Source organism: Arachis stenosperma, chromosome 5 (genome assembly GCF_014773155.1).
Source record: "Arachis stenosperma cultivar V10309 chromosome 5, arast.V10309.gnm1.PFL2, whole genome shotgun sequence".
In the NCBI taxonomy this organism is placed as follows: domain Eukaryota; kingdom Viridiplantae; phylum Streptophyta; class Magnoliopsida; order Fabales; family Fabaceae; genus Arachis; species Arachis stenosperma.
This window is the reverse complement of record NC_080381.1, coordinates 133,773,794-133,917,972: the sequence shown is the minus strand read 5'-3', so window position 1 is coordinate 133,917,972 and position 144,179 is coordinate 133,773,794. Positions and strand designations below refer to the sequence as shown.

Below are 144,179 nucleotides of genomic sequence, written 5' to 3'. Positions count from 1 at the left end.
TTGGTGGCATTTCAGGATCTCGGGAGCTCGGTCCCGTCTAGCCTTTCGAGCATGTAGGCTCCTTTTTTTATTATCGTCTTGATTCAGTAGGGACTTTTCCAGTTGAGCATGAGCTTCCCTTATCCAGAAGTGGGGGATTGACGTTGTTTCGTCGTAACACGATGTGTCTTAGTCTGAAGTCTCGTTGTACCGTGCTGCGATTGTACCTTTGGCTTATTCTCTGTTTTTAGGGCTAGCTCCCGTAGGTGTGCAATGCTTCTGACCTCGTCTGCGAGGTCCCTCTCTGCTTCTTCGTCGTTTCCTCCCATGGTTCTACGTGGGCTGGGGTCTTGGCGTGCATCGAGGTCGATGAGAAAGATGCCGGCCGCGTCTCGGGATCTTTTGTGGATGGCTAGGCTGGTATTGTCACATTTGACAGCGACTCCTCGGTCCCCGTATATCGTTTTGATGGTGCCGTTATCGACTTGAAACTTTATGATGAGGAACTTGGTGAAGATGACAGCGGATAGGTCGTTGATTGTCTTCCTTCTGAGGATGATGTTATAGGTGGTAGAGTCTTTGAGAACCACGAACTCGGAGAGGATGATTTTTCTCTAGCTTCCAGTTCTGATTGTTAGCGGTAGTACTATGGAACCATCTGGTTTGAGAAAGTTATCTTCATGTCCGGTTACTCCGTTATGGTGGGTTTGCAGATTTTTCTTTCGGAGACCCATCTTGTCGAAGGCTCCTCTAAAGAAGATGTTAGAAACAGCTCCGGTGTTGACTAGTATTCTTTTCACAAGTCCGGTTCTGATTTTTGCCGAGATGACGAATAGGGCGTCCTCCGCCGATGTGCCGTGTTGACAGTCATCCGAGGAAAATGTGATCGCCGCTAGAACCGAGGAGATTGGTGCTTGGTTTCTTACGGTAGGACTTTGAGATCCTTTTTTAGTGCTGATTTTGACTTTTCCGGTGCGTCTTTCTGTTGATGACATTTATGATTATGGTGGGGTCGGTTTTCAAATTTTTTTAGGGTGCCTGTCGTATCATCCTCGGGTTACATCCTTTACATTTTGGTGATCGTTCTCTTTCATTTCTCCTAGGTTCTAGGATGATTTTGGCGAATTCAGTGAATTTGCCGTCTCGGATGGCTTGTTTAAGAGCGTCTTTTAGGTCGAACCAATCTTGAATTTTATGTCTTTATCCTCGGTGGTAACCGCAGTATAAGCTCTTGTTGCCACCTATCTGTTCCTTTAATTGTCGCGCCTTCGGAAGGATGCCTCGCGCTGATGTTTAGTGGTAGATTTCTATAATGGGAGTGGGTAGGGGGTGTAGCTTTTTAACTTTCCTACCCTAGGTGGTCGGTTGGGGGTAGTGAGTCTGGGCTGTTCTTTCGCGGTACCTTTCGGTGGTGGGTTACTACGGGGTGCCGTGTTGTCGTGGTGCCGTTTATTGGCAGCCACAACTTGGCTTACCTCTTCGTTGTTTATGTATTCTCTCCCGACGCTTTAGATTTCGTGCATGGTCTAGACTGGCTTGTTGGTGAGGTGCTTTCGGAAGTCTTCGTTCATAAGGTCATTGGTCAGACTAAGATTGGCGACTGAGTCCGTGAATCTGTTAATTGTTTGGCACTCATCGTTGAACCTATCGAGATATTTCCTTATGGATTTATCTTGCCTTTGGGTGATTTTAAGTAGGCTGATTGGGTACTTTGCTTTGATAATCCTGGTGTGAACTGGGCCATAAATATTTTGGAGACATCGTCAAAACTAGCCATCGAACCATTCAGAAGGTCGTTGAACCATTTGATATCAGGGCCGGCTAAGGTTACTGGAAAGGCCCTGCATCGGACTGCATCGGCGAATCCTTCCAGGTTCATCTTGGCCTCGAAGGCCATTAGGTGTTCTTGGGGATCCTTGGTGTCGTCATACTTCATGTTGGTGGATTTGTGAAAACCTTTAGAGAGTTTGGCCTATAGGATTTTCTCGGTGAATGGGATAGCTCCCATAATCACGTGCTCGCTTCTTGTTCGTTTGGCCTCTCGATGGTGCCTTTGGTCATCCTCGTTGCGTCAGCATTCCGGATCTCTGGATTTGCTCCAATCGCGTCGTTTCCCGTGTCATTTTTCAGGTGACTGTTCGTGTTTGGACTATCGATACTGCCGAGTTCTGGAGGTTGCTTGGCTTGCGTGTTTGAGATGGTATCGCTCTTTGGAAGTAACTCGACCCTCGAGGTTTTGCACTCTAAGGCAGAGCTCTTGGATTATCTGGATTGTTTTTCTCCTAGGCTATCGGAGGCTCGGGCTTCAGTGGGCGGCCGATTGTCTTTCTTTGGTTGCATTCGGACTGAGGTCGGTTGGCGGTGCACGATGCTTGTTATCCTCCCGTGGGTGGGAGGAATGCTATCCCAGAGTTCAGGTGTTGGACTTTGCGGGTCTGAGTCATGGTGATGGCTTGAGGATTGCTTTTCGAGATTCTCTGTCATACTGCCACATTTGGCAGTCCCCACAGATGGTACCAATGTACTAAAGTCTTCGGTATGGGTTGTGAGATGGATCAGAGACTTACGGGTCGAGGTAGTTGCCGGATCATCTGACCGAAGCAATGGAGGGTGGTACCTGCAAAGACACTCTGACGCTCAAATTAGAGTGGATCTAAAAGGTATAAGGTGTGAGGAATGAATGAGTACCTGAGGGGGTCTCTAACTCCCCTTATATAGCTAGTGGTAGTTATCTCATCTTATTTTATTTGGCTAAGATAAGGAGGTATATGAATTTGAATGTTAGTTAAAAATTGTAGGACTAGTTCGATCCGTCATCATCTTATCTTTTTTGGCTAAGATAAGAGAAGTATTTGAATTTGAATATTAGATAGAAATTATAAAACTAGTTTGAAAAGTCAAAAAGAGGCCAACCCCAGATAATCAGATTGGAGGTCGTTTTAGTATGGAACCCGAAAATGAGATCCGTAACAATTTCTAATAATTTTTATTAGTAAATTTCTGTAACGAACCAGTAATGAAAGACAAACATCAAAGGCTAATGGCTTTATTTGGATTTTAACCTTTTTTAAAATAAATAAATAAGAGAAAGAAAAGAGAGGGTGGTTGAAAAAAAAAGTAGGAAATAAAAAAAAAGCGGGTTAATTTGGAATGTGAATTGAGTAGATTTATGAGGTTTACTAATTACTCTCCAATACGAATAAATTTTTATTTTATCCATGAATTACATTACATGGGATATTACATAAATGGAAAATCAAATTAACGTGCAAAATAAAAGAAAGAAAATGAGACTTTAAAACGTGTACGGTTATAAATTGATCCTTAGATTATAATAGGATAAATAAATTAGACCTTACTTTTTCCAAAAAATAGTTTAAGAAAAGGATTATAATGTCTGACATTTTTAAAGGTTAAGATAATAGTATTTTCTTTTATTTTATTAGGGATTAGTTTTTCTAATATTTTAAAATAGACTGAAATAATATTCATTTTGATCTCGAAAAGTATACTATGAATCGATATGATTTTTTTGACTTTGAAAATAACCAAACTAACTTTCACACTTTCAAATACGTAGTTGTCATTAATACCCTATTTTACAACCGCTAATGTAACGCTTATGTGTATACCATCTTATAGCACTATAACGATTGTTATTTAATGTTGATGCCTTTTAATTGTGATTAATATATTTGAAGTTAGTTTATGGGGCTTAATTATAATTATTGTCTACCACTTTTGATTTAATTAAGTCCTATGAATAAATTTTGAACGTTCTGTTACCACAAACATATGTTAAAATTGAATCGATGATTGAACTGGTCAAATTATTAGTTTATTAATTTATTAATTCAATCAATAAATTATTGGTTGAACTAATAAAATCGATTTCATGTAAATATAAAATATAAAATAGTTAAAAATTTAAAATTAAAATTTGAAATACATATCTTCATTAATATTTTATGAAACCTATCATCTAACTATAATATCAGTAGATTTTAACACTAATATCAAAACAAATAACTTTAATCACAATACTAGCAATAAAATAAATCAAGTAAATTAATAATTTTTTAGTAAAATTTATATTTATATTAATAATAGTATTTAATTAAAATATAATTAATTTGAAAAATAAAAAAAATAAAAATTAAATTAAATTTGATATTTATGTATACTATATAATTAATATTTGTCAAATATAATACTTAGAAGTGTAATGACTGAGTGACAAGTAGAGATTGTTTTTGTTCTAAGGTTCTTAATTTGAGATCTGATGGAGATATTTTAAAATTTTTTTCAAGCAGATCAATTCGGTTAGACCGGTTTGCACCAGTTCTCGCCAGGTTGATCCGATTCTTACCGATTCACATCAGTTTTTTTTTAAACAGTTCAAAGAGTAAATCGAACCAATCTAAAATTTGATTTATCATTTTTTTAATCGAACCGACCAATCCAACTCAATTTTTACAACTATGACCACAAATAAAGATATTGACATCAAGTAAGTATCAAAATACTTAAAAATTAACTACTCACATTAATATTACACTAATAGATGTGAGAACATTTTGCCTAGAGATTAATATGAGTTGCATTTTTTAAAATGAAAAACGTAGTTGATCATTTTAAAATATTGGGATCGAATTGACTAATAATTAATTTAATTTTAAAGATCAAAATAAATATTAGCTTAGAGATTAAATTGTTAAATTTGATTTTGGAAGTTTTATTATTTGAGTGTTGTCAAGTAATGTAAAAAGGAAAAGAATCGCGTTTGCTTTGTGTCCGGCAAAAAGAACAAAAAAATGATAAATTAGTATTAAGGTTCTCGTTGTTGCCTTAGCCTTGACACTCATAGCACTCCATTTTTCTCTTCCCTCAAAATTGTCCTCTTTCTTTTTTCTCTCCTCCCTTATTTTTTCTCTCATTCTCTGATGGTTCTCACCCTTTTTCTCTCAATGCTTTCGTTTCTTACCCTTTTTCTTCATACTTTTTTATGTTTTTTTTTTTTGCAATATCTAATTTGCAGCTTTTTGTTTATTTTTCTTACAACAAAAATATTAACTCACTTAATTAATAGAATATATCCACAATAAAAATTTATATATTATATATAAAAATTTGTGTTATATATAAATATTTATAAATTATGTGTAAAAATTTTTGTACTATATCAATAAATTTGTATTACATGATAAATTTTTGTGATATATCAATAGATTTTTAAGTTTTTTAATAAAAATTTATGTGCTATAGAAATACGAAAAAAATAATAATATATGCTTGTATTTTTTTTGTTGGACTTATACTAATTTAATTGAATTTAATTACAAAAATACTTATACATATAATATTACTGTTCTATATAATTAAGGTTGATATTGAAGTTTAATAACATAGTAGAGTCAAATTTAATTATATAATGAGCGCAAATAAATTTTATTACTTTGTATTGGTAAAAAAAATTTATAATTTATTGGAAGCACTTGCTCCAACATCTATAAATATGAATTTGTCTTTGTTATCTGTTATTGTAAATTTTGGATAGTTATTCATGAATAAACTTTTTTTTTCTTTAGAAAAAATTGCCATGATTAAGGATTAATTTATCTAAAACAAAATATTAATTGACAAATATAGATATTTACTCAATTTTTATTTGGCTTAAATATTTTCACTTAACCTATTACATTAAACCTTTTTCAATTTTTCACCGTTATACTCCAAAGTAATTAAAATTAAGAGTTATGTAAAATCGGAGTAAATTAAAAATACAAAACATGATTTAAATTGTGGAATTGTATAATCTAATAGAATTTATTAGAATCGATTAAATTATTCAAAATCATAATATAAATTAGAATTAAATCAATATTTTTACTGCTTATTTTATCCGACATTTAATGTGCATTAGGATTGTCGTTTGTTAACCTGGAGTTTGAATGGAAGTAATTTTAGAGAATTTATTTTGGATAAAAGTAAATTTGTGTTAACACAATTTATATTTGGCAATTCTATACTAAAATTGATTTTGATAAAATAAACATTGTTTAGATAATATTAGTTAAAATCATTTTTAGATAGATAATTATTAAATAGGGTTAAGTACGATTTTGGTCCCTAAGATAGGGGCTGAAAATTTATTTTGTCTCGGCCTATTCTTCGCTACAAAATGGTCCCAAAAGTTTAACTTAGTTTTAAAATCATTATTCAGACTAAAATACCCTTCCCATTTCCCTTCCCTTTCCCCCTTTCTTTCTCCTTCTTCTTTAAATTCAACCATAAACAAAACAGAAGCAGCAGCAATAATGAAGCAACAACAACTAGAAGCAGTAGAATAACAACACCACCAACAGTAACAATAATAAAATTAGAAGTAAAATCAACGTAATAAAAAACATAAACAGAAGCAAAAACACAAAGAAGATATGAAACAGAAGCATAAACACAAAGAAATGCCCAATGTAATCAGAAGTATAAACAGAAGCAAAATCGAATGACTATCTGGTGGTACACAGTAGCAAAAGTAGCTCCAACCCAAAAAATTCACTGCAATAAAAAAAGGAGATATGAAATTCAGGAAGAAATGAATAAGAAAAAAAAGCCAGAAATGAAGAAGATATATCTGATCACTCCATGCATGGTCTCTGTTGAAGATGATGACAACACCAAGGTTCCTAGCTGGGTTAATCCCAATTCCAGTGATAGGAATGGTTACCAAGTAGACCAAGAAGATAGCAAACCCGATCGAAAGCAGCGACGACCGGCGAGAAGCAACGACGACCGATGATCGAACGAGGAGGAGAAGCAGAAACGGCTAGCGGCGCACGACGTTCACCCTCCCGGATCTATTGGCGTCGACGTCGAGGAGCAGCGGTGAGGACCAAATGACGAGAAACAGCAGCGAGATCTAGCGACTGAACAACGAAGTGTAGCAGCGGCGACTGACTCCCTTCCCCACTTTTTCTTCCCCCTCTTCTTCCATTAAAAACTCACTTCCCCTAGTGTGATTACCCCTTTCCCTGTTCCCCAGCCTTTAACCCGTTTTTCTTTTTTTTTTCTTTTTTTTAATTAAGGGTAATTTGCTAATAAAAATTAAAATTTTGTTTAAAAGGACAATTTTAAAATTAAGTTAAACCTTTGGGACTATTTTGTAGCAAAAAAAAGGCTGGGGACGAAATAAATTTTCAGCCTCTACCTTAGAAATCAAAATCGTACTTAACCCTTATTAAAAAAGACATGACATTAAATTAGGTTAAATTACACAGTTGGTTCCTACACTTTCAGTGAAATTGCAAATTGGTCCCTACACTTTAAAAGTTTGCAATTGGATCCCTAAAGAAAGTTAAAATTTGTAATTTAGTCCCAGCCGTTCAAAAAGTGTTTGATTTAACAGAATATTCTCAGTATATTCTCTATTTTAACAGAATATTCTCAGATATTCTCAGCACATGCTGAGAATATTCTGTTAAATCAACACTTTTTGAACGATAAGGACTAAATTACAAATTTTAATTCTCTTTAGGGATCCAATTGCAAACTTTTAAAGTGTAGGGACCAATTTGTAATTTTACTAAAAGTGTAGGGACCAACTGTGTAAAAAAGGTTGGGGACGAAATAAATTTTCAGCCTCTACCTTAAGAATCAAAATCGTACTTAACCCTTATTAAAAAAGACATGACATTAAATTATAATGTTATTTTTTTATGTATGTTTAATTTTAAACTTTTTTCTTATATATTTTTTATATAGTATATTTTTAGTATGCTATCATTTTTTATTATTATTATTATTATTATTATTATTATTATTATTATTATTATTTATAGTTAATTTTTTTGTTTAATTTATTTATTTTTTACTAAAAATAGGAAGATTCAAACTTTGCAACCTCTAGGTAAGTATGAGAAGATTATGTCATTTGAGTTATAGCTCATTAGCTTTGTTTAATTTACTTCATTTAGTGGGATCAATAAATCATATTATATGAAAGATAATAATAAATATAATACACAAAAATTACAATTATAAAAGTGTATAATGTCAAATAAAAAGTAAAAAAAATAAAAATAATAAATAATAAAAAAAAGAGCTCATACGAAGAAAAATGATAAAAATTCTGTAAATAATATAATAATATGGATAAAGAATAAAATTGGTGAAAATGAAATAAATATTAAATATCAATAGCTAAAAGTTCGTTAATAAACGTAAAAACTAAGTATTGTTACTTTTTATAAACGTAATTTTAAATACAAAATCACGTTTATAAAAAGAAAAATTAAAAGATACTTTTTCCCTTCCAACAAATTTGCCCAACACACCCTTACTCCTTGAAACAACATTATCAGGTGGGGCGTGGCGGATTAAACTATCCTAGGTTGTTTTTTCTTACAACTCTATATATAAGACCAAATAGTGGAAGCTATGCCGCTATGTGCCAGCAAGAATCAACAAAGTATAAACTGTTTTTAACTTTTAACGGAAATTGACGAAACTTGTACACATGCCAAAATTTGGACATGACTTATGGTATAATTCCTACAGGTTTTAATTCTAGTAAACTCCGATACACAAAGTTCTTAGTAAATAATTATTTCTAAAACTTGCAGATCCTGAGAAACTCCGAAGTTACTTTACACAATTTCCACGGCAAAGCAGAGGTTAAAATTACAAAGTCTCACCGTAATGTGCCAAACAATGAATTCGTATACTAGTACAATTGGAAAACATTGTATATGTATCTGACTTTGATAAAATATGCAATGTCGTAGTCTAATTAGTTTGAATGTTTCATCAGTCACCACTTCCACTATGTTCATATGAAGTCACAACTTCAGATTCATGTACACTTGTCATTCAAATGCATGGGGTTTGCCTACCAAGAGTGTAATATTTGTTCAACAACTTAAAGCCAGAAGCAGGGGACAATTGAATAATTCGGCTTATTATAGAGACATCTTTCAAATAACAATATATTTAAATTGGTGTAATACGCAAGAAAGCACAATAATTAAAGGAAAAATGCTACTTAGCCTTTAGCGTTTCTTTTTAATCTAATAAAATAATTTAATTTTTTATTAAGTTAAATTTTTATTTTTTAGATAAACATATTTTCAATCAAATGAATTTAATATTTGGACTTAAAATTTCTCTAACTTCCTTCCTTTAAAATCAAACAGCTTTTCTTTAAATAAACAAAAAAAAATATAATTTTAAGTTAAAAATTTAAAATTTTTACCATTTTAGACATTATTTTTTTATTTTGCAGTTAGGTACTATAACACAGTTGAAGGCTCTGCAATTGAAAAAGAGCATTATAGCACATTCACTAGTATAATAATACGAGTAATTATTTTTGTTGAATTGAATTCATTCGTTAATTTAAATTATATTAATCTGAATTTTAAATTAAAAATTTTATAATTTTAAATTATTTGAATAAAATTGAATGAATGAAAAATAAAAATAAACTAACATAACATTATCCAAAATATTATATCAACATATCAAAAGATTTTGCATATTTTGAAAAATTTTAAAATATTAAATTATTAATTTTTTTAGTTTAAGAAATTTAAATCATTAATTTTTTTCAAATGGAATATTTAATTAACCATACGAGTGCGTAATATTATAGTTAAATCGTTACAATAATACAAGTATTCTGAGTACACTGACATTAAACTTATTATCACACTATTACACTACTAGCAACTGCGCTATTGATCTAATGTGTTGGTAGTGGCTGCGTTATAGTTTTTAACTTATTTCGCGGTCAACGCTTGCACTATAACTGCCTACGATATAGTTATAGAATGTTCAAATCTGTTAAAAATTGAAAAATTGATTAAAAAAGTAAATATAATTATTTTTTAGAGTAAAAGACAAATAGATTTATGACCTCTTCAAAAAGAATTAAAAAAATATATTTAAATCTTTCACATTTTGAAACGCGTGATAGTTATACCCCTCCATAGAGTTAGGATTAAATAACATAACGAATAATATTGATCTGAAAGGGAGAATGAAGACGTGTCCACTACGGTGATGATATAGATGGTTGACAAAAAGTTGAGGGACAAATAAGTCCCCTATGCATTAAAACGACGCCGTTGCAATTCTCCACCTCAGTTAATCTCTTCATAATCCCATAACACCCATAACCCACACCAACAATTACATCAAATCCTACGAAAAGACAACTAATGTCTTTCTCCCTTCAAAAAAATCGCCTTCTAGTTTAAAGTGGTGCTGTGCTAGATTGAAGTTGTGATTGGCAAAGGTAACACAAAGTATCGTTGGTGAAGAAGCTAGCATCTTTTACAGAAATAAGAAAAATATTCGATGCTACGTGCGTTGGTGTTTAAATGACTGTGGCAATGCATGATGTTGGATTTAGTTAATATTGCATGTTTTCATTTCGGTACAAGAAGGAAAAATTGTGTCATATTTAATGATTTCAAAATTTCTATCACTTGAGCTACGATTTGAATATGATTTGTTAGGTTTAATATGTGATTGTGTATCTTTATAAGGGGGCTTATGTTAAGATAATTGTAGTGATGATATTGATTAACTGTATTTGTGTAATAATGATGTGTTTCCTGATTTATTTAAGTTTGTGTTGATAATGTAGATGAATGATATATATGTTGTTCCTCCTTTTATCATGGAGGTCATTTTAGTAGAATACCCAGTGAAACTATAACAATCTAATTTTTGACACGTCATGACCAATGCAAAACGTTTAGGTGTTACTTGTCATATAGACCTAATCAGCTCAAAACTCAGAATTTCATTATCTGGTGTTAATATAAACCTTTGTCGGATTAGCGTTATTAAGCTATTTTTTGTAAAATTCATTTATTTTTTCGCAAGTTAATACTTAAAGCAATATCACAGATAGATACATAATAACAAAAATACACACACACACACACACACACACACACACACACACATATATATATATATATATATATACACAAAATAAAAAAGATAGTCCCAACCTTAGATATGGGTCTCCTAAACTAGAACCGGTCTACTGAAAGGTCCTATCCCTCTAAGTTTGATTTTACATTATGTATTTTTTCTTCTTCTTCTTTCTATTGATTTTACAACATTATGTATTTTTTTCTTTTTAGTTTGATTTTTTCTCCCAAAAAGAATTATAAGAAAACGAAATAAGAAGATGAAAAAAAAAAGCAGCAGAAGATGATGAAGATGAAGAAGAGGAAAAGTTTTGAATTATGCAAAACTTATCAGAATAAAAATTAAATACATAGAAATATTTCTAAAATACACAAAAAATTTATAAAATACACCGAAATATTTGCAAAATACACCAAAATGAGAATGTAACATATTCATCAAAATAATAATTCAGATTCAGAACTCCTACATCAAAATTTTGCTACAAATGCACAACAATATTTTCTTTAATGCATTTTTTTCTTTTTTTTTAATTTCTTTCTTTCTTTTAATTGAATGAATGTAGGTTTATCATCTTTCATGTAATTTTGCAGCATTATGTGTTTCTTTTTCTTCTTTATTTGATTTTTTTATTTTTATTCTTGTTAAGAGAGTAAAACAAGAAAAAATTTGAGAATGTAAAACAAGAAGGAAAATATGAATAAGAAAAAATGATGATGATGATGATGATGGTAAAAAAGAAGAAGAAGCAACAACAAAAGATGAGGAGGAGGAAGAAGAAGAGTTTTGAACTATGCAAAACATATCAGAATAAAAATATATTGAAAATTTTTTACAATACATCGAAAGATTTTCAAAATACACTAAAAATTTTCTAAAACACACTGAAACAAGAATAAAATTGATTCATCATAATAATAATAATTCAGATTCATAACTCCAACACCGAATTTTTATATTGATTGCTACATACAGACTCAGTTTGAAAACAACACACAAAAATGACTAAATTATCAACAAAAACACATCCATATCAATTTTGGATCAAGCAACGTCATCAATATGGCAAAAATTCTACAATAACCATAACAATAATGACGACAACGATAACAACAATACGTATAAGAAGAAGACGACGATGACTATAACGATGATGATCATAATGATGAAGATGATGGAGGAGAAGGAGAAAAAGGAAGGAGGACGAAGATGATGGAGAAGAAAGAGAGAAAGGAGAAAAAATTCCAATGAGAAAAGAAGGAGGAAGAGGAGGAAATGATGATATTGGTGACATCGATAACGAAGTATTAGGGGTGGAGAAGAAGAAAAAGGAAGGAGTAGAAATTCCAATGAGAAAAGAAGGAGGAAAAGAAGGAAATGATGGTATTGGTGACAGCGATAACGAAGTATCAAGGGTGAAGAAGAAGAAGAAGTATCAGCGCGTGAGGTAAAATGTAACACCCTACCATACAGAGCCTTATGCTTAAGTTATAATTCAGAGATGGCAAGGTATTACGACCTCTAAAATAAAAATTTAGTACGTATAGTAGTATGAATGATTGATTATAACTAGGAGCCTTTGTAGAAAAAAAGGGGTAAACAAAAATCATAACTCAAAAGCGCAACACTCCGATCGATAACGTAACGAACAAGGATAACCAACGCGAGATTATATATATACAAAGGAGTGTCAAAAACGGGAATATCAAGACTCAAGATCCGGCTGCAAAGATAACCGGTCCGAGCATAGCTATATATACATATGATAAAAATAAGAAAAACCCCAAAGGAAACCCAAAGGGACACCAATACATAAAACCTATTCTCCAAAATCTCCCATAAGAGGAGTCATCACAGTTTGTATTATTTAATGGAGATAAAAGTATCTAAGCAAAATATATAAACCAAAACATAGTCCCGAGAACAAAGGATCTTCGCAAATCTAGAAGTCTCCAGCATGCCTCAACGGGAAACCTCACGTCCTGCATCTGAAAACCACAAAATCCGCATGGGTGAGAACCAGAGGTCCCCAGCATGGTAATAGCTTCCACATATATAATACATAATAATAGAGGAAAGCCAAAGGCAATCCTAGTACTTCCTCCAGATAATATCAAAGCTTATAAACAAGCTAAACCATATAAGGGCATCTGACTAAAGATTCTTCAGTCTAACTAATACTTCCCTTTCCAATTCCTTCAAACCTCCCAACCACCAGCAGGATATAATGTAGCAAACACAGTTATATCAAACAAGAAATATACAAATAGGAACAATTAAGGCAGTTAGACAATTAGCAAATAGTATGCAGTCAAGTAGGCAATCTCAAACAATTCACATAGTATGCATATGATGAATGCCTGTCCCTAGTGGCTGATGATATCATCTTGTCGGTTATAGAGCCAACCCGACAAGTCCTGGTCGCTAACCATTGGACTGTCCCTCTGTCACGCATCCCCAACTCGAGTTATACTCGTTATACACTTGATCATAATCATGATCTATATCCATCACCCTCACTGGTGAATATTTACGGGGGCGAGCTCATCCGGGTCTTTCACAGTGCCCGGCCACACTTACGACATAGGGTCAACAGAGTATCAATTCTCAACCTAGAGCACGTGGTGGCTAGCCACTGCTACTACCCAGGGAAGCTCGTATCTCAGATAGTGGAAGTGCAAATCACAATTATCAATAATTCAGCATAAACATGCATGAATTCTCATCCATGGATCAACATCCATATCAGCCATCCGGCTCACGGTTCAGTCTAGAACCAGCCAATATTCATATCATACACAGCCATTCCGGCTCACGGTTAAATCCATAACCAGCCACTTCATTAACAATTACAGCCTTTCGGCCCATGGCATAACAAGCACTTCCACCACCATCCTCTGCATCTCACATAATTATCTTTGATCCTCATTGATCATTCATTTTTCCCTTGCTTCACTCGCAAGTTACCTCATTCACTAGCCCCTTTTTGATAGCTAGGCATGTCATAATGATTTAAGACAAAAGTGGTGAGATCGGAGGCTTAGAAGTATGAAATTTGGCTTTTAAAACTCAAAAATCAACTTTGGGATGAAAACAGGGCCACGCGTACGCGCACTCCACGCGCACGCGTGGATGGCCTCAAAAACTCATCGACGCGCAAGCGTCATGCACGCTAACGCGTGGATTAAAAATTTGGCAATCGACACGCACGCGTCAACCATGCGTATGCGTGGGTGTTCTCGTGCCCCAAGCACAACACTGGCACAGTTCTGGCATAACTCTCTGGAAAATGGACCATTCGATACGCTACTGGTCCAATCCTCTCCAGGATCTGAAATGGACCAATGTATCTAGGATTCAAATTCTTTGCCTTAATCGCCCTACCTACTCCCGTAGTCGGAGTAACCTTAAGGAAGACATGGTCTTCTTCCTCAAATTCTAAGGGCTTTCGCCTCTGATCGGCGTAACTCTTTTGACGACTCTGCGCCGTAAGCATCCTATCTCAGATTTTCTTGTCTTGTTCAGTGGTCTCAGCTATCATTTCCGGTCCCAACAAGCTTTTCTCTCCAGCTTCATACCAACATAGCGGAGATTGACATTTCCTCCCATACAAGGCCTCATACGGAGCCATTCCGATGCTCGCATGATAACTATTATTGTATGCAAACTCCACTAATGGCATATACCGATCCCAACTCACCGGTTGGTCCAAAACACAAGCTCTCAACATATCCTCTAGTGTTTGGATCGTCCTCTCGGATTGACCATCTGTTTGAGGATGGTAAGCCGTGCTCAAGCTTAATCGGGTTCCAAAAGCTTTCTGAAATGCACCCCAAAATCTTGAAGTGAAACGAGGATCCCTATCAGAGATTATAGTAGCAGGTACACCATGGAGTCTCACAACCTCCTTTATGTATAACCGTGCAAGCTCCTCAAGGGTGTAAGTCATACGAATGGGCAAAAAGTGGGCTGACTTCGTCAGTCGGTCCACAATCACCCAGATAGCGTCAAAACCAGCCCTAGTCCTTGGCAAACCTAACACAAAGTCCATTGCAATACTTTCCCACTTCCATTGTGGAATCTCTAAAGGTTACAACATCCCGGAAGGTCTTTGATGTTCAATCTTTACCTTTTGACAAGTTAAGCACTTTGAAACATATTCTGCCACATCATTCTTCATACCCGGCCACCAAAACATCGCCTTTAAATCATGGTACATCTTAGTACTCCCCGGGTGAATGGAGAATGCGCTTTTGTGTGCCTCCTTTAAAATATCTTGCCTCAAAGTGCCAACATCCGGCATAATGATCCTACCCTTGAATCTCCATAACCCATCTTTTTCTTCCGACACTCTCCACTATTTTCCTTGCTCAATAGCCGGTAACACCTTCCATAACGCTTCATCATTTTGATGAGCCTTTAGGAGTTCGGACTTAAAGTCACTTGAGATTTCTAATCTGCTCAAACACAAAGTTCCGGATACTTCTTGAGTACCAATTTTCAGACTCTCGAATCCATTGAGCAACTTCTCCTCTTGAAGCATCATCCAAGCCGCATATAATGACTTCCGACTTAACGCATCCGCCACTACATTCGCCTTTCCCGGATGGTAATGCAACTCAAAGTCGTAGTCCTTCAACAATTCCATCCACCTTCTCTGCCTCATATTAAGCTCTTTCTGATCAAAGAGGTACTTCAAGCTCTTATGATCGGAGAAAACTTGGAACTTAACCCCATAGAGATAATGCCTCCACACCTTCAAGGCAAACACAACCGCAGCGAGTTCCAAATCGTGCGTAGGGTAATTAACTTCATGAGGTCTCAACTGTCATGAGGCATACGCCACCACATTACGATGCTGCATCAGCACGCACCCTAGACCCTTCAATGAGGCATCACAATACACCTCAAACGGCTCATTCAACTCGGGTAACACTAACACAGGTGCAGTGGTCAACTTTTTCTTCAATGTCTGAAAGCTCTCCTCGCACTCAGGAGTCCAAACAAACGGAGTGTCTTTGCGGGTTAACTTTGTCATTGGCAAGGCTATCTGTGAAAAGCCCTTGATAAACCTTCGGTAATAGCCAGCTAAACCCAGAAAACTCCTTATCTCTGTTACGGTGGTTGGTTGCTTCCAATCCATCACAGCCTCCACCTTAGTTGGATCTACGGCTATTCCCTTCTTACTCACCACATGCCCCAAAAACTTCACCTCACTCTTCCAAAACTCACACTTAGACAGTTTTGCATAAATTTTCTTCTCCTTTAGAATCTGCAACACGGTCCTCAAGTGTTCCGCATGCTCTTTTTCAGTCTTGGAGTAAATCAGTATGTCATCAATGAAGACAACAACGAATTTATCCAGAAACGGACGAAAAACTCTATTCATGTAATCCATGAATACCGCAGGAGCGTTCGTCAACCCAAAGGACATCACAGTGTACTCGTAATGACCATAACGAGTCCTGAAAGCGGTCTTAGGGATATCCTCACCCCTCACCCTTATCTGGTGATAACCGGATCGCAAATCGATCTTGGAGAAAACTCCAGCTCCTTGTAACTGATCCATGAGATCATCAATTCTCGGCAATGGGTACTTATTCTTTATTGTAACCTTGTTCAGCTGCCTGTAATCCACACAGAGCCGCATACTCCCATCCTTCTTCTTCACCAGTAACACTGGAGCACCCCACGGAGAGACACTTGGCCGTATAAAATTCTTTCCCAACAAATCCTCTAACTGAGACTTTAGCTCGTTCATCTCTAATGGTGACATCCTATAAGGGGCGCTTGAGATTGGTCCCGCCCCGGGCACCAACTCAATAGCAAACTCAACCTCTCGGTTAGGTGGAAACTCATCAATATCATCGGGAAACACTTCCGGAAACTCACACACAACCAGAATCTATTCCAACCTTTGATCATCTCCCGAAACGCCCGCAGTTAACAACAGGATACCCTGACATACGATTCCAGAACAGTTCACCATCATCGAATTCAAGTAATAATTATTCACCACGACCGGCCCTTCTGTATCTTTCGGCATAAAGTACACCGACTTTGTAGAACAATCTAGCAGAACATGGTTCTTAGATAGCCAGTCCAATCCCAAGATAAGATCAAGACCGATCATTGGCAAGCAGACTAAATTATGAACAAAATCACGCTGCTTGAACCTAAAGGAAACTTCCGAGCATCCCAGCCTAGTTACCGTGGCTTCATGGGTAGCATTGTACACTCTTAGATCATAACCTAAGGTTACAATCTTCAATCCTAACTCATGGGCTTTCTCAAATGCAATGAATTAATGTGATGCTCCCGAATCAAATAAAGCATTTAAAGTTTGTCCAGCCATTTCACAGTTACCTCGAATAAGTGTCTCGGATCCCTCGGCACCTATAGCTGAAGTGGTTAACACCCGACCAGTCTGTTGTGCCTTCCCAGCACCTTGTTTCTGCCTCTCCGGACAACTTGCGGCTTTATGCCCCGCCTTTCCACAATTGTAGCACAAACCCCATCCGGCCTTGCATGGTGCTCCCGGATGGTGACTTCCACACCTAGTACAAGCTTGATCATTCTGAGGTTGCTTCCCAAATTTCTTCCCTTGGGAGTTGTTGTTGTTGTTGGGCCTCCTGAAAGAGCTTCCCCTCTTGAAAGATGGACCTCTAGGTGCAAAGCTCTTCCATCGGTTCTGTGGGAATGATCCTTTGTGACTTCCTTTCTCAGCGGTTGCCCTTTTCACACACTCTTCAGCAACCCTACACTTGTTCACCAATTCGGAGAAGGTCCTAATCTCCATTGGTCCCACTGAACTGAAAATATCACTCCGGAGTCCTCCTTCATACTTAACACACTTCCATTCCTCATATTCCACCGGAGTCCCTTGGCACATACGAGAGAATCTGAACAGCTCCTCAAATTTGTCAGTATACTCTGATACGGACATCGAACCCTGCTTCAGCTGTAACAATTCAAGCTCCTTGGCCGTCCTAGCAGAAGTCGAAAAGTACTTCTTATAGAACTCTTCTTGAAAGACATTCCAGGTGATATAGTCATCACCCTGCTGCAGAAGACGTCGGATGCCTTGCCACCAATGCGACGCTTCACCTGTGAGCATATAGGTAGCAAACTCGACACGCTGTCCTTCAGGTACCACTTGTGCTTGCAGTGCTCGCTCTATAGCCTGAAACCATGTATCAGCCTCAGTCGGGCTAGTAGTTCCCTTGAACTTTGGTGGATTAACCTTCAAAAAGTTTGCTAATGTCATCGGGCCCTGAACTCCACCTCCATCATTACCATGGTTGTTCATCTGTTGACCAAGAGCCTCAGCAGTGGCTTGCATAGCAGCAGCCATGTTCTCCAACGTAGCCATAAAGTTCACCGGGTCATTAGGGTTATTCTCTGGTGCACGAGCATTTGTACGACCTCTCGCACTACCTCTACCGCGTCCACAAGGTGCCATCTGGTTCCTATACGCACCAAACAATCGATATTAAGTTGATCAGTCTCAATATCGGAAGTCTAGTGCTTCGAAGTCCCAAATACATGCTCATGAACGTTTATGCCAATTATATCAAGCAGATATACTAATAGCACATAACACACATACGAGAATGCACAGAAGCATAGTCAGTCCATCCCTCAGGCTCTACAGGAATGAACTGCTTTGATACCATAATGTAACACCCTACCATACAGAGCCTTATGCTTAACTCATAATTCAGAGATGGCAAGGTATTACAACCTCTAAAATAAAAATTTAGTACGTATAGTAGTATGAATGATTGATTATAACTAGGAGCCTTTGTAGAAAAAAAAGGGGTAAACAAATATCGCAACTCAAAAGCGCAACACTCCGATCGATAACGTAACGAACAAGGATAACCAACGCGAGATTATATATATACAAAGGAGTGACAAAAACAGGAATATCAAGACTCAAGATCCGGCTGCGAAGATAACCGGTCCGAGCATAGCTATATATACATATGATAAAAATAAGGAAAACCCCAAAGGAAACCCAAAGGGACACCAATACATAAAACCTATTCTCCAAAATCTCCCATAAGAGGAGTCATCACAGTTTGTATTATTTAATGGAGATAAAAGTATCTAAGCAAAATATATAAACCAAAACATAGTCCCGAAAACAAAGGATCTTCGCAAATCTAGAAGTCTTCAGCATGCCTCAACGGAAAACCTCACGTCCTGCATCTGAAAACCACAAAATCCGCATGGGTGAGAACCAGAGGTTCCCAGCATGGTAACAGCTTCCACATATATAATACATAATAATAGAGGAAAGCCAAAGGCAATCCTAGTACTTCCTCCAGATAATATCAAAGCTTATAAACAAGCTAAACCATATAAGGGCATCTGACAAAAGATTCTTCAATCTAACTAATACTTCCCTTTCCAATTCCTTCAAACCTCCCAACCACCAGCAGGATATAATGTAGCAAACACAGTTATATCAAACAAGAAATATACAAATAGGAACAATTAAGGCAGTTAGACAATTAGCAAATAGTATGCAGTCAAGTAGGCAATCTCAAACAATTCACATAGTATGCATATGATGAATGCCTGTCCCTAGTGGCTGATGATATCATCTTGTCGGTTATAGAGCCAACCCAACAAGTCCTGGTCGCTAACCATTGGACTGTCCCTCTGTCACGCATCCCCAACTCGAGTTATACTCGTTATACACTTGATCATAATCATGATCTATATCCATCACCCTCACTGGTGAATATTTACGGGGGCGAGCTCATCCGGGTCTTTCACAGTGCCCGGCCACACTTACGACATAGGGTCAACAGAGTATCAAGTCTCAACCTGGAGCACGTGGTGGCTAGCCACTGCTACTACCCAGGAAAACTCGTATCTCAGATAGTGGAAGTGCAAATCACAATTATCAATAATTCAGCATAAACATGCATGAATTCTCATCCATGGATCAACATCCATATCAGCCATCCGGCTCACGGTTCAGTCTAGAACCAGCCAATATTCATATCATACACAGCCATTCCGGCTCACGGTTAAATCCATAACCAGCCACTTCATTAACAATTACAGCCTTTCGGCCCATGGCATAACAAGCACTTCCACCACCATCCTCCGCATCTCACATAATTATCTTTGATCCTCATTGATCATTCATTTTTCCCTTGCTTCACTCGCAAGTTACCTCATTCACTAGCCCCTTTTTGATAGCTAGGCATGTCATAATGATTTAAGACAAAAGTGGTGAGATCAGAGGCTTAGAAGTATGAAATTTGGCTTTTAAAACTCAAAAATCAACTTTGGGATGAAAACAGGGCCACGCGTACGCGCACTCCACGCGCACGCGTGGACGGCCTCAAAAACTCATCGACGCGCAAGCGTCATGCACGCTAACGCGTGGATTAAAAATTTGGCAATCGACGCGCACGCGTCAACCACGCGTATGCGTGGGTGTTCTCGTGCCCCAAGCACAATACTGGCACAGTTCTGGCATAACTCTTTGGAAAATGGCTGGGCATTGGGTGCAGCAAAATCGGCGCGCCCGCGCACATCACGCGCACGCGTGGATGGCGCTTTCTGGAAGATCGACGCGTACGCGCCAGGTGCGCCCACGCGCAAGGAGTCATTCTGCTAAAAATTTTTCTAAGTTAAAAGCTGCAGAATTCACACATTCAACCCCCAATCTTCCGACGGACATAACTTCCTCATTTTAAATCGTTTTTCACCCGTTCTTCGAACGGCATGGACATCCCGGATCCAATTTCATTTCTAAATAGATTTGGCACAAAACTGAGATCCGTAGTCCAAGTTATGTCCCATCAAAGTATGCCCAAAAACCATATTTTTCATACAAAACCACAAAGTGTCATTCTCAAAACAAGCCATTTTCAACTCTTTTCAAAATCAATCAAAACATGCCAATTTCATCCCTTTTCTTTTTGAAATCAATCAAAATATATCAAATTCAACATCAAGCCTCCTCAACTCACACATTGACACTTTACCACAATTTACAAAATCACTATCTCATCATTTTAACCCACTTCACCCAAGTGGCTCAAACTCAAACATATTGACATATCATATACTATTCCTCATGCCAATTCTCAACAACACAAATTCCAATAAATCATTATTGTACACGATCAACATCATACTCACCATCAACATGGTTCAACCCACAATTCAACCATAACCATTCATCAAGCATATATCACAACATGCATATTTCTCATACATCACACCACCAAGGCATCAATAATCATCATCACATATATGACCACATCATATATCTCAATCATTCAACAACATCAACAATTCAATGCCTATCTTAGGGCCTCTAGCCTAAGTATTTCCTACCACATTACATATTAGATACGGAAAACCGAAACCATACCTTAGCCGATTTTTCAAGCTCAACCGGAGCACTTCCAAATCACTTATCCACAAGCTCTCAAGGCCTCAAAACCTCCAAGAACAGATTTTTCACCACCAAACCATTTTCAAGCTTTTCAAAATCACCAATCAAGCTCCAATATTCACATATACATAACCTAAGCCACAATCATCATACCCATACACAACATCTCAATACCCAAACATCATAGAACAACAAAATTACACTAGGGTTGAGAATCTTACCACACCCAAGGTCCAAGGAGACAAGATTAACATTCTCCTTCAAGAGAGTTGGGTCCTATAACATCAAAGAGCCCAAAATCTCAATATTTTTGCTCATAAAACTCGAAAACAAGGCTGGAATTTCGAAGAGCAAAACGTGGCTTACCTCAAGATTAATTGTATGGGTTTTGTAGAGCTCTCCGCGGTGAACGCTTGGCCGCAAACGGAGCGGCAATCGGAGCTCTAAATCAAAAGTTATGGTAGTTTGAAGATCAAGTGAGAGAAAGAACTTGAGAGAGTGTTCTTCCCTCCATGGCCTCCATTTTCAGCATGTGAGTGTGTTTAGTGAGGAGAGAGAATGCTGAAAACTAGGGTTTTGGTTTAGTTATGTTGGGCCAAGGGCCCACTTTGGGTCCGGTTGGCCCGGTTTGGCCCGTTAGGTCCAATCTTGGTCCGAATCCTATAAAATTGGTACCGAAATTCTCGTCTCAGTCTCCTTTATCACATTTAGCCATAAAAATTCACATTTAGGGTTTTCTAGAATAAATTCTCATTTATGGGTTAATTAGCCGTTAATTAACTGGGTTTTACATAAATTAAGTTAAAATAACTTGTATGGACTTGTATGTGAAGAATATTTATTAATTTTTATATTCTTTTATATCCTAAATTAACTTTTTTTTATTAAAATTTTCATAGAAATTAGAATTTTGAATTTGATTTAAAAAATTAAAATACCTTTTTAATTAATTTTAAAATGACTAAAATAAATATTAATAAAACACATATTGAAAAATTAATTTAAATAAATAATTTATTTAAATAATAATTGAATTATATTATAAATATGAATAGAATAATAATTATTTAGTAACAAAAACTTAAATGAGTTTTTAAACAAATAATTATACTAAATAATAAATAATTTGTAATATATGAAAATAAAATTTATAATTAAAATATCTCAATTTAATATTAATAAAATTTGTCATACCAATATTTTACTTTTTTTTCAATTAACTTTATATCTTTTTTTAAAGTTTTGATGTTATTTATGTTGGCCGAAAGTTAGTTTAACGTAGAAAAAAAAATAAGGAGGTACTACATATCCAAACACTAAAATATACAGGAAACAAAACTACATACAAATTCTAAAAACAAGGCCCATTTGCACTAAAGAGGCAACTTCAAATAACGGGACCCAACGTATTGTCAATGCTCGTTGATCCTAGATACCAAACTAGCCATCAGAAGCTTTGAAACAATCTGCCAAGCTGCCTTCTTTCTACCAACAAAAGTGTACGTGTTAATAGTAAATAGATCTAAAAGGAATATTTTTATATCTGTATGAATTAATATCTATCGATTATAAAAATCTATAATAAATTCATGAGGATAATTTTGGTGAGATCTCTATTCTCGATTTAAAACAAAACATTTTGTTCTAAATTTAAAAAAATAATGAAAAGTAGAAAAATTTCCTTTCCATAGCTCATAAGTGTATTTTTCAAAAAATTTCTAATAATAGTTTGATTCAAAATATAGCATAGTGTTAACCATTTTAGCCTATAAAGATTTAGAAATTTTATTCTCATATAACATGGCTTTAACCATCTTTTTGAAACTCTTATTGTTCTTGTCCACAACACCATTTTATTGAGATGTTTAGAAAGAGAAATCGTATGAAATCATATTTTGATCACAAAATCTTTTAAAAAATTGATTTTCAAAATTTTTTTTGAGATAACTTCTAATAGAAATAATTTTATAAATTTTTTAACTCTTTTGCTGATTTTTTTAAAAATATTAAAAGTGGCATTTTTATGAATAAGAAAGAAAATCTAACCATATCTAGTGTAGTTATCTATAATAACTAAGTCATAGAATTTTTCATCTAAACTTTGAGTTTTAGTTGGACCGAAAAGATTAATATATAAAAGTTCCAAAATTCTTTTAGTTGAGACATCTTCCTTAATTTTAAAAGAGAATTTTGCTTATTTACCTGTTTGACAAACATTACAAATAATATCTTTGCAAACTTAATGTTAGAAAGACCTCTAACTAAATTTTTTTTGATCAATTTTAAAATTTGAAATATGTTTACATGTCATAATTTTTTATGCCAAATTCATTTTTCATAATAAAAAAATATTTTATATTTTAATTTTTCAAATTATCTAGGGTGAGATCATACACATTATCACACCTTTTGACTATAAATAAAATAGATTTAGTTTTTTCATTAACAATTTTGTATTCAAAATGATTGAAAGAGATTAAATAGCCAAGATCACATAATTGATTAGTACTAATTAAATTATGTTTTAAACTATTCACTAAAAGAATATTGTTTACAAAAGTTGAGAAATCTTACCAACTTTTTTTATGGCAGTTATCTTACCATTATGATCATTTCCAATCATCATTTCCAATAATAATGAAGCCACCATCATATTCTCTGTCATGTGTCGAGCATCTGCTATTCATGTAGCAAATGTTTTTCCTTTTTTTGGATGCTAGGTAAACTTGTATAAGCTTAAGAAATCTTAGGTATTTAAATTAATTTGAATTCTTTGATGTGAATTTTTTTTATTACACAAGGTCATTATAATTCATTAGTATATACTTTATCATTATATTTCTTTAAGGAAATAAAGCATTGTTTATGAGTGTGTCCAGGTTTATTATATCTATAGCAAATTTTTTTTGTTGATTTTGTAAAATTATATGATGATTTTTTGCTTTGATTATATGAAATAGAAATTTTATGAGAATGAGTTTGAAAATAGTAGTACTTCCTTTTTAATATTTTAAATCCTAAACCCTCAACCCTAAATCCTATTTTATGAGAATGGGTTTGAAAATAGTAGTGCTTCCTTTTTAATATCTTAAACCAATTTTTTGCGATATAAATCTTTGAATAAATAAGATTTTATCCAACTTATTAGATTCTTAAACAAACTTATCGTTCAAAGACTTTATAGTTTTATGCAATTTTTTTATTTTTAACAACAATATCAACAAGATTAGATGCAAATAATTTCTCTTTCAACCTCTTAATTTCAATTTTTAAACATCATTTTCATTTTTTAAATTAACAATAAAAGTATTATTATACACATATAATTTTGCTTGTAAAGAAAACATATCATATTTCAATGTTTCGTTTTTCTTTTCATACTTAGTATATTTAGATAAGATCTTAATAGAGTTATGAGATAAATCATTAATAATAGCATATAATTCTTCAGTAGTGTAGTCAAAATAATTTATCTCTTGAATAGGTTTTTTGTCCTTAGCCATAACATAGATGTGTGCTCTTTGTTCTTTGTTATCATTTTTAGATGAGTCATTTTTTAAATCTTTTCCGTCTTTAAATGAGTCATTTTTTAAATCTTTTCAGAAGACTATCAGAACTTTTTTCTTTTTCCTTTTGAATTTTTCTTTTCTTTTTAGCAAGAGACATTTTGATTTAAAGTGTCTAAGTTCATTGCAATAGTAACAGTTTAATTTGTTATTTTTCTTTTTGTCCTTTTTGGATTATGAAGAACTTATTTTTCCTACTTTATATCTCAAGATCATTCTCATCCTCTTTACAAAGAATATGATCTCATCATCACTAAAAAGTTCATTATTAGATTTGCCTCAATCTTTAACTTTAGAACAGCACTGTTTTTTTTTTGTTTTTTTTCTCTAAATGAATAGGATCATACGCTAATAGCTTTCTTTTTAACTCATTATAAGTGATTTTATTAAGATTGTTTCTAGCTTTAATCTCCCACTAGTTGGTTTTAGAATTTTTCTGACTAACTCCTTTTCAGTGAATTATTTTCTCAATGCATCAAAGCTATTGATTATAATTAAGAATATCTTAAATATCTCGTCTTTGGACTCTTCTTATTTCATGAAAAATAATTCACAATCATTCATTAGCATATCAGTTTAGGTTTTTCTCGTCTATTTTCTTCCTTCATGAGTTATTTAAAATTTCTCTTATATTTTTTTTGTTATTTTACATCAGGAGACTCTATTGTACTCCTCAAATCTTATGGCGTAATGCATCATATTCACTATCTTAGCATTTGATTTCACTTTTTTTCTTCTCATTTTCTGTCCATTATTTGTTTTTATTGAGAACAACCTATTTTTTGGGTATTAATTTTATTGAAATATCAGATCCGTTCATGATAATCTTCTAAAAATTATAATCTATTATTTGAATGAAGATCCGCATTTTAATGGTAAAATTTTACTATATCAATCATCAAGATTATAAGTATCAATTTTAAGACTAAAACAAAGATAAACAAACCAAAGTGATTCTACACCAATGTAACTACAATTTGGAGCTTCTCAAACAAATGCTAAGACAAACCAAAAATTTCAAAATCAAACAAATGACAAACTCAAACTATTTTAGCTTTTCTTTTTAACTTATACCTTTTCACTCATATATATATATATATATATATATATATAAAATCTCTCAAAATCATAAGCCTTTTTCAATTTACTAAGAAGACTCAAAACAAAAAATAAATATACCAAATTGAGGTCCAAACGAGGAAGAATGACGCTCAAACGTGTGAAGTATATATTATGAAATTTCTCCTTATCTTTTCTTGAGAATTGATCTTCTTATAGCAAATAAAATCATAGCTTACTAGCTTTTACTTGTCAAAACATTCTTCATCATTGTCATGACAATTTTTTTTTTTCTATTGGCAATAGGAATCTTTTATATTATGCTCATATCTTACTCTTAATGGTTAATTCATTTTAGATATAGTTAAATTAGCATTAAATTACATAACAATCGTACAATTTTATTACACAATTAATCATAAAATAAATTAGAATTAATTCCCAATCAACTTAACCAAATATTTGTCATCACAATAAATGATAAGATCTTTCAAAACTCAACAAATAAGATAAATTTTTTTATTTTTTAAAAGTATTTTTGGCTAATGACAAAAAATTACAAAAAACTATTTAGTGTAAAATTATCAAATTTTAAGGAAAAAAAATCACTTTCTGCAATTATACTTACAAAAAACTATATTAAAATCTGATTTTTATAACACTTTTTTGAGAAAAGTTAAATATTGTTGTCGCGTTTTAAAACATTGAATATTTTTATTGTTAACAAAAGTAAAAGGTATTGTTATCAGTATCTTAAAAAAATTGGAGACGATTTTAGTAATTTATTTTTAATTATTAATCTTTCATAATTTTAAAAAAATTAATCTCCAATAATTATAAAAAAATGATAAATTAGTCTTTAATTTTTCTTAAAAATAACATATTTTTATAATATTAAATGAAAAATAACCAAGTTGCTCATTTATCTCATCAGGTATTTACTTATCTAATATTCTAATGAGCAAGAATCAATTTGTCTAAAAAAAAAACTAATTTGTGTGATACAAATTTATTGGAATCAATTTGAAGGTGCACACTTGCACTCTAAAAATAAATAAATAAATAAAAAAACGAAACAATTTAATCTAAACCTAATTTAAATACAAATAAAAAAATACGAAAAAATGAAATAACTTTTACTCAAGTTGGCAAATGAAATTTGGTGTCACGATAAATTTTAAAAAGTTAGATTTAATGATGTTTGTATAATTTTTTTGGAGTATTTGAGAATGTTCTAGATAATTTCAGAACGTTCTTGAATGTTTTAAAAGGTTTCGAAATGTAGAAAGTTATAGAATATTCTAAAAAAATGTGAATGTATATAAAAATATGAAGAGTAATATAGAATAATTTAAAAGTATTTAAAAAAATGTGGTAAGATAGATATTTATAATGAAGATTTTAAATGATTAATATGAATCTTTAATTATTTTTAATCCTAACTATTTATTAATGAAGTGGATAGTTATAAATAGAAGTGAGAATTAAAATTTAGATGTGCGAGTTATTTGTATCAAATATTTAAGTAATAAAATATTTTTTTACTAATTTTTTTATACTCTTTTATATTTTTAGTTTTCTTATAAAATATTAAAGATTAGACTAGACTAATTTAATCTTAACTTAAAAAATTAAATAAGTTCAAGCAGTAATCTTAGAATATGTCCAAAATGGTGACATTGGATATTCAACTTAAGTACTTAATAAGGGTTCAGTAGTTCACCAAAGGTAGAGGGGACATAGGGGTGCAATTAAATTGCCAAACTCGTCAATTAAATTGCCTCGTAATTATACTCATAGGTGGATCTAGAGAAGAGCAAAATAAAAGCGTTGTTGCTTGTCGGTAGTCCTAGCACTCACTCCTCCCAAGTCTTAATAATGGCTTCACTACTGTGTCCCGCACTTGTCTTGTTTGCTGCAAGACTTTCAGGATTTGCAGTTGGACTCCTTGTTCTTTTCTGGGTCCTTACCTTCAAATCCACCTTTCTCTCTTCTTCTCTTTCCCAACAAGACTTCATCTATGCTGTATGCAGTGCACACACTCACACTACTACTCTCTTTTCTCTTTACTTTCTGCTTCCCTTTTTTACACTTTCCATTCCAAAAACTCACTTTTTTTCTTAAATGCTCTAATGATTGCAGGTTCTTCATCCTTTGCTGATGGTCATTGGGTTTATTCTCTTAAGTGGAGAAGGTAACTTGGGTTTAATTAGCTTTAGAATTGTTTGAAAGAAATCATGATGTAAAATTTAATTTATTTATTTATTTTGTTAATTAGTATATAGTTTTTGCAGCAATTTTGGTGCACAGATGGTTGCCTGGTTCTATGGGATTGAAAAAATCAGTGCATTTAGGGCTTCAAGGTGTGGCACTAGCTTCTGGAATATTTGGAATTTGGACTAAATTTCAGGGGAAGGATGGGATTGTGGCCAATTTCTATAGTCTTCATTCATGGATGGGTTTGATTTGCATTTCCCTCTTTGGAATTCAGGTACTAATACACTTTCACATGGTGATTGTTTTCTTTATCTATTTCGTCTTGGTTCTTTATTTTTTCCCCCTTAATTATCATGAAATTGTGTTTCTTACTATAGTTCAACTTTTTATCAAGTGCAACGTGCAAGCAACCTTCAGTCATATTTATTAACTGGCTAACAAAAATAATTGCTTCCTAAACTAGATAAGACTCTAGCTTGGGAAATGTGTGGGCCATCTTTTGTCATGCGACCAATAATTATATATAGGAAAAATGATTGCATTCCCCAGGTGTTGCTCCAAGAGGATCCCATGGTCTCTATATTATATGGAGAGAAGCCCAATGGGCTTTTGCTTCATTGATTATGGTTTTGGTCTATATTCTTGTGTTGGAGGTTGGCAATTTCACTAAAATTGTTCCTATTCGTGTTAGAATAGAGGGGTAAACTTTTAAATAGAACAATTCGTGACAAATTAGTTTTTAGGTTATTAAATTAAAAAATACCCAGGAAAAAAAGGATATGTGCCCTATGGCAAAAAAGAAGAGAAGGATATATACCCCTTCGAAAGTAAAATATCTATATATTTAGTATTCTTAGATGCAGGAAGAATATATCTTTATTCTGAAGTGAAAATCAAAAGCAATATTTAATCTCAATATGCATTTATGATAGAATTTACGTAAGTTTATTAAAAAAAAAAGTGTGGGATTAAAATTAAGTTTACATTTTAATTTGGGTTAATACGTTATAAAAAATAAATACTAAAATTATTTGGATCAAATTATAAAAAATAATTGTTATGACTAAAAACTATTGAATCTATATTATATTCCCTTTGTCTAACTAATAATTTGTTTGTACTTTGTACACTAATGTTAGTACAAAACAATGAAACCCCAAAGAATTGTCTATTCTTAAAATATTGTTAAGATTTTGAAAAGGTAAGACGTTATTTGGTTTTTGACAATATTTTATTTTTATTTTATTATTATTTAAAAGGGTTAACTATCAATTTGGTATCCGAAAAATTTAGTTGATATAAAAAAAGTCTTTGAAAATGATTTGAAAATACAACAAAAAGATTCAATAAATATTATCATTTTTGTAAGCATAAAAAAGACTTTCATATTTAGCAAACGATTTATCTATTAGATCTAAATTTTTGTGGTAAGATTTGAATAAATATTTAGGTGTACGAAAAAATTCGGAACAAAATTTTATCTTTAGATTGTTTTTTTCAAAAAAAATATAGTCGTTCACAATAATTTTTTTTTAAATAATGATCGTAAAAATTTGCATCAAAATTTAATTTATAAAGTCATTTTTTAGAACATGTATTTAATATTTAATTTTTTTGTCGTATTTTTAAATCTTTCAAGAATTTATTTGTCATTAATATCTTTTCAAGTATTATTTTAGTAGTTTATTTTATTTTAAAGTAATTAGAACAATAAAATAATTTTTTTTAATTGTACTCTTGTTGGGAATGGATCCGTAAAACTCCCGTTTGAGGGAGAGGGAGATCAGAAGATCGGATGGGGTGTCCGAGTTAGTGCGTGTCGAATTCTCCTCTCTTTGTGATTGATAGATACCAAAAAGAGGAGAATCAATTAGAGTTATTAAATCAACTAATAGACACCCAACAAACATGTTAATCATCTAAGAAGTGGATATTTAGTTGGAATTATACTAGTTAATGAGAAATACTAACATCATCAGAATTTATTATTTTTAAAATTAATTAATGACTAAAAATAATAAATTTTGATAGTTGTCTAATATTCTTCTTAATTAATAAGGTCTTAATAAGTTAACTAATTAGATTATAGAAAGTTAGTTGGAGTGATGTTTTAATTAACAAGGTCCTAACTTATCAATCAACTAGGAAGAGAAAAGTTAGTTGAAGACTTAAAGTTGTATTAATTGGCTCAACTCAATTCAACTTGAATTATCAAGAGGACTCAACTCAATGTCAAGAGGACTCAAGAGTTACTCAAAAACTTTTCCTTAGCCAAAATCCCAGATTCTACTCCTTATTGAAAATAATTTCAACAAACAGTGTAAAAAAAACAATCCTAAAAATTCATTGCTCAAGAATAAAGTCGCAAATCTACTAAATTACAAGAAACATAACAGTTGTACAATTGAATTTAAATTCCAAATTCATTTGATTCAACAAAGACTTCAAAATAAAGAGTCCATTAACATAAAACAAGAGTAAAAAGGGTAAAGAGATACAAACCAACAAGTAGATGTTCCTCATTAATTACAAATTCAAATTCAACATTGGATTCCATTACTTAAAATTGCTAATCATTCATTGGAAAAGGAAAGTGTTGCAGAGATTTAAAAAGACTATGTAGATGTTTTACTTGATTTTTTGTAACTTCGACAGGGTGTCGAATCAAGCTTATATCATAATTTCAATTTGGAGAGTAGATACAATTCATAATTTCAATTTGGAGAGTAGATACAATTTGGAAAGTGTTGCAGAGATTTAAAAAGACTATGTAGATGTTTCACTTGATTTTTTGTAACTTCGACAGGGTGTCGAATCAAGTTTATATCATAATTTCAATTTGGAGAGTAGATATAATTCTTCTGAAAAAGAGTGAGCTCGACCTAAAAATTATTTAGCGTAAGTATTGAATCTATATATGTTGAAACATTTGTGATAAATTGTAAACTAAGAAAATAGATAAAGCAAAGTAAAAACTTGAAAATAAAATGATTGAAAGAGAAAAAAAGCAAAATAAACAACGTAAAGACAAAAATAACAAGATGGAAAAGAAATGAAATAAATAAAAATTGTAAATAACAAGTAAATTGAAGCTTAAAATAAATTAACAAAATAAATAAAAATATCCGAAAAGAAATGAAAAACAATAAAATGAAATAAAAGGTAAAGATAACATGAATAAAAGAAAATTGACTCCAAACACTCATAGGCACTTGTATTTTATAGATCTCCTTGGCATAAGTGTGATTTTAGATTTTGTAGAGTTTTATGTGATGGTGAGGTATTCAGATTGAAGTTTTCTTTTTATTTTTGTATTTCTTTTATTTATAGACCACAAGGATAGATTTGCAGAGTATCTTTCTCTTTCTACGATCTAGCTTCTTCCTATTTATCAGGTCATGACACTATCTTGATCATAAAGAATCTTGACTCTCAAGTTTGACGTGACACGTCTTCTTTTACCTTGATCTTCAAGCCCCACATTCCATAAAGTGCTTTTGGATAAAGTCTCGTGTGATTATCTCATTTCGATTTTTAGAAGTCACCAACTCGACTCCTTAATTATTTTCTTTTCACTTTCTATGATAAGTCGAACCCTTATGCTAACGCTTTTATGGAACAACCCATGTGATATGATACTTTGACCTACATTCTCATAGAACAAACCACGTGCTATGATACTTCGACTTACATATTATCAACACACCTTTAGGTCAAACGATCATGGTCGAGTTATCTGTAATGTCAAATTTTTGTGCTAACATATTGCTCCTTGAAACTTGTCTTTTCAGAAAATAAAATGAGAAGTTTCACTTGATTAGGTGCCTTGCACGTGCCATTTTTTTCAAATTTCAAAATTTTGAAAAGTCAGTTATGCATAAATGAAATAGTTCACGCATTTTTTTCTGGGAATATATAACGTTCCCAATGGGCTTTAATAGACCTCTTCTTTTTAAACCTTTTCACATTTTCAGGGTTTACTTATTCATTCAATTCCACCGATCTCATCATTCTTCATTCTTGCGAAAATCCTTATCCTTTTCTTTGAAATCCCTCGTTGTCTTTTTCACGAATTCTTAATCTAGTTCTTATTCTAGCAGTACTTTCGCTATTACTGCCACTTCTTCTTCTACTACCATTGCTGCCACAACATCTACCACTGTTCCTATCACTACCTCAACCATCGGAGCCACCACATCATCTTCTCTTCCTACTTCCGCTACTGCCGCTTCTGCTCCTAGCGGAGCTTTTGCTGCTCACATTTCTCCTTCGCAAGAAGAGGATGACGAGGATATTCAGGTTATAGAACCTCCTCCTTTGGTTGTCGATGTGCCATAGTTCTATAATGATGATGGTACTCTACGGCCTCCCAATCCTGACGTTGAGACTATCGAACTCTGGAGAGCTAGGTATTGCTTCCATTCAAGGTCACAAATGTCTATATCTTCTTTCTTTCCATCTCCCCATGAACATCTTCTATTGATTTTTTGCCAAAATGTTAAGGCTACCTACTTTGCTAGTCGAGTTTTTAGAACAGTACCCCTTAAGGAATCTAACTCTTTATTCTTGATTTGAATGTCGAGGCTTTCTTCGACTTACAAGTCTATATAGAAGTCTTTAGGCATTGCTTCTGATATTAAATTAGCCACTTTTGACTTGTCCTATACTGCACCTCTCTTAGGAGCTAGTTTGGACTTTTGGTGCCCAGCTACAAATAACTTCCATTTTTCTTATGGAATGATGGGCCCGACCTTGATGGAAAATTTTTCTTTGATTGGCAATGCTCCTAAGGGGGGAAGATGCATGTTGGGCCACTACATACCCTAATGATGTCTTCAACATCAACTTCGACTTGACCTCTGTGTCGGATTTTATTCAAAACTACATGCGTTCTAAGGTTGATCCTGTGACTAACAGTGAGCACATAACTTTCTTACTCTTATGGCTAAATACTTTTATTTTTTGTCCAAAATCGATTTAGATTCAGAGAAGCAATTATTTGTCAGTAGCTATCATGTTTCACTGTAAAAAATATGTTAACCTCCCTTCTCTAATTCTAGCTCAACTGTCTGAAACACTTTCTTTAGTAGTTAGTGAGATTCGATGAGGCGAATCTTCGATCAACCCCTTTGGTCCTACCTGGGTTGTAAACCTATGGTTGAACGTTAAACTCGAACCTCGATTCACTGCTTCCTCTGCTGAAGTTCCAAAAGCTTAGCTTGACGGTATCCAACTTTCTTTCCTTTCTTAGTCAAAACCAAAAAGCATGTCATCTATCGATGCTTTTTGTTACTTCATCACTCTCCTTCTCACGTCAAGACTAATGATGACTCTTATTACTACCCAAATCTATTTACTTGTAAAAAAAAGTGATGTTGGGTATCTCCATTCTTTAACTAGCTGCAAAACTGAAAATCAAGAGACTGTCGATGAACTATGGTCGAAAACCTTAACTCCTCAAATTCTTCCTGTGGGTCTCCCTCATGAGTCAACTGTGGCTCTAAAAAAGAAAATGGTCACCTATTCCCCCCAATATGTGTCGAGGAAGTTTGGTCTTGCACAATCGTTGCCTTCTCCTCTTTCTCTCGACCTTGGAGCAAAAAATGATCCATTATGAGGTGTCGAGTTTGGAAGAGTTTGATCAAATTTTGGACCTCAATCACCAAAGGGTGACTTCTCAATATGACATCAAGTTTTGCTTTCTCTCGACACCTGCATTCCACAAGTGGTGGTCGACCTTTTATGTTTCTCATTGCCCAGCATCTAAACAAGCACTCTCTAGTTTAGTTTTCCCTACTGCACAGACTGTCGCAACATCGAAGAAAACTAAGGGTGAGCATGTTAAAGAAATCCCTAAATTGAAAAAATATTATAAAGTAAAATGACATTTCAGGAAGATAAAGTATGTTTTCAACGAGTCCTTAGAGGTATGTGAAAAGAAGTAAACACATTTTCATAGATGTCTCGACCGTTACTTCCTGACTTAGGCTCGAGATCCTTATGCTAAAAAAAGACACTTTATGCGAAAATTCAATTCCCTTTCTTTTTCCAATTCTCCTTTTGGTCTTGCTGATCGACTACTTAATCCTCCTAAAGGAGCCTTAGGAGTGAATTACCTACTCCAAAAGAAAGATCCTCAAACTCTGGCATCAACACGACTGGTGTCGTTTATTACCAGGGCTTTTGGAATAAGATTCATGGTCAAACAAGGATCGCTGGATACTCTCCAAGTACTATATTTTCTTAAAACTTTATCCTTTGAGTCTTTACTTATCTTATATTCTCTATATTTTTCAGCTGCTTGACCTATAGAGATGACTGTTATTGCTGCCGAGCCCAAACCAGTCAAGGAGAATTGGGAGTCAGAAGAGGATGCTGCTCCAAAGAAGACCAAATCCAAATGAGGTCGGGGTAGAGGATGGTCAAGTGAGGCCACACTTTGCTAAAAAAAGCGTAGTGCTATCGACATCCTTCTTGGAGCTAACCCCAAGAAAGTTCAAAAAACAAATCCCACCATTTCTTTTAAGGTATTTTTATAACACCTTAAAGCTTATGTCCGAAGTTTGTTTTGCATAAATACTTAATAACTCTTTCCTATTCTGTCAAAATAGTCAAAACAAAGCTCCAAATCTTGGGTCCAGAAAGTCGCTCTGAACTAGAGGTTGACCTATCCGGTATCGAGACTGAAGTGGCTCAACCTACTCCTCCCGTAGTTCCTCGACCGGTGGCTATACCACCATTTCCGTTTTAAGTCCAGTACAGCTTAATACGTCGACTGCTGCCTCTCAAGCCTCAACTGATTCTCCAATGGAAAATTTTCTCACCATTTCCATATTTCATTTTGTTTGTTCATATTCACATACTTATCTTTTGCAGGCGAGCTATATGCCTTTGCCAAGTTATGCGAAAACACATCGAGAATCGGGTCCTATTTTGACAACTGTTGCAGCCACTTCTACACTTACTCTGGACATATATTAGAGTGCTGTCAAACAAAATTTAGAGCTCCTATTCCATGTTCTTGCACCAGAGGCTGGGGATTTAGATTTTGAGATTTTGACTTTGATTTGCGAACATTCTGTTAGAAGCTCAATAAGTATACTCTTCAGAAGGAACAAGAGTTTTCTCCTCTTCTGGTTCAGAACCAGAGGTTGTTCCTTCTGTTCAAGAGTTAGAACCAATTGTTTTATTCCGTGAAGAGGAGGTTACTTCTCTTGAGCCTCAAATGCCACCGGGTCTTGATCCTCTGGTTGTCGAGATGGTGAACATAATTCTCGACTGCCTCAACCATCCTTTAGAGGAGATCAACAACAACGCTAACCTGAAGGTTCGACTCTTCGAAGCTCTTGGTTTTTTGGACCAAAAGATTCCAACTAGGATCCATACAGTTCTAGGTGTCTTTATTGAAGACATTTACAATTATACTTCCAAGTCTGAAATAGTCGAGGAAAAGTTGAGAAAGTCGATTGAGGCATTGGCTAACCATGACGCCCAGCTAAAGAAATGTGAAATGTCTAAGTCTCAAATCGAAGAAGTCTTATCAGAGGGTCGAGCTAAAGAGCAAACCCTGGTATTGAGAATTGAAACTCTTGAAAAGGGATTAGCTGAGTTGAAGGCTAGTAAAGAAAAAATTGCAACAGCTAACTTGACACTCCCCAGCTTAAAAAAATTAAAAAGGTACATTCCTTCAAAGTCTGAGTTGACCTGCTTTAGTAGAAGCCATCACTCAAGCCAACAGGGTTAAAGATGAGGTTTCTGAAGTCGCTACCACCTTGGGTCGAAAATAATAGGACTTGAAGCTTAAATTTAGGACTTTGTTTGAATCTTCATTGTTTGTATCATGGTTGACTCTTTGTACATGGTCGACGTTTTATTATGAACTCTCATATTTAATGATAATTATATGTTTTGAGATATTTTCCATTTATATGTCCAATCTTTCGATTATATCTTATATCTCTTAACTCATATGCATTACCATCAAATATCTTTTCGACTTTAAAAAGTCCTTCCCATAATGGTGACCATTTTTCTTTAATTTGTTATGTAAGAAGAACTAATTTTAAAACCAAGTCACCAACTGCAAATTGCTTCTTCTTTACTTTTTTGTTGTGTGACTTAGCTATAAATTCTTTCTATCAAATTATTCTATTTAAAGCCATCAGTCAAGTTTGATCTAATTCATTTGGTTCATCTATCATACTTAACATGTACTGTTCAACAGAAAAATCATTTTGTTTAGTCACTCTAATAGTATGCAAATTTATTTCAAGTGGCAAGACAGCCTTGTGGCCATATACAAGCTCATAAGGTGTCGATTCTGTAGCTTCCTTAGGTGAGCATCTATATGCCCATAACACCTGGCTCAAGGTGTTATGCTAGTTTTGAGGCAGTCTTCCGATATTTTTTAATCAAATTTATTAGAGACTTATTAACAGCTTTGACTTGATCATTAACTTGTGCATAATACAGAGTCGAATGTATTATTCTAATACCTCGTGATTCAATAAACCCCTTTATTTATCGACCTGTAAACATGGTCCCTTGGTCTGTAGTTAAAGTATGAAAAATGCTAAATCTATGAGTGATTAATTTCTCAATGAAGTCAATTATCTTGGCTTGGGTAACTTCTTTTATGAACACAGTTTTCACGTACTTTATAAAGTAGTCGACTACCACTAAAATAAATTTATGCTCCTTAGTCAAAGGAGGGTGAATTATGTTAATTCTAAAATACTTAAGATGAAATGTTTTTAATATATTTCAACTATATCATATAATAAAATTAATAAATGTCAAATTCTTAATATTAAATGAAATATACAATGTAATTTTAAAAATAAAAAATATTATAAATGTTGAACAATTCCTATTTGAAGTACATTCTAATCTTTAAATATTATCTTTTTTATCAAAGTTGTAAGAACCGAATCAGTAAATAAATCAATAAGATGACTAGTTTATTGATTCAATGGTCCGACCGAGATTTAACAGGGATAACCGATTTAATTAAATATTAAATAAAATTATTAAAAATTTAATATATAATTTCAAATATTTAAATTCAATAATTTCTAACATAATAATATTAAAAATTTAACCAGAAGGGCAAGAACATTGAGTGAGCTCTATGTTTTTGTCACATTGCTGCTTGAATCTCCCAAAGTAATAGCGAAGATAGCATTCAATCCTCTTGCTTCTGGAACTCCAACCAACAACGCTCCTTCTAAATTCAGTGTAGCATCTAAAAGTTTTGTTTGTGATTCTGGTTCATTCTACATGAATTGCAAAGAAAGAGTAGTTACTACCAGCAGATACAATTTATAATCAACATCATTCAAACAGAAGAAGCATAATAATAAGTGCCAAATTAATGAAAGGAACTTACAGGAACATCTGTAGCCTCACCCGTTAGGCGCATATGATATCTAATCCTAAGCATAGCTTCTTTTACACCTAACAATACTTTAATAGCTGCTTCCTTGTTGTGTTCAGAAGCTTGCTTTATCCACTGTGAGAATTGCATTTTTAACATTAACACAAAAAAGCAAGAATATGAGAGCATGAAGTGTAAAAACAACAAACAACAAACAACAACAACAACAAAGCCTTATCCCACTAGGTGGGGTCAGTTACATGAATCAAATGGTACTATTGAGATATATCATGTATCGTGTTTATAGAGGGACCGTTTACATGTAGATCTCATTTGATCACCTCATGGATGGTCTTCTTAGGTCTTCCTCTACCTTTCACCTCTTGTGCATATTTCATCTCATCCACCATTCTAATTTGGTGTTTTATCGGTCTTCTTCTCACATTTCTGAACCACTTGAGACGTAATTCTATCATCTTTTCTACAATAGATGCTACTCCAACCCTCTTTCTTATATCTTCATTCCGTATTCTATCTAATTGCGTATGATCACTCATCCATTTCAACATCTTCATCTCTGCCACACTTAACTTATGTTTGTGCTCCCTTTTGGCCGTCCAACACTCTGTACTATAAAGCATAGCTGGTCTGATAGTAGTGCGATAGAATTTACCTTTAAGTTTAAATGCACTTTTTTGTCACATATAAAACTAGACGCACTCCGCTGTTTTGACCAATCTGCTTGGATCCTATAATTTACATCATGTTCAATCTCTCCATTATCCTGTATGATATACCCAAAATACTTAAAATACTTAACTTTTCATAGGATATTATCTCCAATCTTCACCTCTATATTAGGATTTTTCCTTCACAGGCCAAACTTACATTCCATATATTTCGTTTTGCTATGGCTTATGCGCAGACCATATACTTCTAGAGCTTCTCTCCATAACTCCAACTTCTTATTTAGGTCTTCCTTTGACTCTCCCATATGGAAGATATCATCGGCAAAAAGCGTGCACCATGGTACAGGCTCTTGGATATGCTCTGTGAGTACTTCCAAGTCTAATGTGAAAATGTATGAGCTTAAGGATGATCCCTGGTGTAATCATATACCAATAGAAAATTCCGTTGTCACACCACCTTGAATCTTCACACTAGTTGTAACTCCATCATACATGTCTTTAATTACACGAATATATGCGATCCTTACTCTCTTATTTTCTAAAACCTTCCATAAGACCTCCCTTGACACCCTAGCGTATGCTTTTTCCAAATCAACAAATACCATATATAGATCCTTTTTATTACTACGATACCTCTCCATCATCCTTCTTAACAGGTATATCGCTTCAGTGGTGGATCTGTCTGGCATAAAACCAAATTGGTTCTCTGTTACTTGTGTCTCTTGTCTTAGCCTCCATTTTATCACTTTTTCCCATAACTTCATGGTATGGCTCATGAGCTTGATCCCTCTATAATTTTTGCAACTTTGTATATCCCCTTTATTCTTGTAGATAGGTACCAAGGTGCTCTTTCTCCACTCATCTGACATCTTCTTAGACCTTAAAATCTCATTAGAAAATTTGGTTAACCAACTGACGCCTTTCTCTCCAAAGCCCTTCCAAACTTCAATCGGGATATTATCGGGTCCTACTGTCCTGCCATTTTTCATCCGCTTTAGAGCCTCTTTTACTTCGAAGTCTCGAATCCTTCAATAGTAGTCGAAGTTTTGATCTTCTTCCCTTGTGCATAACCGACCAAAGCTCGGAAAAGTATTCTGTCCTTCATTTAGTAACTCGTAGAAGTAGTTCTTCCACCTTTCATTGATCTTCTCCTCTTGAGCCAACACCTCTCCGTCTTTATCCTTTATGCACTTAACCTGATCCAAGTCTCTCGTTCTTCTTTCACGACTCTTTGTGATTCTATATATACATTTTTCTCCATCTTTCGTGCCTAAGGACTGGTAGAGACCCTTATATGCTCTTGTTCTTGCTTTACTTACAGCCACTTTTGGTTTTTTCTTAGCCGCCTTATATTTTTTTCAATTATCTGCATTGCGGTACAAAGACCACTCTTTAAAACACACCATTTTTGCCTTTATCTTTTCTTGTACACTCGCATTCCATCACCGGGACTCCTTGTCTCGTGGTCCTATCCCTCTAGATTCACCAAAATTTTCTTTTGTTGTTCTTCTAATAACTTCTGACATCTCTTTCTACATCTCCTCCGCGCTTCTGTTTCCATACCACTTTGCTTTTTCTTCTACCCGTCTTAGGAAGCTTATTGGTTCCTCATATTTCATCCGCCACCACCTCGTTCTTGGGTTCTTCGTATGATGTCTTTTTCTCGACTTTTGCTCATCGCGAAAATTCATGACAAGAATCCTATATTGTGTTGTTAAACTCTCTCCCATAATAATTTTACAATTAATGCAAAATTTTCGATCGACTCTCCTCAACAAGAAGAAGTCGATTTCAAAGCTTGTCATGCCACTCTTATAGGTTATAACATGTTTGTCTCTTTTTTTAAAACATCTATTTGCGATGAGGAGATCAAAGGTTGAGGAAAAGTCCAAAATAGTTTTACCTTCGGTATTTACCGTCCTAAAATCATGGCCTTCGTGAATACTTCCATACCCAGTCACTTCTCTTCCAACATGGCCATTTAAATCTCCTCTTAAGAAAATATTATCTCCCAGAGCTATATCTTGGACCAAACTCTCGAGATCCTCCCAAAATCTTATCTTGTGTTGTTCTTCCGAACCCACTTGCGGTGCATAGACGCTAATCACATGAAAAGTACCTCCTTCCACCACAAGTTTTATAGAGATGATCTGATCTCCTACCCTCTTGACATCCACTATGTCCTTCTTCCACTGCTTATCCACGATAATACCTACCCCATTTCTATTCTTCACTTTTCCCGTATACCAAAGTTTGAACCCGGAAGTATCCAACAACCTAGCCTTCGCACCAACCCATTTTGTTTCTTGTAGGCACATGATGTTAATCTTTCTTCTTGTCATGGTATCCACCACCTCCATGAATTTTCGTGTTAGAGTGCCTATGTTCTATGTCTCAAATCTCAACCTTCTGTCGCCTTGACCTTTAACTTTTTTCTTTGTGAACTAGCTTATTTACCCTCGTCCGTTTACAAAAATGCGAAAAATCCTTGCTCATTTAACACTACACCCAAACGCTGATGCAGCGGCTCTTGCTCATTTGACACTGTACGCGAGCTATACAGCGCGTTGCTTCTGAGCAACGACCTAGTTTTAGCGCAATAACGTCTTTGATCCATGTCATGAAGATTCGACTAAATTTTTATGTTGGCTGTTGAAGATCTAACACAACCTTCCTCCTTTATCCAGGCTTGGGCTGGCTATGTACCGCAAGTATAACATAGACAGAGGTATAAAGTGTAAAATCCATGACCAAAATTAACTTAGTAAAAAATATTCTCGACAGAATCATTCCGCAACTGACAATTAGTAAAGCCAATGCAAATTAGCAAAATCAGTAAATCCATTATTAACAAAATCAGTGCAAATTAACAAAAGTATTAATAAAATATCAAAATTAGCAACTCAATATTATTAACAACAGTACAAATTACAAAACAAGCAAAACTAATTCCAAGCAACAGTGCTTACCAGTGGCAAGGGAAGAAGGAAAGTGACGGCGACGAAGGAGTGGAAACTACCGACAAAGACAGAGAGAGAGCTCGAACAGAAGAGACGGCAACCGAAAACGATGAGAGGAGAGGAGAGGAGAGTAGGAGACCTTCCTAGGACGACGGCGACAAAAGGAGGAATGATGGGAAGAGTGATGGTGGCTGCGGGCTGCGTTCAAACTTCTGCCAAACAAAGCTTTTAGCCTTCCACATGCGATGTTGCACCCACTGTTTAATCCCAGAGGAGAAGAGTGGTGATGACTTCAAAGTGGGATGGTGGCTACGGGCTGCATTCGAAGTTCGGAAAAGAAAGGTTCAACTATTTGGGGACTAGGATTCTCCAATTTTCAGAGAAAAAGAAAGGGGGTGTGATCTGAGATGGCAAATACGAGTATTGGGATAGGACATGGTCTCTTTTTTTTATAAACTTAAACGACGTCGTTTTTGAAATAGTCACCGAACTGAAAAAATCTTAAAAAAATTCGACTATTTTCAACAATTCATCAGTTAATCACTGATTTAACTAGTTTTTTACCATATCATTTTTAAAATCAACCAACCAATAAAATGACTGATTTCTTATTAATCTAATTGAACGGAGTAGTTTGATTCCGATTTTAGAACCATAATTCTTATCCTAAAAAGTTGTGGCGGCTTTTTGAGCCATGTTACATGACCGTATATATTTTTTTACTTCTTTAGTTTAAAATTTTTGGCCAAGTCCCCGTGTCCACTTTAAAATTGTTTTTGGTTTCTTCTCTTTTTTTACTTTTTTTTCCCTTAATATTTGCACCACATATTATTATATAAAAAAGACTTTAATATCTAACATTAATATCTATTTGGATGTTTTAATATATATATATATATATATATATATATATATAATATTTTTATTTTTCCTATGATATTAATATTCACAAATCTATTTTAAATACATAGTTTAGGAAAATTTTCTTTTTCTTTATGATAATAAAGCATAAAAAGTAGAAGTTATTTATCACACATAACACTTAATAAAACAAACTAATTAACAACGAAAACCAAAATAGATATTCTTTATATTTTATTGAATCTAAGACCAAGATAATTTCCTTATTTGACAGGTCACTTATTAATAATTTTTTTAATTAAAAAAACACTAATCATAATTGAAAAGTACACTAATTACTTGACTAATTCAAATTAGTTACATATATTATTAAATAAAAAATATTATATGTACATAAAAAATTAATCATCAAATTAATTATTATATATTTGTATATAAATACTTATATTATTTTAAATTTATTTTTAATATATATTTTATATTTTAATAAATATTTTATATTAATGACTAATTTAATGACTGATTTTTGTATACACATAACATAATTATTATCAAATATATGATATTATATTTAATTATATAAATTTTTAATTTTGGCCCTTCTGTTTAATTTTTGGTTCGTCCATGAATGAAAAGACCCAAACCCAGAAATGCGGTTTTTGGGGCTTATATATTTTTCACTGGCGTCAAAGCCTCACCGCTGCACTTTAATTTCTAATGTCTCATATTTGTTTCTAATTCAGTGGTTGTTAGGCTTCTTGAACTTTTGGCACAGAAGAGAGGCAAAGCTTGCGAGAATAAAGATTTTACCTTGGCATGTATTCTTGGGCCTCTACACTTATGCGTTGGCAGTAGCAACAGCGGAAACAGGGCTTCTGGAGAAATTAGCATTCATACAAACAAAGAGAAATAATGTATCCAAACACAGTACTGAGTCCATGTTGGTTAATAGTTTAGGATTGTTTCTAGCCATGCTAAGTGGTTTTGTTATTCTGGCTGCTGTTTCACCTAAGTATGGGTATCATACCCTTCAAAGCAGACAACATTAAATTCTTGCCTCTTACAACCAATAAATTATTCATGGTCACGGTTGCCCCATATTCGAGTTAGATTTGGAGCAGTATGAATTTTGAATGAAATTTTTATAGGTCATGTTTGTGCAAAAATGGGATAGATTTATCAAACCAGCTAGCCTTTATTTTGCATCCAAAATTGTGCCTTCAAATGAATTTCCACGGAGAAAAGTCTTTGTATATGGTCAATAATCTCTCATGTATAGACGCATTGACAAAACGTTAGCAGGATCACCTAACAGGTGTATCAAAATAGGGTTTTTTTTTGTGATAAAATAGGGTTAATCCTTACTAGACTCAATTTTGTTTAATAAAATTTCAAAATTAAATTGTGAAGAGCCTGTATTCATTTCTAATTGTTTCCCTTTTTTGGAAAAACTTATTGGACACTCCAAATATCCATCCATTATCCAGGACTAGAGAGGGGCCTACATATACGCGCCGACGAGTCGTACAATTTCTTTGTAAATTTGACCTTTTATATTAGAGATAATTATTTTAAGTATAATTAATGCATGATATAATATATGATAAAAAGATTAATGAAATTTTAATTTAAATAAGTAACATATATAGTATTAACATAAATATTCGGGCAAGATATTCTTCCGTGTTATAGGTCGGCTCTACACTGTTCTTGCGAGCTCTTGGAATTTGTCGCCCAAAAGTGAAGTATCCTCGTAAACTCGGACCCAAACATAATATATGCAAGAAGGACTCCGGCGTTTAAATCAGTGAAATATCTTAACGAGAATAAATATAATATCGTGTGTTGTATTGGTGATCTCCTGTCCCTTATCGTTGGCCTCGACCGTGATTTATAGCTACCATGGCTAAAGTATTCGTCGGTTTAGTCAAAATATCCGTGGCCGACTTAAATGCGAGATTTTGGAAAAAAGTTTGTTACGATAGGGAGTTATCTATTTTAAATTTGTTTCATTCTTTCGAGGAATAACCTGTTTTTTTGTCGATGTATTAGGGATACAGTACATAGCCCCCAAGCTTGACTTGCCAAACTTACGTTTTGGCAAGTTGAGCTTTTGTCGTGCGGTTATACCTCAATTATGGTCAAATATGTGAGCCCCCAAGCTCAACGCACGTTATTATTTTCAATCTTAACCGAATGTACACCTCTAAGAGATATTAGCATTGGGCTTGTGGCATGGCACTTAGGCTTAGGGGCGTTACACACCTGGGTTTGGCGTGGCACGCCACTTCTTCCAAAGCTCTAAGACTTCAAGGTGGTACACGCCATCATGGAGAGCCTCAAAAGCGTTGCACGCCACTCTTCTTTTGCTTGGAGGGCATTCCACACCAGTTTTAGGTGTTGCACGTGTAGTTTTGGGCATGTAATTTAAAGTCTTGGGTGTTGTTTTTGTGACTTGAAAGGTAATAGTCATGCGTGGCTCAATTTAAATGTCTATTATAGACATATGCATATCGTTTTAAAGCTCTGGATATTAACTTTCTAACGCCATTAAAATTACCTCATTTGAATCTCTATAATTCAAGTTATACTCACTTAAATATGAAAATGTCAGAATTGACAACATTGGCAAATTATTCTTTAGTTGTAAAAATATAACTTGAATCCACAATAATTCTAAAACAACTCTAAATTTATTATTAGTCATGAAAATTTTATTTAAAATTTCAAAACATAAAAAAATTTAATTTAAATAATAAAATAACTAACAAAACATATATAAAAATATTTAAAGATGCCAAGGCATCAAATATGTTTAAAATATTTCATAAAAATTTAAATAAAAATAAATCATACCTTGATGTATCTAAATAAGAGATGTAATAATTGGGTTACAAATTTAGATTTATAAACTCTTTCACTTTTGTTGGCAAATTATGTGCTTTTATGCTTGGTTTTTATGATCTTGTATTTTTTTTCTTTTATCCAAATTTTATTTTTGAAAAGAATTTCAGCATTAAAATACTTTTTTTAAAACTCTGATCATTGCATTTATTTTACTAAAAATATTAGGTCTCAAAGTCTTTCCATAACCAAATTTAACCAAATTATTTAAAAATAAAAACCTGCCTTACTTTTTCTTTCTTTTAACAATTATCACTATTGCTTCATCTTCTTATGTTCCTTTTTTCTTTTTCCTTCCTTCCTCCTTCCTCTTCCTCATTCTCTTGCTGTTGTTGTTGCTGCTGTTGTTAATTTCTTTTTTTCTTTTTTTTTCTTATCATTTTACATAAATTTTAGTGTACAACACATAAATTTTAGTATACAACACAAAAAAATTTAAAGACCAAATACCCAAAAAATTGACACCCAACCAATAAAATATTCATAACACATAAATTTGTGTAAATAGCACAAAAATCTTGTTGCGTAGTATAGAAATTTTGATGTGTAAGATAAAAATTTTTCAAAAACTACATACTTAAAACATTGACTTACTCAACTAATAAAATACATTCGCAACAAAAATTTGTGCTATGTGCAAAGATTTGTGTGCTATGTGCAAAAATAAGTGTGCTATGCGTAAAAATATTTGTGCTACATCGATTTGTATTATGTGCAAAATTTTATATGTTATGCTTTAAAAATTTGTGTGTTATATCAATAAATTTTTGTGTTCTTCAACAAAAATTTGTGTAATACAAAAATACAAAAAAATAATAGTAATATATACACGCTTTTTTTTTTTGCTGGACTTTGTACCAACTTAGTTAAATTTGGCTAAAAAAGATTTGTACATGTAACATCAGTCAAAATTAAATATAATGTAGATATAATAGTAATGTCAATGATTTAAATAGTTGAAAAAAATAATCAAATGACATGACAATTACACTCTATCATTATGATTTGGAGATTATACATTTAAAACCTTTCACCTACATTTTTTTGGGATAGAATTTAAAATGAAGAGAATGTGACAAATAAATTGTTCATACAAATAGTAGTATTGTTCAAAAGTATTTTTGCTTTTTTAAATTTAGGAATTATCGAAACAAAATTATAAAAATTATGTTGGAGATATGATGCTGCCAATATCCTTTTATTTCGAATTTTTAGTGTTTCGAATTGCTATTTTTATGAGTTGTTTGATACTTTGTTGTGACATCATATTTATATGATAATACCTTATATATAATTAATATTGTAATCTTTTCTTTAAAAAAAAATTGTTATTACATTTTCATTAAACTCATAAAGTTGAGTGATGAGGAATTAAGTAGATTGATAAGAAATTATTATTGTAGGTTATTCCTTTGAAGTGTAATGTTTTGAAATTTGAGATAATAAGTAATCGTCAAATCGATTTTTTGGACTTGAGATACTCTTAAACTCAGTTTTTAAAAACAATGCTTTTAGAGAAATAGTCTAAAACAAATTGATATATAAATTTTAAAAATTTGTAAAAAGTATTGTATTTTATTAGACAATAATAAAAATTTATTTGTTTAATTTTTTATAAAAATTTAATATAAAAATTAATTTGTCTAGGAAAATAAAATATAAAAAATTAATTTGCTGATCAAATTTTATTGAAGATTAAAATATGCTATTAAGAGTTCCTTAAAACTGATTTATAGAAACTAAGACAGAATTTATCCTCCTTGTGCACAACAGCAGGAGTGGGCCATAGTAGCATAGATTGGTTTGGTAATGCTTAATTGTATTAGATTCGATTATCCCTCTGGCTCTACCACGCCACCCCCGCACCCCACCAGCTGAGCAGCTGACCTTCACCTTCCCCATCTCCATTCTTATTTTCGAAGCGAAAACCAAAAACTCTGATAACAACTTCCCCAAAATTCCGCAAACCCAAACCCCAGACCCCAGACCCTAGCTAGCCCGTGTTCAAAAAATAAAATGTATTCTGCCACTTTCTCCCGTCGCTTCCTCTTCCACCCCTCCAACACTAACACTAACACCTTCTCGCGTCGCCACATTCTCTTTTCTTCAAATTCCTTCCGAATCCCATTCCTCTGCTTCTTTCGACCCTTGCATCCACTGCGCACAACCACTCGCTACCACCACCACCGCCATCTCTCCGCTTCCCTCGCCTACCACACCAATCTCTCCCTCTCTTGGCTCTCTCCCCCTGACGACGACGAGTTCCGCGGTTGGGCCTTCCTCGAGTATCCGGCCCAGCCCAAGCCTACCAACAAAGGTATGTTTCCTCCACCTCATCGGTACACCACCCAATTCTTAATTATGATTATCAATAAATTGCGACGATGTGTAATTACGCTTGAATTTTTAGTCGCTGTTTGTAATTTTAATAGTTAGGGTTTGATGGGGAAGAAAGTTAAGGTGTGAAATTTGGCGTTGACTTGCCTGTAGGGTTTCCTTCCTATGTGGTAGTAGGCATTGGGACTACGCTTGCTGTTCTTGTTGCTCTGCTTGCTACGCTCTCTCTAACAAGGAAAGGTAAACTCTTGTTATCTGAGTTGTTTGTTCTATTGGTGAGTGATGATTTGGGCAGTGAATTTCAATTTTTGAAGTCTCTGGTTGCGGGTAATGTAGGATTCAAGATTCAATTCAGAGATCCGATGCATGTTTTGCAAGGGAAATGGAGTACTGTCAAGATTCAAGATGATCGAAACAAGACTGCAGAGTTTGAGTCGAATAGTGAGAGCAGTTTGACTACCGAGGCAGCGGAGGAGGCTGTCCCTGCCCCTGTTACTGCCCCTGAAACGGGTACTTCTTCTAAGTATAGTTTGCCTGTCAAAATTACTGCGATGATATTCCTCTTTAATGTGATCTAAGGGCTAAGGCTTTAAGTATATGTCTCGTGTATGGTGTTGTTGATTTCTCCTATAACTAGGAAGCTATTCTGATTGCTATACTAAGATTTTCTATATTGCTTTCATTATTTAGAGTGTGTTTGTTTCAGCTTTTTTTTTCTGACAAAAGATTAGCTTTTTTATTAAAAATATCACTTTTCACATATTTGTATAAATTTATAAAATAATCAACAGTTCCAATAAAATTCAGTTTTCAGTTTTTTTTTTCAATTATAAAAAGTTAAGAGATTTAAAATCACGTTGTGTATGGTGTTACCTATGGTGGTATCTTGAAATGTCCTAATGCTTTGACTCTTATCAGCAACACTGGAAAAGCTTGATCGTATTATAGTCCCAGTTTCTGTGGATGCTACACAAGAAGAAGCATTATTAGTCTTAAAGACTTTGAAGGTTGGTTACTAGAAGCATGATTTTTGTTATGGATCCAAGAGACCAGTGATACTTACTGGAATGTGTTACTTGCCAATACAAGTGCAAGATTACTTCTTTGTTCATGTAAAACCGTTATGGGAACTTGGAAGAACTTGAAGTACTTAATCATTTTAAATTAAACCATCATTAATGGGAACCTGGAGTCCTGGATGCATTTAAAAAATTGTTCAGTTATGCACCAAACCATGTCAGCTAAATATAAATTAAGATCCACAAATATTGTAAAGTTTTATTATTATTACCCTATGAAAATTGTGTTTTGAAAAGGTCAAATTCGACATGAAGTGTAATTAGTTACCTTTTTTAGTTACTAGTATTGAAATCTTGTAAACATTGCAATACTCATTTAAGTATGGTTATTGTTGTACTGATGTCTCTAGTAAATGTATGCTTATAAAGTGATAAAAATCAAGCAAGAATAGAGGCTAATATGCTTATAAAGTGATAAAAATAAAGCAAGAATAGAGGCTAAGGTCCAGGGAAATGCTCATGTAGACAGTATGCGGGCAGGTGCTATAATAATTTGTTATAAATTCATAAATGATAAGATTACACCCTGATTTAGAGTAAGATTTATCATGTGTGTCTATATTTAAATAGTATGAATATTGTGGACTTTGCTAATTTTTGTAGATAATTGATGATGATGTTGAAGCCTGTCAACTATGTACCAGAAGAGAGTTTGCCAGATGGCTAGTTAAATTGAATTCTTCTCTTGAAAGGTTAGCTCCCGAGGCATGCACCGATTTTGAATTCTTCTTTCAAGAAAGATTTATTGCTTAAGCATGGCCTGACATCGATTGAAAGTTATTTCTGTGTCTTTCTAGGAACCCCAAACACAGGATTGCTCCAATTATATCACTTTCTGAGTCCGCAGTTACTGCATTTGATGATGTCAGTGTGGAAGACCCTGATTTTAGATCCATTCAAGGTAAAAACTGGCAGAACATTACTTCATATGGAAGTTATTTTTCTTACCTGCTGCAGAAGTTTGAATTTTTCCTTCTTAATTTGAGGTTAAAGCCTTAGCAGAAGCTGGTGTAGTCCCCAGCAAATTGTATTCAAAGGATAATTCTGGTTCTGGTGGATTAAACAGCAAAGATAACATAAATTTTTGTCCTGATAGGTAAGTATCAATTTGTATGAAATCCATATTATACATTTTATAATAGACAAATTCAATTTTCATTTTTACTGATTCAGATATATGTATGCTGCAGATTCATCTCAAGACAGGATCTAATAGACTGGAAAGCTCAGTTGGAGTATGAATTTTTTTCTGGAGTTACTGATCAGGTAGGCCGTTTTCAAAATAATAGTGTATGGAGTTTTGAATATATTCTGTTTGTCAGCTCTAAAAACCTGACTTGTTTACAGTCCAGATATCAATTAAAAAAGCAGGCTATATGGATGTGAAGGAGATCACTTCACCTGCAGTGTACATGGACATGTTGGCAGGAGATAGTAGTATACTCAGAAAAGTTTTTGGTATAATCCCTCAGGCGTTTTGTATAAGCACTGATGTTAATCTTCTTTTCTCACATCGACTATTACACAAATTTGTCAAGTATATCAGTTTTCCCTACAGTTTTATGTACAGTAAAATACGGTCATTTTATTTCTTTTGAGAATTTGAGCTTAGGAAATTGTGACATGACATCGATCACTAGAAAAGATTCATTATTTCATTTCATTGAAGATCATATTGCAATTTTTTTTTTGTTTACGTAGTTATACTCTTTTAAAAATGTAAATTCTTATGTGTTCTCGTGATGTCAACTGTAGAACAATGTAGAACTGTAGAAAACTAGAAATATAGTAAAAATGAGAGAAACAGCATTCAGCTCAGAATTTTCTATATCCAGCTAATGCTTACTCGCTGTCAATTATTATGGCTATGTAACTGAGTGCTAAAAAATGTGTAATAATCATATGAGAGCTCTATTTTGAACATACTGTTACAGGACAGAGCAAGCGATTTCAGCCAAACAAACCATCATCAAACGCACAAGTAGCAGTGGCTCTGACAAGTGGCAGGATGAAGGAAGCAATTTCTGCTGAATTGTCAAGAATAGAAGCTGAGAATTCTGTCAGGCAAGCTGAAGCAGAAGAGATCAGGTTTGAGCTGCTTAGCCGAGGAGACATACAGAAGTTTTGGGATCAGAAGTATAGTGAGGAGAAAAATCGAGGTGTTGATCTAGAAAGGATTTATCATGATGCAGTTAACACTTTGGAGAAAGAAAAGAGTAACCAAGATAAGATATATGCAGAATATTTGAAAGAAAAGATGGCGATGGATTGTCAGAAGCAGCTGCTACTTAATTTAAAGAAAGAAGTTGATGAGATATCAGAAAGGCTTGCATCAGAGAGAGTCATATATCTCGATGAAAATCAAACTGTACAGAAGTTGCTCAGTGATTTAAAGTCCAAGCATGAAGAAATACTTGACACCAAGTCCACACTGGAAGCTGAGAAAGAAGCTCTTCAGATTCTTAGGTAATTTATGACTTCCGGCTTCCCCTCATACATATTACCCCACTATTGTTGTGTTTAAACTTGTTTATGTTCGAAACTCCTATTTCATTTATGGCTTTTTAAATTACAATCTCAAAACTTGTAAGCTTTGCAAAGCCAGAGAAAGAGAGGTAGGACAGTTGGTAGTGTGCAATCACATTTCTAATTAGTTGTTATAATTTATTTATTTCTAGTGCTATTCAGTTGTTTGGTTTTGGGGCAACATTATTTGAGGTTAAAAATTTTTCGTTTACTTAGCTACATATATTTTGAGTTTAACTTTTTCTTGAACAAAGCGTAAAATTTAGAGTAACGCTGGTGCAGAACTTGCGAAGGGCGATGGTTAGGTTTCTGGCATTAATGTTGCAGCTACCATCTCTTGATGAAACTTAGTTGTTTCTCTTATACATAAAATATAGAACAGAGCATTTTAGAACTTTGATTTGATGCACAAATTAGTTCTGAGTTCTGCTACAATATTCATGGTATAAATTGTGATTTCTATTTTGAGTTGTATGCGGTGATAGTCTGATGAAGAGAGCAAATGTTGCAGATCATGGGTGGAGGATGAGGCAAGAAGAAGCCAAGCTCGCGCAGCTGTTCTTGAAGAGGTGGGAAGAAGATGGAAATGGGATGACCAAGTTTGAATGGGTACATGTCCTGTGAGAGTGTAAATTACTATAATTCTTCTGTTTGCTGAAAGCAGAAATTCATTAGCTTATCAAATTCTAAAGAAAGAACTTTGCACTTTTTGCTGTGTTATCATGTCTGTATAAGTATATCAATATGCAAGTCATTTGCAGGGTTTTAATTGTGGGCCTTTTGTTTTAGGCACGGCCAGTCACTACGGCTTTGTTTGGATATTGAAAAGAAAATAAGAGGAAAGAAAATGAGAAGAGAAAAAATAGAAAGAAAAGTAGAATTATTTGTGTGTTGTTTGGATAAAGAAAAAATAGATGGAAATAAAATAAAGAGAAATTTTTTTTTTCTTTAGATGAAAAGAAATGTGAAAAGAAAGAAAATTATAATGATATAAAATTACATTAATATTTTTATCTATATAAATTATAATTTATTAATAATAAGAGGTAAATGTGTAATTTTATTAATGTTTGCTACATTTTTTTTTTATTTTCATCTCATCTTTGGAGTAAAAATATTTTAGTGGGTTGGATATTATTTTTTTTTTCACTCTATTTTTTCTTCTCATAAAAAAAAATCACTTTCTATCCATTTTCTTTTTTCATTTTCTTTTCCTTTAAATTCTTCCAATCCATAAGTAAGGAAATCTTATCTGGATCATGAATATAAAATAAAAATACAAAAGAGATTAAAAATAATTTTTTAATTTTTTTCATGATTATTCTATTTGATTTTTTTCTCGATGATTTTTACTAATATTTTACATATTTGCTTTTTTTCGTTGAATGAAAAATAAAGAAGGATAAAACTGAAAAACAGAAAATTCAATGTAAAACCATGAAAAAGGTTTAGCTCAAAAGCTATGAAGACCCAAATATTGTATTTACTCTCCTTGCTTCAATGTCTAGCCGTTTACCCTTTTAAATAAGAGTAAAGCTTCTAAAATTTGAGTTTGATTAAACATATTTGACTTTGTTCTTCTTCTTCAAAAATTAGAGTAGAGGCACACAGATGAGAGATTTGACAACAATAGTGATCATGGCTTGTAGAGTTTGTCTTGAATCCTTACCTAACTGCTTCTCTTTCTTCCTTTTTCTTTGACTTCAATAATTTGAACCATTAATTTATTCTTTGATCTCAAGTTTCAATTGTGACCCCCATTTTCTTCTTCTTATCCGAAAATGTGCAGCAAAAAGAAGAGTAGCTTCAACAAGCTAGAGTTCTTGCACAAGAATGGGACTGTTATGCTGATATTTCTTTCGATTCAACCTTTGATTTGATTTTTGCTTTTAGTACCAACATCTGACTTTTTTTTCCTTTTTTCTCTTTGATGCTTAGGCTTGGTGATTACCATTTTCATTGTGATGGAACCCTAATCTGCACATGCCTTTTTACTTGTGAAACTTTTCATCATTGATTTAAGGTTAGTCACGTGGATTATGATCAGAAGAGAGAAGAGTTTTTGGTTAGAGTGTTGGGCACATTGAATATAGGCTAGAGATGAGAACAAGTGCTAGCTCTTGGGAGTTTTAGGTCTGTTTTACATATTTTGATTTTTTGCACAATGAACACATACATCAACTACACTTTTAGACTTTTAACCCAAATTATAATGTTAGTCATTATCAAATTATTATTTTTGATTTCTCAAATTCAACAATCTCTCTCTGACAAACATTGTTTAAAAAAATAAATTGTAATTAAAAGAAGTGAGAAAAGTTAATGATACTTCTCTTTAGTGTTCCAACTTCATGTGAATCTCTCTCTTTCTTTCATTCAGGTAGCTCCCCCTAAACGTGTGTTTTTCCTTAAAGGTAGTGTCAATAATTTTCCTAATATCCACAAATTTACAAGAACATCTTGGTCTACCAAATCTTTCAACTTTAAAGCCAGCCTAATAATACATTCAAAAGAAACTCAATAAACTAACAATTCTCAAATCAATGAAGCAACTCCAACCAGCCATAAAACAGCTTTAAACAGAAGCAAATAGTACCAAACAGTATAGTATTTTCTAACAACATTCATCATTCAATTCATTTTTTATTTTTACTCTCTCTTTTTTCATTAAGGAAGTAAAAATGCCTGCACATAAGGTTTTGTTAGGCACAAAAATTTAGAAATTCAAATGTAAATCCTACCAGTCAAGTTACAGTCATCCAAATAAAAACGTGTATCAAAAGATCATAACACACACAACAGAGATAGATTGTATACAGAAGTAGAGACAATGGACTAGACATCAGATCCCTCATCCTTGGTTCTCAAGCAACTTTCACTAATGGAACTTTCTTTCCATAGAGTCTCTTGACCTTAACGTCATCAACTCTTACCGGAGCAACTTGAAATGTCAAATTTTCTCTCAGTTGATCCGATTCTGGCTCTAGCACATGGGTCATATCAAAGGTGTACTTCTCAAACTGCAAAATGTGAAATATATCGTGCATGTTCGAAAGGTGTGGCGATAAGGCCATTTGGTAAGCCACTGGCCCAATCCTCTTTAGAATTTGAAATGGACTAATGTAATGAAGGTTTAACTTCTTCGTCTTTATAGCTCTACCCACTCCCGTAGTTGGAGTAACCTTCAAGAATACATGATCGCCCTCTTCAAACTCCAAAGGCTGACGCCTCTAATAAGCATAACTTTTTTGACGACTATGAGCAGTAAGGATTCTCTTAATCTGTTCTGTGGTTTTTACCACTAATTCAGAACCCAACAAACTTGATTCTCTGGCCTTATACCAACACAACGGAGATTGGCACTTTTTCCCACACAAAGTCTCATACGGAGTCATTCCGATGCTTGCATGGTAACCGTTATTGTACACAAACTCCACTAAAGGTATGTAACAATCCCAATTAGTTGGTTGATCCAACACACACGCTCTTAACATATCCTCTAGAGTTTGAATCGTCCTCTCTAATTGGCCATTGGTTTGAGGATGGTATGCCATGTTCAAACACAATTGGGTTCCAAATGCCTTCTGAAAGGCTCACCAAAATCTCGAAGTGAACCGGGGATCCCTATATGACACTATGGTCGTAGGCACTGCGTGTAATCTCACTATCTCCTTGATATACAATCTCGCCAGTTTCTCCAAAGAATAGTTCATACAAATTGGCAAGAAATGAGCAGACTTTGTCAACCAATCCATAATTAGCCACACCGCATCATATCCTGCTCCAGTCCTCGGTAAGCTCGACACAAAATCCATAACAATACCTTCCCGATTCTATCATGGAATCTAAAGTGGTTACAACGTTTTGGATGGCTTTTAGTGCTCTATCTTCACTTTTTGATACGTAAGACACTTACTGCCATATCATTTTTCATTTCTGGCCACTAGAACATCTGTTTCACGTCATGGTACATCTTGATAGCTCCAGGGTGAATTGAGAACCTGCTCTTGTGATCCTCTATCAACACTTCATGTCGCAAATCTCCTATGATTGGTACATAGATTCTCCCCTTATATCTTCAAATTCCCTCTCTGTCCTGGATAATTCCTCCCCGTTCTCCTTGCCCAATTTTTTATAGCTCTTGATCATCCTGCTGAGTTTTCTGAATGTCAGCCTTGAAGTTGCTAGAGATATGCAGCTGGTTTAAGCAAACACTTCCAGCCACCTCTCTGACGCCCAATTTAAGATCTGCAAACTTACTCAACAGTGATTCTTTCTTAATAATCATCCAAGCAACGCTTAGAGATTTTATACTCAAGGCATTTGCCACTAAATTCGCTTTCCTCGGGTGATAGTTTAGTTCAAAATCACAATTCTTTAACAACTCCATCCATCTCTTCTTACGCATATTGAGTTCTTTTTTATCAAAGAGATACTTCAGGCTCTTGTGATCGGAAAAGACTCGAAATTTTACTCCATAAAGATAGTGCCCCCACATTTTCAATGCAAACACAACTGCAAAAAGCTTCAGGTTATGAGTGGGATAATTTGCTTCGTGTGGCCTCAACTGTCACAAAGCAAAGGCCACCACGTTCCGGTATTGCCTCAGCACACACCCTAAACCCTTCAACGAGGCATCAGAGTATAATTCAAACTATTCATAGGATTCAGGCAATACGAGCACTGGCGCTGTAGTTATCCTCTCCTTCAGAGTCTGAAAACTCTCCTCGCATTTGGACGTCCATACAAATAACGTATCTTTACAAGTTAACTTGGTCATAGGCAAGGCAATCTATGAGAAACCCTTAATAAATCTTCGGTAATACTTAGCCAAGCCCAAGAAACTTTTTACCTCTGTCACGGTTGTTGGCTGTCCCCATTCAGTCACTGCTTCAACTTCAGCAAGATCCACTGTTATGCCTTCTCAGCTTACCACATGCCCTAAGAACTTCACTTCTTCATTCCAAAACTTGCACTTAGAAAGCTTTGCATAGAGGATTTGTAAAACTATTTGCCAATGCTCTTCATGCTCCTTCGCATTCTTAGAGTATATCAAAATATCATTGATAAAAACCACAACAAACTTGTCAAGGAAAGGTCGAAATACCCTATTCATGTAATCCATGAACATGGCAGGGAAATTTGTCAACCCAAAGGACATCACGGTGTACTCGTAATGACCATAACGAGTCATGAAGGCTGTCTTAAGAATATCCTCCTCTCTCACCCTTATCTGATGATAACCTGACCTCAAGTCAATCTTGGACAAAACGCTGGATCCTTACAATTGATCCATCAAGTCATCTATTCTCGGTAAAGGATACTTAATCTTCACCACCACCTTATTCAATTTCCTGTAATTCACACACAATCGCATACTACCATCCATCTTCTTTACTAACAAGATAGGTGCCTCCCACGAAGAAACACTTGATCGAATAAATCTCTTATCCATCAGTTCCTCTAATTGACCCTTAAGTTCTGCCAGCTCCAATGGCATTATTTTATACTGCATAATTGAGATTAGTCCTGCTCCCGACACTAATTCTATTTACAAATTCTATCTCTCGAGGAGGGAGAAATTCAGGTATTCCATCGGGAAATACCTTGAGAAATTCATTCACTACCGGAATTTGATATAAATTTTATTTATCTTCTGACGAGCTAGCAGCTAACAACACATACTCCTGACACTCATTCTTACTATAATTCACCATCACAGAGTTCAAGTAATAACTCCAAGCTATTACCGACCCTTCTAATCCTTCAGACAAAAGTTAAATAGAATGTTTAAAACAGTATAGCAAAACATGATGATTCGACAACCAATCCAAGCCCAAAATCAAATCAAGTCCATTCAAAGGCAAGCATATCAAGTCATAAGCAAATTGTCTGTTACATGATTATGTGCTAACTGCTATACTTGAATTATTTGTTTGTATTGCTTGTGTTTGCACAACTGAGAGGTCCCTTATGCTAGTGTTGGTTGACGTGAGGGATGATGCTGGTTTTGGTTATGATACTGTAATAAATTAGAAGTTGAAAAGTTTGGAAAGTTAAAAAAGATGAGAAATTGAATTAGACTTAATATCCCCTAAGACAGTTGCCTAATTCATGGATTAGTGAAAACTTAGGGTGAATAGTTGATGAAAGAAAGTTTAAGATGCTTAGTGAGTTTCTATTATAGTGCATTGTATTTATTTGACACTTTTACTGTATTGGGAACCCATGTGTTGGGGGTTCTCATTCTATATATATCTCTTGTTCTTCATATGCAAGTTCAGGTGCTCAACAATGAGCTGTAGTTCATCTGAGAGATGACGAAAAAATTTGGACTATGTTTATATTTTGTTTAGACTCTCTCTGTACTTGTTTTAAAAAAATTATATTATGTATTTATTACTTTTGAAAACTTGCTTATAGAGGCCTTTATGTATATTTTAGGAGAGATATATAGGAGATATTGTTATCAAACTTATTTTAAATTCTGTAACCCTAGCCGGCCTAAACTTCGTATATCGCGACTAGTGGCTATTTATTATGTTATATATTTATATCCTATCTTTATTCAGTTATTCTTTAATGTTTTACTTTATATCGCTTTTCGAATACGCCTTATCTTCTGTTTTATCGATGCGAGAGTGTTATCCGTTCGCGATTTATTTTACTCCTTTTCAGACTTCTCGTCTAATACTTCCTGTAATTATACATATGTACATATCATAATTTCACATTGAGAGTCGTACTACCTTATTATCATTGACTTATGACTCAAGTATAAGGATCTGAATATTAGGGTGTTACACAAGTTATTTGCAACTTATGAAAATATAATACATTTTTGTTGTTTTAGTTACATTTTTTAACTCTTTTTGAGTAGTTTGTTTGTGAGCAATCTTACATGATTAATAAAATTTATTATTTTTTCAATACTTGACTAATACTAAATTTTAAAGATTAAATTCTAAACAAAAATACTAAATCGTAAATTCTAAACTCTAATAGTATAAAAATAAGATGTTGTCTCAAAATATTGACTAATATTAATAAAAAATTATTAACTCCTAACATTTTTTTTTATTTATTATTCGTGTCTTTCAAAATTTTTTTGTTAACAAAATATATTTTTAAATATTATTTTATTAATTTATCCATATGAAAAATTATTTTTTAATTATTTTTATGACGATTATAATTTTTTTGAGTATTTTATCTTTCTTATCTTTCGGAAGAAGTTTTATTAGCCTAGACATTTTTTTAATTTAATTTAAATATATTATTAATATACTAATATTTAATTACATATCGTTATATCGTTAAATTTTGATAATTTTTTTATATTAATAATTTAAATGATCATATAAATGCATGGATGTGATTGGACGTGTAATAAGTTTTACTTGATCAAAATTAAATTTTTGTTGTTTGTGCTCTGTAGGAAGGAAAAATGAAATTCTCTCGGTTTTTTTCTTGTCTTCGTTTACAGCATACACACTAAGTCACTAAGTCACTAACACAGGTATACGTTTTATTGTCAGGCCCACACCAACAAGGGAACAAATGGCTTCGTCTAGCTGTCTTCTGGTATATGTTTCTACTTGTCAATGCTATAATACGATTTTCTATCTGTAATACCATCCACTTATGCTTTTGCATTGATTTGGAGGATTGTGGGTGTTTGGGGAAATTCTCTGTCGTTTTTCATGAACGGATCGGATGCGAAATGACAATTCTGGGTTTTCAGACAACATGGTTAAGTTGGTCAAGCTTAGTAGCAACTAGCAAGAAATATACTACAGCAGAAAATTTCCCACACACACGAATCCTATTATTATTATTACACAAAAAATAGCTATTAAATTAACTATTATAATCATAATTTATTTGTGTATAGATATATGTATTATTTAATTTATTTTTAATTTATATGTGATATTATTATTATTATTATTATTATTATTATTATTATTATTTCAGTTTTGAATACATACTCCTTAAACAACTGAGCAACCACAACCAAGAAATGTTAGTTCAAGAGAAATGCCAAAAAGATTAACAATGTGATGTGGACTTGGGAAGAAACATAATAATGGAACGGGCACTTTTCCTTTTGCATTCTTTTTCTTTCTTGCCAATGTCCAATAGCTTCCATCTGCTTTAGTCCACCGAGTAAAACTTCACGCTTTACTTTACTTGATCATATCTTGGTTTCTGTATTTAGCTTTTCTATCCTCAATTCTTATTTCTTTTCAGTTAAAACCCAATTAGACCTTGCCGATAAGCTGCTGGACCCACCTGTTCTGAAAATAAATAAGAAAACTTCTATTCTATTCCCATTAATCAGACAAATAGAAGTCCCTTGATTATGAGATTTTATTTGTGGGTCCTTTGTCAAGTGCAAGAACATAAAAAGGTTTTTATTAGATTTTATTTTGTCATAACGTCTTTCTTATCTTTGTTTTCATGAGAACAAAAAAGATAATCAATTAATCATTGAGAACCAAAATTATTATTTGTATTCAATGTTTTCACAAATAAGCTATACACTTAAATTTATTTATTAATAAAAATACATAATACATATATAATTATTAGAGTCAGTTTTTGATCTTGTCTTTAAATATAGACTGATGACCATTTGACCAATTTAATAGATTGAATAGTTAAAATTCAAACACATCAAAATTATTATCATTCTTATTATTCGGTATAAGACATCCCAATTAACTAATGAAATTTTAACAAAATAAAATACTAAATAACAAAAAATCCAATAAATAAAATTAATTATCAATAATATGTAAATGCATAGGAGGATATTGGTTTGAAAAATATACAATATCAATCATGTGTGAATGCTGCATTAAATGATGTACAGAAACAGAACAACACATTTCTCATTATAGTACTAATTCAGTAATTTATCTTAGAAAAAATGAAAAAAAAACTAAAGTAGAATTAACCTTAAAATCAATAATTATGGAATAAGCAAACCACCAAATAACAAAGCCACTGCGGAACATGTCTGTATTTCTAATTTTACTGTCACTAGTCGTTTTCAGTCTTGTTCTTCTGCCTGGCTTTAACTATGAATATTCCTTTTGAGAAAAAAATAAACATTAAAATATGTATATATATGTATATATTTGTCAATTTATTGGGACTAACATTGGCCTCTAGTTATTGGTGGTTGCTGTTTCTCTTAGGAAGTTTCATAAACCTGATAAGATGATAAACCCAATTGTGTGTATCTGCCATTGAAATAGTATTCATATAAATGAATCTTCTAAACATGGGTTGGGCTTAACTTAATTCTCTATCATATAATGGTTTGAAATTTTCAGTTATGGAGGTTCTAGAAAATGGGTGGTGGAGGGTGGTTCTTGAAATGGGTTTCGTGTTTAAACTATCGATGCAAAATTAAGGTATTTCAAACAGCTAAAGATTCATGATAGTAAGGTTAGGACTTGTAGTTGCTGCTTCACTTGCAGCATATACAGTTAAGCAGCTGAATGTTAAAGGCTCAAAATCAGGTACTTGATTTTCTTATTCACTAATTTTTTTTTTTTTTTTTACTTTTAAATAATAATATTTTGGGATTCATGATTCATATTTGTTGCCAATCGAATTTAGGATTATAAGATTGACCCTATGAGTTAATATCTCAGAACATGGTGAAGCAAGAAGTAGAAAGCGTCAAGGTGAGCGCAAAGAAGCAGAGCTCGATAAGAAGGATGTAAGTTTGTAAAGAAGAACTTCATCATGTTTTTAATTGAAAATAATCAATCTTATGTTAATGAAATGATAATAACTTTTTAAAAATTTAGTGTAGTTTTCTTGGATTAGTTAAACAGAATAGATTAATTAAATAACGGAATCAAGTGTATTTTTTTTATTAATGCACTCTCTTTCATGTTCATATCAATTGGCCAAATAAGAACTTTCCTTATCTTTGTTAACTTTGTTTCTTTGGATGTGTTTTTTTAGAGGGAGGAGGAAGAGGAGAAAGAGGAGGTTAAGCGAATCAGCAGCATAATTAACAGAGCTAACGACTTTGAAGATGATATTTTACCAGAATTCGAACATCTCCTATCGGGAGAGATCGAGTTTCCCGTACGAGGCGAGAAAGACACAGTTTATGAACTAGAGATGGCGAACAATGCGAGCGAGCTAGATCGGTTGCGAATGCTTGTTAAGGAACTGGAGGAGAGGGAAGTGAAACTCGAAGGAGAGTTGCTCGAATACTATGGACTGAAGGAACAAGAATCGGATATCGTCGAGTTACAAAGGCAGCTGAAGATCAAGACAGTAGAAATCGATATGCTCAATAATAAGATCAATTCATTGCAGGCAGAGAGAAAGAAGCTTCAAGAAGAGGTTGCGAATGGAGGAAGCTCGGCCAAAAGAGAACTCGAGGTAGCGAGAAACAAGATCAAGGAGCTACAGAGGCAGATGCAGCTTGAAGCTAACCAAACAAAGGGACAGTTGCTGTTGCTTAAGCAGCAAGTTTCTGGTCTTCAGCTGAAAGAAGAAGACGCGGTGAGAAAAGATGCAGAAGTTGAGAAGAAACTCAAAGCTGCGAACGATTTAGAGGTTCAAGTGGTGGAGCTTAAGAGAAGAAACAAAGAGCTTCAACATGAGAAGCGAGAATTAACCGTTAAACTCAACACGGCCGAATCCAAAGTCGCTGAGCTCTCGACTATGACAGAGGTTAGAGTCCTAAAGATACAGTTTCATATTTTTGAAGCTTTGAATCACCAAAACCTAAGAACTCCCAGTTGAAAGCACCCGAAATATCAATGGAAATCAATCATGCACCATTACATGTATGTTTTGTTTGTGTTGTCTTGAACTATGCCCCTTACAGAAAATTAATACTGGTGTGTCACGTCAAATAGTGGTAGGTATGTATACACTAAAATCAACTACCAAATCTACCACTCATGTAGAATATGTGTTGAAATATAAAATATTACATTGAAAATGAGTTAAACAACACATGTTGTAACTGATTTGGAAGTCGAATTTCAGTATACATATATCATTTTTTAGATTAAAATAGACATTTTTTTTATTTTACTGGACCAAAAGCACGAAAAGAAATTATAGGAACCAAAATAAAAAAGAAATAATAGTGAAGCCAAAATGTAATGTTTAAATTCATTTCTTCCTTCTGCACTTTATTGGACTATGTTTCATCAATGTTGAGCTTATTATTTAACGAAACATATAATATTTCAGAAGAAAGTTCCTTTGAAAAGCTATGTAAATTCGTTGAAATCTTCTATTGTGAAGGTTGCATAAATGTTGAATTAAATCGAATATGTTTTAATCGTTTTTATGATGAGCGTAACCTTATTTTCAAGAACGTTACCTGCAGAGTGAAATGGTGGCCAAGGTAAAAGAAGAGGTGAACAAAGTGAGGCATGCAAATGAAGATCTTCTAAAGCAAGTAGAAGGACTTCAGATGAATAGGTTCAGTGAAGTAGAAGAGCTGGTATACCTTCGTTGGGTTAATGCGTGCTTGAGATATGAGCTCAGGAACTACCAAGCACCCCAAGGAAAAGTATCGGCTCGCGACCTCAGCAAAAGCCTCAGCCCGAAATCACAAGAGAAGGCTAAGCAGCTAATGCTAGAATACGCCGGCGGATCAGAACGTGGCCAAGGCGACACTGATCTAGACAGCAACTTCTCCCATCCTTCTTCCCCAGGAAGCGAAGATTTCGACAACACCTCAATTGATAGCTCTACTAGCAAATATAGTAGCCTTAGCAAGAAAGCTGGCTTGATGCAGAAGTTGAAGAAATGGGGTAAGACCAAAGATGATAGTACACTTTCCTCGCCGGCTCGATCTCTTTCTCCAAGAAGGATGAGTATGGGAGTTAAGCCGAGGGGTCCGCTGGAGAGCTTGATGTTGCGAAATGCAGGGGATAGTGTAGCCATCACTACATTTGGGCTAAGGGATCAGGAAAATAATCCTGATTCTCCTGGAACTCCAAACAATAATGATTCCCTGAATTCTGTTGCAACTTCATTCCAGTTGATGTCTAAGTCAGTAGTTGAGGGATCAATGGAGGAAAAGTATCCGGCGTATAAAGACCGGCACAAATTGGCGTTAGCCAGGGAGAAACAGATCAAAGAAAAAGCTGACAAAGCAAGAGCACAAAAATTTGGCGATAACTCAAGTTTGAGTGGCATGAGCAAAGAGAGGTCTATAACTCTGCCACCGAAACTAACTCAAATAAAGGAGAAGACAATTGTTGCTGGCAGTACCAATGATGAATCTGAAGATGGTAAGAGCGTTGACACACAAAGCATTAGCAAGATGAAGCTTGCAGAGATTGAGAAAAGGCCTACTAGGATACCTCGGCCACCTCCTAAACCAGCCGCTCGTCTTCCGAGTGGCACAAATCTGACTCCTTCTAACGGAGTACCATCTGCTCCGCCTCTTCCTCCTTCTCCTCCAGGTGCTCCACTGCCACCACCGCCACCTCCTCCACCAGGAAGCATATCGAGAGGAGCAATGGATGGGGACAAAGTTCACCGAGCTCCAGAGCTAGTCGAATTTTATCAAACATTAATGAAAAGAGAGGCAAAGAAGGATACTTCATCACTGTTAGCTTCTTCAACAAGTAATGCGTCTGATGCAAGGAGCAACATGATTGGTGAAATTGAGAACAGATCATCATTCCTCTTAGCTGTATGTCCAAGGATTGTTTCTTTTAAATTTTTAATCTCTTTTGCTACTTTCTTATTGAAGTCAGAACAGATTTTGAAATTTTGTTTTTTGGGATATAGGTCAAAGCTGACGTAGAATCGCAAGGTGATTTTGTCATGTCCTTGGCAACTGAAGTTCGAGCAGCATCGTTTTCCGAAATCGAAGACCTTGTTGCCTTTGTGAACTGGCTAGATGAGGAACTTTCCTTCCTGGTATACATATAATGTGTCATTGCAGCATCAAGAATTAATAGGAAAGTACAAGGAACGACTTCTAGTTAGCCGATATTAATCAACTTTAGGTTTAGGGTTATAATTTAGGATTTAGAGTTTAGAATTTAAGATTAACAAAATAATTATAAAAAAAATTGGCTAATGTTGGCGGAAAAAAGTCGGTTCTCTATCATTACTCGAATTAATATTAGGCCCCGTAAAACCACTACATGGAAATAATCATGCAGCATGATATTAACTCTTTTCATGTGTTATGCCAAGGTTGATGAACGAGCTGTGCTGAAGCACTTTGATTGGCCCGAAGGGAAAGCCGATGCACTAAGGGAAGCAGCATTTGAATATCAGGATCTGATGAAATTGGAGAATAAAGTCTCAACCTTTGTCGAAGATCCCAAACTCTCGTGCGAAGCGGCTCTAAAGAAGATGTATTCTTTGCTTGAGAAGTATGCATCTTTCTGAGATGAATCAATTCAAATCAATCGTTGCTTGAAAACTGAATGTTTTGTTATTGTCCCTTCAGAGTTGAGCAAAGTGTATATGCACTCTTACGCACAAGAGATATGGCTATTTCGCGGTACAGGGAATTTGGTATCCCTGTAAACTGGCTCATGGATTCTGGAGTGGTGGGCAAGGTATGTTAGCTAGTCTCTGTTGTAGTTCACAGTTCAATGTAGTATGAGGAATCAATGGAACAATAGAAGTTTAGAGACTATTAGAGATATAACCATTAATATTACCTTTTTTCATCAGCTGAAACTTTTGAGATAAGTAATATCATGATATGATATTAGAACTCTAGATCCAAAAGATCAAGAATTCAATCCTTGGTGTGAACTCAAAAATCAGTTTAAGTTTTTGAAAGTTTTCCTAAAAAATCTCCCTAGCGGAACTCGCATAATATTAATCTACCAAAAATAAATAATTAACATATAGGTACATAGATCCTTTTCAACAAAAATAATATTTGGAAGCTATAATTTTGGTGCCATAACTTACTTTTATTTTGACATTTTTTAATGCATTCATTTTTTTATTTTATATTTTTAATTATTATTGAGATAAATAAATAATTTTAAATATAATAAATATATAATTATAAATATTACATATAAAAAAATTATAAATATTAAGTTAAATAAAATAAATTTGTATTATTATCTTTTTAGTATTATTTTTGAAATAATTTCTTGGTTTGATGGTCGTTTGACACGTAACTTAAGTGATAAACATCACATTTGCAGATCAAGCTTTCTTCAGTGCAATTGGCAAAGAAGTACATGAAACGTGTGGCGTCAGAGCTTGATATATTATCTGGACCTGAGAAGGAACCAACAAGAGAGTTTTTGGTACTGCAAGGTGTTCGTTTTGCTTTCCGTGTCCATCAGGTAATCATAGCTTATTTTGTTTCCGTTTCTGTTTACAATTTTACATGTGCTGAAGAGGTTTATTACATATGGATCAACCTTCTCTAAAATATGAAAATTAATAAAATAAAAAAATAAGAGCCTAATTATTTTTAAATAAAAATATTAGATTTAATAGATAATATAACTTATAAATTTAATAATAATTAATTTATTATTTTAGAGCATCTTTTTTATTACATACACATTTTTCGTTTAAATAGGTGTCAAATTTACAAAAAATCTAATAAACTTCTGTTTAATTTATAGGATGAAAATAAACATGTTCCGATTATCTTACTTATTACTTTTGGCTAAAAAAATTATACAATATTATCGATTGAAAACAGAATAAATTGAAAACCAGAAAATAACAGTGGTGGGGAAACTCTCTTTCAGTTTGCAGGTGGCTTCGATGCAGAGAGCATGAAGGCGTTTGAGGACCTCAGGAGTCGCATCCATACACCTCAAGCAGGTGAAGATATTAAACCAGAAACACAGGATTCTTAGCCCCATCAGTAGCTGCTTCTCTTACAAAGTTACAAGTGTGACCTTTTAATCTTTGTATATTTCATTTTTTTTTCATTTTCACTAGCGATTATACATATTGGAAATTATACTACAAGGACAATAATAAGTTAATAATAGTAAAGTATCGTACTCAATACTTTTGCCTAAAATCAAAATCTTCTTCGATATCTTTTATTTTCAAAATTTTTCTTCACATTTAATAAGTTTTAAGATGGTCATTCTCCTAAGAATTTTAATTTCATGACAAATTTACTCTCGAGGGAAATGATAATTACAAAATTTTTAAAACAATCTCCCAACACGCTAACCCCACCCTATTCCCGTCGCCCAAATCACCGCAATTCCAACCCAAACGACCAAATCTAACCCATCAACCCAAACCTATTAGTTAATAATACTCAAACAGATGACGAATTGAGTAATAAAATCAATAATAAATTTTCTGCCAAAGGAAACATACTTTAATTGTCTATGAACTTATAAATAAACTTTAAGCGTTTAAACCACGAACAAATATTTTTTGCACCACTTGAAATAGAGATAGCTTAACTGAAATACACAAATAAATTTGTACTAATATATTTTAAGAGTTTGCAAACAAATTCTAAGCACTTATATGAAATTGTAATTCAATTTTTACGCTAAAAAAAAGCTTTTGTCACACTTCTAACATGTGTCAAAAAGTGAGAAAAAATATAGCCACAGCTTGTGGCTACGATTTTTTAGCTACGACCACATTGCAAGGGTCACATATGAGAGTGCGCCAGTTTTTCTATTGGCACTCTTTTATTGAGCTATGCCCATGCTTACTTTGTTGTCGCACCGTTAACTATTACCACGCTTTAAAAGTGTGGCTTTATGTATAATTCTATAGTAATATTTTTAAACGTGCTCTCTGATGAACATACAGCCATATTTTCTTAAACGTACTTAGATTTGAATTATGGCCATACTTTTTAACTCATGTGCCTATATAAACTTATTGCCACACTTTTAAAGCGTGAGTATATTCTTATCAAATTAAAAACAAATTATTTTAGATATTTTTTTAGATTTTTCTAACAAAATAAACCTGTTTTTATACAAAATAAATATAAATTTAATCAAGACAAACTTTTATCTAATTTTTAGTTGAAATCAAACTTGTATTAGAACATTAATAGTATTTCAAAAAATAAACAAGTTTATCATGTTATCAAACTAAAAGAAAAGTACTAAAAACAAGCAAGTCAATTCAAAACATAAACACAAGTGTATTGATACATCATGTTCAACCATCCTAAAAAATCAGTTATAATCCTTTGTCATCTTCATCCTTGTCATTATCATAGCCCTCATCCAAAACATATTGAACACATACTGCAAAAGAATAAAAAAAATAACATGACACCAAGGAACACGTATTCACGATAACATTATTGTAACACCCTATCACACAGAGTCTTATGCTTAAGTCATAAAATAGAGGTGGTGAGGTATTACAACCTCTAAAAGTAAAATTATATATATAAAGTTGAAAAAGATTTATATCTAGGAGCCTTTGAAAGAAAGTTAAAACAAAAGCGTTAAACGGAAAAGCGTAACACTCACGTCAACATTAGCAGTAAACGTAAACCGAGGAGGATAAGAATAAAGCAACACTTAATTATATCTAACATAAGAGGAGAGTTCTAAGATACAAATAACTAAGCTTCTGACTCGGCTCGCGAAGTTATAACTGGCTAGAGTACATATATACATATATACGTACATTCAAAAGGAACCCAAAAGACCCAAAATATAGTTTACAGAACCTGTTTTCTCCAAATCAACCTCTAAAAGGGATAAGCATCATATACATAAGAGGTGGAGATAATAAGAATCTACGTAAGCCAAAAATAAGTCCCAAAATACAAAAGTCTTCGCTGTGAGAAGCTTCTAGCATGCCTCAACGAGGTGCCTCACGTCCTGCATCTGAAAACCACAAAATATGTATGGGATGAAAACCAAAGGTTCTCAGTATGGTAACAGTGCCCACATCTCTAACATATAATGTCTCGGGAAAGCCGAAAGCGATCCTAAAACTTTCGACATATAATTTAATCTTATAATATAACTAAACCAAAAATAAATTTGGCAACTAACTAAGGATCTTCATACTATCTAATACTCCCCTTTCCAACTCCTTCGAACCTCCCAACCACCATTGGAATCATTTTTTTCAATCACAATTAATACATGCAAGAAAATCACTATTAGGATTCAGGTACAGGAGATAAACAAGTAGCAAGTAGTTTATGCAATCAGTTAGGCATTCCAAACAAAATAGACCATTCATAATCATATATGCATATGATACATACCTATCCTATGGCTGATGAGTCTCATCTGTCGGTTATATAGCCAACGCGACAAGTCTTGGTAGCTAACCATTGAACTTTCCCTCTGTTGCGCATCTCCAAACCTCAATTCATAAACATTCATAATCATATAACACACATTGGTGTATATCCACAGGGGTGAGCTCACCAAAAAGGTCTAAGTGTCCGGCCACACTTACGACATAGGGTCAGCAGAGTATCGAGTCTTAACCTAGAGCACGTGGTGGCAAGCCATTGCTTTCACCCAGGGATACTCGTATCTCAGATATTTGGAAGTGTAATAACCACATAATCAATCAATAATCATCATATATTCATAATCAGCCATAATTCATTATCAATATATCCATCCAGCTTATAACATAAACATCACTTCCGCCATTATCATCAGTAAATTCATATAATCATTATCAGTCATGAATCATCATTAATTCACCTCTTTCTTCATCAACAAGTTACCTTTCTCACAGCCTTCATTGTACTTCATTACCCAAAATCCACCTACCAGGCTTTAAACAAGAGTAAAAAGGATTTTGAAAGCTGGAGAAATACATTAAAAATAAAAAATCAAGGTTTTGGAAAAAAAGAGGCTTGCGTACGCGACCCCCTGTTCGCATACGCGAGGAGCACAACCCGTAGCGTATGCTCACATCACATGTCACTTTTCGTGTATGCGTCCCTCTAAGATTTGGACCTCTCGCGTACGCGACGACACACATCTCGCATATGCAAGCCCTCTGGACAGTGTCCAATGGCCGCGTCGCGTGTGTTCCTCACATACGCATGCATAGTAGGAGTTTCAAAAAGATGCTAAGCCCAGAATTCTTGTTTTGCACACAAAATTTGATCGCGCATAACTTTCTCGTTTTAAAATATTTTTCCTCCGTTCTTCGAACAGTGTAAACCTCTCAGACCAAATTTTTTTTTCTAGACATATTTGAAAAAAATTAGAGGTCTGGAGGCCAAGTTATGCTCCACCAAAGTTGGGCAAAATCATAGTTTTCATTAAACTTTACAAACCTCCACTTTCAAAAACAAACCAATTCTAAACCTTTTAAAAACCAACCCAAACCTTACCATAAAAGCATCAAACACTCTCGATTCATATTTTCAACCTCCTCATTCATCCCACAGCTTACCAATCCTCCACTTTCATCAATCTCAACTCAATATTTCAAGTTCCACAATATTCAAATTCATTAACCACTATGCATATCAATCAATATCATATACAAATTACATATATCATTAACAAGAGCATCAATCACAACCTCCAAAACAATTAATCACATACCTAATAATCCATCTCAACCAATCAACAACATCAACAATTTAATTCCTATCTTACGGTCACTTGCCTAACTTTTCACGACACATTATATTTTAGATACGAGAAACTGAAATCATGCCTTGGCCGATTTTTCGATAAACCCATAATACCTCAAGCATTCCCCGCACCACAAGCTATCAACCTCAGCCCCTCACCAATGAACCTAGCTTTCGAAATTGATCTCAAGCTTCTATTTCCTTAAATAGTTCCAACTTCACCAATTCAACCTCCAATTTGATTTTTACACCAGCAATATACAATCTAATCCACATATATCACTATAATTAATTCCTAAACTCAAAATCTCAAATCCATAAGAGAGTTAGGGTTCTTACATTCTCCAAATATTATAGGATCACAATTCAATAATCTTCTCAAGTTAGATTGATCCTAAACACATTAAAACATCAAAATCTCAAAATCCCAAACACTAAATTTTTGAATTGGAGAATAGAGAATAGAAAATGGGAATGTAGTTTCCTCACCTTATTACATACTAAGCTTTGTAGAGTTCGACGCTGCAATCACGTGGCCATAAACGATGTGGCAATTAGAACTCCGGATCAAAAGTTATTTGGAATTGAAGATCAAATGAGGGTTTTGTGTTTTGGAAGGTGTTCTTCCCCCTTGCTGAACTTGTTCAGCGATTTTGCATGAATGAAGAGAGAGAAATGAGCTGAGCTCATTTGTTTAAGTGAGTGAGTTGGGCCCACGGGTCTGGTTTGGGTTCTGTTCTATCCGTTCGGCCCAATCTTAAGTCAAATTCTTTAAAATTAGTGTCAAAATTCTTATTTTAAGTAGTTCTATCACATTAAACTAAAAAATTTAATTTTCTAATTTTCTTAAATAAATATTAATTTGTGAATTAATTATTTATTAACTATTCGGATTTTACAATTATTACAGCTTGTTTTGTGGGTTCTGAATTTTGACCTTCCAGATGACGAGCCAGGAGAAATAATATATTTTTCTTTGAACTTGTAGATTCTTCTTGAACAGCCAGGCACCGGTTATTCATATCTTATAGACATAGAAAAAGGATAGCTAAATTATGATAAAAAAAAACCTTGCACTTAAAATCTCTGTTCTTTTATAGAAAGCCATTCATATCATGCAGAAGCTGATAAGAAGTCCAAATCTTAGTAAAATCACAAAACAAAATACAAAATTAGTTTTCATATACATATTCTAGAATAACTAGTGATACACATTGCTATATTATCAATCCTGTTGGCTTAACAAATTATATTATAGGCAATATGGCAAGTCTAAATAGTCATAAGTTTAAAGTAAACAAAATGCAAACAATTAAAAGTTTAAAGCAAACTAGAAAGAGCAAGAGGTGGAATATTTTTCCGATACTTTTTACAAAAAAGTTTTTCCTAGTTAGTGAATTGAAATCCTCTTTAGAATAAAGGTCAACAAGAGGAGGGGATACGGGAAGACTAAATGCCACTTACTGATTTATAATATTTATAATATATTCCATAATTTCTAAACTAACACAGATGGACAATTATGAAGTCAAACAATAAGAATTTAGAAAGTACTATCATACTATAAGAAGAATGAAATGAAACATATTTTACAAATAAACATTATCAGATAAAAACGAGAGGTAAACAACAAGGTTCTAAAATAAGTAAAATCAGACTAGTTATCAAGCCGCTCTAATTATTGGTTCATTAATTCACTAATCTAACCAGTTTAACTGTGGTTCAACCGAAATAACTATTTATAATAAATAATAAATAAGTTATAAAGAAACACTAAAATAAAAATAGGACAAAATGATTTTCTATTATTCAAAAGAATAAGACCTATTGATACCTAAAAAAATATATACCCTTATGATTATCAATTTATCGTTTAGTTTGTTACTAATCGAAATTTAAGAACAAGCTCCACTGTTTCCCTACAATTACTATATTGCCTTAACATAAATACTGAAATACACAATGCTCTCTTAATTCCAAATTACACTTGAAAGTTCAAAATCATATTCAAAAGATAAATAAATAAATAAGGTCATTATATTCTGCTACACTATTGAAGCCTGAACAGGAATGATTAAAATAAAAGTTAAGATCAAAGTGGTGCTTTACAATCGTAGACTACCTAAAACCATCAAATACTGCTAAAATTGACATCAGGATGTGTAGCATCATGTAATTCACTCAACTAAATCCTATTGAAGAAAAATTGAAAGTTGAAACCAAATGATTGTCCAACATAATGCTGCTCAATGTAGCTGGACTGATACAGAAAAGTCAAAGTTTAACAAATCATTATATCAGAAGATACATCATTAGACGTGTACAATTCTCAACAAAAAAATTTTAAGCAGTGAAAAAATTAAAGAAACCTAACATGCACTATCCTTCTCTAATTTACTTTTTTTTTGGAATACCAAAATGTTCCTGGCGTAATCCTCACCCCCTCTCTCTCACCCTCTCCTCTTCACACTACCAGATAAAAATGCTATCCAATCCTCTTCTCACCACCACAACCCCTTGTAGAAATAATCAAGAGCATAGTGGAAGATTAGCCATCAAATTATTATCCACAGATGTATTATCATCATAAAATGCTTCTCGGTTGATATTATTATTAATAACTGAAATCAATAAATAATCAAGCTAGTCATAATCTAAGTACAATTAAATCACAACACAGTAAAATATAATACAGAAAAACTATAAGCACATCACTAATTAGTAATCATGACATTCAATAATCAATAATCAATAAATTAAAATCACAACACAAAACAGTAGCATAACAGAACCAAAACTAATCAATAATCAATAATTGTTCAATAAAAATTAAAAATACAAAACATCTACAATAATCATTCAACGATTCAGAAAGACAGAAATAAAGCATAAAAACAAAAAAAATAAAGAACAAGTGATACGTGGTCAATAGGGCATTTTTGTCCTTTTAGAGTTAAGGGCCAGAATGGTAATCTCGTCACATTCAAAGATTTGAATACTAGAAGAATTATACCATCTCAGTCTTAGACATCAAGAAGACCAAGAATCAGTCTCAAAAAACAATGGTGCTGAAATAGCAAAAACTCATAAGGCTCATTGGGCTAAGTCAAGATAGCAAAAAGCCCAATAATACTTTTCAAATTCAGTGGGAAGCATAAATTACAATTAATTTTTGAATTTATTAGGCCTTTATTTTAACTTGTTCTACTATTAGAGTTTGTTAAAAGATTTGACTTACTTCTGATTTGTTTAGTAATATTTTTAGTTATTTTAAATTCAAATCAAATCTGATCTAATCTAATAAGATCAAATCTAATTTAAATTAGTTCTCATATCTTTAAGATTTTAAATTTAAATCAAATATGATCTAATCCAATAAGATCAAATATGATTTAAATTAGTTAGCTTATTTTTAGAAGATTTAAATTGAGTTATATTATCTTATCTTTTAGTTAGTTTGTTAGGGACCTATTTAAACACCTTTGGTGAGACAATTTATACAACTTCGATGAATAAAATTTTCAGTTACTTTATGCACATTTTTTGTGTGTAATTAAATTAGGTGAGTGATTTGCTTCGCTTGTTGCATGAAGAAGATTGAAGGATCCAACACTAAGATAATTCGGTATGTTAGTCTCTTTCAATTTTTATCCCTCTGATCTAGGTTCTCAAGGATAGGTTCTTTGAAGGTCTAGTAGGAAATTCTTTCTGGTGACCTAGGTTGCTAAGAACAGGTTTCTTAGAGGTCTAGTAGGAAAACCTTTATCTATCCTTTATGTTTCCGCTGTGTCTTTTGGGGTGTGTCATTTTGTGTCATTCTTTTCTTATTTTCATTCCAACCCTTCCGTTGGGACTTTAATGCTTTGTCTTTATTAAACTCCCTAAACCCTCAATAAACCCTTATCATCTAGTATCAGTTACATGTCGTAGGTAAATTCTTATTTATCTACACATTCTCTGGGTCTTGTTTAATATCTTTATTTTTCTCTTCAATGTCTATAAATTTACTTCAGAGTGAAAAAAAACGAATTTTCTTATTTAATTTTGCATTTCTGCAATTATTATATCTTAAAGTCAAGATCTATAAAAAAAATATAAAAAAGATGTAAAAAAAGTAAAAAAAAAAACAAAAATTCATCTTTAAATTTTGGTTCTCCAATTACGTCAACGTCTGCTACACAAAAAAAAACATCAATTTTTTAAACGATGTTTTACCTTTTCGAATTTCCTTTGAGTTCCAATTAGGATTCAATTTTTATAGTTTTTGTCATCTTAGTATCACTTATTGTTTTCCTTCCTTTGTCACATACTTTGGTTGTCTTCTTGTTAAGTTGAACGTCTCTATCATTTAGATTATCTTAGTTTGGTGTCTCAATTTCTCTTTTTCTGAATTGCAACTTGTTGAAGCAATCCAAAAGTGGAGAAAGACAAGAGTGGTGAGCTCAACAGAGGATAAATACCACATATTGAGTGTAAACATAAGTGTCCTATTCCGAATGATACACGTGAGAAGAGTGCTGTGAGATCTTTTCTTTCATAGGTTCTTCAGTGATAGCTAATGACGAAGTGACCCCCGATCCACAACTGACTTTCTGCGTCAACGCAATCAATGGCATACTAGAAAGGATTGAACAACGTCTTAATGACATGGCTTCAAGTCTTAATTCTTTATCCTCTAGTCAACAAGTGCGGTCCCGAGAATCTATTTATAATCATTCTGTGGAGTATGCGGAAAAGGCTACACCCAGATCCCGATGTCATAGACAATGGGAAGATATTGATAGTAACATTAATGCTATCATAATGTGCATCCCAGAATTTAAGGGCAGAAGTGACCCTAAGGCTTACTTGGAATGAGAACGGAAGATGGAGCTCATATTTTAGTGCCACAACTACTCTGAGGTGAAAAAGATAAGACTAATGGCTGTAGAATTCTCAGATCATGCCCTTGTCTGGTGGACCGAGTTAGAAAAAAATAGAAGACGGATTGGAAAACTACCAATTCAATCTTGGGAGAAGATGAATAAAATCATGAGAAATCGATTTGTGCCATCATCATACCACAACGAGTTTCTTGAACAGCTTCGTAAGTTGAAATAAGGTTCCAAATCAGTAATGAAGTACCTTAAGGAGTTGATGTCTTTGGGAACCAAGGCTAATATTACAAAGTGTTCAGATGTTCTTATGAGACACTTTCTTATTGGACTAAATAAAGACATTGTAGATAATGTCAAACTTTACTGTTGCACAACCATTGAGAATTTAGTCAATGTTGCGATTGAGTTGGAGCAGATGAAGAAGAATATTATGGATCGACATAAGAAGACAAGTTTTCCTAAGCATATCTCTCATTCTTCTTCCAAGCCAATGACAGAAGAATTTATTGAGTATGATGTAGAGGGTGATGTGTACTTGGAGAATCCAAAAGTGCAGAATTTCTCAAGTGGGTCATTGGGATGTGAGGAGTTTACAAATCAAGAGAGAAAAGAAACAGAGAAAGAGAGTTAGTGTTTGAGTAAAAATGATCAATGTTTAATTGAAAGCGAGAGTTTTGAGAGATGAGAATAGTGAGAGAGAGGAGTCAATGAGCGACAAAGACACTGAGAGCAATACACACACTTGCGAGAGAGATCCAGAAAGTTCTAGCAGACAAGAGTGCATTAGTATCATTGAATTCCAAAGATTCTTTAATTTCTCATATATCTAACCATGAAATTCCTAGTATTTTTATGTCAACTTTTCAAGGTTTTGTAGATTCACTGATCAATTATAGAGGCATTAATATGGATGAAAAGGAAGAAAGACAACTAATTGCACACTTTGGACAAGGTAATGATAACTTGATTGCTAATGAATTGTCCATGAGGTATGATTTGATCACAACTCTTACTCCTAAATTTTTAGTATTTGATTATATGAAGAATTTTTATGCAACTAAATCTTATTTTTGTTCTATATCTGTTGCTTATGAAAATATTGATTTAAAGTGCCATAGTGGAATAAAAAGAATCTTCCATATGTTATCTATATATTTTTATTGGCCTCATAAACGTAGGAGTATAGATGGAATTTATTCTATTTTTATTGCATCTAAGAAAGTTGAATCTCAAGCTTTCTTGAATATGTTGTGCATTTCTTTACTTATTGCTATTCATACCTGGATTGATATTTCTATGGATTTTTTTACTTGGGTTGCCTAGGGTTAGAAAACGTACACATATCATTAATTTTTCAGTGGATAGATTTAATATGATGATATTTTTAATTGCAAGTAAAAATATTAAAGATGCCACACACATTACTGGGTTGTTTCACAAAGAGTTTGTGCTAATTTATGCTAGTTATTTGGATGAGCATATCTTGCATGTTTAGCCTATTTTGGATAATTCTGTGCGAGATATTGAGTGTTCTCATAACTCTGATATTTATAACTCTGTTGGTTATTATCCTTGTAAATCTCTGAATGTGTTTTAGTCTTTGACTATTTTGAAATTCTTATGTTTACCTTTGAGTAATGGTGTTACTTTAGATGGTGAAAGTATGGTTGAAAAGATTGAGCTTATACACATGAGGGACATAGCCACAATTTAGTGGGTAGAGAGGAGCTATCAAATCATGGTATTTGAACTCAGAGATTGGTTTGGATTTCTTGGAGGCAAGAAAAGCTTCTCATTCATAGTAAAACAACACTTGTTGCTAGAGAAGATGGTCCATTCCGAGTGTTGGGAATTATCAAGGATAATTCCAGCAAGCATAACTTCCTTGGTAGGTATGATAGTCCACCTGTGTTTAGTATCTCTAATTTTTCTCCCTTTGATATATATGCAGATTCAAGGACAAATCTTTTTGAAGAGGGAGAGGATGATACGTGGTCAGGAGGGCACTTTTGTCCTTTTAGAACTAAAGGATAGAATGGTAATCTCGTCACGTTCAAAGATTTGAATACTAGAAGAATTATATCATGTTGGTCTTGGACATCAAGAAGACCATGAGTTCGTCTAAAAAAATAGTGGTGCTGAAATGGCGACAACTCATAAGGCCCATTGGGTTAAGTTAAGACAGCAAGAAGCCCAATAATATTTTTCAAATTCAGTGGGAGGCATAAATTACTATTAATTTTCAAATTTATTAGGCTTTTATTTTAATTTGTTTTGCTGTTAGAGTTTGTTGAAAGATTTGACATGTGATTTGCTTAGTAGTATTTTTAAAAATTTTAAATTTAAATCAAATCTGATCTAATCTAATAAGATCAAATCTAATTTAAATTAGTTATCATAACTTTAGGATTTTAAATTTAAATCAAATCTGATCTAATCCAATAAGATAAAATCTAATTTAAATTAGTATCTTATCTTTAGAAGATTTAAATTGAGTTTTCTTATCTTATCTTTTAGTTAGTTTGTTAAGGCCTATTTAAACACCTTTGATGAGACAATTTACATAACTTTGATAAATAAAATTTTCAGTTGCTTTATGCATGTTTATTTAGTATGATTAAGTGAGGTGAGTGATTTGCTTTGATTGTTGCATGAAGAAGATTGAAGTATCCAAGACTAAGGTAATTATGTGTATTAGTCTCTTTCAATTTTCATCCTTCTGATCTAGGTTGTCAAGGACAGGTTCTTTGAAGGTCTAGTAGGTAATCCTTTCCAGTGACCTAGGCTGCTAAGAATAAATTTCTAAGAGGACTAGTAGAAAAACTCTTATTTATCCTTTATGTTTCCGCTGTGTCTTTTGGGGTGTATCCTTTTGTGTCATTCTTTTTTTATTCCCCTTCCATCCCTTCTGTTGGGACTTTAATACTTCGTTTTCAGTAAACTTTCTAAACCTCCAATAACCTCTTATCAACAATTGAATAACAATTGAACACTGAGCCACTGACCTTCGAAGATGACGCTGACCAAACAACAGCGAGCAGATGAAGACAACAGATGGGCCGAGCTCGCGGAAGAAGAGAGAAGGGGTTGGAGACTTGGGGAATGTCGACAGTACGAAGAGAGAAGCCCTTGTATGCAACAGACGGTGGTCATGACTACAAGAAAGGCTAGGGTTGGAGAAAGGGGCTTTTTACTCTCAATCTATCTACAATTCTGCTTAAGTAAGGTGAGTGAGAACCATGCTCGAGTGATTCAGTGATTGCTTTTTTTTTTTAAACTTAATCGAAAAACCACATTGTTGCATCCAAATTGGCTAGTTCTAGTCCAGTCCAACTGGCTAGTTTTCGATTGGTTCAGCGACTCATCACCAATTTTTTATCTGAAGTTTTATGTGGTTAACCAGACTATTAATGCTGTCGGTTCACAATTGGACCAATTTCGACCGAATAGTCCGATCTAGTTTTTAGAACTATGGTAAACAGTTTCATACTCACAGAATATTAAGCGTTTTTTTAGTATCTATAGTCTTATTTTATATTCCCATTTAAAGGAAGATTAATCAGTAATCACGTTTGGCTATCTAACACGAACTCTACTGCATTATCAAAATATTGAAATGGCCTACCATAAACTCAAGATTTGTCCTTCTTAAGAGTAACAGGAACACAATCAGAGTGATAAACCTTCACACAATTTCTAAAAGTAAAAAAAAAAAAAAATCAAAGTCAACCCATACAATACCATAACTGGTGGAGCTTATTACAATTGATTAATTATAAAAGAAAAAAAACTAAAGCAGCTGAATCATTTTAACTCCCTTCAAAAACAAAAGGGTACAAACATGCGATCGCATACAATGACTTCTCCACCATCCTTGCATTCAAAGCACCAATCTTTTGGTTCTTTTGGTAGGTAGAATTTTCTCTTCTTTCCACCATTTCTGTTATTATTAGGTATTTTCTCAACTGTGGATGTGATTGTAGTTTGGAACCCTATTATAGACTAAGTACCAATCACGCTTTTATCTTTTTCTCTTTTGTTGCATCAGCCTCAACAAAATAAATATTAATTAATCTATTAATATTTATACTTTCACTAAATTTACTCTTTTTCATAGTTTTGTAACAAATCTACATATAGCTATTAAACTGTTGACAGACATTACAAAAGGTATTTATAATTGAGATTGAAAATTTTGGAATCCTTGCAGACAACAAAATTAAACAGCACAGATCAATCAAACAAGCTCTACAATCAGCACAAACTAAATATAAATATTCAGAAGTTCAAACTAAACTAAAAAGAGCAAGAGATTTACCCTCCCTTAGTTCAGTTCTTATTATGGAATACTTCGCCGATACTTTCTACAAGAAATTTCATGTATGTTGTTATCACCAAATCCTCTATTCTTGAAAAACACATCATGCAATTCTCATCGTGGGTGCTACTAATTTTCATAATATTCTAAATAAAAAAATAAAAATAAAATACATTTCAAATTTTGTTGAATAGAAAGAACAACACAAAGGCTAAAAAGTATATTTTTTTTAAGAAGAAACGGCACATACAACAAACTTAGTTTCACATGAAATTGAATTTGGAGTCAATTGTATGTTAAACTTTGCAAAAACTAATGAATTTCAATTGTAGAGCACAGCCACATAACAAAAGGAGTAACAAAATAATGAAACTATACCCAAAAACAAAAAAAAAAAGAAAAAGAAAACAAAATTAAATAACACTAATCAGTCAAACAATCAGAAGTTCATATAAACTAAAAAGAGCAAGACTCAGCCTACCTTGAGTTTAGTTCTCATTGTGGAATATTTTCCATGATTTTTCTACAAAATAGTAAAATTAGTCCTTATTCTTATACTACATTTATCATCATATTTTTTGTTTTTATGTCTAAAATACAAAATGCAAAATCAATAAACTCTAACAAAGAAGGATACAAAATCATAAACAAATTGAAAATGAAAAAAAAAAAAAGAAAGTAGAATGAGATACAACATATAAGTAATTTTTGTGACTGACTAGATTCGATAATATTTTATGGGCGGTAGTGACTCGAAGTTCGTCGAAAGATCCGACGAACTTCATGCATTATGCAAAATTCGTCGTTAGAAATAGTAAACTTGCCTTAAGCACAAAAAGAAAAAGTTAGAACAAAAAAGTAAAATGAGATTTAGTTTTCTGTAAAAATAAAATATTTTTTATTTTATTTCAGCAAATTTATGACTGACATGCGTCCATTATGAAACCACTCCACGTGCCTTCCTAATGTGCAGATAAATTTGGTGATCTACACGACTACACCATAGAATTTTCATAATTAAAAAACACACGATTTTTTTATATCAAAAATATAAAATTCATATGGTTTTTGTATTTCTCAACAATAAATTCAAATGTAAATAAACAGCTTATGCCAATTTATTTATCTATTTTTATTATATAAGAGTTGATATCAAAATTTTTATACATTAGATTTAAGTCATTTTTACTTTTCTAATGATATCGTGATAGCACATTTGTTTACTTGAGAAAATTTAAAAATCAACCAATCAAATTTAAAAAAATTAAAAAAATTAAAACCATAATTTTCATTAATTAATTTATTACATATTATTATTCAATAGAAATATAAAGTATTAATTAAATACAATAAACATCTACATTAAAAATGTCATAATAATATTATCATAATAAATTTTAAGTTACAAACTATTCAAATTTTATGTTATTTGACATATTTATATATTATACATAGGTTTAATTATTCTATTGGTTCCTATAGTTTCGCAAAATTTTCAATTAGGTCCTTATACTTTTTTTTAATTGGATCTCTGCACTAATTTTTTTTCAATTGAGTCCCTACACTTTTTTTTTTTATTTGAGTCCCTGCACCAATTTTTTTTTAGTTGGGTCCCTATATATAATTAAGCCAATTACTACCAAAAGGGACCTAATTGAAAGAAAAAAAATTGGTACAAGGACTCAATTAAAAGAAAAAAATATAGGAACCTAATTGAAAATTTCGCGAAACTATAGGAACTAAGACTCTTACCGATATTACTTTATTTCATAATTCGTGGTTCGTCTACAAGAAACATTTACACCAACAAATGAAAAAGAGCCTATTTATTTAAAAATGATTCTATTAGATTATTACATACAAAATAATAATATTTATTGTATTTTTAAAACAAATATATGAGAAAAAACACTCTTATTATTTTTACTATTTATACTTTTTTATTATTTTGTAATATTTTACATATAATTATATTTTAAGATCTTTATGATCATACTTATTTAAATATGCTATTTAAGTTAAAGAATTAATTTTGATCATTTTCTAACATTATTTTAAATTTGTATCACTTGAGACATTAACTGACAAAATGAGTTAAAAAATATTAACAAATATTTTTACTTTATACTATTTAAATTAATTTTATTAAAACTAATTTATTCATTATATAGACACAGAATACATATTTTAAAAATTTTAATCTTACTATTATATATAGATGTTACTTAAAAACTATATGCATTAAGAGAAGAAGAATAAGTAGATGTCAAAGATAAATCCATAAAAAATACAAAAAAAAAATGTTTGTGCTACAACATAAAATATTGGTTAAAAAACGTAAACAAACTAAGGAGAGAACAATTTGACACAAATAAGCTAAAGCAAAATCTGATTCATCAATCAACCAAAGCACATTTCTATGTAGTTCGAACCAATATGGTTCGAACTCACTTTCCATGTAATTCGAACCAAATAGGTTCGAATTACACATTGTAATCCGTTGCCACATAATTCGAACCAATCTGGTTCGAACTCAAACTTGATAATTCGAACCAATTAGGTTCGAATTACACTGAAGAAATAGTCACCAAGTAATTCGAACTAACATGGTTCGAATTACTCAGAATTCGTTCCACACAGCAATTTAAGTTACGAACATAGTTTCCGCATCTTGTCTTAATAAAACTCATACAGTTATTTATTCTGGTGTGCATTAGACATACATTTCGTTTAAAACTTCGGAGACAGAACATATTCATTAACTAAAATCCAATTCAAAGTACATCGCACTAACCTTAACAAATTCTATCATTCACCAACTAAAAGTAAGAAAACCGATAATAGTGGAATCTAAACGCAAAACTGAAATAACAAAAGTACCAAAGCCACCAATACACCTAATCATGTCCCCGTGTGTGCTCTGCTCCTCCGAGCTCTGGACAACTCCGACGTGTGTGGCCGGGCTGCCGACAAAGCCCACATCTCTTTGGGCGGTTCGGATCTGCCTCGTCCATATTGATCCGTATCCGAGTGGACCTCGGACGACCCTCTCTCGCACGCCTCTTATTGGGGTCAGGGATGACAGTCGGCCCGTCATATGGTGGCCAGAAACCCTCCGGAATGGGAGGTGTGAAACACATCCGATACACACTGAAGACCGAACTAAGACGATACACCTGGTGGACGTAAGGCTCCCAAGTAAGCCGTGAGTAGGCACAGCATGCCAGTGTGTGGGGACAGGAAAAATGAAGTGCTTTGAAGTATCCGCAGTCACATGTGTGAGATGCAAGTGAGACTCTATAGCTACCCAGTGAGAAAGAACCAGTCGGAGTTGTCTCTGCGACGGTGAACTCGGAGTTATCCCTGTCGTACACAATAACCGTGAAGCACCTAGCCGTCTTCAAGTTGGCCTCTATACACTTCATCAAGTGCTGACTAAATTGTTGTCCGGTTTCCATCTGCGCCTCAGCCTCTCTCCTTTTGTGAATAAATAATTCGGCCAACCTTCCGTATGTTGCCTTCACTAGCGAGCACACAGGAAGGTTTCTGACACCCTTGAGGATAGAGTTCACACACTCAGATATATTCGTCGTCATGTGTCCGAATCTATGCCCCTCATCACAATGCTGTGTCCACAACGAATACTCAATTCGGTTCGCCCAGTCACACATCGCCGGGTCTTCGGACCTAAGAATATTAAACCAGTGATGGAACTCGACCTCGGTCTTAGCGTACGCCGCATTCACAAGTAGCCTCCTTGCGTCTTTGCCCTTGAAGGTGAGGGCGAAATTTACTGCAACATGTCGAATGCAGAATGCCCGGTATGCAGACGGAGGCAACCAGCCTCCGTCAGGAGCCTCAAGCGCGGCCTTGATGCCGTTATGCCTGTCCGAGATAACCAGCAGACCCGGCTACGGTGTCACATGCTCACGCAGGTGGGAGAGAAAGAAGGACCACGACTCAGCATTCTCACCCTCGACTAATGCGAATGCAACAAGGAGTATGTTGGAGTTCCCGTCTTGTGCAATCACGATTAGCAAGGTCCCCTATACTTGCCATACAGATGGGTGCCGTTAATACTAACTAGGGACTTGCAATGACGGAATGCCTCGATACACGGTGGAAATGTCCAGAATAGTCTGTGAAAATAAGCTCGAGAATCGTCCAACTGACCACCGACACGAACAGGGCTCGTCCTTAGGACTGCAACAGTACCAGGCATCGTCAACTGGACTCCTAACACCCACCTTGGGAGCTCGTTGTACGACTCATCCCAGTCACCATAGATGAGGGCAACAACCTTCTGCTTCGCCAACCAGACCCTCCTGTAAGTCGGCCTAAACCCAAAGTGTGCGGCGGTGGCATTTAGGAGCACCTTGATGCTGACGGATGCATCAGCCTTAACCATTGGCATAATGAATGCCGATATCACATGGTAATCCAAACTCTTGTGGTCGCTGGAAATGGAGGTGGCGAGACAAGTATGTGGTTCGTTGTAACGTTTGACCTCCCAAAGTCCCTTGCGCTGTTGGAGACTGAGCCGAATCAACCATGTACATCCATTGCCGAACTCAGAACACTTGCCCACATACCGGCGATAGTCAGACTCCACGACCTTGTACTGTACCCCTCGACGGATGCTGTAAGTCTTGACACTTAACAGGGCCTCTTCTTTATCCGGAAATTGCTGACCAACCTGAAACTCTGTCAAACCTGCAGACCCTTCAGCATCTCTAGCGCCAAATCCAACCGGCTGCCCAGGAACCCCCCCTCTTGCCTCATGGCATCCAGGTCCAAAGAGGAAAAATATGGAGGGTACTGCTGCGTGCCAGAGCTAGAACCACCGCCCGCCCCAGCAGGCTCACTTGCTCCAACATCATCGCCACTGTCATCAGCAATCATATCCGGCTCGACATCATCGTCCTCTGGATCATCCAAGAATCCATCTCCAACCCCATCCGGTGCAGCACACTGTAAAGAGGTCCGCAGATATTCTCCTTCTCCGACCTCTTCGCCTACACTGCCGTTGAGATCAACAGCGAACGAAGGGGAGGCGACAGGTTGGACGGGTGGCTCGTACGCAGGGACAGAGGAAAATGCAATGGCAGGTCTGGAGCTAGAACCGGCTACCGTGGCTAAAGTGGTGGTATTCCGGTTCGAACCCCCGAGTTGGACACCGCGTCAACCAACTTTGCCAACAGTTCTGGTGTCCTCACCTTTGGAAACTGCCGGCGACAATGAAACATGACCTGCAAGTCCTCATCACTCCCGATCGTGAAACAATCGTACTTTACGGTTTCCTGGAGCACCGTGATTGGAATTCGATAAAAAAACTTCTTAACTCGTTTCACACCTTCTAGACCAAGTTTCAGCAGTACAGAGCTAATAAGGTCCTCATACCTCGTCGTAGGCCTGACGATAATACAGAGAGGATCCTTATCAGTGAACTTCACACCAGAACGAATTTTCCTTTTAATGGATCCTCTGTGGTGAACCAACACTACGAAACTCTCCTCACTAGCCATCTTACCCCCCTTTAATGATAGCAAATCACGTTCACACCATATATATACAGGTCTGGTCCTCACTAATTCGAACCAGCCTAGTACGAAATATGGTCTGTGTAATTCGAACCAAGCTGGTTCGAATTACTTGAGGAGTGTAATTCGAACCTAATTGGTTCGAATTATCAAGTTAGAGTTCGAACCAGATTGGTTCGAATTATGTGGCAACGGATTACAATGTGTAATTCGAACCTATTTGGTTCGAATTACATGGAAAGTGAGTTCGAACTACATAGAAATGTGCTTTAGTTGATTGATGAATCAGATTTTTCTTTGGCTTATTTGTGTCAAATTGTTCTCTCCTTGACTTGTTTACGTTTTTTACCCTAAAATATTATTAAGATGTATTTTTATTTTATGTAATTTAAATTATTCTTATTAAAAATAGCTTATTTAATATATTATATATACACAAACAATAAATATTCTAAAAACGTTTATTCTTATTATTATATATATTAAAAAACTGTATGCACTAAGAGAAGAAGAATAAATAGATATCAAAGAAAAACTCACAAAAATATAAAAAATAAAACTTTTGTACTACAACATAAAAAAATATTACAGATTCAAATTATACAAAATTTCATCAAATTCTATCAAATTATACCTATCATAAAAAATTCTATCAATTTACAAATTACTAATTCAATAATTATTATAGATTCAAAATTAAATTAAAGGTTTTAGATCAAAGTGCTATAACAACTTTTATGTTATTTGAAAGAGAAATAAAAAATTATTGGACACAACTACCTAAAATCTAATTACACTCCAAGATAGCAATGACACTCAAATACCATCCTAATTGAAAAATTTATACAACTTCACACTTATACTTAAAGTCAAAGTAAATGATTTAAACTATGTTCTCAACAATACACTATTATCAAGATATTTGTCCCAACAAAAAATACCGAAACTCAATTTCTACTATAACAAATAAAACAGGTAATACAACAAAAAATTCATTTATTTAAAACATCATTTATATTGCTCAAATTTTTCATTGATTATAAGAAACCAACTTCACTATCACTAATATCATCAGACCTAGATGACATACAAATCAAGAAATTAAAGAAAAAAAAATAAATGAATTTAAGATACATCTTCAAACAAAGAACATGTATAAAAAGGTGTAACAAAAAATAAGATAATAAATAAAAAAATATATATACAAGTCAACAGTTTAATAAAAATATGTCTCCACAAGAACATATGATAGAAAGAAACAACTCCAACAACAACCGAAAATTAACAAAAAAAAAAAAGAATAAATATCATATAAGAAGACTAAATCCGTCAGTTAAAACAAATACAAAAATAAAAATAAATGAAAATATATCTCTATACAACTTCAATATAAAAATTTTTTGTATTATAAAATATTTTAAATAAAAAACACATCAAATTTAATATTAGTTTGTACATACTTTAATTAATTTTTAAATAATATAATACTTTTTAAAATATACTATATACTATCATTAATTTATCATACAGGTGTCACTCTAGTTCCATATAAATTTGAAAGGAGAAAGAAAAGGTGATACATTTGTTCCCACTTGCATAAACCAATATAACGGATGAAATGATGCATAAATGACGGCAATGTGCTATGCCCAGTCCTTGGCAAGATTATTCATTAAACCGTTCTACATAGCTCATGGCCCATGCATAATACATAGAAGGTGAAGAGAACAATAACAAGAAAAAGACTAAAGCAATGGAATCTGGATACTCTGAAATGAACTGAGGAGATATATAGTGATAAAATGATAATGTAATCACTCTTTGGGTTAATAAGGTAACATCAATTATAATGAAAGCTATTCACTTTACACATCTCTTTCTCTTTAGAGGATCCGAACTCATAGCATTGTAATAAAAAGACTTCTCTCTGCGAATTTGGCTCCGCCAACCTTTCCTTGAATTTCTGGGGGCAACGGAATAACACGCCTTTGATCTCCTGCTTCTACCAACAGCTCAGATCCTCCCCTATACTACATTTATTGATTAAAGAATCCATTAAGCACCATTTAATTTTTCACTTTCAGTGAAGCGCAGTATTTGTGAAAGATAAGAATCAGAATATAAGACTGCACGACAAGTGCAGGGAAAAAAAAGTTTCAATTCAAACCATCTTTTTAATTCTTTCTTTATTAATAAAAGCTATTTGATGTTTTGCAAAGATGAACAGAGTTTGCAAACAAGAAGTAAGTCCATCATTTATTAGTTTTCAATCTTGATCATTTATCAACCAGAGACTTTTATGATTTCATCATCCACCTGTTTGAAAATTTAAAATAAAAAACAGAAACGGAAGGCATAATGCTCAGGATTCAGGAAAAGGCCACATCCAAAGGGGTATAATGTAAGGAGCCTAACAAGTGGTTGATTTCACGGTTTTAACCCATTACCTTTTCCCTAGGCTCCCATTCAGATTGACACCAAATCATATTTGATTAATTTAATGTCGAAGAGCATCATGACATTAACCTCGTTTCTCGTAAATTCTTTTGAAAATAATGCATTCAATATCATGGCTGAAAAAGAATATATGACATGAGAGCAAAAGAATTAACATACTTGGTATAGCTTGATCTCTGATTTGTCGAAACCAGGCATGAAGAGAGTAACTGATTTTCGTTTCAAATCAAATTCAACCGGTGAGATAGCATAACCGTATTGACTTGCTTCGGAAGTAAGAAGATGCCTAGCATCTTTGTTGCTTGTGTCTAGTAGTACTCTGCTCCAATTGATTGGGCTATTCATGGATAAACTTGAAATGAAAGCAGAAGGCAGGGGTGAGAAACCTTTCTTTGCTCTTTGCAAGGGTTCTAGATGTTGCGGCTGAGACGTGAAGCCGAGAGCTGCAGATACTTGAGCACCAGCCTGGATTGTACAACCCCAATATCGCCTTGCCGAATTAACAGAGGTTGGATTATTCGGATCCATTACAAGGAAACAACCGAATCTCTGCCGGTTTGAGAAGGCAGAAGATCCTCTCTGGGTAACATAAAATCAAACATAGAATCTTCAATGTTATGGTCTTGCTCCAAGGTAAAATTATATTCAACAATGTACACTCTTACCTCCAGCATTTGATCTAAAGTGTCCCATATTTCTGAGCTCGTTCTACCATTAAAGTAAGATCTGCTGCTACTTATTCTTACAGCTTCATCCACAAGTCTCAGGATTGAAGGAGCAGCCAATCTCCCAAGCTCAGTCTTCTCGGCCAATACTCGGAGATATTTCAAGTACAATCTACAAAACCTCAAAATATCATACAAATGAAAATGACGTGAGTGAGCATGTGCGTAGATAAGATTAATTAGCAATTCCAAACCTTGCTTTACTGCTTGCACCTATGAACCGCAGTGTTTCCTCGCTGCTGATACCATCATAAACTATCACATCAAATTTATCGCCTTGACTCTTTGAAGCTGTACTACTCAAAAGTCCTACAAGCTTCTCAAGTGCAAATAATAAAAGAATCGAATCCATCGCAGGCATAATGCCAAGCTCTTCTCCAACAATCTATTATAAGACAGATAAATAAGAGCACAACCCGACCATAAAAGTTTGGCAAGAGAATTATATGTCCATGTAAACAAATAAACAACAACGGTAGATAACATATTACGTACCTACCCCTCCAAGTATGCCTTGTGTCATATTAAGCTGTGCATCTGCTTGCTTCAGAAGTTTGAGAGGTTCAAGAAGCATCTGCAATTAGCAAACAATACTCAGTCGATGACAATGAGACTAAAGTACAGAAGCCGACAAATTTACAGCAACACAAAAAAAGAAGAGGACATACTTTGGTTGTTTCCAACCTAACAGCCGAAAGATTTGTTCCACATTCGACATACTCAGTTCCAATCTTACAGTTGAGGAGGTAGTCAGCAGTGGTGTCTTGGCCATGTATCACTAAACATGTGTTCAATCCAGCCATTGCATAATGCTGAAATAACAGGCACACAGAAGGGAAAATAAAATAAACTACTTTTCTACTGTTGAAGTTGGATGACTATCTAAAAATTCTTGTCAGGATAAGATTAAAAAGAAAGGGAAAAGTTGATTTGAAATTAGATTGCTTGGGTCCATAATCAACTTTATCAATAATCTTATTTTCTTTTCCCTTTCAGACACAATGCACCTTTCTAACAAATTTGTAAGTATACGTTGGTTAAACTTATAATGAATTTCCTTTCTCTTGAAAAGAAATTAATCCAAAAAAAAATAATTTTCATCCAAACACAAAGGGCGGGTCACAGATCATAAGCAACCTCCACATGCCAATATAAGAAAAGCTTATAACAATCACACAACAAAATTACTCCTTTTGAAAGAATTGGAATTCCACCACGATAACCAGATCGGCACTTTTACTCTTACTCTTCTTTTTTATAAAACAAAAATGTTTATCTTCTAGCAATGCAGTTTTAAGACTGATCAGTATTTGAAACTGAAGTTGAAAGATTTGGAAACTGCCTTTCTCTGTTTCATTTCCGTCATTTCACCTAAAACATAGCGTAACTGGAAACGAAGAACCACCAAAAAGTCTCAAATTGCAAACAAGAGGTACCTGAGCGGCGAAAATAGCGGCGGTTGTTTTTCCAGAGCCACCTTTGCCTAGGAAAGTGAGCAATTTGGTGGCTTGTGAGGTGGAAGCTGGAGAAGAATCCGAAGAAACCGCCGCAACGACGACACGTGGGCGAAGAAGAGGAGAAGTTGAAGGCGAAGTGGGGAGTCGTTGTCCTACAAGAACCGGAAACGACGGAGATGAAGCCACGCCCATCGCTGCCGATTTTCCACAATGAATTGAAAACGATTTGCAAGTTTGCAACTGAGGAACTGACTAGTGCCTACTCGTCTTTTCTTGGTAGTTGCTAATGGAATGTATCCTCCAATTTTTTTTCCCTCAAAATTTTTTATAAAGTGTGATTTCTTTAAAAAAAGTTGAGAAAAAAAAATAAAAGAATTTCTTTTCGTTATTTACTCATGATTTTTCTTAAACTATGAAAATGATATCCAAGATACTATCATACATTCATACTAACGACAAAAATAACTAAACATGATTAATGATTACTTGTTGTAAAATTTATTAATAATTTTAATTATGTTAATTATTTCTTATATTTTAAAATATATAGTATTCAAGCATTATGTATATTTATTATATATTTTTGTGTGAAACCAAAAATCAATCTCGACTAGTAAAAAGAAAATTGAGCTCATGTGGATATAATAGCTAAAAAATAGTAATAGTTTTCCGATGAATAATGCTGGTGGATTAACTCTTGCTTGAAAAAACAATATGATATGCAAATCATAAGTAGTTTAAATTGCTTTATAGTAGTTGGGGTGACAAATATCTCCTTCATTATAAATGGAACTTACTTGGAGTTCACTTTCATTGTAATGAACAAGTTCGGTTCACTCAGTTTCTTGAGATTTTGACTACTCTATCGCAACTACAAGATAATGTGATTATTATGTGAAATTTTAGTGACATTGTTGATCAAAATGAAAAGATTGAAAATAGTCTTAAAATATCAATATTTATGTTTGTTTTTAATTATTTTATTAGCAATAATTTCTTATGTGATTTGGGTATAGACCTTATACTTGGAGTAATAGAAGGGAAGGAATGAGTTGATCTAGGAGAGATTGGATAGAATTCTTGTGGGTGAATTATGGCTCTAATAATACTTTAATCCTAGAGTACTCAGACTGGTAGAAATCGGTTCAGACCATGCTTTTTTATTGTTTGACACAAACTCCTGTACTAAAAAATCTAAGAAAAGATTGAAATTTCAATCTCGTTGGTGTGAGGATGAAATAATCTGGGATTTAATCAAGAAAACATGGTACTATGAGGTTGAGGGTTCTCCTATGTTCAAGCTGGTCCATAAACTAAAGTTGTGTAGGCACCGTTTAGTTCATTAGCAGAATTCTACTATTTCTAATTCCAAAAAATAAATTAAAGAACTCTCGACAACTCTTGAGAAAAAGAGAGCAGCGGGAGTCATGGGAGGTGTTGAGATTATGGAGTTCAAACAGAAACTGTAAGAGCTTACTTGAACGAAGAGATGTACTGAAAAGATAAATCTAGAATTAAATGGCTGAAAAAAGGAGATTAAAACACAAACTTCTTCTATCGAAAATTTAAATCTAGAGTTCAAAGGAATAGACTTGGAGATTTTAGGAAAACGATGAATGAGCTACTGCTAATGGCGATATAGCAAGAATAGCAAAAGAGTATTTCAAGGGCATTTTTTCCTCAACTAATCAAGAGGATCTGGGTCCTTATTTTATGGACTTTTGAGCCTAAAGTTATAGCTAACATGAATCATAGGCTTCAAAGACCAGTCTCTTTAAAAGAGGTGAAAAAAGCTACTTTTAGTATCCACCCTCAAAGTGTTCTAGCTGAAGATGGTGTGACAGCCAAATTTTTCCAATCTTTCTGGAACGTTGTTGGTGATAACGTATTTTGGGCAGTTAAGAGTATCTTTAGAGGAGGTAAAATTTAAAAGAGCTTTAATCATACCAATATTTGTCTTATTCCTAAAGTATCAGATGCTAATGATATGTCACAAGTTAGACCCATTAGCTTATCCTCTATTTTCTATACAATTTTCTCGAAGGTTCTAGTTCACAAATTGCATGGTGTATGAATAAACTAATAGGCCCACTCAGAGTGATTTTCTCAAGGGAAGGCTTATTTCTGATAATATTTTGATAGCACACGAATATATGCACTACATCAAGCGAAAAAAGAGAAGTCTTGAGTATAAAATGACCCTTAAACTTGATATGAGTAAGGCTTATGACAGGGTGGAGTGATACTTTCTTTGGTTTATGATGGAGAAGATAGGATTTGATACAACCTGGATAAAGTGGATTCATGAATTGATGACAACAGTTTCTTATTCTGTTATTGTAGAAGGTTAACCCTGCAGTTTTTTTTTCAACCGAATAGAGACATTCAACAGGGTGATCCTCAATCCCCTTTCCTTTTTTATTCTATGCAGAAGGCTTTTCTTTCTTGCTACATAAGCTAGAGCAAAATTATCTCATTCGAGGAATCCAAGTTACCAAGAGATGCCCTGCTATTAATTATTTACTCTTTGCAGATGATTCCATCTTTTTCTGTAAAGCTTTTGAGGAAGATTATGATAGGATCCTAGAGTTGCTAGCTAATTATGAAAAATTCAGTGGGCAAAGGGTAAACCTCAACAAGTCCATAATTTTTTTCAACAATAATACACCTAAGGTTTTTCAATCCTCTTTAGCCTCTATTTTGAACATTTCTCACATTGGGGATCAGGATAAGTATTTGGTCCTTCTGTCCATAATCAACTGCTCTAAGAAAGCTACCTTCTTAGCTATTAAGGAAAAGGTAATCAAGAAGGTATAAGGGTGGACAAAGGTGCTTATTATCTAACGGTGACAGACAAGTCTTACTTCGGACAATAGGAGAAGTGATCCCCATCTACACCTTATCTTGTTTTAGGCTTTTGGATAATTTGCTTATTGAAATCCATGGTATCTTAAATTGATTTGGTGGGGACAGCAAGGGCAGAACGACATATGACATGGATTGGCTAGGATAAAATGTCCATACCAAAAAAGGAAAGAGGGACTTGGATTCAAAGACTTACAAACTCAAAACTTGACACTTTTGGAAAAACAATATTTGAGATTAGTTACTCGACCTAATTCTCTTCTAGCTAAAATATAGAAAGATAAATATTATAATTACAACTCAATTCTACAAGCGAAAATTGATACCTTGCCATCATAGGAATGAAGAAGCATTATAGAGGACAAGAATGTTGTAGAGAAAGGCCTTAACTGGAGTGTTGGCTCTAGTGACTCCATCAGAATATTCAAAGACCCATGGTTGCCTCCTCCCTATCCATTCACGATTCCTCCTTCTATGGTTCAACCCTCAGATGCTAACTGAATCCTTTAGGTGCAAGACTTGCTGATAAAAAATAAGCAATGGAACCATGCATTAATAGATAAAATTTTTTCACATGAGATCGCTTAAAGGGTTCTCTCAATTAACTTAGGATCAGATGAGGACAAGTTATAGAGAATTTTAAACAAATCAAAAGAATATGATGTTTCATCTAGCTATAGAATGACCTACTTTTTCCATCATGCCCCCACATATTTCTTCCCTTCAATCATGTAACAGTGTCACATCTGGAACTATCGATGGAAAATTGTCGTCCCCCACAAGATCCTCATTTTTGGTTGAAAATTCCTTCATGGTAGAATGCTAGTAATGCAATTTATCAATAAAGATTACCCCTCCATTTTGCTCAATCTGCCATTCAGAACCAAAAGACGTTCTCCATTGCCTATTTAGATTTGGACATGCACAGAAAATTTGGAAGCACAGCTCGATCTCCTTTTTTATTCTAAATTACAGCTGCGAGTCTTTCTTTAATTGGTGGAAGAAGGTTGTAATTTGACCAAGTCAACAGATTCTAGTTCAATCACAATTAGATTCATGCTGATCCTTACTTGGTGTATTTGGAAGGAACGGTGTCAAAGTGTTTTCGAACAACAAAGATGTCGACATGAAGAAGTGGTAGATGAAGCCAAGAAGCTCAACCAGGAGTTACTTATTTTACCTAGTATTTTCACTTCCTAATGTCAGTTTCCACTTTACTCTTTCTTAGATATCTTTTTCTCTTTCTTTGCATCCTCAAAAGAGTAGACAGGATATGTCTTATTTGCAAAATGAAAGACCTGTTGATATGGTCTTCAATCCATTAGAAGTTCCGTCAAAAATGAATGTAGGACAGATATTTGAATGCTCACTCGGATTAGCGGGGGATATGCTAGATAGACTAGTACCCTTTGATGAGAGATTTGAACAAGAGGCTTCGAGAAAACTAGTATTTTTTTTTAATTATATGAAGCCAGTAAACAAACTCAAATCTGTGGATATTTAAACCCAAGTATCCGGGAAAAAGCAGAATATTTGATGAAAGAACAGGAAATATTTTTGAACAGCCTATTATAAAAGGAAAGCCTTATATCTTGAAATTAAGTCATTAAGTTTATTGAAACAAATTAGAATTCTTAATTCTCTACGACGTCTAGCGCAAAAAGAAAATCAGGAACAAGCAAATTATAATTTTTTTCTTTATTTTCTGTTATTTTTTATCTCTTGTTCTTGGAATGAATTTTGCAAAGTTTGTCTTGTCAACATTGATTTTTTCTGGATATCTTTTCTTAATTTGACGCTTACTCTTCATTATGGAAGAAGGTTCGGATAAAATACGCACTTCTTCGGAAATGAGAAAAATTGATCTACTTTGATTTGGTATTTTGGTTTACATTCTTTGACTACAATTGCTTGAAATGTGTTTGGATAACATACTTTTTAGATTGGGTATGGTTTCGACTACTCCTCAAGCCCGCCAATTAGTTAACCATAAACATGTTTTAGATAATGGTCATATAGTAGAGGGTAAAGTACTAAATTGGTCCCCTACGTTTGGGTGTAATTCTATTTCGGTCCTTAAAGTTTAAAGTGTCCTATTTGAATACAAAAAAGTTTTATTTAGCTTTAATTTAGTCCCACCGTGAGATCAAAGTTAAATAATTAATGGAATATCCTACATTACAGCAGTATAAGAACAAGGTCGATAATCTGGAGAACAAGTACAATCTCTAGAGGCACAAAATCAACCGTAGATGCATCAATACATTTATTTATCATTCTTTTTATAATTTAAATGAAATATTTTTGATAAAAATAAGGAGAATGATAAATAAATATATTGATGCATCCACGGTTAATTTTGTACCTTTGGAACTTGTACTTGTTCTCTAAATTATCGACCTTGTTTTTATACTGCCGTAATGTAGGACATTCCGTTAATTATTTAACTTTGACTTTACAGTGGGACTAAATTGAATCTAAATGAAACTTTACAGTGGGACTAAATTGATTCAAAATTCTTTGGATTTAGACCCACGTGAGGAATTGCCAAACCATTTAACCCTTCACCCATTCCAATATAAAGGATTACTAAATCAAATAATAGATAGTCAATGGATTGGTTTAAAAATCATCAAATTGCTGTTTGTAGAATATTATTCTCGTCAGACTTAACACTAACTAAAAAAAAAATTTTGATATCTAATGGATTTTTCCTTCTCTTGAATTCTTAAAACTTCTTTTGCTCCATCCTCGCAGGAGAAAAGAACCCATCGCTGTCTCGGCTGTGCCACTAGAGGCTCTAGGAAAGTCGGAATAGGAGAGCACTCATTTTGGGGTGAACTTACTAATTAGAAGCTTTCAACAATTATCTGCTCTACACTTGGCTACCCAACATTTATCATAAGTACAATAACTGGCACACCTTCGTCCTTTCCGGTTCTCTCGTACTAGGAAAAGGTCCTCTCAATACTCTAACGCCCATACCGGATATGGACCAATTTCATCAAGGAAAAGCTATCTTTTTCTCAACAATGTCTTTGTCATTTGATTCAATGATGTTCCATTAAATAGAAACATATTTGATAAAATTTTCATTCTGGCAAAAATTGATTTTACGGTATTGACGCTTATGACCTCCCCTTTTATGCATTGCGGTAATGATTCCTTTGGCATTACAGTCTTTACCACAATGATGCTGTCTATAGATCAAATTATTTCATATATTAGATTTGACTTTACTCTCTATGACTCCATTGCACAACAAATATTCTACTTTTGCCCAGATACTCGGGTTTAAATATCTACGAATTCGACGTTTGTTTACTGGCTTCATATAATTCAGAAAATACTAGTTTTCTCGAAGTCTCTTACTCATATCTCACATCAAAAGGTTCGGGAGTTTCTCTATTCAATTATTTTCTTTTTTTTGTTGGATATCTCGTTCATATATATCTTTTCACCAACTAGCTAATTAGATGTGAGCCCCTCCTCGGGTTGATTTCTTCTTTTGTTCCTCAGCCTACAAGGTATTAGCAGCAGTTTTCAGCTGTTGTTCCCCTCCCAAGGGCAGATTTTATGCGTTACTCACCCGTTAGCCACTGGAAACATCACTTCCTGTCTCGTGGTGTAAGGTGTTAGGTTAAGTCCCCCAAAAAGCACAACCCTCTAAGGGGTAAAAAAAAATCTTCTCCTTTGAGAATAATCCAAAAAAGGAATCAATTGGAACATAAAAATGTGACTTAATTGTTCCTAGTTTTTCTTCGAGACAGAGTGGAAAAGGAAAGGAAGGAGATTTTTGAACGAAGAAAAAGATCCAATGACTTGAAAATAATTGAACGAGGAGCCATATGAGGTGAAAATATCATGTACGGTTTGTAGAGTGGCATTGAATCATTCTTTTCTGGCAAGCTACTATTACATTAATTTTCTTAAGGGTCGACGATATTTTAACCATACCGTTTAAGGGGTGGTTTGTTCAAGATGCTAAACAAAAAAGTTGGATGAAATCTTTTGAAAGTCTTTAATTGTCCATGCTTATAAATAATTTCAGGGTAAGAAGGGGTAGAGAAAATGCCTCGAGCCAATGTTCGAGTAACAGGCACTACGGCGTTGAAGTGACCCATGCCATACTCCCAGAAAAATTTCGAACGACCTTCAACAAAAGCGTACCTGTACCCGAACCGACACCGATGGGTAGGTAGAGAATACTTAGGGGTACGAGACAACTCTCTAAGAAACCCAGCAAAATAATCCTGTAACTTTGGGAGATTGGGTGCCCCCTTACAAAGTGGTCACAGTGACTAGGCATGGGCGACTGTTTACCAAAAATACAGGTCTCTACAAATTCGTAAGACCATGTATGAGGGATGACGCCTGCTCAATGTCGGAAGGTCAAGGATATTGGTGACCTGATGAAAGCGGAGCTGGTGACCGAAGCCCTGGTGAACAGCGGCCATAACTATAATGGTCCTAAGGTAGCAAAATTTCTTGGCGGCTAAGTTCCAACCCGCACGAAAGGCGTAATGATCTGGGCACTGTCTCGGAGAGAGGTTGGTGAAATAAACATGTCTATGAAGATGTGGACTACCTCCACTTGGACAGAAAGATCCTATTAAGCTTCACTATTACCTAGGAATGGCTTTGGGCTTTTCTTGCACAGCTTAGGTGGAGGGTGAATAAGGCCTCCTTCCGCGTGGGAGGACGGGGGAGGCAAGCCATAGTGAGATACCACTCTGGAAGTGTTAGAATTCTAACCTTGTGTTAGAACCTATGGCCAAGGGACAGTCTCAGGTAGAAAGTTTCTACGGAGCGTAGGTTTTCTGAGAGGTAACGGAGGTATGCAAAGTTTTTCTCGGGCCAAATAAAATGATTTATTTTGACTTTTTGGCCCTATATTGTAAGGTGAACTTTGAAAGATATGAACATTGTGAAATTTTGTATTGAGTACGCATTTATACAACCAACAAGCAAGTTAGAAAGAATCTACTGCTTGATCTTAGCACGAATCTTTTAATTTTCTTACTGTGTCTAAAGAAGGATAGCTATACTAATTCGGTATACTCGAAAGACACCCTAGATACAATATTGACGATCTAACAAGGATTCTTAATCAATTTCTATTTATTACTCTCATCTTTTATAGAACCAATCTCCCTTTGATTGTACAAGAATATGTGGAGCTCAACATGCCTAAAAGCACCGAAAAATATTCTTTTGCTGATATTTTTACCAGTATTCGATACTGGATTATTTATAGCATTACTATACCATCCCTATTCATTGCAGGTTGGTTATTTGTGAGCATGGGCATTTTTGGACGAATCATGAAATCTTAAGATTTTATTGACTAATAGAGTTATCAAATGAGTTAAAATTACAATTGATAGCACCGAAAACGATAGAAAAGATAGTAGAGTAGAGATTTATGCGATAAAATAAAATAGAATTCATATGATAAAGTTATCAAAATGAACAAGCACACAAATGCAAAGCTTATGGCTAATTGATATTGCGCACTATCATTTAACTATTGTGATTTTTTTCTGATAGTTGGTCACATGTATAGAATAAACTTCGGAATTGGCCTAGGTATAAAAAAGATCTTAGAAGCACACATTCCTCCAGGGGTAGATTAGGGCATGGGCACAAGGGTTTTTATGACACAATTAATAATTCACATCATTTTCAATTAGGTCTTACTCTAGTTTTTTTAGGAGTTATTACTTCTTTAGTAGCTCAACACATGTACTCTTTATCTATTTATACGAGATTTTGAAAGTTAAAAAAATAATATCAACAGAGTTTCTATTACTCCTTTATTTTTTTTATACATGTTATAGATAAAAAAGAATGAAAACATAAATAGAATTAGAAAAAACAGAAAAATAATAGCAAAAGACTCATTGATATGAGAATATTGATATCATATCATTAAAAATTAAATTTAATATCAATAAATTTTTTTATTAACTATATGTTTTTTCGCTAGGTAAACCAAATTTTTTGTCTTTTAATGAGTCGATATGAAATAACTGAATTTTGGGTTTTTTTTCGATCAAGTAAAGGAAACTTAATAGAATTTATAATTATCTAAATATTTTTTTATTATCTAAATATTCAAGAATTAAGACCATTGTGTTATTAATTGGTGAAATACCAAGCAACTTAAAATTTTTTTGAGTATCATTTAAGAAGAGTATTTCTTAATTTTTTGACCTCGATTTTGTAGGCACAAATCATAAAGATCTAAAAAAAAAATTGGCCATTCACAATCACTAATGAAAGATTTTTTGAAAAGTTAAGGATGAGTATGAATGTATGATAATTATTTTGAAATATCCATAACAATTTTTGCATTCAATCCATAAATGCTTATATTGTTGAGTTTCATCGGGATTCATAACAATTCTCGCTTTTACTACTATTTCTGCCGTAACACAAATAAAAGTATAAAAATAACTGACATTGTATTTATATGTCTTATCTTTTCTTTATCTTTACACCTTAAAAAGAGTATATATTCCTCGTACTCCTGTACCGTAAAGTTTGAGAGTCTCCCACTTTTCTTTTTTTTATGTCCTCAATTTTGGACTTTATATTTTTTAATAAAATAAAATATTTTTTTTGCCTTTGAAAAAAAATTTATAGAAAACTAGCGTCTCCCATACACTCAACCATTTTTCTATTAAGTTTAAAAAGTTTTTTAAATTTGTTATCAATAATTAAAAAATAAAATATTTTAAATTATTTAATATGTAGAATGTATAAAATAAATAAATTTAAATTAAAAAATAAGATTAAAAAAATTATACTATTATTATGTATTTATGTGTAGTAATATCAAAATAAAATATTTATAGATTAATTATTTATAAATATTTAAAGTTGTTTATTTTTTAATTCTATTTAATTTGAAGCAAATTAAAATTTATATTCAAAATACTATTTATTTCCTTGCATAATTCTAATAGTAAAAAAAATATTTTTCAATTTTATATTGGACGTCTTTAATTATCTTTAATTTTATTTTTAAATTATTAATTTTAATTTAATTATTATCTCACTGCTACTATTATGTTGCATTGTTTTATTCTCCTTCCTTGTTTTCTTCTTCTATTCACTTCAACCGCAATTAATTACCACCATACCATTATCGTAACTTTTATTTTTGTTTATCGCTTTCATCCGTAATTACTCATTATGTTAACTTTTGAATTGTTAAAGATTTACTAAAAAAATTCTTTTCTTGTTTGATTTGAATATTTAGTCTAGATGTATAACTATTATATGGATATTTATTGTAATGACCCGCATTTTTAAAAATATAAATAAATTATGATTTATTTTTTTAATTTTGAATTTTTTATTTTATTTTAGAACTTATTTTATTAAGAATAATTAAATTGATTTTATGATAACTAGGGTTTAAATTAATTAGAATTTTTATATAATTTTTATTATAATGAAATTTTTTGAGAAAAGATAAAATTATTATTATTATTATTATCATATTAATGTTTTATTTTTACTCGCTTTAATTATAATAAGGATTTGTTTAATAATATTATTATCGAGTTCAAAATCTGCCGGCATGAGTAAATATTAATACTCTTTAATGAACTCAACTTTACTAATACTTCATTATATATCTCCTATTTTTATATTATTAATGTCATTTATATTAATAACTCATTCATATATATATATTTGTTTATACCCTGCCCCAATAATAAAGGCCCAGGTCCAAATAAAAGGCCTAGTCCAGAGGATTGAGCCTTGCTGAGCACCAACCTTCACACTAAGAAGTCGGTGTTAACCCCGACTTACTCTAAAGAAGTCGGAACGGAGAATAGCTGGCAGATAAGCACTCATTCAAATGAGTAACTGCCCCTAAAATCTCTCTAACTACTTCATCGAGCCATATCTTAACTTCCCTAAGATAATGGGACGGTTAACACCCTAAAAATATGGCACTACTCCAACGGTGGTTATTGGCTCACCACTATAAATACACTGACTCCCCTCAGGTATCTCTAAGCCCAATACTCTCTAGACCTGCTCACATCCTTGCTGACTTAGGCATCAGAGTGTCTTTGCAGGTACCACCCCCCATTCACTCACGTACACAAGTCGGAAGGAGGCTCCAGCGTGCAAACCAGCTCGGAGACTACCGTCCGCAGATGGTTGGGCCAACTAGCGCCATCCATTCTATTAATCTCCGGTTACCCACCGTAACATTGGCGCCGTTGCCGGGGACCCGAGAGATCATCCATCGATGGCAGACAGATCCCACGAAGAAGGTCATGTGGAGACAGATTTTGAGCAAGAGAATCTGGACACAGGTAATAACGATGTGGACTTCACCCTCCACCAGGAAATCGATAATCAGCACAGAGAAGGCACCTCCGGAGTAAAGAATCCGAAGGTAAACTCCTCAGAAGGGCGCGAGTCAGAAAAAGAAGGACCACCCCATGTAACTGAACTCATGGGATTAGTCCACAGCAGCTTGGAACAGTTAGAACAAGAGAGGGAACGACAAAAGGAAACTGAAAAGAACCTAAAAGATGAGATGGAACGACGAAAAGAGTTAGAAAGAAAACTCTTAAAGTTAGAATCCTCCCTCAAAGGTCGCAACTCCCGTGACGAACAAGAAGAGCCGTCCTTAGGTGGGGAGGATCCTTTCAGCGAGGACATAATGAGAGCAAAAGTTCCGAGGAACTTCAAAAGCCCAGATATGGACCTCTATGACGGAACCACGGATCCAAAGCATCACCTGAGCAACTTCAAAAGTCGGATGTACCTAGCCGATGCTTCCGACGCTACGCGATGCAAAGCCTTCCCGACCACTCTATCAAAGACAGCGATGAAGTGGTTCGATAGCCTCCCCCCGAGGTCGGTTACTAGCTTTGAAGACCTCTCAAGGAAGTTTTTTATGAGGTTCTCAATCCAGAAAGACAAAGTGAAACATGCACCGAGCCTCTTGGGAATAAAACAGGAGGTCGGAGAATCTTTACGAGCCTACATGGAAAGGATCAACAAAGCATGTTTGGAGATTCAGGACCTGCCCACAGAGGCAGTCATAATGGGGTTAGTCAATGGACTGAGAGAAGGTCCCTTCTCACAATCCATATCTAAAAGACACCTCGTTTCTCTAAGTGATGTACAGGAGAGAGCTGAAAAGTACATCAACATGGAGGAAAACGCCAAATTAAGAGACCTGAGTTGGCGACCTGGGCCCCCTCCCTCAACAAAAGAGAGGGAAAGGGAAGCCAAGAAAAAGGAAGAACTCGGTCTCGAGAGGCCAAGAAAATATCACTCTTATACTCCCCCTGAAAGTCTCTATAGTGGATGTATACAGAGAGATTTGTAATACTGAAAGACTGCCACCCCCTAGACCCATTAAAAATAAAAAAGGGGGAAGCCGCAACGATTACTGCAAGTACCATAAAATATATGGTCACTCCACAAACGACTGTTACGACCTTAAAAATGTGATAGAAAAGCTGGCTAGAGAAGGTCGGCTCGATAGATATCTCATAGAAAGGTCGGACGGTCATGGAAAGAGAAAGCGAGACGATATGGATAGAAGAGACCCACCACCGCAGACACCAGAGAGACATATCTATATGATCTCAGGAGGGTTTGCGGGAGGGGGACTTACCAAATCCTCTCGCAAAAGACATCTCAAAAGAGTCTACCAGGTCGGGGAAGAGTCATCCGACCTCCCTACCATTTCGTTTACAAAAGAAGATGGGCAAGGAATAATCCCTGGACACGATGATCCAGTAGTAATAACTATGATCCTAGCAAACGCCCATCTTCACAGAACCCTAGTAGACCAAGGAAGCTCGGCAGATATTCTTTTTAAGCCCGCTTTTGACAAACTAGGGTTAGATGAGAAAGAATTAAGAGCCTACCCTGACACCCTATACGGATTAGGGGACACGCCAATAAAACCACTAGGATTTTTACCCCTTCACACCACTTTTGGAAAAGGGGAAAAATCAAAGACTCTGAGTATAGACTTCATAGTCATTGATGTGGGGTCAGCATATAATGCTTTAATCGGCAGAGCTACCCTCAATCGACTCGGAGCAGTGGTATCCACTCCCCACCTCTGCATGAAATTCCCGACCTCAGCGGGAATAGCAACGGTAAGGAGAGATCAAAAGTTGGCAAGGAAATGCTACAATGAAAGCCTAAATCTGAGAGGAGAGGGCAGAGAAGTTCACACGATAGAGCTCGGTGGCGCAAGGGCCAGAGAAGAGCTGCGACCACAACCGGGAGGAAAAACCGAGGAGATACAGGTCGGTAAAGAGGAAGGGTAAAATACTCATATAGGAGTCAACCTAGGGGAAACCCTAAAACAAGGATTGACTAAGCTCCTAAGAGATAACTCCGACCTCTTTGCCTGGAAGGCCTCAGACATGCCTGGGATAGACCCCGAGCTCATGTCCCACAAACTCTCGGTTTATCCGGGATCCCGACCTGTACAGCAAAGAAGACGCAAGCTCGGCCCAGAACGAGCCCTAATAGTAGAAGAACAAGTACAAACACTCCTGGAAGCTGGCTTCATCAGAGAAGTCAAGTACCCAACATGGCTAGCCAATGTAGTGCTAGTCAAAAAACAGAATGACAAATGGAGAATGTGTGTCGACTATACCGACTTAAATAAGGCATGTCCCAAGGACCCTTATCCCCTACCAAGTATTGATACCCTAATGGACTCCAGCTCGGGGTACCAATACCTGTCATTTATGGACGCCTACTCGGGATATAATCAAATCCCGATGTATGAGCCCGACCAGGAGAAAACATCATTCATCACACCCAAAGCTAATTTCTGCTACGTGGTCATGCCATTCGGATTGAAGAATGCAGGAGCCACATATCAAAGGTTGATGAATAAAGTGTTTTCCCCTCACCTGGGGAGTCTAATGGAAGTATACGTCGACGACATGCTGGTAAAAACCAAGAAAGAAGTCGACCTCTTGTCAGATCTCTCTCAAGTCTTTAACACCATAAGGCTGCACGGGATAAGACTAAATCCCGCAAAGTGCGCCTTCGCGGTGGAGGCAGGGAAGTTTCTAGGATTTATGCTAACACAAAGAGGGATCGAAGCTAATCCCGATAAGTGTAGAGCCATCCTAGAAATGAAAAGTCCGACTTGTTTGAGAGAAGTCCAGCAGCTGAATGGCCGACTTGCAGCCCTCTCCAGATTTTTGGCAGGATCGGTACTGAAATCCCTTCCATTATTCTCCTTATTAAGAAAGGGATGCCAGTTCGAATGGACTCCTGAATGCGTGGAGGCATTCCAGGAGTTCAAAAAGTTTTTAAGCCAACCTCCTATTCTAACCCGACCAGTATCTGGAAAAGACCTCGTCCTGTACTTATCCGTAGCGGACAAGGCTGTCTCATCAGCCTTGATAAGAGAAGACGAGGTCGGACAACATCCAGTCTACTTCATCAGTAAAGTTCTACAAGGCCTTGAGCTAAAGTACCATAAACTAGAGAAGTTTGCTTACTCCTTAGTAATAGCCTCACGAAGGCTACGACCTTACTTTCAAGCTCACACAATAAGAGTCCGTACGAACCAACCCATGAAGCAAATCCTCCAAAAGACGGATGTTGCAGGGAGAATGGTTCAATGGGCAATAGAACTCTCCGAGTTCGACTTAAGATATGAAACTCGGACGGCTATTAAAGCCCAATGCCTCGCCGACTTCGTTGCAGAATACGCAGGGGAACAGGAGGAAAAACCAACTACATGGGAACTTTATGTAGATGGGTCCTCCAACAAAACAGGAAGCGGTGCAGGCATAATATTGGTAGATGAAAGAGGAACCCAGATAGAGGTTTCCTTAAAATTTGAATTTTCAGCTTCAAATAATCAGGCAGAATATGAAGCCTTGATCGCTGGATTAAAGCTGGCAGAAGAAGTCGGTGCTACAAAGGTGATGATATACAGCGACTCACAAGTGGTGACCTCCCAGATAAGTGGAGAGTATTAGGCAAAAGACCCAAATATGAAGAGGTACTTGGAGAAAACTCTGGAGCACCTTGGGCGCTTTGCAGAAACCGAGGTCAAACACATAACTCGGGATCTAAACAGCAGAGCGGATGCCCTATCCAAGTTAGCAAGTACCAAACCAGGAGGGAACAACAGAAGCCTGATCCAAGAAACCCTTCAGGAACCCTCAGTAGTAAAAATAGAAGACAAACAAGAAGTACTTGAAGTAGTCGGTTTAAACCTCGGATGGATGAACCCCTTAGTCGAATACATGAAATTCGACATCCTCCCTAAAGAGGAGAAATAAGCTAAAAAGATCCGAAGGGAAGCACAACACTACACCTTGGTGAGAAATATTCTCTATAGAAGGGGGATATCAACACCACTATTAAAGTGTGTACCGACCTCAAGAACTGCCGAGGTGTTGGAGGAAGTACATAGTGGAATCTGCGGAAACCATCTCGGAGCAAGGTCACTAGCCAGGAAAGTAATCCGAGCTGGATTCTATTGGCCGACCTTGCAGAAAGATGCCACAGAATTTGTGAAAAAATGTCAACCATGTCAGATACATGCAAATTTCCACGTAGCTCCACCAGAAGAGCTTATCAGTATTACTTCTCCATGGCCTTTTGCAAAATGGGGAATGGATTTGTTAGGTCCTTTTCCCCAAGCGCCAGGACAAGTCAAATACCTGATCGTGGGAATAGATTATTTCACAAAGTGGATAGAAGCAGAACCATTGGCCACCATCACCGCTCAAAGAAGTCGGAGGTTCCTCTACAAAAATATCATCACAAGATATGGGATACCTTATTCCATCACTACGGATAATGGAACCCAATTCACCGATGCTACCTTCAGAAGCTTAGTAGCCAGTATGAAAATCAAACATCAGTTCACCTCGGTGGAGCACCCACAAGCCAATGGGCAAGCCGAGGTAGCCAACAAAGTTATACTGGCAGGGCTCAAGAAGAGATTGCAAGAAGCAAAAGGAGCTTGGGCTGAAGAGCTCCCTCAAGTGCTATGGGCTTACAAGACAACGCCCCAATCCGCCACTGGAGAAACGCCCTTCCGACTAGTCTATGGTGTGGAAGCAATGATACCAATAGAAATCAATGAGCAAAGCCCAAGGGTAATTCTCCATGACGAGATCGAAAACATACGGGGGCACAAAGAGGAGCTCGACTTGCTCCCCGAAGTCCGAGAAGATGCCCAGATAAGAGAAGCAGCATTGAAGCAAAGGATGACTACAAGGTACGACAAAAAAGTCATTCGAAGAACATTTGCTCCGGATGACTTGGTACTAATCAGAAACGACATTGGAGTCAACAAATCAGGAGAAGGAAAACTTGCCGCTAATTGGAAGGGACCATACAAAGTCAATGAAGTTTTAGGAAAAGGTTATTATAAAGTAACCGACCTGAACAGCACTGAGTTCCCAAGGTCGTGGCATGCTTGTAATATGAAAAGGTACTACAGTTAAAAGCGAACTCTACTCCCTGATGTACTCTTTTCCCAACTTCATGATTTTTTCCCAAAATTAAAGGGTTTTTTCTGGAGAAGGGTTTTTAACGAGGCATCATAGTAGAGGCTAAGGGAAAATAGGCTATTAAAACCCTTAGTAGTAAGAAGGTACCTCCCCAATTAATAAAGATCTTTTTCATCTACAATATCTCTTATAAAATCCTTTTTATTTTCTAAGTCTTTCTACGAAACGCGCCGACTTAAGCTCGACAAAACGTGAAAATCCCATGAACCGACCTAGATGGTCGTCAGGATAAAACGACGAGGTACAAGTCGGTGTAAAGAGGTTATATGAGCTGATCGTAAAAAACTCGGGAATAATCCGACTCATAAGTCGAAACGAGAACCCGAGTAGAAAAGCTCAGAAATCCTTCGGCCCGTAAATCGGAGTGAAGGACCGAGTAGAAGAAAAACGCATCGCAAAAATAACCTAAGTCATAAGAACTCACTAAAACAAAGTTGAGTATAGGGGATAATAAAAAGAGATTGGAAAACCTAGGAAAAAGTTTAAAGGTTGTCCCAAAAGTCCTTAAACAAAAGGCTCAGAAAAAAACAAGCCAAAGGGAAAGGTTTTCAAGAAAAGATCAAGGGGACTTCGGAAAATCAAAAAAGCATACACGCATAAGGTAATCTAAACCCTTATCCAAAAAAGGGTATTCATTTTGTTAACTTAAAAACCCTTATCAAAAAGGGTATTTTTTAAATATTTTGTTTACGGCCTGGGAAGGCCAAAGGAAATTGTTCAACCAACACCACCAACCAAAAATAAATAAAGAGTTTAAAAACGGGGGCCCACAGGCCGGACCCCCAAATAGCCACAAATCATTTTTTACGAAGAAGAGTAGACGGATCACCACCACCGGAGTCAGGAGGAGCGCCACCAAAGGCATCCATGGGAGATGAAGAGATAGGAGGATCTACTGAAGAACTCGGAGCGTCTTTAGAACGAGGAGGGGACTCAATAATCCTCTGCCCCCGAGTCTTCAATTCTGACTCGGAAACGATTACGGGGGCAGGAGGATCCACAATGGCACCATCAATAACAACTTTGTCAGGATGTAAAGGAGAAAGATCCAAGTCGGGAGCAATAACTCTGACTTGCTCCAGGAAGATCCTCCAAGACTCCTCGGCGCCATCAGCAATAGAGTCCTCCAACTCATCATATGCCTTCCGAGAATTCAGCAGATCATTCTTCACAAACAAAAGATCATTGAATAAACTTTGATAGCTGGCCTGCGCTATTTTCCTCAAATCCATCTCCATGTTGCATTGGGCCTGCAAAACCTTCCCTTTCTCCCGGAGGGTATCTCTCTCCTCCCTCAGCTTGGCGATTTCCTTCTTCAACTCTCCCTCATGCTCTTGGTATGAATGAAGCCTTCCTTCCAGCTCCTCGACCCTCGAGGTCATCCCTAAAGAGCTGAGAGGAGCCTTCTCAAAAATATCCAAGAGTTTGCCCCAGACCCCCGCCGCTTTGAGACTCTCCTCGATCATAGTGGTAAGGTGGCTCCAAACGGACATATCATCCATGCTTATGCGAGCATGGGGATAGATATTCTTTCGGACGAACGCAAGAGCATCCGCCTTAACCTCACCAGAAGAGCCAGACTCTAAGGTCTTGCGCTTCTTTGGATCAGGGGAAGGTCGGACGATGGGGGGCGACTGAGAAGGAGCTGAAGAAGAAATCACAATGGGCTTGGAAAGAGTCCCAGCGTTCCGAGGAGGAGGAGGAGGAGGAGAGATAACCCTGGCACCACCAGTTCGGGCGCGAGACTTGGCTTTGGCCTCCTGGACTCTCTGGTAAGATTCCTGAGCATTCGTCTTTGCCATTTCTGAAAAAGAAAACAATAGCTAAGGAATCAAACAAGTCGGAATGATCAGTTAACAAGTCGGGAATCTAACAAACAAGAGAAAGCTACCTAGCTGTGCTTGGATAAAGGTCGGAGACCCTTGGAGAAACTTTTTAGTATCCAAGTATGGGGCCCTCCCCCACACTTCTCGGAGGAACCCCACAATGGCAGCCTCTACTTCATCCAGGTCATCCAGACTATATTTCTCACAAGGGGAGGCCTCCAGCCAGTATAAGGGAAAGCGAGGAGAAGAGTTATCATCCAGAAAAAAGGGGTGGTGACCCTCTACAGCTTGCACTTTGAAAAAATAATTTTTGAAGTCATGGAAGGATTCGTCAAAAAGGGTGAAAATTCTCCGACCTTGTATGGCTCGGAAAGACACCCATTGCTGCTTGTTGTTTAGCCCACTAAAGGGTTTAGTCATGAGGAAAAGAAAAAAGAAAATCCTCAAAGAGGTCAGAAAGTCCAAAGCGTGACTAATAAATTGATAAATTTTCAGAAAACTCCAAGAATTGGGGTGAAGTTGGGTAGGGGCAACTCGACAGTGGTGCAAAACAGACATCTCAAAATCCGAAAAAGGAAGAAAAACACCTAAATGGGTGATCATACATTCATACATAAAGAAAAAATGAGAAGCCGCCTCATTGGCCCTCCCAAAACAAACCCGGTCTTCTGGACCCGGGACTACCAACTCATACTTTGGCTCGTCATCCTCAGAAACACAAATCCTGTGGTGAGTACGAAGATGAGTAATAAACTCAGCATCGACCAAGGGTTCCTCCCCTAGGACTGTGACATCAACCCATTGAGAAAGAGCTTCTACAGAAGACATTTTTCTAAAAATACGATGAAAACCTACAAAGGAAAAAGGAAAAAGAATAAAAAACGAGAGTCCCTAAGGGGATACGAAAGCCTACAACGTCACTTCTCCCTCTCCAAAGAAAATAAAAGCATGCAAACACAAAGCATGTCATAAAAGAAAACACTAACCTTTATCCAAAAGCGAAGGTTGGAAGAAGCAGAGGTCTCCAAATGCAAGAACGAAGCACGAACAAAGAAAGAAGAAATTTGAAAAATTTCAGAAACGAAAAAATGAAAGAGAGGGAAAGTATTTATGAACATGCTAAAGGGCATAATGGTAAAAGCGGGGCAGTCATTAATGAGAATGCACCGTTACCAAAGTCTACGCACATCCCTAACGGACACGACGCTTGATTAGACGTAACTGTCAGAACCAAAAAGACACGGAAAAGTCACGTCGGTTTCAGAAAATCACGTTAGTCCTCCAACAAGTCGACTACGACCCCGAGTAAAATACTCGAACCCAAGTCTTATATAGATCTTGGGCTCAAGTAGGGGCACTGTTCATACCCTGGCCCAATAATAAAGGCCCAGGTCCAAATAAAAGGCCTAGTCCAGAGGATTGAGCCTTGCTGAGCACCAACCTTCGCACTAAGAAGTCGGTGTTAACCCCGACTTACTCTAAAGAAGTCGGAACAGAGAATAGCTGGCAGATAAGCACTCATTCAAATGAGTAACTGCCCCTAAAATCTCTCTAACTACTTCATCGAGCCATATCTTAACCTCCCTAAGATAATGGGACGGTTAACACCCTAAAAATATGGCACTACTCCAACGGTGGTTATTGGCTCACCACTATAAATACACTGACTCCCCTCAGGTATCTCTAAGCCCAATACTCTCTAGACCTGCTCACATCCTTGCTGACTTAGGCATCGGAGTGTCTTTGCAGGTACCACCCCCCATTCACTCACGTACACAAGTCGGAAGGAGGCTCCAGCGTGCAAACCAGCTCGGAGACTACCGTCCGAAGACGGTTGGGCCAACTAGCGCCATCCATTCTATTAATCTCCGGTTACCCACCGTAACAATATTATTTGTGTTTTAATCCAGTTTTAATCGATTTCTATTTAAGATATTTACAATTTGAATCACTGACTCAATAGCTCTAAACTGTGACACCTAATCCTACCTTTTGACACATCATCAATTTCATTTAATTATCATTACTAATTATCATCATTCTTCTCATATCATTAGCCAAACCATTAAGAGAAAAAAAGAAATAAAGAACTGAGAGAGAGAGAATGAGAAACACCATGAAAACAAAATTCTTCTGAAATTGATTTCCTGAAATCCGTAACTCTAATAAAAAATCTAAACCAATTAAAGTATTCGTATCTTCTTTCTCTTTATTTTGGTGTCATTTTTCTTTAGGAAAAATTAACGGTGGAATCTTCCTCCCTCTCATGAAGGTTCGGCCGAATGGATTAGAAGGTGGAGTAACCAATTTTTGACATTTTCTTCTTAGATTTCTTAGCCAGAAACCATCCTTAGTGCTTCAGTGTTGGTGGCTACAACAAAGAGGCAGGAGTTGGTAATTTTAATGTGAATTAAATGTGTTCTTGATGTATAATTGTTGATTTGATGATTATTGCTTGAAATTGAATGATTTTGTGGTTGAAATTTTGTTGAATTTTGTTAATTTTGATGCTTTAAGGTTCAACCATCATAAATCAGCCATAAATTGAACAATTTTTAATGTATTTGGGACTATTTTTGAATTTGAATATTGAGAAAATTGATGTGAATTGGTAATTGAAAAGTTAAATTGAAAGCCGAAAAAAATTGGTAACCATAAAATTTGGAAGTTAATTGAAAATCAAATAGACAACTTCAAAGAAATCAAAAGAGAGGGTTTGGTTTTTCTTAAAGAGAGAACCACCAACACCTAATTTATTTTTGAGGATATAATGGTAATTTAATAAACAATTGAGGTAAATTATAATTAAACAAGTTTTAAGATTATTTAAGGTATTAAGTAAAAAGTATAGGGCTAAAACAGGTATTTCATAAAAATATAAGAATAGTTTTGGAAACTATAATTATATAAGGTTATTTTAGTAATTTATGAAAGTGTCAGGATAAACTTAAAAATATTTAAAAGCTTGAAGTTAGAATATAATTTCTAAAATCTCAAGAATAAGATTTTAATTAACAAATTTTGAATAATAAAATAATATTTAATTATTCTGTTGATCCCTATAATTTTACCAAATTTTTAATTACGTCTCTATACTTTTTTTCCTTTCAATTGAGTTCTTACACTACTTTTAATTTTATAATTAAGTTCTTCCTAGTGTAAAAAATGTTAGAATTAACTGAATATTTCTTCGCAAATTGAAAGTATTTATAATTAAAAACCTAACTAGATCTTTGATTGCATGTATTTTGGGAGAAATATTCTGTTAATTTTAGCATTTTTAATATGAAAAGGACTTAATTACAAAATTAAAAGTAGTGTAGAGACTCGATTAAAAAGAAAAAAAAGTATAAGGACCTAATTGAAAATTTGGTAAAACTATAAAGACTAATAGAATAATTAAACCATAAAATAATAATACTATTACTCCTTTATTATTAATACTAACTTACTTATATCAATATAATATATATTAGTATTTTATTTAAAAGATATTATTTTATTTATGATATAATAGAAGGATAAAACAGTAATTTTTTCTAAAAATTTCAGAGTATGCAAGACATTGAAAAAGGTGAAAGATAAGAAAGAATTTTAAATAACAAAAAAAGAATTTTTGCTCTAATAAAATGTAAAAAAAAACTGAAATAATTTGAAAGAATATTTACAATAGAAAATAGAAAAAGGAGAGTGAAATAATATTTTAGGGTAATGGCTAAGACTAATTGAAAAGGGATAACCGAGAAATGTTTAAAAGAGATCTGAATGGCTAAATGTTCGCCTAGTAAGGACAATAGTTCCGTCCTGCTTGCTCAATGCACGAACTGTTGATTTGTTTAAATGCGGGGAGTACCTACGGACTAAATTATCATTGATCTTGGAAAAATCTACGGATTATTAATTTTTTAAATGCGAGAATAACCCACAAATTGATAATCATTGATTACAGGAATAACCCACGAATTGATATTTATTGATTAAAGGAATTGTAACACCCTTATTATCAGAATGTCACGCTTCCGGCGGCGCCACTCTGATAGCGAGAATATTACGACGACTTCTATATACTTAATAATAGAATATGTGCCTTTTAGTCGAAACCGTCTCGCTGTTTTCTTTGAAAAACTAGAATACTTTTTATTTTAATAAAAAATGCATATATAACCAAAATCAATCACAATCCTCATATATATGTATATATAAACATATCAGACTTTGTATACAAGTAACTTATAAATAGTATAAGCATACATATCATTACAACTCCTATCCCTTTTTACAAAGATATAGTAATAAAGGCGAGGGAAAATTATAATATACAACATAATATATAATACAATCAGATGTGCAGAGAGATTTTTTTAAACTCTTTGTCCGTCCTGAAAAGAAAATTTGTAGGGGGTGAAAACATTATCCTCGCTGGTTCTCAATTGAGGGTTTTTAAGAATTGTCATAAGAGGATACGTATAAAAAAACTAATTTCAATTGCAGTGATTATTGTTCATCTTATGAATCTATTCAAAACAATAGTAATTAATTATCCAAAACTCAAAGTTCACTTCTTTAGTTATAAGAATTTTAAAACTCAATTAATATCCCATAACATAACCTAGTACAGCCTCCAGCCCATAATAAATCAAATTACGGCCTCCGACCTAAATCAAATCAACGCCTCCGCTCCAACTTAACTCAAATCACCATCAAAACTCAGTCTCAAAATAGAATAAATTTCCGGCATCAAACAGTACATGACAAATACAATTAGAGAACAATTATAGCCAGTACCGCATCAGGAACAACCCTCAGCGTTCCCACCACCAGCTTATGGGATCTCACAATCGTTCAAACACAGACAAGACAATACAAGAAATACACAAACAGAGAAGATAATCAAGGCAATTAGTTCAATTAGCATATAGGTACAATTATGCAAATAAGCAAGCCAAATACAAGATGCACACCCAAACAATACACACAAATGCAAATGATACATGCCTATCCTACTGGCCATGAGCTCACGTGTCGAATAAACTACTAGAACTCGACACATGTGGTAACTAACCCAGACATTTTCTCTTTGATGCGCATCTCCAGAAGGTCTATAATCGAGGTACATACCTTCTCTTGGAGACAAACACCAGGAAAATCTTATCGGGGGATTAATGCCTTACCACCTTTCCCTAGTGAGGTCGTGCCATACAGATCTGGGAATTAATGCCTTACTACCTTACAAAAAGAGAGAAAGTGGGGGAAAACATCGGGAAAATTAGTGTCCTACCACTTTCAAACATCGGGGAATTAGTGCCATACCACCTTTTCCACATCCATCGAAACAAAAACAACGAGAATGCGGGGAATAAATCGGGGGATAAGTGTCCTACCACCTTTCCCACATCCATTAAAACACAAGAGAGGGAATACTTCATCCTCAACTTGCCTATCCATGAGCGGGATGAAACCACCGTCCTCACCTCCAACCAAGAAACTCAAATACTAACCGGGAGCAAGTGGGACAAAACCACAATCCTTGCATATTATCTCGGAAGCTCAAATGTCAATATCTCTTTTAAAAGAACAAGTTAAATCCATTTCTTAATAAATCAAAATCAAACAATATAATTCTTAAATCCAAATATTTCTAAATAATCACTTCAAACAAAGTCTCCAAAGTTTATAAAAATTTCGACAGCATCTCTTCTAAAATTCAGACTTCTCCACCCTTTAGGGGTCCCAACCAAACGATTTTCCAACATTTACCAATGAGTTCAAAACTAAATCACTTTCCAATAAAACACGATTTAGATTTTCAAATATCAAATCATTTTCGATGTTAAACCATTTCAAAACCAAATAATTTCCATATCTCAAATCGTTCCCAATAAATCAAACCCATTTCCAATAAAAAACACACCTTTTTAATAATCAGAACCTAAAACCCTAACAATTAAAAATAATACACATTCATAAGCTAAAACCCCCAAATACAACAAACTGCAAAAACAAATGCCACAATCAACAACAATTAGCAATTTCAAAAATACACTGAACAGTGAACATAGAACATAAATTATTCACACAGAAGCAGAAATTCAAACAAATAAATGAACAATCAACAACAATCAACGACAAATAAATAATGCATGGAACAGAAATTATTCAAATTAATACCTTACTTGGAGGCTTCAAATCTGGTGTCCGGCACTCGGAGGTGCTGGGAGGGGTTGGGAGGTGCTGGTTCGGCGCTGCTCGGAGGGATTGGTTTCGCTGGTTTGTGCTGCTGGGAGGAATTGAACATCGCTGATGGGTTCGCGCTACTAGGAAGGGCTGAACGTCGCTGCTGGGCGGCTGGTCTGGCACGGCACTGCTTGGAGGGGCTAGGAGGCGCTGCTGGGAGGGGCTACGAAGCGCTGGTTTCGCGAGACTGGGAGGGGCTGGTCGGTGGGACTAGGAGGGGCTGCGAGGCGATGGGAGAGTGGGAGACGAGGCTGGGATGGGGAGACGCGACTATGAGGGGTTGGGGGTAATGGGGCTTCTTTGAGAGAGAGAGTGGCTGCGCTAGGATAGGAGTTAGGAACATTAGGTTATCTGATGGGGGTGGGATGGGCCGGTGGGGTAATGGGCTAATAGATTTTAAGGTTTTTAAAGTTGACCGGTTCGGTTCGGTTCGATTAGGATTTTCAGTGTTAAAATCGAAAACCAAACGAAACCGCATAAAAAATAGCAAAATATGATTTTTTCGGTTTTTTCGATTATCAATTTGTTCGGTTTTCAGTTTTTTTAGTTCGATTGATCGGTTTTGTTCGGTCCGGATCGGTTTTGAACATCAAGGCTATTTATAAATATAAAATTAACAAGTATAAAAATAATCAATATGTTTTTATTGCAATAATTTTAATTTAACTGTAATAATAAAGCATTACACCAGTTTTACTCCTATTTGAAAATTAAATTAAATTCTTGACAAACCCACACACAGATATAGATATCTATTACCATTAAAACTAAAAGGAACAAACAAGAAGCCTGGTAGTATAACACATCAACACCTCTTTCATCTTCTGTGCTGGTGTGTGTGTGTGTTTTTTTTTCTTATTTTTTGACAGAACAAGCCATTCAACTTCACTTCTTCCACTTGAACGGTTTCTCCTTCCTTCTTCACCCTCCTTCAACAATGGGGTCAGCTTGTTATCTTTCCTTTACTCTCTTCTTCGCATTCAGTTTCATAACTTGCACCAACTGTATTGAATACCTGAAGTTACCGTTAGTGCAAAAGAACAATCCACTCTCCTTGCCAGCTCAGCTTCTCTCCTCAGACACTCACCGCCTTTCAACCCTCTTCGCGGCCCTCCACGGTCGCCGCGGGTCTCTGAAGTCCCCACTCGTCTCCGGCGCCTCAACCGGGTCGGGTCAATACTTCGTGGATCTCCGAATCGGATCACCGCCGCAGAGCCTCCTCCTGGTGGCGGACACCGGCAGCGACCTAGTGTGGGTGAAATGCTCTGCCTGCAGGAACTGCTCTGCCCATCCACCCGGATCCAAATTTTTGGTCCGACATTCCAGAACCTTCGCCCCTCACCACTGCTACGACTCGTCGTGTCGACTCGTTCCACATCCGGTCCAAACTCAATCTCAAACCCGAACCTGCAACCAGTCCAAGATCCACTCCCCTTGTCTGTACTCCTACTCCTACGTCGACGGTTCCACCACAAGCGGGTTGTTCTCGAAGGAAACGACGACGTTTAACACAAGCTCGGGAAGAGTAACCAAAGTAAAAGACTTCTCCTTCGGTTGCGGGTTTCGCGTTTCTGGTCCCAGCGTTACAGGCGCGAGTTTCAACGGTGCCCAAGGTGTTCTGGGTTTAGGACGCGGAACGATATCGTTTAGCTCCCAACTCGGTAGAACATTCGGGAACAGATTCTCATACTGTCTTCTTGACTACACCATATCCCCGCCTCCAAAGAGTTTCTTAACCATTGGTGCTTCCAAAAGAGACGCCGTATCACGGAAACTGTTCAGTTATACGCCGTTAGTTAAAAACCCTCTTTCGCCCACGTTTTACTACATTGCCGTTGAGGGCTTGTTTGTTGAGGGGGCAAAATTACCGATTAGCCCTTCGGTTTGGACCGTTGACGAGAATGGGAACGGCGGCACTGTCGTGGACTCCGGCACGACGCTTACGTTCCTGGCGGAGCCAGCGTACCGGCAAGTTCTGGCAGCCTTCCGGCGGCGCGTGAGGTTGCCACCGGTGGAAGGAGCGAACCTAGGGTTTGATCTGTGTGTGAATGTCACTGGCGCAGGGAAGGTGAAGCTGCCGAAGCTGAGCTTTTCTTTCTCCGGGAAGTCGGTAATGTCGCCGCCGGCGAGAAACTATTTCATCGAGGCTGCGGAGGGAGTGAAGTGTGTGGCAATTCAAGCGGTGAAAGTTGGTTCAGGTTTTTCCGTGATTGGGAATCTGATGCAGCAAGGTTACTTGTTTGAGTTCGATAGGGACAGATCGCGGCTCGGGTTTACGCGTCATGGTTGCACTCTTCGCTGAAAAAAAAAAAAAAAAAAAAACCGAACCCCCTTTTTTTTTATTATTTTTATTTTATTGTGATCCAATATAATTTTATTAAGATTGCTATTATAATATTTTTTATATTATAAAATAATTATTATTATTGATGTCGTATCATAGAGTATTATCATACCGCTTGTTATTTTTTATGTGGGAGAGAGAGAAGTGTACAACAAGAAGAAGCTGTGAGCAGAAGTATGTTTTATATTGGTATGAGATGTACAAATTGGATACACCGATTTGTTTGTTTTATTTTTTTTTCAAACAAACAATCATAAATCGGACGGTCCGATTTGTGAATTCGAAAAAAAAAATTAATGTTAAAATCGGACCGTCCGATTTTTATTTTAAAAAATAAAAAAAATAAAAAATACAAAACGGACTCTCCGATTTGTAGTTTATTTTTTTCTCCAAATAAATCGGACCCTCCGATTTGTAATTTATTTTTTTCTTTAAACAAATCGGACCGTCCAATTTGAATAAAACACCATATCAAAAAAAACATCCAATCTTCCAATAATAATGTATTACACATATATTTAAACAATATAAAAAAAAATTAGCCATTATCATACATAATGGAGGATGAAGTATTATTAATTATAGAATATGAAATACTATCATGGCATGAGTTTTCATAATGTGATTTCACTCACTAGTAAGTGCGTTAGGTAAATAATATTTTGCTATTATTTATTTTAAATTTTTTATTTATAAATAGATTTTAAAAAAAGATTTTAAGACACATCAAGTTTACAAATTAAATTTTTTTTATATAAATTTAAATTATTATAACTTTTATGTTAAATTCTTGTGTATTATTTTTATGCAATAGAAAATCTATTCTCATACATTATAAAAGTATTATATTATGAGAATATCATCAAAATATAATTTTTTTTATATTTTTATAATAAATTTTCACTTTTATTTATTTACTTTCATCATATTTTTACAACTTCTTATTAGCACAAAAACTTAAGAAAAAGAAAATAAAGGGTACAAAAAAAGACATTTACCTTGGGGATAGTACAAGTACACACTAGTCTCAAAAGCAAAATTGTTTTGCCAACCTTGTACATAAAAAGACAAGTGTTGCTACCATAATTAGTACCAATAAAATGATTGATTGTTTTGGAAGAGTTGTTATTTTATTTTATAGAGGAACACAATTTATTAAAGATAATGTTTTGTTATCTACAATGTATAAAGTCTCAAAATTTTAAAGATATTCGTAAGAATGAATATCATATTGAGACTATAAATGAGGATAACAATGAACTCCTTTATATTATGAATTGTAAATCAAATAAAAAAGTCATATTAAAAATTTGTTTATGCAAATTTTAGGATATATTATACTCATATTAATTCAATTAAATTACATGTTATATGACCGGTTAGGTCATCTTAGAATAACAATAATGCGAAGGATCCTTGAAAATTTATAATGGCATTCACTGAAGAACTATAAGATTTTTTAATCTAATAAATTATACTGTGTTGCATGTTCTTAAGAAAAATTGATTACCTTTATTTTTAAATTAGAATACTTATTTGAAAAATCAATTGACAAATTGATTAAATAAAATGGTATTTTTAAAGTAATTTTATTGGGTAAGAATTTTGTTTTTAATAACTACTCTATTCCCTAATCTTTATTAAAATTACCAAATCCTTATTCCCAAACTAAAACCCACAAACCCTAACCCTAATCTAACCTTATCCACCGCCTCACCGCCACTCACCCAGCGCCATCCCCTTCCCATATACACACTAAACACACACACCCTAACCTAACCTTATCCACCGCCTCACTACCACTCACCCACCACAATCTCCTTCCCATATACACACTAAACACACACACACAAACACATCAGAAAAAGAGAAGAGATGGAGTGCCGAGGGAGTGAGGGAGAAGAGGGAGGAGTCACACCGCCATCGCACTCATCACGCCCCGCCGCGACCAGCTCGCCATCGCGCCATCTTGCCACCAAGTCGCCGTCGTCGTCACCGACGGGGGAGGCAGAGTGAGAACGAAGCACGAGTTGATGAGATACCTTCGCGCACTGTCGTTGTTCATGGAGCTTGTTATCGTCGCCGTTCAAGCAACTACTGCTGTCGTCACATGCGATACCGCCAAAGCTCCCTTCACCGCCGTTGATGCCGATCTGAGGAGAGGGAAAACGACGAAGAGGAGCCGACGTGGGAGACACAGCGCATGAAGAAGAGGGAGAGAGGTCCGAGGCTGAGCTGGTTCTGTCACCGTCATCTGCCTCCATTACGGCCAAACTGTTGTGCCGCTGTGCTTGCTGCTGTGTTACCGCCGGAGCTTATGTCATCGTTGTCAGAGTTCTGTGGCCACCGAAACCACCGATGGGGTTGCCGCTACTGGGCTTAGTTGGTTCTTCTTAATTGCGGTAATCATTTTCGTTTTGAAAAGTCCTTTAGTCACTGTTCTGTTATCTTACGCTGAGGTTTTGCAGCGTTAATTGCTATGAGATTGAGTTTTGGTTATTATATGTTGCCATTAGAGTTGATGTGCTTGCTGCAAAAGTGTTTTGGAGCTAAGGTTGCGACTGCTGCCGTTGAGACCGAGAGAAAATAGAGTTTTGTCGCGTAGTTGAGTCGCGATCGAGGCAGGAGCACTTTTCTTAAACTTATTTTATTTTCAAGAGTTGTTACAAGTGGATACTAATGAAAAAAGTATATTTTTGTGATTTTGTAAGTCTTATGGATTGAATTGAGTTGTTTTGGATGAATAAAATTGTTTGATTGATTGATTGATTAAAAAAGTTGAATGTTCTGAAATAGTTGGCTGATGTTATTCAATTGATTTTTCTTGAATTACTTGAAGAGATTTAATGTTAGAATTTAGTTTAATTTTGGAAATTATTTGATTTTAGAAAAGATCCAAAACTGGAATTGGTTTGGTTTGGAAGAGATTTAATATTGAAAATTAGTTTGATTTCGAACTGTGTTTGATATCGAAATTTGATTTGATTAATGAAAAGTATTTGACATTTAGAAATGGTATGATTAATGAAAATTATTTGATATTTGGAAACAGTTTAGAAGGATTTAAGGAATGTTTCTATGGGACCTGAAAAGGGTAGCAGAATTCGAATTTTAGAGGAGATGCTGCCTAAATTTTTATAAAATTAGAGATTTTGTTTAAAGTGCTTATTAGAAAGATTTGGATTTTTTTAAAGGATTTTATAATTTGATTTTAAGTTACTCAAAAAAGGATTACGTTTTGAGTTTGCTTTATTTAGAAAAGAATGAATTGTGGTTAAGGAAGTGCAGAAATGATGATTTGTAAGTGAATAAGATATGTGACCCCGGCTAAGAGGCAGTGGCGTTGTCCACTTGCTCCAGGAAAGGGATGAGGAAGAAGAATATTGAAAACTGAGTTTGAATTATGAAATTAAATGAATATGATAAACGAGGCGTGATTGTGGTTGATTGATGATGAGTATGACTGTGTTTTTTCTCTGGTTGTAAGGGTGACATAACACATATTCCCTCTAATGGTGACAGGGCACATAATCCCTCTAATGGTGACAGGACACATAACCCCTCTAATGGTGACAGGGCGTTCTCCCTCTAATGGTCATCCGATGTGCTGAGAAATTTGTGCACAACAGAGAGATAATGCCCGAGTTAGCTACCGAACATGTTGGGTTGGCTGTATAACCAACAAATTAGCTCATTAGCCATAGAGCAGACATGTATCATATGTATTTGTATGTTTTGTTTGAGTTTGAATTTATTTTGGTTTGCCTAATTACTTATCTATTATTAACTGCTATCTGAGCTATTTGTTGTATCTGCTTCTTAATTGTGTTTTCCTTGTTTGCATTGTATGTGTTTGAACAACTGAGAGATCTCTCATACTGGTGGTGGTGAAGCTGAGGATTGTTTCCTAATGTGATATTGATTGTTAATTTGATTGAATTGCTTGGGTCGGAGGCCGTGGTTGATTATGTGATAGGCCGGAGGCCGTGATTGGTTTTTGATTAAGATTTAGTAAAGTACCAAATTCCCAAAATTTCAATAAAAATTTAAAATACCCATTTTTTCTTTCTCTCTACCAATGTTCCTAAATCCCATTTTCTCACACTTATATGATGCATACTTTCACTAGCCTAAGCTAATCAAAGATCCAAATTAAGAATATTTATTGTTTTTCACTTAAGGGTAATGATGTGCTAAAAGCAAGAGCAAATGGGTTAAATAGGATAAACATTGGCTAATAATAGAAGATAAAAGGGTAAGGCCATTTGGGTAAGTGACCTAAATTGAAATCAAGGTTTTAATTATGTAAATACATTCATACACCAAATATTGGACATAAAGAATTAAACAAGTCAAAGAATGCAATCATAGAGAGAGAATAACACACAAGAACAAAATAGTGGTTAACATGATGCAACCACATATTAAAGCTCAAATCTCACTTGGTTGTGTTGATAAGCGGATATTTTATACGCTTTTTGGCATCATTTTCATATAGTTTTTAGTATGTTTTGTTTTAGTTTTATTAAGTTTTCATAGGTTTTAGTGAAAAAATCACATTTTGGATTCTACTTTGATTTTTTTTGTTTTTATGCAATTTCAGGTATTTTCTATCTGAAATTGAGGAGCTGGAGCAAAAGTCTGATTCAGAGATAGAGAAAGCACTGCAGATGCTGTCTGGATATGACCTCATTGCATTTGAAAGAGCTTTTCTGGAGTTACAAAAGTCCAAATGGTGAGTTCTCAACGGCTATGGAAAGCTAACATCTAGAGATTTTCAGAAATGTATAATAGTTCATACTTTGCTTCAGAATTAAAGGCCCAAAACTAACATTCAATGCCCGCCTCATGCCCTATTCTGGCGTCCAGCGCCAAAAGGAGAAGAGACCAGTATCCAACGCCCATAAAGGACTTCCTAGCCAGCATTCAATGCCCTAGAGGCCTCATAGCACGTGTATTTTATCAAATCTCAGTCTAAACACTCACGAAGTGGGTCTCAGAAGTGGATTTTAGCACTAAAAGACTGTTTTACCCTTTTTATGTAATCCTTAGTCAGTAGTTTAGTATTAAAGGGAGAAGATCACACTTGTTTAGGAGCTCTTCCAGCATATTTCATTTTTCACATTGTATTTTCTATCAGTATGAATTTCTAAACCTCCTAGGTTGAGGGAAGGAGCTCTACTGAGTTTTATGGATTAATAAAAGTATTACTGTTTCCTTTCAATTCGTGTTTGATTCTCTATTCTAAGATGTATCTTCGTTCTTCATCAATATGAATGCGTTGAACTGGCATAAGATTATCACATTCTACATGGGTTCAGAGTGAGTCTTTATTCGGACAATGATGAACCACTAGCTTGATTATACATCTCTTAGACAGCTAATCCACGACTTTGTTAGGGACTTCTCGAGACATCAGTTCAGCCGAGGTATGGGGAGATTAGGGTCTTTGTAGTAAAGGCTAGAACACAAAAGCACAACATTCTCTGATTCGGAATATTCAACCTTATCTGTGGAGTTTTGAGTAGGATCATTAAGGAGAATGGACAACAGGAGCTTCACCCTCAATCAGAATGGATCCACACTAACCATGGGGTTCAGATCTAGAGAAGCATTGGCGAAGACAGTAAGACCAGAATTAATCTAGAAGAACAAAGCATTTCCAAGTCTTAACCATATTCTTATCATTGCAAACATATCAACCTTGTTAAGTTCTCTGTATTTCCTTAATGCGTTTAAACAACATACCTACTTCTTCTATCTGCCTGACTAAGATCTACAAGATAACCATAACTTGCTTAAAATCGCAATCCTCATGGGATCGACCCTGGCTCGCTCAGGTATTACTTGGATGACGCAGTGCACTTGCTGGTTCAGTTGTACAAAATGTGGGAATTCGTGCGCACCATGTGTGTTCTATAAAAATTCTAAACTCAAATCAATGGGATGTCCTATAAAATTGTCTTGGAAATTAATTATTTTAACTAAGCTTATTATGTATATATATAATGTGGTTAGATGAAAAATAAAAAATCCTAGGTTCTTTTTCTATTCACTATCAATCCAAATCATCATACACATATAGGAAAGTAAACTAGATCCAATAATCACATTATCATATCACAACTAAAAGCTAAAAATATATATAAACCAAAATATGCCAAAACTAGAATAAGTATCTAAAATATATACACACCACAAATAAAAAGTGTAATAAACTAAAAGGTACTCAAAATAGAAGAATATATACACAAATATCCGAAAATCATAATAAAAATCAAGATAAAAGTGTTTAAAAGGAAAAAGTTTCACCCAACAACCGATTTCGTCAGTTGGTGTGCGAAATTAAACTTCGCACAACTGAACCAACAAGTGTACTGGGTCGTCCAAGTAATATCTGAGTAAGTCAGGGTCGATCCCACGAGGATTGTGATTTGAAGCAAGCTATGGTTATCTTGTAGATCTTAGTCAGACGGATAGAAAAGTTATTTGATTGATTAAAGCGCATAAAAGGAAAATAAAGAAAATGTTACTCAATTGATGGTGAAAGCAATGATAAGAAGATGGTTAAGGCTTCAGAGATGCTTAATTCTTTTGGATCAATTCGGTTTTTCTGTCTCCACCAACTGTGAATGATTTCTTCTATGGAAGGCTGTATGTGATTAACGGCTTTCTTGAGAGGTCGCCAATTCTCCTCCAGATCTGAACCCCAAGGTTAGTGCAGATCTAGTCTAATTGAGGATGAAGCTCCTGCAGTCCATTCTCCTTAGTGATCCTACTCAAAACGCCACAGACAAGGTCGAATCTTCCAGATCAGAGAATGCTGCGCCTTTGGTTCTAGCCTTTCTGGATCAGAGAATGTCCTTGCTGGCATTCAACGCCAGCTTCCCTGGGTGAGTGAGCATTAAACACCCAGTAAGGGGTTTCTCACTGACGTTCAGCTCCAGAATGGTTGCCTGGTTGGGCGTTGAACGCCCAGTGAGGGGTTCCTCACTGGCGTTCAACGCCAGAAAGCCTTCCTGTTTGGGCATTGAACACCCAGCCAGTACTCCCTGGCTGGCGTTCAATGCTAGCTTTTCTGCCAGGATGGGCGTTAAATGCCCAGTGAGGGCTTCTTCACTGGCATTTAACACCAGGCTTGCTTCCATTGTGGGCATTGAACGCCCAGTGAAGGCTTCTTCACTGGAGTTCAATGCCTTCCCATTCTCCTCTAATTCGGCCTCTACCTCCTTGGTTATGGCCTTGCACTCTTCTCTAGGATAAACTTCAGTATTACTAGGAAGAGTGTTTGGAGGAGTCTTAAGGATCCTCTTTCTCAGTTGACCAACCTATACCTCCAAATTTTTAATGGAGGACCTTGTTTCATTAATGAAACTATGGGTGGTCTTAGTGAGGCTGGAGATTAGAATGGCTTAGTCAGAAAGGCTCTGCTTAGAGGTCTCCATATTTCCTTGAGAAGATGGAAATGGTGGTCTGTTGTTAAACCTATTCTGGTTCCTACCACCTTGATTGTTACTGAAACCTTGTTGAGGTTTCTGTTGATCCTTCCATGAGAGGTTAGGATGATTTCTCTATGAAGGGTTGTAAGTGTTTTCATAAGGCTCTCCCATGTAATTCACCTCCTCCATGGTGGGTTGATTAGGATCATAAGTTTCTTCTTCAAGAGAAGCTTCCTGAGCACTGCTAGCTGCAGTTTGCATCCCAGTGAGATATTGAGAGATCATGTTGACTTGCTGAGTCAAGATCTTATTCTGAGCCAGGATGGCATTTAGAGTCTCAACTTCAAGAACTCCTTTCTTCTGAGGGATCCCATGGTTTACATGATTCTTCTCAAAGGTGTATATCTTATAGATAGAAGTTGTGATTGAATATTGTGAATATCATAGTGCCTAATTCAATTTTGTTCTAATTGTTCACGTTAGTTTTTTGATGTTTAAAATTAGGAATAGAACTAGAAAATTTTTGAAATTGCATCCATCACATCATACATACATGTAGGAAATAATTTTGGTGAAAAACAACAAAGATTTCCAAGAATTTTGCTTTTAGGGCATTCTATTGAATTGATTTGGAAAATTATTTTTTAAACTTGCTTGAATGAATTTTTGTGGATTACAGAAGAGAGATAGAACAAAGAACCTCGTGAGTTGTTGAGCCTATAATGAGTGGTTGCATATTTTAACCACTATTTTGTTCTTGTGTGATATGCTCCTTCTATGATTGTGATCTTGGTTTTGCTTGATTTTTTATTTCTGATAATTGATGTTTGAATGCACTGAGCATGATTAAGGCCATCTTTGTATAGTTCACTAACCCATATAGACTTACCCTTACATCTACCTTTGCTAACCCCTTTTGACCCTTACTTACCCCCATTGTTTTTAAGATCACCACATCACAACCTTAAGCGGAAGACCATGATTTACCTTGAATTACATCTTTGATTAGCTTAGGTTATGGTGTGTGTGTCATTCTAGTGTGGGGAAAATCTTTAGAAAACATTGGTATGAATGAAAAAGTTTGTTTTGGGTATTTTATTGAAAAAAAAAATTAAAAAATGGGTGCACATTCATGTATCAACTTGCTTTAACCATATACATTTATCATAAAAAATAAAAAAAATAAAATATAGAGAAAATATAATATAGAAAAAAGGGGACAATAGTTTCCCCAAAAGAAAAGAAATGAATAAGGAATGCATGTGCGAATTTGAATGAAAAAACATACATGAATGTATGTGAAAAAGAAATGATGGAAGGTTAGGAGTGCATATTTTTGTTATTGGATTGATATAGGTTGAGTTGGATACCTAAACTAATAAAGAATTCAATCTTAGTCCACTTGGCCATATCTATCCCACCTTGACCCTAACCCCATTACAACCCTGATAAGTCCTCATGATAATTGCATTCATGCATCACATGTTTGTTGATTGTTAGATGAAAAGCAAATCTTTGAAAGCATGATTAGAGGAGACTTGAGTGAATTGACCCTAAACACCGAGTGATTAGAGTGCATACACTCCTAGTGAGGGTTCAATTACTCAATTCTATGTTTTCACACCTCGTATCATGTATATTCTTGCAAGTTGCTTCATTTTGAATTTGAATAAATTCTTTATATTTTTTATTGCACTGAATTATATTTTGCTTAGCCCTATATGTCTATACTCTTGCTTGGAAATTTGTTTGCTTGTTTTCACCAATTTCATAGGATACTATAGTATAGATAGATATAGATAGTATATAGTATACTTGCATGCATTTAGATAGTTGCATTTAATAAGTAGTTACCCTTGATCTTTCTCCTTGTTTGAGTTAGCATGAGGACATGCTATTGTTTAAGCATTGGAGAATTGATGAGTCCATATTTATCGATATATTTTGGCTTAATTTGAATGAATTTCATCACACAAACTCACATTTATTCACTTAAATAGCATACTTTTGTGTTTCATCCTTAAATTAAACCTAAATGTGAAAACATGTATTTTTGTGCTTAAATTAGTGATTTTAATCTCACTTTTATTCTATTAGATGCCGTGATGTATTTTGTGAGTGATTTCAAGTCATGGAGGCATGAATAGTTTAGTAAAAGTGGAAGATAACATGTACTAAGGAAAAAGCACATGAAGAAAACAAGGAGGAAGCACACACTGGAGTGTGCGCGTGCACAATCCTACGTGCGTACACACAAGAAGGAATTCAGTATGTGTGCTAGCGCACAACCTTCTGTGCACACGCACAAGTGAATATTCAACGAAGTATGTGTACGCACACATCTGTGCGTATGCACGAGTCCCTGCACGTGGATTCATTAATGAAACACGTTATCCGTGATTTTTGGGGGCTTTTGGCCTAATTTTGGAAGGCTTGATGCTGAATGGGAGTGCTATATGAAGGAAAAATAACCACATACGAAGGCATTAGCTTACATTAGGTTTTATTAGATTTTAGATTAGTTTTAGGAAGCTTCCATAGATAATTTAGGAGTTGGAGTAGTGTACATAAGCAAATTTTCTCTTAGGGTTTATTAAATTTTCATTGTAACATTTTATAGTTTCAAGTTTTCATCTTAGATTTTGATCAACTCTTTTGTATGTATTCTTTAATTTCTCTTTAATTACATCACTTTTACTTTTATTGTCTTTGATTCAAGTACTTTGTTAATATTTGCAATTTTAAGTTCTTGAAGTTTTGATTGATGAATTTAGTGTTTTATGATTTATAGTTGCTTGATTGCTTATTTATTGTTGATATTGTGAATAGTTTGGATATAGTTTTCATTTTCCTTTACAATTTCTCATGTTTTGGTTATATGCGCACCAAGTATTTGTGAAAATGCCACTTGGTAATTTTGAGTAGATTTTCACACCTTGGCTTTGGATTTGAGTTCCTAGGATACTAGAGTCATAATGTTTGACATTTAGTGGTAATTCTTAGGTAGTTAATTGACTCTTATTTCCATTGATGCTAGCTTTTTACCAATCAATTTGGTAAGTTAGCTAGGACTTATGGATTAAGGTCAATTATGCTTGCTAGACTTACTCCTCGATGTTAGGGGTAGACGAAGTGAGATTGACTCATCATGGTTGCCATAGTTGTGGTTATGGCGAAGATAGGATTCCTTGGATCCTTATTCCCAAGTCAAGTCTCTTTATTGCATTTATAGCATTTTCACTAGTTTTGACCTTGTTTCCTTTCTACTTGCATTAAATTTTTTTTTATCATTTGTTAGGTCTTTTATATCTTAGTTCTTTTAATCTTTCGTTCTTTGATTGCAAAACCCTTTTGTCCTCACAACCGAAAGTGTGACACTTCAATTGCATTCTGAGGGAGAACGACCCGAGGTTTAATTACTCTCGGTTATTTTTGTATTGGAAAATTAAACTTTGATGGTTGAAATTGGTTGCCGGTTTGATCTATATTTGCAACGAACCGTTTATTCTTCTATTGCAAAATTCTGAACCGGTGCAAATTTCCATCCACCAGTAACTGTGAGAGAATTATTATTACATTAAGAATTTTGTTAACAAAGAAACAAGTAAGAGGATTAATTGAATTATAATCAAACGTAAAGTACCTATTAGAGTTTTCCTTAAACGGATTAGTTGAACCCTAGGATTGAACTTTGTGTGTTTTGGAGATTAAGATTGCCTAGTGGGTTCATGTCTCTTTATGTAGTATCTATTTAGAACTATTGCGCTACTGAGAACCTTCGAATTCTCACCCGTTGCGAAAATTTCTATTTTTCAGATACATGGCGTGATTCACTTCGCTGAGTGTGTAGGATTCTGTTGGTAGAAGCGAAGAAGACTCGTATCTTTCTGAGATTTATTTTGTACTTAGTATTTATTCTCCATTTTTGAAAAATGTACTGTATATTCCTCTTACAAGGTTTTATTTTGGAGAAATATGATGCTATTTTGTACACTTTCTGGTTGTAATATTCTAGCCGGCATTTTATTCGCGGGTCGAGACTAGGACTTATTATGTATCTTATTTTGAATCTTATATATGTATATATCTCTGTTGTTTCTATACGTGATGTCACACCCTAACTTTTAGCACCTCAAGATCGCACTAAAAGTCCAAGGGCTACTTACCTCAATTTCTTTAATTATATACTATGTTTATTTAATATTGAGCTTTCGTGAGTACGAAACGAAAGTTTAATTAAGTTAAACTTTAATAATCATAAAATTATATTTAATTACTTTTGGTAAAATAGTTTTCTTAAAAATAAAATCTTAACAAATATAATAATTCATAAATAACTTAACTATTTAATTTTCAAAAACTTAGGATGTTACATTTTACCCACCTTACAAAGATATTCATCCTCGAAAATTGATATAAGATGAAAAAGATTCATACCAACTTCCCTTTCAAACATGTCAAAGAAAAACAAAAAGATTTGACATGTTCAGTTTTCAAACTTGATAAAAATAATATCGTGTGAAAATGATTGAAAAAGTGTAGTGTGGTGCAGAAGTTGTATGATAGGTTTAATACAAATTAAACTTAGAATCCAAGGACTTGAAATTTTAACAAATAAGCTCAAGTTTGAACAAAGAAATCTAAAATCTAGAAAGAAAAAGGTTGAACATCACGGATAATAGTTACAAGAATTCAAAAAGATGAGTAGAATCAAAATCAAACAGGAGTGCACAAAATACAAAGTCCTTTAGAAGGAGAGTTAAATTGTACCCTAAGGAGAAATCTGAGAAAAGAAACTTGGATAGGAATAATAAAAGAAAAGGTAGTAAAAAAAGTCGAAGCAAATTCTAGCTGAATTATCAGGTTCACAAATATAGATAACCAAATTCAATGTCAATATTTTCGAAGAATCAAAGATTGATTATTGTCCCAAATCTAGCTCAAAATCTAAGGGTACAAGATTGAAGAAAAGTATGAACAGTGATATAAATTGATACTCCAGAAAGATTTAAGCAAACACTCAGAAATACAACTAAGCAAGGATATATATGAAGAACGGAGTATATAGACCAGATGATCAGATCATGGTTCAAAAAAGAAATTCGAAACAGGGAACTTCAACGAGAATAGCAAGAAGGAGTGTTGTGCTAACTCACGCGACTCAAGCAAGATTCAAAAGTCAAAACTAGGCACGAAAAGCAACCTCTAACGTTCCTAAACCTTGTGATTCGCCTTACCTATTACTTCTATTTCGTCTATAATAACCTGTTAGTGTTTCCATGTACACAAATCATCAGCATTAAGCAGGCCAAACCTAATACCATGAGAGATGTAACAGTCAACCAACAGTAGTAATTAATAGACAATCATGCATTTGAAACTCAAATTCTTGTCATTAGGATAAGTCCTACTGCATGATAGACACTCAAAGTATGCAATGAAGCATAGTCAGTCTATTTCCAAGGCTCTAATAGGAACAAACTGCTCTGGTACCATAATTTAACACCCTAACTTTTAGCACCTCATGATCGCACTAAAAGTCCAAGTGCTACTTACCTCTATTCCTTTAATTATATACTATGTTTATTTAATATTGAGCCTTCACGAGTACGAACCGAAAGTTTATTTCAAGATTCTCAAATTCAAGTCTTATCCCCTCTAAAAACCAAGATAATAAAAGACGAGGGGAAAATAATTTCTAAAAACTCAACTTGCGAAAATCATCTTTTATGTTCCTGTAGCTCCGCAATAAACCTTTGCACCTGCAGCTGAAAGGGGGTGCAGATAGGGGGTAAGAACTGGAGAGTTTTTAGTAGGGTCGGGGTTAGAAGTTAAGTTCATTTTGTTATTATTAACTAACTGCAACTAACAGCAGAACACATATAAGCATAAATAATAAAAGAACGCAGAAGTCAATCAGTCATGCAGCACACACACACAATCACAGAGTTACATAGCTCAGGGATATGCGCAAACAAGCATGATGCATGTCTATCCCTAGTGAAGGTAATGAGCTTATTTGTCAGTTTCGACCCACAGCCGATGCAATCCGACTCCCAAGTCAGATAAGGCATTCCAGCGGCATAACCTCTGTAAGGTTCCAAACTCTTGCAGGCGCTGATTCTCCAGCTGAAGCATGTGCCCCTTTCTCTTGGAAGCCATTCCATATTTACGGGCATCCTCACAGAATCATTCACATACAAAGCCCACGACTTAACATTTTTACATCGGCACCATAACTATTTACTTTCCGTCACGCTCGCATGACCTTTCAATTATTCTCATAATCACATGTGCCGATTTATCTTCTCTTTTTCTTTTCAAAACAAAACCATCTCTTTGTGACATTCTCCAAAACCTTTGAAACAATTTCACTTAAACCAATTCTTCTTTCAAAAGACAAAGGAAAACCATTTATTAGTTAAACGTCTCAACAAGACTCTAGACTTTAGAAGAGTGACAATCAATCTCATTTCCTTAAGTTAATTAGAAATTCTTTACAATCATTGTTTTCTTAAATTGAATTTAATCAAATAAAGCTTCTAAATCAAATAAAAACAAAATCATTCAAATCAGAAGTTCCGAACCAATTTCAAAACCAAAACTAATCCCAGTTTCATCTTTAAAACTAATTCTTTAACTTTTTCCAAGATGTCACAAAACGAAATCATTCAATCAAAATTCAATTACTTTTAAAGTTCACTAAAACTCCTCCGAATGAAATTTTTAAGTCAAATTCAAAACATAAACCCTTTTTATATTTAAATCAACCTTAAAACATAATACTTTTTTTAAATAACGTAAAATCATAAAATAATTCTTTTCTAAATAAATCGAACTCAAAACATATACTTTTCTTAAATGAATTAAACTCGAAATATAACTATTTTCTTAATAAATCAAAAATCAAATAATACAATTTCTCAAATCCAATCTTTTTCTAAATAACATTTCAAACAAAGCCTTGAATTTTATAGAAATTTCGGCAGCATCTCTCCTAAAACTCAGACTTTGCCACTCTTCTCAGATCCCATCCAAACCAATTCTCAAACTATTTCAAATCATTTCCAATAAATCAAAAACCATTTCTAATATCAAAACATTTATAAAATCAAACCAATTAAAAATTAAACCGCTTCCAAAATCAAACCATTTTCATATCTCACATCATATCACAATTCATCAATTCATTTCTTATTAAATCTCAATGTCATCATCAAATCCTACCACTTCCACTTAATCACCAACAACATTTCAGCCCCGAATTCCTCAAAATAATTCGGTTCTTGGCTGCACTTAAACAGACCGAAACCCAAACTAATCACAAATATCAATATATAACAAAAAATAACATAAATTCAGTCAAATTCTATCAGCAATCAATCACAACATCAATTCACTTATCCAATACTAATTTAACCAGTGAGAAATTACCAAAATCCTACCTCCGTACGAAATCAAAATACTCGAAGCTCCAGAGAAGCTTTTCGACCGAGTTGTTGAAGAAGAAAACGTCAGAAATCGTCTGTACCTCCTACAACTCCAATTGGCTGAACTCAAGGGAAAAGGAGCTATGTCACCATCGACTTCTACCGAACAAAAGTGACGCCAACACGTAGAGAAGGAAGATACAAACACTTTTACTAGATTAGATTTTTTATTAGAATTACGGATATCAAGAAATCGAACGCCAAAAATTTGTGTTTCTATGAAAATCTCTCTCGGTCTTTCTCTTTCTTTTTTCCTCTCATGGCTTCGTTGAAAAATCAATGAAGAAGGCTAAGGGTTAATTATGATAATGTATATTAGGGAGGGTTGGGTGTCACTAAAGGGCTACATGTCGCGTTTTTAAGTTGTTGAGTGAGCGATTCAAATTATAAATATTTTAAATGGATAATTATAAAAGTTGGATATATTAAAACACAAGTAATAATATATATGAGTTATTAATATAAATGACATTAGCAACATAACAATAAAAAAATATACGGTGAATTATTAGCAAAGTTATGTTTCCCGAAAAATACCGATATTTACTCATATCGGTGGATATTGAATTTGATAATGATAATATTAACTAAATTTTATTTTAATCAAAGCAAATAAAAAATATTAATGATAGTAATAATAATTTTATCATTTTTTAAAATATCTTGTTATAATAAAAATTATATAAAAATTTTAATTAATTTAATTTTTAGTTATCAAAAAATTAATTATGTTAAATATTTTATTATAAAAAAATTATATAATAACTTTAATTTATCAAAATTCAAATAAATTATAAAAATAAATTCAATTTTTCTTAATAAAATAATTTTTAAAAAATAGTTCAAATTAATAGAATAAATATAAATAAGTTAAACTTTAATAATTATATAATTTTATTTAATTATTTTTGATAAAATAATTCTTTTAAAAATAAAATCTCAACAAATATAATAATTTAACTATTTAAATTTCAAAAACTTCAAATGTTACACGTGATGTTTCCGCTTTAACATTTTGTGTGTGAACGGCTCTTGCTTTGTTTTTCTTTTCTTCACAAACTTTTAGCTATATTATTATTCTTTAAATATTATGTATGTATTTTTTTTAGGTATTATAATGCTTCATTATTTTTAATTATGACTATAGTATAAAATTTTATGTGATAAAGTGTTATGTTTTAAATTATAAAAATTTAATTTTAAATTTAATAAAATTATAGAAACCGAGAGAATAATTTAACTAAAATAATATTAGCATTAAATAAAGTTAGTTGCTGACGATTGGAATGCACCTTTATCTGCAATACAAATTAAATTGCTTGATTTCTGACCCAAAATAAAAAATAAAAATATTTATTTTTAAATAATAAAATAATTTATGAATTTGTAATAAAATATTTTATTTCTTTTTCAAATAATTTGATTTTTTATTGTGAATTTGTATTAAAATATTTTTGGAATCCTGATTTGAAATAAATTGAAATTTAAATAATTATTGTGTTCAAAATTATTTATGTAAAATAAAAATTTATTTTATTTATTAATTAATAAAATAACTTGAGGTTACATTTTTAGCTTTTATTTATCATAATTTGCTTTCCCACCAATAACGATTATCAAACCACTACTGTTGCTAAACCACTATTGGACTGTGGCTTGACCTCTACCAAATGATTAATATCTAAAGATAACAATGATTGTTTATATTTTTAGTCCAATAAATAATTTCAATTCTAGTTAAATTTTATAAAAAAATGAAGGATTTTTTATAAAACAGGAGACTAACATTATGGTATGAAATAAAACGCACATTAGTATTTAGAAATTTATTTTTCCTAATTTATATTATAGAATAAAGATAATTAATATACAAATAATTATTAATGTGAAAGTAATCAAAATATAAGTATTTTAACTTTTTAACAAATGATTTTGCACTCGAATCTTACAAATGCAAAATATGTTTTATAATGATTTTTGAAATGGGTATGTAGTTCGTAAAATGTGATGACCAACAGACCAAGAGACAAATTCAAATATTCAAATTCCCTTCCTATATAAGTATAGATATTGTACCAAAAGAATAAAAATAGGTATAGATCATGAACACGGAAATTATTTTTCATATGGAGAGGTGGTTGGTGTTTTAGGAGATTATTGGGAAGTGAAGTGATTTACTGGGGGTGGAGGTAGCAGCCACCACGAAGGGGGCGTGCTGTCCAAGCAGCCAAGCCGCGTGTCATCGCCCAAGCACCACGCAGGGGGCGTGGTGAGGCCGCGTGTCATCCGGAAAGCACCACGCCAGAGGCGTGGTGACGTGGCAGCCATGCAGAATTCTGACACAACGGGAGGGGCGTGGTGGAGGTGGCAGCGGATTCCCAAGGCGGTCTTCACCACGGGGGGGCGTGTTGACTGTGCTTCCATGCAGGAGACAATCCTCCCACTCCGGGAAGCAGCGAGCAGAGAGTAGGGGCTCTATATAAAGAGCCATTCGGTAATGTTATGCACAATGGTAGTAGTGTGTAATGTTTTGGAGAGTAGGAGAAAGGTAAGATTGCTGAAGTGGAGATTAGTGATCAACAAAGAGGAGAAGGAAGGTTGCAGTGGAAAAAAATAGGAAGATTGAAAAATAGGAGGAAAAAAATATTTTTGTATTTATTTTAAAAGATGGTTCGTAATTATTACGCTCCGAAGGAACATATTATAAATTATTTGGATCATCCAATTTATGTAAGTTGGTACATTATATTTTTGTTGTGTTTTAATTTTCTGTTATTTTTTGTTATTTAACATAGTATAGTATATTTATTTTTTTGTTATTTACTTATTTTGAGATTAATTTTATGTTATAAAAAACTATAATATAATAAAATGTATATTATACGATGTAATACAAATTTTATAATAAAATATATTCGTTTTACAATAAAATATAAAAATGCTATAGTAAAATAAATATATATTCTGTTAATAAAGAAAAAATGTATGTTGCAAAAAAGTAGAAAAATATTAGTTTTTCATGCATGAGTAAAAGAAATCGCTCATTTATATCAATTTAAAAATATAATAATAATAATAATAATAATAATAATAATAATAATAATAATATACAAATAATAACAATATAATATAATATATACATATATATTTACGGTTTGTATACTAATAAATATATGCATAAATTTTTTAAATAGTAAATATTTTGAATTTTTTAACATAAATATGCATATGTTAATAAATAAATAATATTATAATAAATTAAATAAGTAAGGCTTATAAAATATATTTAAAAAATAAATATTATAATAAATAAGGAATTTAAATTTGTAATAAATAAATAAATAGATAAGCTATATTGAATATTTTAATAAATAAGATATTAAAATAAATATGTGAATGTTTATTAATATATTTATAAGGATTATTATTTAAATAATGTAACATATATCTTTATTGATGCAGCCTAACCGGAATTTGTTGGTGCGTAAACTGGATCCGCCACAGACGTGGAATCCGATAGTGGAGAATTACTTACGCGCCACGGGATTCTACCATGTCTCTAGAATTGGAGTCATAAGAGGATATCACCCCATGTTAGCTGCTCTGGTTGAAAGGTGGAGGCCTGAAACTCACACCTTTGTATTGCCGATTGGTGAGGTTACAGTGACATTAGAGGATGTCGCTCATATATTCGGACTACCCATTGATGGAGAGGCTGTCAGTGGATGGACAATACCCAATGTCTGAGTCCAATGGCATCGCACCACCTGGCATATGCCTCGCCTCACTCTTCCAACCTCTTATAGTTGATATTGTACTCCTCCACCGTTCTTGAATACCCTATGTTGACAACAAGCTTTTGCAAGTGAGGAACTTTGAATGCCCTTAAGAAGTTACTGCCGATGTGTCTTATACAAAACATCCACCATGCTCTTGGAGGTTGCCAGTCGCCATCGGAACGATTTACTGCTGCCCGTATTGACTCATGTCGGTCTGAGATCATACCCACACCATCTTTTCTAACAACATACATTCGCAGATTCCTGAGAAAGAAGTGCCACGCATCAGCTGTCTCCCCTTCCACCAAGGCAAAGGCGATAGGCACAATGTTCTGGTTCCCATCTTGTGCAACAGCGACTAGAAGTGTACCTTTGTATTTTTCGTATAGGTGTGTGCCGTCAACCTGAACCAGGGGCTTGCAATGCCTGAATGCCCTAATGCATGGATTGAAACTCCAAAATACACGATGAAATATTTTTACACCTTGCGCCTCCTCATTCCCATTGTACAGTGGTCGTGTTTCTATTTGGACAACTGAACCAGGCATCTTCTGCACCATGACCGATAGCCACCATGGCAAGGCTTGGTAAGAATCCTCCCAACCGCCGAAAATGTTGGCTATGGACTTCTACTTTGCCAACCAAGCCTTTCGGTAACTAATGGTATAGTTGAACCTTGACTGGACTTTCGCAATTATAGATTTCACCTTGATGGACGGGTCCGTCTCGACCAATGGCCTTATAGCATCAGCAACTATATCTGAGTCCAACTTGGAATGATCTTGTGAAATTGTTCCGATCGTGCACGTGTGGCTACCGTTGTATCTTCGTATCTCCCAACAACCTTTTTTCCGTATCAAGCTAGCTCGGATAAGCCAGTCACATCCGCGCCCGTACATCTTGCATTTTGCATAGAACGTCTGTGGCTCAGACTCATACACCTCATAGTCAACTCCTTTAGCAATAGTGAAACTTCTAATTGCTGCGACGACCGACTTTCTAGAACTGTATTCCATTCCAATCCGGAACTCCCCGTCCTCACCATCGGCAACGCCTATCTCAACAAAATTAAAAAATAGTAAAAAAAATTCAACTTAAAATTTCCAGCGGTTCGGTTAGACCGGTTTACCGAGATTGACCGGTTTTTATCGGTTCATTTCCGGTTTCACCAGTTTTCCGATCGAACCGGCCGGTTCAGTTCGGTCCGGTCCGGTTAAGACAACACTGTTTATTACTCAATCAAACGTATAAACTAACAAAAAATTATTATTTAGTCACCACGTACCTATGTTTGTATATTCCGGAAACTCGGGGGCATGCATGGCCTCGAGATCCAACTCACGCATAAAAGGTGGAACGTCCATCGGTTGACTGCTCGACGGACCCACCACTACATTCTCTGCTGCTGCCTCAACTCCCACATTACCATCCTCATCTTCGTCGCCGGCCTCATAAGTGGCTTCGAAGTCATCTTCGCTGTCACTATTCATTCCTTGGTACACTGCAGCTCTATCATCATGTATATCTATATCATTCTGAACCGCCACTGCCTCTACAGTTTCAAAATCAACGTATACCTCAATCTGTGGGTGTCGCATCTGAGTCTGCTGGTGAATTTGAAACATCTTCTGCATACTCGCTTCATCAGTGATCGGCATGACATCAAACTGTATTAGACCACCAAAAACAACAACCGGATTTCGGTACAGAATTCTGCTCACTCTCATTAACGTACCATTCTCCATGCTTTGACAGAGGCCATTATGCAGCTCCATTAATGTCATCGTACATGGAACCACAAACGAAAACGGATTCTGGGACACAAACCTCACTCCCTCATGAGTATTACGTATTATCTCACCGTTGCGATACACCACCAAATTTGTAGTTCCCTCCATTATTACACCAACAACAGCCTCAAAGAATCCTCACAACACACTCAAATCTCACTCACTATGGAAAACACTCTTGAGCTCTTCCTTATATAGAGCAGTGCACTTAACACGCCCCCACGTGCTGCCTGTCTCAACCAATCACGCCGCCCCTGCGTGCTGACTCATCACGCCCCCCACGTGCTGCACCAGCTGGCCAATCACTCGTCGCCACGTCACCACGCCCCCCCCCACGTGCTGACTCACCACGCCCCTGCCACGTCAGCACACCCCCTGCGTGCTGACTCAGCACGCCCTTGCGTGCTGCCACGTGCTGCACCTCTTGGCCAACGACAATTTGCCACGTCAGCACGCCCCTTGCGTGGTGCTTACGTGGCTCAACCACAGCCTGCCACCTAGCCTCCACGCCCCCTACGTGTTGAAGGCACCACGCTTCCTGTGTGTTACCCCTTCATCTGACACGTCCATCTATTTGTAATACACACAGTAAGTCCATTTTTATCCAATACACCAAAATATTTTTCATATTTAAATTAATGAGCCTCATGAACACTTATTTTAAATTAAATAATAAAAGTTTAGATAACTGCTCTTATTTGTGCGAGTACTAGTAGTACAATTCACTTTTAAATCAGTGTGACATTTATGCACACATAATTATTACTTTGCATGTCATTCATTATGTCGTACCATTAAATCCTTAAAGGAAAGAAGTTTCGTTATATATTATCTGATTCACGGGTTCCCCAGTGAGTAGTCTTTACATAAATAAATGCAAATAAAAAGCGCCGTGTGCTAATTTTCTTTCTTTCTTCCCTTTGAACACCTTATTTGAGTCTAGAGATCCGACGAACCTACCTATCCGATCCGACCCTTAAGACACCCGACTTGGTCCAGAAATGCATCTAGAACATGCCCTACTCTCGAAAACCCTCACTTAATTGAGATACTTGTGATTTGAACGTAAAAGTTCCTTTACATGTATTCCCATCCACTATAATATCATAAAATTATTTTTAAAGGTCATATATAATATATATATATATATATATATATAAATTTTAAGCATTATTTTAACTACAGAAATATAATAATAAAAATTTTGTCAAAATATTTTTGACATATAAATAATGATAAAAAATACTTAATTTTGTTTGATAACTATTAACAGTAACAAATAATTTGTTAAAAAATTTAAAAATATTTTTTTAATATTTATTAACCATAAAAAAAATTATTTATTTTAATATTTATTGATCATAGAAAATATTAAACAAAAATTTTTTATAATTATTAATGATGAAATATATTATATCAAAGATATTTTTGATAATTTTTTTACCATAAAAAACTCAATCATATTATTTTTGGCATCCATTATTATTAAAGTTAAAATTTCTTCTATTATTGATTTTTTTTTAAATGAGGATAATAACCATAACATTAGATAAAATAAAATCTTTACTACTATGATATGAATAGACTTTTTTTTTATCGTATATAATCACCATATAAAATCAAATAAGATCTTTGCAATTTTGATTAGGGGTGGCAAAGTGGGCCGACCCGTCCCAATCCACCCTACTCTACCCCGCCTCGATCCGCCACACCAACTAAGATGGGTTCAAAATGTTAGCTCGTTCCGCTTTATGGCGAATTGGCGGGTCAGCAGGCTAACCCGCTTGACTCTTTTTTAAAAAAAAAATAAAATTTATTAAAAAATTAACTAAAAAAATAATAATTAAAAAATTAAATTCAAATAAAAAATAGTCAAATTATAATATAATTTTTTTTATTTTTTTTTTAATTTTTAACCTCAATAAAATTATTCAAAATAATATGTCAATAGAATCATTTTTATTTTAAAAAATAAGTCACATAATTTGAGCAAATATACAAAATTATAAAATAAAATAAATAAAGTTAACAACTAAAAGAAGAATAAAAAAAAAAAGGCGTTTGAAAATTATATAATTATTAATTTTATAATAGTAATCACTCTTTTATTTAATAAAAAAATAAAAATAAAAATCTTCGCCCCGGCGGACCGGCCCGCCCCGCTTCGCCAAAATCCGCCAATTTGGCGGTGCAGGTTTGGTGAATTTTTTTAATTTGGCGGGTTCCAAATCCTAGTCCAACCCGTATTTTTTAACGGGTTTAGCGGGTCGACCCGATAGATTCAACCTGTTTTGCCACCCCTAATTTTGACCATTGATCACAATTCAAAACTAGTACATAAGAGCATTCTTAATGTAACATTTAACAAGTGTATCAACACTAATTAACACCAAGTACCAAATCCAATATTTAAGATCATAATAACATAACTACAAGAAAATAACTTCATTGCCACGCTTTTAAAGCGTAGCGAAAAGCTAAAAAAAGTTTGACAATATCTGAAAAGGGTTGAAAAAAAGTTCTTGCTTTAAAAAATTTCTGATATGCATATTACTGATGGTTTCAGATCTGTATAGTCCTATATGAATCACACCTCATAAACTCATCAAAGTCTCAAATCAATAATCAAGTGAAGCAAGATAGTTGTCACTTTGAACTATAGACAATCTTCCATCCAATAGTCGTTCGAGTATTCCTGCCATATGATCTACCTTGTTTTTCAAATCTTCCACATCTACTTTAGAGTTTTCATATATTTTTTCTGCACTTTGAAGTTTTGTTGAAGATTAAAAAATATGAATGATTTAGGACCCTATAACTGTGTAGGTGTCATACCAACCCCATAACTATGATTTGTGCATGTCGTTCTGGTCTAAAAATTTCTAGAATGTCTTTTAGGTTAGTCTAACCCATACCTTAGCTCCAAGTTTGTTAAGCACCCTCTTTAGCAGCTTTTAAGCACCACTGATGAGCGAATATTTTATATGTTTTTTGACATCATTTTCATATAGTTTTTATTATGTTTTGTTTAAGTTTTATTATATTTTCACAGGTTTTAGTGCAAAATTCACATTTTTGGATTCTACTTTGAGTTTGTGTGTTTTATGGTGATTTAAAGTATTTTCTGGCTGAAATTGGGGAGTTTGAGCAAAAGTCTGATTCAGAGACAGATAAAAAATTACAGATGCTTTTAGGATTTGACCTCCGTGTACTCGATGGAGCATTTCTGAAGCTACAGAAGTCCAAATGGCGCATTTTCAATCGCTATGGAAATCTAACATCTAGGGCTTTTCAGAAATATATAATAGTTCATACTTTTCTTTGGAAATGAAGGCCCAAAACTAGCATTTAACGCCAGCCACCAGCCCTATTCTTGGCGTCCAGCGCCCACAGGGGAGCAGCTGGCGTCCAACACCCAAAAGGGAGTCCTAAGCCAGCGTTCAACGCCCCTAAGGGGTACTAGCTCGTTGGAGACACTCAAGCTCAGCCCAAACACTCACCAAATGGGTCCAGAGGTGGATTTTCACACTACAAAACTAGTTTATCTTATTTCTGTAATTCTTAGTTAGCAGATTAATACATATAGACAAGAGTTCACCCTTGTTGAGGATGCTGGCCCACTTTTACTTTTTCCATTATATTTTCAAATAGCATGAGTCACTAACCTCCTAAAGTTTGAGAATGGGGTCAGTCGGGATAAAGCTGAGAAAATTTCACTTTGTTAGACATAATAAACTCTCTCACTGTTTGCAATTTCACCATTCCAAGGGGAGATGTAGTAGTAGTTTTAATACCTTGAACATCTTCAATTTGATTATCACTGCCGAGGTATAATCTCTGGTTTGGTCTTATATCTAGGCCTTCAATTATGGCAAACTCCTTCAATAAATGACCTACAAGCTAACATTATATGCAAACATACTTGTCTTATCACAAGCATCTTGGATGGCTAGGTATTGGATGCTTTGCTTAGTGGAGGTGGGTTCTGCAGTAGTGACCATTTGGATGTAAATTCTAATTGAATATAAGGTGCAAAAAATAAAAGGGTAATGCTTCAATATTGTTCATGCGAGATGAAGTTTAATATGTTTAGTAGTAAATTCTGGTCATCTGCTGACATATTGAGTTTTATGCTGAGTAGGATTCATTCTTAATGTGTTTCAAGTCAATTCGATCAGAACCTAAGAACTGGAATATTTATTTATTTCCTTTGTTGTGCTTTGGAGTTGTAATTCGATATTTGGTTCTGTTCCTGCAAGGTCAGCATATTGTTTTTACCATATTTGCTTACATGTGATGCATCATATGGTATTACTAATGAAATATTACTATTTGCCTAGCTAATTTTAGATGATACTTATCCTTATAAAGATATGTTTTGATGCTGACATTATCGAAAAAAAAAGATTTAAAAGGACATGATTTGATCTTCATTTTTTAAAATTTGATGTAACATGTTTATGCATATGTCAATTTTTTAAAAATATGGCATTAGTTGAATACCTATTTCTTGAATTGATTTTTGAATTTTTTTTATATGATGGTTTAGGGTTTACAATATAAATATTTATGTACAAGAATTTTGTTAATTGGGGAATTGACATATGATTTAATTTTGCTGTGAACATCATTACGTGTGTGCATCCAGATCATTTTGTATATACAAGCTGAAACTAAGTTGTTGCAGATTGAATGGACCAAGGGTTTTTGTACAGGCATTTTGTTCTTAGAAAGGACTTTCTCAAACGTGGAGACTTGCAAAGTGCAAGGCTTTATGTTCATGTGCAGCCGGCACTTGGGGAACTTTCACAGACATTGCAATGTGGATTTTCTGTCCATTCAATGGACCAACTACTCTTAAAATTGGAATGAAAAATATACCTTTTGAGAATTGGCTTATAATTAAGATTTGGTGCTATTCATTTGATATTATTTGTTGTTGTTGATTTGGGTTTTCATTAAAAATCTTAGTATATTTTCTGATGTTACAATTTATCATATCTTCTAGGAAAATATTTTGTTGTGGCAAAGACGGTGTAAGGATGCTTTGTATTCCCTGCTCACTTTTGGTGTTCAACGGCTTGTGCGTCACTTGGCATCAGTTGCAATGGCAAAGATCATATCTAAGGGAGATGGAATATCTGTTTATGCTAGAGCAAGCAGCCTTTAGGGATTTCTTTCTGATGGTTCTTGTTACCATAAGGAAAACTCATTTCTTCAATATACTTGTTTCTGTGTTTTTGTGCCAAATTGGTTCTCTTGTTTGAGGAACTATATAGAACTCAATTTTTGTAAAAAAATTTAGTTATTATTCTGTCAATGATTCTTGTTACCATATGCCATATGCAAGTTCTTTCATTATGTTGGTCATAATAAATACTTGAGTGATGAAAATTGAATTTTATATTATACTTATTACTACTATTTTTCGGTTTCATTTTATCCATTATTTTTTTGTATATTTTTAAGATAAGGTATTTTGAAAGTAAAAAAAATGAAGAGACGGTATTTTTGGTACAATTTGTATATAAATAAGAAAAAAATGATAGTGATAAAATAAAAGGGATTATAGAAATATTTTTTATGTCGTAGAATTATTAAATAGGGATTATAGGAATATCTTTCATTGAATATTTATAATTTCTCTAAATTTTTAATTAGGTTCCTATACTTTTTTTTTCTTTTCAATTAGGTCCCTAGGGGTATACAAGTAATTTCACAATTCACTAACATTTTTTTAACGTTTAACGTTAACAAGGACTAAATTGAAAAAAAAATGTATAGGGACCCAATTGAAAAGAAAAAAAGTATAGGGACCTAATTGGAAATTCGGTAAAACTATAGGGACCTACAGAGTAATTAAACCTTTTTGTTATTATCGCACAGTACCAGAGTACCTGGACAGGCTTAAGCCTGTACTACCGGTTATTTTACCGGTACGCGTTTTTACGCAATTTTTCGAAGAAAATTATATTTTCTAACTCAGAAAAATCTACTGAGTCCAAAAATCATATTTATATTTTCTAATTAATATTCTAAAATTTTGGACCTATTTTGGGCAATTAAATTATTATTATTTAACATTAATTAATTGGTTAATCAATTCGCAATTCTTACTGGACCACAACAAGAGCATGTAGAGTCCCTCAATAGGAAATCCCTGAGATGCCCCAATGGATGAATTTTTCTCCCCAAAAAAAATTTTTGGGATCAAACATGGATCAGCTGAGGTTAGACCACCAAGAGCAGTCCACCTTCCTCCATGAGACAAGAGAAGATCAAAGAGGCATGAGGGAAGAACAAAGAACCATGAAGGAAGAACAACAAACGTAGGGGCGTGACATAGAGGAAATCAAACACTCCATTAGATCCTCCAGAAGGAGTAGTAGCCGCCATCACTAAGGTGAATTCGTTTCCTTTACTCCCTTGTTGCCTATGTTATTTTTCTGTTTTTCATGTATTTTGTTTTATTGTCTGTTTCTAGTGCATGATCATCTGTCTTTATGTCTTAAAGCTATGAAATATTCCATGCATCTCTCACCTTGCTTAAAAGAAAAATTATTTTATTGAAAAAGAGAAGTAAGATGCATGAATTTCGAGTCATATATTAAGAATAGTTCAGTTATTTGATGTGGTGGCGTTGCTTTTATTTTCTGAATGTATGAATAAACAGTGCATATTTGATGTTGGAGTTAAAGAATGTTGGCTCTTGAAAGAATGATGATAAAAGAGAAATATTATTGGTGATATAAAAAATCCAAAAATTAATTCTTGAAGAAAGAAAAAGTAGCAAAAAGCAATAAAAGAAAAAAATATATGCGAAAAAAAGGGGGCAAGCAGAAAAGAAATAAAAATAAGAAAAATCCAATAAATCTTTAAACCAAAAGGTAAAAGTAAAAAGCCAATAGCTCTTTAAACCAAAAGGCAAGAGCAAGGATCCAAGGCTTTGAGTATCAATGGTTAGGAGGGCATAAAAGAAGAAATATCTTAGCCTAGGCAGTTCAAATGAGCTGCTTCCCTAACTATATGCTTGTGATGTGAAGGTGTGAAGGTGTCAAGTGAAAAGTTTGAGACTGAGCAGTTAAAGTCATGGTCCAAAGCAAAGAATGTGCTTAAGAACTCTAGACACCACTAGCTGAGGATTCTAGCAAAGCTGAATCACAATCCTAAGGGGTTCACCCAGTTAAGTGTCTGTGGCATTTATGTATCCGGTGGTAATAGTGGAAAACAAAGTGCTTAGGGTCACGGCAAAGACTCTAAAGAAGCTGTGTTCAAGAATAAAAAAGAGCTTAACAAGGAGAATCAATAGTATCATCTAGAATCTAAGTTCTTAAAGATGCCAATCATTTTAAACTTCAATGGAAAGTGAGATGCTAAGACTATTCAGAAGCAAAAAGCTACTAGACCCGCTCATCTAATTGAAACTGAGCTTCATTGAAAACTCTAAGATTTATTGTATTCTTCTACTTCTTTTTATCCTACTTTATTTTAGGTTGCTTGGGGACAAGCAACAATTTAAATTTGGCGTTATGATTAGCGGATATTTTAGACGCTTTTTGGCATCATTTTCATATAATTTTCATTATGTTTTGTTTAAGTTTTATTATATTTTCATAGGTTTTAGTGAAAAATTTACATTTTTGGATTCTACTTTGAGTTTGTGTGTTTTATGGTGATTTTAGGTATTTTTTGGCTGAAATTGAGGAGCTTGAGCAAAAGTCTGATTCAGAGACAGAGAAAAGACTACAGATGCTGTCAGGATCTGACCTTCGTGTACTCGAAAGAGCATTTCTGGAGCTATAAAAGTCTAAATGACGCGCTCTCAAAGGCTATAGAAATCTAACATCTAGGGCTTTCCAGAAATATATAATAGTCCATACTTTGATTTGGAAATGAAGGCCCAAAATTGGTGTTTAACGCCAGCTACCAGCCCCATTCCTGGCGTACGTCCAGCGCCTACAGGGTAGTAGCTGGCTTTCAAT

The 144,179-nt window shown here is 34.6% G+C and overlaps 7 protein-coding genes across 12 annotated transcripts; 4 read left to right on the top strand and 3 right to left on the bottom strand.

Annotated features, from left to right (window-relative positions):
• The first annotated feature begins 27,727 nt into the window (after positions 1–27,727).
• LOC130979311 (probable transmembrane ascorbate ferrireductase 4) lies at positions 27,728–43,129 on the top strand. Of its 4 annotated transcripts, none has more exons than XM_057902724.1 (4): positions 27,728–27,939; positions 28,120–28,171; positions 28,272–28,468; positions 42,824–43,129. In XM_057902724.1, exons 1-4 carry the CDS (start codon positions 27,856–27,858, stop codon positions 43,127–43,129), a joined length of 639 nt encoding a protein of 212 aa, XP_057758707.1. In that variant the 5' UTR covers positions 27,728–27,855. The 4 variants fall into 4 exon arrangements, with proteins under 4 accessions (XP_057758707.1, XP_057758706.1, XP_057758705.1 ...); XM_057902723.1 differs by having other exon boundaries at positions 28,263–28,468; XM_057902722.1 differs by having other exon boundaries at positions 27,728–28,002.
• Positions 43,130–46,814: 3,685 nt separating this feature from the next.
• Positions 46,815–51,698, top strand: LOC130982892 (uncharacterized). Of its 2 annotated transcripts, none has more exons than XM_057907027.1 (11): positions 46,815–47,301; positions 47,475–47,561; positions 47,658–47,831; positions 48,240–48,328; positions 49,004–49,092; positions 49,178–49,301; positions 49,387–49,496; positions 49,591–49,666; positions 49,753–49,858; positions 50,335–50,866; positions 51,438–51,698. In XM_057907027.1, exons 1-11 carry the CDS (start codon positions 47,001–47,003, stop codon positions 51,529–51,531), a joined length of 1,782 nt encoding a protein of 593 aa, XP_057763010.1. In that variant the 5' UTR covers positions 46,815–47,000; the 3' UTR covers positions 51,532–51,698. The 2 variants fall into 2 exon arrangements, with proteins under 2 accessions (XP_057763010.1, XP_057763011.1); XM_057907028.1 differs by having other exon boundaries at positions 46,816–47,301; positions 49,198–49,301; positions 49,394–49,496.
• An 8,424-nt stretch (positions 51,699–60,122) lies between these two features.
• On the top strand, positions 60,123–65,945 carry LOC130981864 (protein CHUP1, chloroplastic). The gene is made up of 9 exons (XM_057905601.1): positions 60,123–60,459; positions 60,595–60,662; positions 60,914–61,636; positions 62,307–63,626; positions 63,725–63,856; positions 64,139–64,320; positions 64,398–64,509; positions 65,119–65,262; positions 65,680–65,945. Exons 1-9 carry the CDS (start codon positions 60,375–60,377, stop codon positions 65,788–65,790), a joined length of 2,877 nt encoding a protein of 958 aa, XP_057761584.1. The 5' UTR covers positions 60,123–60,374; the 3' UTR covers positions 65,791–65,945.
• A 15,644-nt stretch (positions 65,946–81,589) lies between these two features.
• Positions 81,590–84,217, bottom strand: LOC130981455 (uncharacterized). The gene is made up of 4 exons (XM_057905051.1): positions 83,883–84,217; positions 83,470–83,712; positions 82,745–83,425; positions 81,590–82,577 (listed from the first exon to the last, which is right to left on the bottom strand). Exons 1-4 carry the CDS (start codon positions 84,215–84,217, stop codon positions 81,590–81,592), a joined length of 2,247 nt encoding a protein of 748 aa, XP_057761034.1.
• Positions 84,218–85,851: 1,634 nt separating this feature from the next.
• On the bottom strand, positions 85,852–89,161 carry LOC130982251 (uncharacterized protein At1g26090, chloroplastic). Of its 2 annotated transcripts, none has more exons than XM_057906164.1 (7): positions 88,851–89,161; positions 88,083–88,226; positions 87,914–87,988; positions 87,609–87,799; positions 87,355–87,526; positions 86,849–87,268; positions 85,852–86,262 (listed from the first exon to the last, which is right to left on the bottom strand). In XM_057906164.1, the coding sequence occupies exons 1-7, from the start codon at positions 89,061–89,063 to the stop codon at positions 86,131–86,133; spliced, it is 1,347 nt and encodes a 448-aa protein (XP_057762147.1). In that variant the 5' UTR covers positions 89,064–89,161; the 3' UTR covers positions 85,852–86,130. The 2 variants fall into 2 exon arrangements, with proteins under 2 accessions (XP_057762147.1, XP_057762148.1); XM_057906165.1 differs by having other exon boundaries at positions 85,852–86,257.
• Positions 89,162–114,152: 24,991 nt separating this feature from the next.
• On the top strand, positions 114,153–115,681 carry LOC130982283 (aspartyl protease family protein 2). Its single transcript, XM_057906231.1, has one exon. The coding sequence runs from the start codon at positions 114,293–114,295 to the stop codon at positions 115,655–115,657; it is 1,365 nt and encodes a 454-aa protein (XP_057762214.1). The 5' UTR covers positions 114,153–114,292; the 3' UTR covers positions 115,658–115,681.
• A 19,355-nt stretch (positions 115,682–135,036) lies between these two features.
• On the bottom strand, positions 135,037–136,305 carry LOC130981454 (uncharacterized). Its single transcript, XM_057905050.1, has 2 exons — positions 135,693–136,305; positions 135,037–135,461 (listed from the first exon to the last, which is right to left on the bottom strand). Exons 1-2 carry the CDS (start codon positions 136,303–136,305, stop codon positions 135,037–135,039), a joined length of 1,038 nt encoding a protein of 345 aa, XP_057761033.1.
• Positions 136,306–144,179: the final 7,874 nt, after the last annotated feature.

Excerpts from the sequence above, each read along its gene's own strand:
- LOC130979311 (XM_057902721.1), top strand. The coding sequence starts at position 27,856 with ATGGCTTCACTACTGTGTCCCGCACTTGTCTTGTTTGCTGCAAGACTT. Across the intron at positions 28,003-28,119 it reads AACAAGACTTCATCTATGCT|GTTCTTCATCCTTTGCTGAT; the intron begins GTATGCAGTGCA and ends TAATGATTGCAG. Across the intron at positions 28,469-42,823 it reads TTTCCCTCTTTGGAATTCAG|TGGTTGTTAGGCTTCTTGAA; the intron begins GTACTAATACAC and ends TTTCTAATTCAG.
- LOC130982251 (XM_057906164.1), bottom strand. The coding sequence starts at position 89,063 with ATGGGCGTGGCTTCATCTCCGTCGTTTCCGGTTCTTGTAGGACAACGA. Across the intron at positions 87,800-87,913 it reads CACAAGGCATACTTGGAGGG|ATTGTTGGAGAAGAGCTTGG; the intron begins GTAGGTACGTAA and ends GTCTTATAATAG. Across the intron at positions 87,527-87,608 it reads GGTGCAAGCAGTAAAGCAAG|ATTGTACTTGAAATATCTCC; the intron begins GTTTGGAATTGC and ends GAGGTTTTGTAG.
- LOC130981454 (XM_057905050.1), bottom strand. The coding sequence starts at position 136,305 with ATGGAGGGAACTACAAATTTGGTGGTGTATCGCAACGGTGAGATAATA. Across the intron at positions 135,462-135,692 it reads TCCGGAATATACAAACATAG|GCGTTGCCGATGGTGAGGAC; the intron begins GTACGTGGTGAC and ends TTGTTGAGATAG.
- LOC130981864 (XM_057905601.1), top strand. The coding sequence starts at position 60,375 with ATGATAGTAAGGTTAGGACTTGTAGTTGCTGCTTCACTTGCAGCATAT. Across the intron at positions 63,627-63,724 it reads GATCATCATTCCTCTTAGCT|GTCAAAGCTGACGTAGAATC; the intron begins GTATGTCCAAGG and ends TTTGGGATATAG. Across the intron at positions 63,857-64,138 it reads ATGAGGAACTTTCCTTCCTG|GTTGATGAACGAGCTGTGCT; the intron begins GTATACATATAA and ends TGTTATGCCAAG.
- LOC130982892 (XM_057907027.1), top strand. The coding sequence starts at position 47,001 with ATGTATTCTGCCACTTTCTCCCGTCGCTTCCTCTTCCACCCCTCCAAC. Across the intron at positions 49,497-49,590 it reads ATAAATTTTTGTCCTGATAG|ATTCATCTCAAGACAGGATC; the intron begins GTAAGTATCAAT and ends TGTATGCTGCAG. Across the intron at positions 49,859-50,334 it reads TATACTCAGAAAAGTTTTTG|GACAGAGCAAGCGATTTCAG; the intron begins GTATAATCCCTC and ends ATACTGTTACAG.
- LOC130982283 (XM_057906231.1), top strand. The coding sequence starts at position 114,293 with ATGGGGTCAGCTTGTTATCTTTCCTTTACTCTCTTCTTCGCATTCAGT.
- LOC130981455 (XM_057905051.1), bottom strand. The coding sequence starts at position 84,217 with ATGGCTAGTGAGGAGAGTTTCGTAGTGTTGGTTCACCACAGAGGATCC. Across the intron at positions 83,713-83,882 it reads ACACCAGAACTGTTGGCAAA|TGTAGGCGAAGAGGTCGGAG; the intron begins GTTGGTTGACGC and ends TCTCAACGGCAG. Across the intron at positions 82,578-82,744 it reads GGCACCCATCTGTATGGCAA|GCATAACGGCATCAAGGCCG; the intron begins GTATAGGGGACC and ends TATCTCGGACAG.